At 32.9% G+C, this 121,981-nt stretch overlaps 12 protein-coding genes and 7 pseudogenes across 35 annotated transcripts; 9 read left to right on the forward strand and 10 right to left on the reverse strand.

The window, feature by feature from the left end:
* Nucleotides 1-2,266: 2,266 nt before the first annotated feature.
* LOC111279664 (transcription factor bHLH148 pseudogene) lies at nucleotides 2,267-3,453 on the reverse strand (annotated as a pseudogene). The gene is made up of 2 exons (XR_016334829.1): nucleotides 3,284-3,453; nucleotides 2,267-3,169 (listed from the first exon to the last, which is right to left on the reverse strand). The product of XR_016334829.1 is annotated as a transcription factor bHLH148 pseudogene (transcript).
* A 5,330-nt stretch (nucleotides 3,454-8,783) lies between these two features.
* Nucleotides 8,784-11,097, reverse strand: LOC149510811 (uncharacterized; annotated as a pseudogene). Its single transcript, XR_016334519.1, has 3 exons — nucleotides 11,086-11,097; nucleotides 9,720-9,852; nucleotides 8,784-9,458 (listed from the first exon to the last, which is right to left on the reverse strand). The product of XR_016334519.1 is annotated as an uncharacterized LOC149510811 (transcript).
* A 4,525-nt stretch (nucleotides 11,098-15,622) lies between these two features.
* LOC111279116 (uncharacterized) lies at nucleotides 15,623-16,751 on the forward strand. The gene is made up of 2 exons (XM_022866015.2): nucleotides 15,623-15,660; nucleotides 15,824-16,751. The coding sequence occupies exon 2, from the start codon at nucleotides 15,844-15,846 to the stop codon at nucleotides 16,477-16,479; it is 636 nt and encodes a 211-aa protein (XP_022721750.2). The 5' UTR covers nucleotides 15,623-15,660; nucleotides 15,824-15,843; the 3' UTR covers nucleotides 16,480-16,751.
* Nucleotides 16,752-22,428: 5,677 nt separating this feature from the next.
* Nucleotides 22,429-25,422, forward strand: LOC111280137 (DNA replication complex GINS protein SLD5). Its single transcript, XM_022867315.2, has 6 exons — nucleotides 22,429-22,710; nucleotides 23,750-23,872; nucleotides 24,110-24,192; nucleotides 24,367-24,476; nucleotides 24,855-24,957; nucleotides 25,056-25,422. Exons 1-6 carry the CDS (start codon nucleotides 22,534-22,536, stop codon nucleotides 25,150-25,152), a joined length of 693 nt encoding a protein of 230 aa, XP_022723050.1. The 5' UTR covers nucleotides 22,429-22,533; the 3' UTR covers nucleotides 25,153-25,422.
* On the reverse strand, nucleotides 23,520-26,761 carry LOC111280138 (calcium-binding protein CP1-like). Of its 7 annotated transcripts, none has more exons than XM_022867316.2 (2): nucleotides 26,140-26,761; nucleotides 23,520-24,056 (listed from the first exon to the last, which is right to left on the reverse strand). In XM_022867316.2, the coding sequence occupies exons 1-2, from the start codon at nucleotides 26,628-26,630 to the stop codon at nucleotides 23,882-23,884; spliced, it is 666 nt and encodes a 221-aa protein (XP_022723051.2). In that variant the 5' UTR covers nucleotides 26,631-26,761; the 3' UTR covers nucleotides 23,520-23,881. The 7 variants fall into 7 exon arrangements, with proteins under 7 accessions (XP_022723051.2, XP_089612654.1, XP_089612655.1 ...); XM_089756528.1 differs by having other exon boundaries at nucleotides 23,520-24,040; nucleotides 26,140-26,760; XM_089756529.1 differs by lacking the exon at nucleotides 23,520-24,056 and adding an exon at nucleotides 24,340-24,406 and having other exon boundaries at nucleotides 26,140-26,757.
* A 3,227-nt stretch (nucleotides 26,762-29,988) lies between these two features.
* Nucleotides 29,989-41,083, reverse strand: LOC111279598 (uncharacterized). 2 transcript variants are annotated; one of them, XM_022866557.2, is made up of 16 exons: nucleotides 40,668-41,083; nucleotides 39,602-39,796; nucleotides 39,419-39,493; nucleotides 39,141-39,308; nucleotides 38,750-38,913; nucleotides 34,266-34,484; nucleotides 33,946-34,072; nucleotides 33,334-33,522; nucleotides 32,974-33,060; nucleotides 32,627-32,784; nucleotides 31,727-31,846; nucleotides 31,340-31,565; nucleotides 31,067-31,126; nucleotides 30,805-30,978; nucleotides 30,594-30,703; nucleotides 29,989-30,481 (listed from the first exon to the last, which is right to left on the reverse strand). In XM_022866557.2, the coding sequence occupies exons 1-16, from the start codon at nucleotides 40,869-40,871 to the stop codon at nucleotides 30,313-30,315; spliced, it is 2,445 nt and encodes an 814-aa protein (XP_022722292.2). In that variant the 5' UTR covers nucleotides 40,872-41,083; the 3' UTR covers nucleotides 29,989-30,312. The 2 variants fall into 2 exon arrangements, with proteins under 2 accessions (XP_022722292.2, XP_022722291.2); XM_022866556.2 differs by having other exon boundaries at nucleotides 32,627-32,787; nucleotides 40,668-41,072.
* A 3,546-nt stretch (nucleotides 41,084-44,629) lies between these two features.
* Nucleotides 44,630-46,441, forward strand: LOC111279578 (uncharacterized). Its single transcript, XM_022866522.2, has 4 exons — nucleotides 44,630-44,919; nucleotides 45,029-45,084; nucleotides 46,036-46,102; nucleotides 46,201-46,441. The coding sequence occupies exons 1-4, from the start codon at nucleotides 44,791-44,793 to the stop codon at nucleotides 46,279-46,281; spliced, it is 333 nt and encodes a 110-aa protein (XP_022722257.1). The 5' UTR covers nucleotides 44,630-44,790; the 3' UTR covers nucleotides 46,282-46,441.
* A 1,330-nt stretch (nucleotides 46,442-47,771) lies between these two features.
* LOC111279161 (uncharacterized) lies at nucleotides 47,772-53,405 on the reverse strand. 6 transcript variants are annotated; one of them, XR_016334539.1, is made up of 14 exons: nucleotides 52,724-53,405; nucleotides 52,126-52,540; nucleotides 51,376-52,027; nucleotides 51,035-51,075; nucleotides 50,495-50,563; nucleotides 50,200-50,300; nucleotides 49,954-50,032; nucleotides 49,683-49,781; nucleotides 49,493-49,561; nucleotides 49,343-49,392; nucleotides 49,134-49,215; nucleotides 48,987-49,051; nucleotides 48,800-48,894; nucleotides 47,772-48,354 (listed from the first exon to the last, which is right to left on the reverse strand). XR_016334539.1 is itself a non-coding variant. In XM_089756097.1 (14 exons), the coding sequence occupies exons 1-14, from the start codon at nucleotides 53,143-53,145 to the stop codon at nucleotides 48,352-48,354; spliced, it is 2,253 nt and encodes a 750-aa protein (XP_089612223.1). In that variant the 5' UTR covers nucleotides 53,146-53,405; the 3' UTR covers nucleotides 47,772-48,351. The 6 variants fall into 6 exon arrangements, 2 of the variants coding, with proteins under 2 accessions (XP_089612223.1, XP_022721786.1); XM_089756097.1 differs by having other exon boundaries at nucleotides 48,800-48,905; XR_016334540.1 differs by lacking the exon at nucleotides 48,987-49,051 and having other exon boundaries at nucleotides 48,800-48,905.
* Nucleotides 53,406-55,803: 2,398 nt separating this feature from the next.
* Nucleotides 55,804-61,211, reverse strand: LOC111279160 (phytochrome B-like; annotated as a pseudogene). The gene is made up of 4 exons (XR_016334538.1): nucleotides 58,802-61,211; nucleotides 57,660-58,444; nucleotides 56,562-56,854; nucleotides 55,804-56,172 (listed from the first exon to the last, which is right to left on the reverse strand). The product of XR_016334538.1 is annotated as a phytochrome B-like (transcript).
* Nucleotides 61,212-61,954: 743 nt separating this feature from the next.
* LOC111279162 (ATP-citrate synthase beta chain protein 2-like) lies at nucleotides 61,955-67,956 on the reverse strand. Its single transcript, XM_022866055.2, has 16 exons — nucleotides 67,772-67,956; nucleotides 67,296-67,414; nucleotides 67,049-67,151; nucleotides 65,887-65,952; nucleotides 65,677-65,800; nucleotides 65,392-65,526; nucleotides 65,119-65,179; nucleotides 64,933-65,009; nucleotides 64,559-64,714; nucleotides 64,321-64,449; nucleotides 64,111-64,243; nucleotides 63,885-64,012; nucleotides 63,455-63,637; nucleotides 63,282-63,352; nucleotides 62,856-63,140; nucleotides 61,955-62,491 (listed from the first exon to the last, which is right to left on the reverse strand). Exons 2-16 carry the CDS (start codon nucleotides 67,393-67,395, stop codon nucleotides 62,416-62,418), a joined length of 1,827 nt encoding a protein of 608 aa, XP_022721790.1. The 5' UTR covers nucleotides 67,396-67,414; nucleotides 67,772-67,956; the 3' UTR covers nucleotides 61,955-62,415.
* A 10,285-nt stretch (nucleotides 67,957-78,241) lies between these two features.
* On the forward strand, nucleotides 78,242-81,237 carry LOC111279682 (receptor-like protein kinase ANXUR2 pseudogene; annotated as a pseudogene).
* Nucleotides 81,238-82,003: 766 nt separating this feature from the next.
* On the reverse strand, nucleotides 82,004-82,993 carry LOC111280199 (TPD1 protein homolog 1-like). The gene is made up of 3 exons (XM_089756057.1): nucleotides 82,915-82,993; nucleotides 82,692-82,868; nucleotides 82,004-82,558 (listed from the first exon to the last, which is right to left on the reverse strand). The coding sequence occupies exons 1-3, from the start codon at nucleotides 82,991-82,993 to the stop codon at nucleotides 82,257-82,259; spliced, it is 558 nt and encodes a 185-aa protein (XP_089612183.1). The 3' UTR covers nucleotides 82,004-82,256.
* Nucleotides 82,994-86,403: 3,410 nt separating this feature from the next.
* On the forward strand, nucleotides 86,404-92,971 carry LOC111279203 (uncharacterized). Of its 3 annotated transcripts, XM_022866130.2 has the most exons (9): nucleotides 86,404-86,902; nucleotides 87,121-87,293; nucleotides 87,560-87,686; nucleotides 87,920-87,988; nucleotides 88,095-88,211; nucleotides 88,298-88,399; nucleotides 88,485-88,657; nucleotides 89,139-91,077; nucleotides 91,772-92,971. In XM_022866130.2, the coding sequence occupies exons 1-9, from the start codon at nucleotides 86,483-86,485 to the stop codon at nucleotides 92,324-92,326; spliced, it is 3,675 nt and encodes a 1,224-aa protein (XP_022721865.2). In that variant the 5' UTR covers nucleotides 86,404-86,482; the 3' UTR covers nucleotides 92,327-92,971. The 3 variants fall into 3 exon arrangements, with proteins under 3 accessions (XP_022721865.2, XP_022721866.2, XP_022721867.2); XM_022866131.2 differs by lacking the exon at nucleotides 87,920-87,988; XM_022866132.2 differs by lacking the exons at nucleotides 87,121-87,293; nucleotides 87,560-87,686; nucleotides 87,920-87,988.
* Nucleotides 92,972-93,665: 694 nt separating this feature from the next.
* Nucleotides 93,666-97,806, forward strand: HCF107 (high chlorophyll fluorescent 107). Of its 2 annotated transcripts, none has more exons than XM_022866064.2 (8): nucleotides 93,666-94,322; nucleotides 94,432-94,575; nucleotides 95,291-95,596; nucleotides 95,692-95,751; nucleotides 95,917-96,162; nucleotides 96,396-96,506; nucleotides 96,783-96,875; nucleotides 97,077-97,806. In XM_022866064.2, the coding sequence occupies exons 1-8, from the start codon at nucleotides 93,741-93,743 to the stop codon at nucleotides 97,437-97,439; spliced, it is 1,905 nt and encodes a 634-aa protein (XP_022721799.2). In that variant the 5' UTR covers nucleotides 93,666-93,740; the 3' UTR covers nucleotides 97,440-97,806. The 2 variants fall into 2 exon arrangements, with proteins under 2 accessions (XP_022721799.2, XP_022721798.2); XM_022866063.2 differs by having other exon boundaries at nucleotides 93,669-94,322; nucleotides 96,699-96,875.
* On the reverse strand, nucleotides 96,734-106,577 carry LOC111279172 (aldehyde dehydrogenase 22A1). 3 transcript variants are annotated; one of them, XM_022866067.2, is made up of 15 exons: nucleotides 106,261-106,577; nucleotides 106,114-106,157; nucleotides 105,480-105,584; nucleotides 105,143-105,270; nucleotides 104,796-104,918; nucleotides 104,251-104,404; nucleotides 103,936-104,039; nucleotides 103,775-103,853; nucleotides 103,363-103,458; nucleotides 103,110-103,247; nucleotides 102,667-102,882; nucleotides 102,201-102,392; nucleotides 101,881-102,024; nucleotides 101,621-101,786; nucleotides 96,734-97,257 (listed from the first exon to the last, which is right to left on the reverse strand). In XM_022866067.2, the coding sequence occupies exons 1-14, from the start codon at nucleotides 106,370-106,372 to the stop codon at nucleotides 101,634-101,636; spliced, it is 1,788 nt and encodes a 595-aa protein (XP_022721802.2). In that variant the 5' UTR covers nucleotides 106,373-106,577; the 3' UTR covers nucleotides 96,734-97,257; nucleotides 101,621-101,633. The 3 variants fall into 3 exon arrangements, with proteins under 3 accessions (XP_022721802.2, XP_089612741.1, XP_022721801.2); XM_089756615.1 differs by lacking the exon at nucleotides 96,734-97,257 and adding an exon at nucleotides 100,571-100,874; XM_022866066.2 differs by lacking the exon at nucleotides 96,734-97,257 and having other exon boundaries at nucleotides 101,497-101,786.
* On the forward strand, nucleotides 98,362-101,393 carry LOC111279118 (peptidyl-prolyl cis-trans isomerase CYP21-4-like; annotated as a pseudogene). The gene is made up of 7 exons (XR_016334821.1): nucleotides 98,362-98,808; nucleotides 98,885-99,226; nucleotides 99,693-99,743; nucleotides 99,839-99,924; nucleotides 100,651-100,769; nucleotides 100,846-100,995; nucleotides 101,099-101,393. The product of XR_016334821.1 is annotated as a peptidyl-prolyl cis-trans isomerase CYP21-4-like (transcript).
* Nucleotides 106,578-107,825: 1,248 nt separating the features above from the next.
* LOC111279955 (uncharacterized) lies at nucleotides 107,826-110,785 on the forward strand (annotated as a pseudogene). The gene is made up of 6 exons (XR_016334699.1): nucleotides 107,826-108,917; nucleotides 109,208-109,785; nucleotides 109,950-110,050; nucleotides 110,148-110,237; nucleotides 110,322-110,449; nucleotides 110,541-110,785. The product of XR_016334699.1 is annotated as an uncharacterized LOC111279955 (transcript).
* A 138-nt stretch (nucleotides 110,786-110,923) lies between these two features.
* On the reverse strand, nucleotides 110,924-113,079 carry UBC32 (ubiquitin-conjugating enzyme 32). Of its 2 annotated transcripts, none has more exons than XM_022867036.2 (5): nucleotides 112,797-113,079; nucleotides 112,457-112,588; nucleotides 112,263-112,347; nucleotides 111,689-111,852; nucleotides 110,924-111,559 (listed from the first exon to the last, which is right to left on the reverse strand). In XM_022867036.2, exons 1-5 carry the CDS (start codon nucleotides 112,905-112,907, stop codon nucleotides 111,188-111,190), a joined length of 864 nt encoding a protein of 287 aa, XP_022722771.1. In that variant the 5' UTR covers nucleotides 112,908-113,079; the 3' UTR covers nucleotides 110,924-111,187. The 2 variants fall into 2 exon arrangements, with proteins under 2 accessions (XP_022722771.1, XP_022722770.1); XM_022867035.2 differs by having other exon boundaries at nucleotides 110,924-111,616; nucleotides 112,797-113,077.
* A 558-nt stretch (nucleotides 113,080-113,637) lies between these two features.
* On the forward strand, nucleotides 113,638-114,687 carry LOC111280153 (histone-lysine N-methyltransferase ASHR2 pseudogene; annotated as a pseudogene).
* The last annotated feature ends 7,294 nt before the right edge of the window (nucleotides 114,688-121,981 follow it).

Below are 121,981 nucleotides of genomic sequence, written 5' to 3' on the forward strand. Positions count from 1 at the left end.
CCTTTTTTTTTTCCTTCGTATAACAACTCAACCTTAATATTTCTCTATCCAACATCGAATCTTTCATCACTTGAGTTAAGCTTATAACAAACAAGATTATTACAACTCCAAATAAATAGGGATTGAAGTTCCTGTCATTAGGACCGAGCAAACTTTGCTTAAAACCAAAAAAAAATTGAAAAGAAATCAAATTTTAAAGGAGAATTGGGTTAGGTAATTCAGATTATATATGAGTATTTTAATTATTATTTCGGTTTAAATGGTTAAAACAATTCGACTTTTAGTTTTAAAAATATTTAAATTAAATTAATTAAAATACTTAATTTAATATAAAATAAATAATTAAAAATGATATAGGAAGATCTAATAATATGATATGAATATACTTAATAAAGAAAACAAAAATTAAAAGTGACTAACTTAAGAAAATTAATCAAAGTTGATTATTTTAATTCAATTTAATTTTTTATATTATATATATAGATCGATTTAATTTTTATAATTAATTAAATTAATTATTCAAAATTTATGATCAAATTAATCAAACCGAACGATGCTTAATCCTACGTATAATGCATGCAAACAGTGAAGACAAAAACATATTTGAGTTTGTGCAAAGGTCCAATTTGCTTCATTTATCGCAAAAATTTTTTAAATTTTTACAGGATATGATTGAAACATGTGTGTTGAGAAAAAAGGTGACACGAGTTTCATCAAAAACAAAAACCAAAACCAAAAAATGCTTGAGAATCGAGAGCCTACGTAATTGTTGCTTTAAAAATTAAAACTGTTGGCAAAAGCTTCAATTTTGACATCCAATCAGACTCCACTAATGCCGCCTGATGTTGACAGCTGAAAAGTGCCCCCTTTTTTTTTTTTTTTCTTTGTTAATTCACTAGCGGCGGATGTTGATTTTATTTTTAATGTATATTAATTTTTTTTGATAAATAAAAATCACTTATCCAAAAAAATTGGGTTACAGAAGGCTCCAGTAATCTAAAACACAACAAATGATATAATATAAATAAATAATATAAAAATAATTTGATTTAAAATTTTAATAATAATTATATATAAATTAAATAAAATCAAAAAATATATTTATATTTTTTATCAATATAAATCAAAATATGTGATTTTATTCAAAAACATAAATTTTAATATTTTATATAAAGAAAGAGGCTTGAAAAAGACACATGGGGTGCATGTGTGGTCTGATGTCTGTATGCATGCCTGAGCAATATGAATGCGATGCATGTGCCTACGGCTCTCTTTTTCTCTCTCTCTAGTTTGCAACAGCAGATGAAATGAGTAAATTAAAAATGAGTGGCCCTTTACATTTCATTCGACTCAATCGTCAAAGTGTCGCTACTTTCAGTTGCCTCTGCAAATCTCATCTCTCTCTCTCTCCCAGAAACTCCAAAACCCATCCCTATATATTGATAGTGATGAAACCCAGGGCATTCGTGTGGCTTCTGGGATTGATGTATGGAACAGGTGGCAGCGCATCAGTCCCCCACTGTAAAAGTGACCCTTCCTCCCTAACTAGCAGGCTCAGTCAGGGTCCTTTGTCTCTGGGGCATTCCCATTGAATGTGAGGGGCAGGTGGTTACTGGTAACAGCTCACTCTTCATAGTCACAGGTGCCCAGTCCAACATTTCAGAAAACGCCCAGGCTGAGGATCACCATTGCTTCACATGTGCCTAATTTTGGGCACTCCCTTTGAATACAAAATGTCCGGACATTTTACCCACATGGATGCCTGCCAGATTTCTCATAAACATTTTGGCGCTATCGCCAACTTTTGGAGACCTGGATTTTCGTGGATATTCACATTCAATGACCCCAAATCAATTATTGTTTTCCACAATTTTCCAAGACTCACAAACCCATTTCTAACTAATAAAAAAAATATCTATCTCTTCGTCTTACTCTCTCTATCGTAATTTTATATTTTTATATCAATACATTATTACCATACGAATTATTATATCAATACAAATTATAACAAATAATATAAATACATAAAACATAGAATTGCTAAATCTGCTTCAATAAAATATGCGATTAGACAATGTAAACTTACCTTGTAATTAATATTTGAATCCCTTCGTCTCTTCATATATACTTTCTTAAATGTAAAAATAATGATAATTCGAAGCCACTAAAAATGAAGGTGATGGAACATTTATAAAGAAACTTTTCCCCAGTTGTTAAAAAAGTTGAAAAAAAATGAGTCAAATTTTTTTTATTGAGCTCGTTGGACTTAACCGAAATCTAGCAACCAAACAGGTCATATAATAAAAATGTTTTTAATATACAAGAACAGAACGAGGGAGTTTTTAACAGGAGTGCTGAGAGATGGAGAGAGAAGGGCGAGAAAGATAATAAAAATTAAAAATAAAAGATGATGATGACACTTGGCAATTAAGAAAATAAAAGTGTCACTGGCTAGTCGGCGGTGGGGAGTGAGGCAGAGGAGCTGAGCTAGAGCTGGCGGCTCCAGAACCAGATAGCAGGTCGGCGAGAGCGCTCATGGCTCGAATCTGCATCTCAAGTGCTCCTATGTAATCGGTTGCTTCTTCAAGAATAACCGGTAATGGTTGCTTTCGGCAACCGGGAACTAACCGGCCAAGAACCTTGACTTTTCTTTGAACAGCCGGTAAACTTTTTGGTTTCAATTTCGAAACGCTAAATCTTGGTTTCTTCGACCAGCTACTCCCAGTTATGGAGGCCACGGAAGCGGTGGATCCTCTCGGTCTCTTCTGCTTTCTAAATTTCAGCTTAAGCCGGCTTGTCAAAATGGCCCGGCTCCACCTGGTTCTCCCTTTAGCCGCAACGGCCAAGGCTCTATCAGCAGCGTCACGGACAGCCCGGCCACCGCGAGGAGCCGAAGCAGGACTGTTGAGACTGACCTGGCTCAAAGCTTGAAGAAGCTTCGAGGAATAGATTTGCTGCTGCGTCTCTGATTTCCATCTGGTGTGGTTCTGTTTTTGGCTCTGCTGATTCTCTTTGATCATTGATTTCTTCTTCTTTTTCCTTTTGCTGCGATCAGAATTTGTGTTCGTCACTGGATTCGTTATCACGGATGCCATCTCACGCGATCAAATCCGCTAATATTCTCTCTCTTTTTAACCGTATGATTCGGTGAATTATAACAGAAATCCGTCTGCAAAAAAAAAAAAGAAAAAAATAAAGGAATTTAAATTCAGAATTTTAGATAAAAATTTCAAATCAAAATTCCAAAAAATAAGCGAATTTATTACAGATTTGATGAACTCACAGAGGATTTGAGAGAAAATATCGAAAGAATAAGAGAAAAAGAACGGGGAGAGGGGGATGAACGGAACGGAACGGAGTTAATGAGGCGTCGATTGTTGTTTTGGAGAGGAAAGAGAGAAACGGAGGGAGGAAAGTGAAATGGCTATAAAGGAATGGAATGAAATGAAGAGCACGGGTCAATTTACTGGGTACTCTTATTTATTGCTTTTGGGTTTGGGATTTTTACTTTCGTGGGGGAGGTAGCGTGGGCGTGACCTTTGTTATGGTGAAAGGCTGACGATCGGTCTGATTCAGCCTGGGTCTGCTGATGGGGTGTTCACCTTGTCGTTTTGGGTTCTATCCCGATCCTTTCATAGACAGCCTGACACGTGCATTTTGTAAACGAAACCACACTTCTGGATACAATCCATTTTCTCAAATCGCATTATTTTTCAATACAAAAGTTTAATTTTCTTTCAAATAATCTCAAAAATATTTTAAAATCAATTTAGTATATTTAAAATTTCATTTTCATATCTCATACAAAAATTAAATTTGAATTCAAGAAAAAAATTACTTTACTTACCAACATAATTAACCTTTTTGATTTCTTAAATTGCATTATTATACTATAATCTAAAGCTTTTTTTATCTGTATAACAATTAAATTAGAGGAAGGGATTTATTCTTGTGTCCTAACTATTTAAAGGATGGAAAAGGCTACCGCTATGAAACTATGCTAAATTAAATGAGTCTTGATATGCATATATTAAACTTATTTATACTATTTTTTTAATAAAAATTATCATTATAATCAAATAATTTTAAATATACATGTAGAAAAAAATGAATAAAAAAATCAGACTAATATTTGAAGAGACTTGAACTTTAATCAGATTAATATCATTTTATATATCATCAAATGTCTCTTATTTCTCATTAAAATAAAATCTCATTTACACTTTATTTATATATCCCTATTTATTCTATTACAAAAAAAAATAAATACATGAATTACATTCTATTTTTATTTTATATTTTTAAATAATTATTTTTTTTCAACATTTATATATCTAAAGAATATAATTATTTATTATTTCAACCATTTAATGATGGTCAAAAACCACTTATTCATAATGTCCCTTGATAAGTTTAATATCAAGAATCAAGTGATATCAACTTAATAAAAAAATATATATCTTTTCATTTTAAAAAATAACTATTTATCCTTTCCAATACAAAGTAACAAATGCAAGACATCATTTCCAATATTTAAAAGAAATGACAAAATGTGACAATAATTCTATTAAAGCCATAAACTATAACTAGCATGAACAGAAGCTTGCGTATTACATATGCATGAATTTTCGTCAAATTTCATTTCATTCAAATTTCTCTAAATAACAAACAAAACAAAAGCAATACAATCAGTAGGAGTGTTCCAGATATGAACAATCAAAAAATTAAATTTGATTAGACTTTTTCGATCTGAATTTAAATTGATTCTCATTTTAATTTAATTTGATTTGATTCATCAATTTTAAAATTTTAATTTTTTTATATATTATTTTAATAAAATTTTAATATATTTATATAGATTTATTATATAATAATTATTTTTATTTTATAAAAATTTAAAATATATAAAAAATTAATAAAAATATATAATTTAATCTGATTCAATTTTTTTAAAATTTTTCATATCTCAATTTAAAATTTAATATAAATTTAATATATACATTTAATATTTAATCTTAATCTAAAACAAAAATCATTTAAACTAAATCAAACAACATAATTTTAAATTAATTTTTTATTTTTAAAATTTTTTTCTCAGCCTTAACAGTTAGACGATTTTTTTTTCCGGTTTCAAATAAAACTCTTCTTGGCCCAAAAAAGAGAATTAAAAAAGGTTAACTATTGGCCAAATTTTACCTCAAAACGACGCAATTCAGCACAATTTCAGCGTCCATGATGCCAAATGTTAAAACAAAAGAAAAAAAAAGGATATGGTGATGTGTCGAGGTGTGATTGGATTTATATGTGGTGTTGGCTTTCACTAATTGACTGGGAGACCCCGTCCCACACAAAATGTTGTTTTCATTCGTGCAATGATTATTGGAGGTGATGAACAACAAAAGAAAAAAATAATAAAAATAAACAAAGGAAAAATGCATGTGCAATGTGGGTTGTTTCTCTGGCACTTTTCTATCTCGGGCTTTGTTTTGTATATTTGTTGGGATAGGAGGTTTGGAATTTTCCCTACTTTCTGAGGTGTGGACAGTTATGCTCCACATTTTCTGCCAAGGGGTCCCCATTTTCTCTAATGCCAAAGATATTTATTCAGAAAAATTCTCACTAATCCTATCATTCTTAACAAGAAAGCTTCCACTAACCATATGGTTTTTTTCCCACCTCAACATTAATCAAAAAGAAACTTTTGTGTTTTGTCACTCTTTTCTCATTAACTGGCTCAATATCACTCCCTAATCCCCATTACATATAATGACTATACATGACGGTTTCAAGAAAATGGCCCACCTAGTTTGTGCTTAACACAGCAATAATTTTAAGTTAATCGACAATGTAATCTGCACTTTAATGGTGCAATTGATTTGATGCAGATTGTTAATGAAAACCCAGGTTACCAGTAAAGAAATCAGCCCACAAACAGAGGTTCATGAAAACCCACGAAGGTCTTTTACCTTGGGATAATAAAAAAGATGCTCAAAATTCTAATATAATCATGAATCTAATCCTAATAATCACAAAAAATCATTGTACCATGGGACATTATATGGTGGATATCTTAAAATAATTTTAATCTAATAAAATCTAGCTGACATTATGGTGTGCCAGAGAGATTGCTTCCCTTGTGTGAGACAAAATGAAGCAACGGCACCAGAAAAAAGTGAGGTACTTGCTGCAGATGGAATGGTGAAGGCTGGTTCAAGATTGTTTAAACTAGCTATGGATTCAACCATGAAATGGGAGGGAACCCCAATTATTGCTAAGATTCGTAGTGATGAAAATTCAGAAGTAATCCCAACTTAACACAATGTGAAAGAGTATAGTTTAGTGTAAGAAAATGCGCACGAGTTAAAGAGGAGAGTACAGCAAATATCTGATAGAGGTGAAAAAGAAGACCAGTTCACATCAAACCTGCATGAAACTGGAAATTGTTTTAGCTAATCAAATCTGATTATACTGTATTACTATGTCAATAAATTTGCAACCCAATCTGAATCTGAATCTGAATTTCACATGAATCACAGATCAAACCAGAATCAGTTTATGCTATGGCAGAACAATAAAAAAGGGAGTCAAAGAAAATGTCACTTGTGTGAAATTGATTAGCATAACACGCAACTTTTTTAAATTTTTGAGCAGATTTCCATATATCTATCAAAAGTAAACTAAAGAAAGGAAAGGAAGAGAGTAAATATGGCCCCATAACAAGTATAACTCCAAAAATAATGTAATGAAAACAGCAGTTTCTATAATGTGCTGGCAAGATGACATCGTAGCATTACAAGGTTTCAAGAAGAAGGTTAGAATGATAACGTAGTAGCAGCAAGCTTTCCATTTACCCATCATGAAATGATGAAAATGTTTTAATTCTTGCAATTATGGCAAATTTTTGTTTCTTCTCTAAGCCATATTGGCTTGGTAATGGGTAAACGGTCAAAGCAAGGGTGTTGCATCAACATCATGAATATGGAGTTGTTAACCTTAAATATGTAAACACATACAGCCAATGTTTCTGCTAGCAAATTTCTCTAATGATTCCAATATAGATCACATAACATCCTCCACTCAGCTGATCAGCTTCAACAGTTTTAACCATGTTATCAAAGGTAAAAATAAAAGAACATTCCCACCAAAAAGAAAACAAAATAGTGGGAATTGTGAATCGCTCCATCTCTGTAGCGTCACCATCTTAGGGAACAAATTGCAGCATCATAAGTAAAAACAAAGTGAGTCAATTTAGATTCATTAAATGCTGAAATAATCTTGCTTGATGAATATTAATCCAAATTTTAGCACAAAGACACTTATTGATGGAAAGCAAACATCCAATGATTATGTTAGAATCCATCATTGATAACTCAAAATTTATTTATTTTTAATGCTAAACGTTGCTTTAAAGTACAACCAGCTCTCTCTCTTTAAAAAGAAAGGTTTAAACTATTTAACAAGTTACAGATCTTTGTGGATCACATCGAATCTCGGCTCTTTATGTACAGTCAGGCCTAAAAGTTTAGTGTGCTCATTCATTGTATTAATCATGCTCTCATTCATAAACAAACAAAAGTTTTGTGGATTACACCAAACCATTTGCTTTAATCCAGCTAACTCTACCGCCTGTGCCACACATCACTAGGAAAAAAATCTCCTACTTGGCATGCTCAAGTAAAGTCCTCATCAGTTTTATTGTCCAATCTGCTTCTTACTATAGTGCCTGTCAGGCTTCTTTTTATTGACCTATTAATGATTTATGTAACTGTCAAATTAGACCCTTGCTTGTCCCCTCATGAAACAACTTTCAAAGAAAGAGCCTATAAGATTGCATTTGGTGTCACCGTTTTAAAATCTTCCCATCCCTTCTTACAATTCCTAACTACTTTCTCTAAAAGAGCCTATCATTCCTCTTTCACTGTCCTTTTATCGTAATATAGAACTATTTTATTTACTTCAAGGAGAAAAATAGTTGATAACATAAATATAAATATTGTCAATGCTTGACATTGTGCATTCTAAGAGTCACCTTGAAGTTGTCTAAAGTTGCCCCCCCCCACCAAAACCTTATGCATTTGTTTATTTATTTATTTATTTGAGAGAGAGAGAACCAGAATCTGAATTCTTAACCAACTCATACAGTCATGCTTTCTTTTGGTTCCCTATATTATAATATTGTGACCGTTAATTTGACTTGTTTTACCTAAGTCAAACAAACAAAGATATGAAACACTAACAACTTGAAACATTTGACCCATTACTTGATAATACATAATAAAGCCACATACAAGTTACGTCAAGAGGTCAAATATCTAGATAGTACAATTGCAGGAAAATAAATATGGGCATGCCAAAGACTTAAAAACAATTTGAAATAAGATAATCTTTTGAAGGACCTACACCACGGCATAAGCCAACTCTTTACGTATAAATTATATTGTTTACAGTATGACAGTTTTCATCCTGAAGAATATGCATGCTTTAGTTGTTTAGCATCAGGGGCATAAAGCCGTTACCATTCAATAAATAACTTCAATTATTGATTGCCCAGAAGAGTGTCATCATATCATTAGTTAAGGACATAAGAAAGGTGGGTAGATATGCATGTCCTTGCAACCAGACTTTGCCCTATGTGTTGCTGATTAAAGTCTTCAGTTACTGTTCACCGAAGCTTTAGCATGTTACCAACTAAGCGTAATAAGGAAAATACAAAAGGTTGAAATAGGCATCCATAATGTGCATAATCACTAGTGCATGGTACAAGAAATTTTTAATAGCCATGGTTTTTGGGTAAAATTGTTACTAGCAATAAGTATGAAGTTTAGAGAGCTTAGAAACAATCAAGCATCTAAATAGAAAAATCATCAAACCAATTAACCTCCATTAGCTGATAGAGTTTACAGCTATATGTGTGTGTGTGCAACATCAGTCATTAGCTCAATCCCAACACATAAAAAGCATCTATATGATCAAAAACTTGAAGCAGCATCACAAAGAGGATCCAAAAACAAATCCTACTAACACACAAACAGCAAAAAAAGTACCTTCAAGTTGGCGGCAGTCCAGTGAAAGAACCAACGACTCTTGAATAGCAGAACAAATAGAAGGAAAACAGCAAGACCGCAACAACCCAAAGCAAGAAGCAGAGAAATCAGACATAAGCATTTCTAGAAACAAGTTCAGGGAGCTCATCTCTCTCTTGAGGCAGAGTGTAAAACTCATGAATTGTGGACTTGATTAATGCATCGAGAATCTTCTTGGATTTGTTCTCCATGTCAACAGAATTCAATGCTTGGAGTCGAGCTTGTTCTAGAAGATTTACCATAATCTCTACTTCCGCTGATCCAGTCTTTGCAAAGCCAACTTGTCCACCTCTGTTTGCAGTGATCCTCTTTGAACAAGGAGTGAAGGCTTTCTGATGAAGGTGAAATTAATGGACACGAAGCCATAACAAAGCTCTGAAGACGCAAAGAATTCAAAAATTGAACAACATTTTTAAAGCAGGAAATTTGTTTTACGGTATTTATTAACAGTTGAATCAAAAAGAAATAAAAATAGTATAAAACGTTATTTGAACTGCAATAATAGAGATTAGCTAACTAAAATTTCAGATCAAGAATTAATTGAAAAGCATTCAGTTTATCAGCCTCCAACAGCTCAATTTTTACTCATATCACAGAAAATCATGTAAAAAAAAAAGCTACGTAATTGCCTCGTACCTCTGCGGTTTCATCGTTGTAATTAGCATCTGAAACGACGGAATCGAAGAGAAATCAATGGGCTCTTCAGAAATTTCGGGCAAACATCTTCAATCGGTGAAACGAACGCTTCGATTAAACCCTTCAGAGCAATCTGCAATGAAAAGAAAAAAAAAAAACAAAAACGAAAACAAAGAGAGAAAAATGAGCTTGCAAAGCAGAGGAAACAATGCGGAGAGGAAATTGAGAAATTAATGTTTATTAGAATCACTGGCCCTACTTGAGGTTTTCTTCGCCGGAGAATCCTTCGATCGGCGATGCGCGAGATCCGAAGATCATGGGAGTTCTTTTCGCGGAATTTGATTTTTGCTTTTTAGGTTCATTTTCAAAGTTTCGCTCTATTTCTGTCGCTTTTTGGCGGCAGGATTTTCGATTTCAACTTTTACCAAAATTTGAAATATATATATTCTGCAGACTTTATAGTTGACCAGAGACGGTGATTAAGAACTACAATTGCGTATAATTAGGTCTTTTAATCAGTTATTAAACATGATACAGATCGGTTTAAGAGTTAAAAAGAATTTTAACTAAATCCAAATTTCAATTCAAATTGGATCTAGTAATATAAAGTATGGCATGTTAATACGACATTAATACGATAAAAAAATATAATACAAATACGATATAATTTAAAATTTTAATAATAATTATATATACATTTAATAAAATAAAGAAATTTTATATTTTTTTATTTTAATAAAATTTATTACACATAATTTTTAAATAAAATATAATATAAATATATAAATTTTAATATTTTTTATGATACAAATACATAAATAATTAGATTTAGTTCAAATGATACATACCACCTTTATAGGAGATAAAAAATTTTTTTACACTTATCATGCAGTTCTAACATTTTTTGTATAAAAAAAATTAACTTTAATTGAATGAGCTAGTATGCAAAATCTTCCTTTATATGTCCAAACCCAAAATGATATTCTGGCCTCAAAACACAAGAATTCTCACATAGTTTTTTATTATTATTATTATTATTATTATTATTATTGCTTTTTCTTTTTTTTTTCTTTACTTTAAAGAGAATGCTAATTAAACATGTTGATAAATTTAAAATCTACTTCATAATAAAAGATATTTTAAATACTGTTTTTATTATTGCTGAAACATTAAAATTCAATTAATTTATTTCAAAATTTTTCTCATTTTTTACTAAATATATTTGTATTATGAATTATGAAAAATATTGAAAAAGTTTTTAAAAAATTAAACAAAATAAAAAGAAATCTCATTATTTTAGTGATGATATCACAACATGCTATTGATATGTCGTAAATTTTTGTAATAATGAGGTAGTTGAAATAACATGTGATACCATTGAATATCGATAATTAATTTATAATATTACTAATAACTTTAACCATATGTTCATTGGATTGTGATTATCATTATCAGAAATATTAACAACACCGATGAGATTTTTATCGATGAATTATTAACGGAATATTCATGGAATGTAATTGTAAAAAACAAAAAAAAAAAAATTATCGCTAATAGATTACCAACAAAATAATACTATTGACATGATTAATACTGACGTAATTCTTTTGTCAATAATGCTATTATCGACAAAATATTCGCTTTTACTAATAGAATTTTTTAATAATAAAACTATTTTTTTTGGTAGTGTATGATATCATAAGGATCAAACTAAAATGTTCTAATTCGGTTTTAAATAAAAGCAGTGTAAACTACAATTATTATTGCAATTAAGGTTAGAAAATTTTATTCACTTTAGGCATGTTCCATCCAATATTCACCCTACGTCTAGCTACAATTGAAGCACAACCATGATTAATTATTAGAATATTGAAGAAATTAAGGTCAATGGCAATTGCAAAATGCCTTAATTATCAATATAATAATCATGATTATTATTTCCGTGGCTTTCCCTGATTTTAGAATCACTTCTTAATTCTTCTGTATATCTTTTTCTTTGATTTGTTTCTGTTTTTCAGGTTTAAATTTAATTAGAAAAAGTAGATCATATGACGATGAAGGTTCTGATTGTATTCTCCTTAGCCCAACTGCTGCTCCTGTAAACCAGGCAAGCCGATGGAACAAGGTTTGTTGGGAATCATAACAACTGCAAAACCCGAACTACAACAGCTATGGACGAGCTCCGGTTTCATGGATATGAGAAAACAAAAACACTAATATTCATGATTAAGTCCTAAATAAATCTTAATTATAACTTGAAATTAAAAGATATATATTGTGGGTTGCAAGCTTCTGTATATTATATATTATCTCTCAAAGGGAATAAGGAAAGCATGCATGGCTACAAACTTGGCTTTTAGCTTCACTAACGTTTGTTGGTCTGACTGATGAGGGGTTCGGTTTTTTTTAAATAAAATATCAATTTTGAGTATTGTGAATAAAAAAATAAATTTGAAAGAATTTGCTCTTTTTATGGGGTTCGATTCGACTCAACTCAAGATTAGTCGGGGTCCAATATGCTACCGAACATCATCGAGAGATCCCAAACCAAAAAAAAAACCCTTGGCTTTCAGCTTCTACTTGTTGTAATTGTACACACATATATATATATATGTATATTTTGTCATATTTGCACAAATTTTACATTGATTTCTCTCTCTCTTACACATACACATATACATATATATATATATATATATAAGTGACAGAATAAAAAAAAACTCTCAAATAAAAATTTAATAATTATTTAAGCTATTGATATTTTATTGCAATCAATGAAACCTTAAATTTTTTATTTTGGATCAATTAAACCCTTAAATATTTATTTTTTCTCCAATTGAACCTTTGACTAAATGGAAATTAATGTTGACAGTTAATCAATTTTTATTCAATAAGGGCTCAATTGATAAAAATAAATATTTAAATGTTTAATTAATTACAGTAAAAAAATAAAAGGTTTGAATGATTATTTAATTTTTATTTGAGGGTATTTTTGACCATTTAACCATATATATAGGGTTTTCAAATTTGTGCTAAAAATGGTGATGAAATCAGGGGTAGAATAAGATGATCATGGTAGAGACCTACTAACATAAGCTGAGAGAAAAAAAAAAAAAAAAAGAACGAGATTTTTCTTTAATTACTCTTTCGTTCAATTTTGGTGAACAAATCATAGTTGGAGTTTAATTTTGAATTATTGGGGTTTCAATATTTCATAAACTTAAGTGGGTGAAAATCATACATTTTATATTTGTAATAATTAGTATTAGTTAGGATATAAAATGGAATAGTGTCAAATCTATTTTTCCAAGTAGTTTAGAGTTTGCCAATGTGACCTTGCTTAAAACTTAAAGGTAAGCAGGAGGTTTGTAGTGTTATGTTTTGGTTTATTTGTTTGATTATTTATTAATTTTTTTTATATAAATATAATATTTGATTATGATTGTAATTTTTATTAAACTTATAATTTCATTAAAAAAAAGTTTAGAGTTTGAATATGGATTCTTGATTGTTCCTATTCTTTTAAAAACTAATTTTGAACACGGCTATATCACTAGTATATTGTGTGCTTAATTTATATGCAACTTTCAAACTTAACAAGTTTAAATTTGCTCGTGAAATAATTCAAAATTTAATTTAGTTTATTCGTAGAATCGTTTTCAAAATATAATATTCAATATATTTAAAATTTAAATATCAATAAATGCAATTTCTTTTCCTATTTCTACACTGCAATTTCCTTTTTATCAAAAAATATTTGGCTCATGATCATACTGTTATATTATATACTGTTATATGATAATTAAGGTCAAGAATTGAAATTTATATGTTTGTTGTTATATTTAATAAAGTGGAATGACCATTGAATCATGATCAATATGACTACTTTTAAAATATTTGACATTTTTTACCGATATATATATGGTTCTATCTTAAAAAAAAAAAAAAAAAGAGAAAATGATGCATACAATTTTTGGAATTCAATATTAAACAAATTAAAATCACATAGCAATCAATGGAGAAAAGGGAAATGAAAGCACCTAAGTGGAGGTCATTTCTAGATTCTTCAGTAATAGTAATTGTACAAGACCCTAAATCAGTCAATAATTGATATATATTGTTGGGCTAAAAGCCTCCAATCCAATCACATTAGCGAAAGTAAAATCAAACAATAAATTAAACACACAAGAGATAATAATTTAACGTAGTTCGATCTAATCAACCTACATCCACGAATGAGAAACAAGATCCACTAGTTGTAGAGAATTACAAACATACATCAAATCATCAACCTCACTCAACAATCAATACTCATAAGACACTCTCAATCTTCTTTAATCCTATGGAGTATTCTCAACCCAAACAAACACAAACCCAAACCCTTGTGCATCATTTCAACATAATCAAAACACATACCCATATGCTCTCCCATACATCATACTCATGTGGACTCTCTCAGTCTCCTCTAATCCACTCACAAATAAACTTATACACCAATAAGACGTAGAGCCTCAATACTCCTATGCGATGTTTATCTTACAAAACCCTATAACTCTCTTACATATTTTTCTCATACCTAATCTCGTAGAGACTTCACATATTTATAACCATACAAACTTGCCCATTAAGAATCTCTCTCCTCTTAGAATTCTTCTCCTGTAAGTTAAACTTGCCTATTAAGAATCTATTTTCTTTTAGAATTATTCTCTTGCAAGTCAAACTTACCTATTAAGATCCCCTTTCTCTTAGAATTCTTCTTTTGTAAGTCTTCTTGTCCATCAAGTAATATCTGACAAATCCCAAACAAATCTTTTATAAGATTTGAGTCATTATTCCTAACATATATGAGCATGATCAAAGAAAATTTTCAACAAAAAATTTTTTTTATATAAATACAATTCGAGATTTAAGCCAATTAGTTTTATAAAATTATTTTTAAAAAATGACATAATTAAATTTTAATACCTATAACACTTTATTCTACCCTTATATTGGGATGTTTTTTATTTATTAAAAAAAGAGTAAATTTTTATTAATTTAAAAAATTGATTAAAATTTTTTCCAAGCTAATTAAATATACGACATAATAGTCACAAAATTAATATGTAATGCAAACAAAGTTTCAAAGATTCCCTCACCAACAGTACTTTAAAATAATTTTCAACCTATATCAATGTCTAAGAATCGAGGAAACAACTTGTAAATTAAAGAAATCATTCTTGGTGATTACAAAGAATAACGTTGCTCTCGATAAATAATACTTTACACTAACTAAGCATGACTCTTATAATGAATATCATACAATGTTCAAAGATAAAGATAAATGTAAAACAAGTACTGTTAGGATATTTATAAATCCTGAAAAAAATGTACAAATCATGCCTTTGCAAAAAATTAAAAAATGAATCGAGTTTGAAATAGTACTAATTAGTTAGTGAAACCTTTACATTAAACATATATTAGTAGTTAAATTGACCGTTAATTATCATTTACATCAACTAATATTAATTCCGTTACATGTACTCCCATTATATGTCAACTCAAATTAGTAAGTGATGTTTAATCTTGGTGAAAAGATGTAATCCAAATACATAGTGTATAGTAATCATGGCAATGTGAGAAAAAAAAAATTAATTTGAAAACAATGAATCACCCAATGTTGAACCCTAGAATGGCAACACAATTCACGATTACTTTGCTATTCACAATCAACAAATGAAAATAAAAGAAAAGCCTTAACTATTTTCATTAATCATAATTACTTTGCTTGGTGGGAATACCAGGGCCAATGGTTTTGCAACATTGTGATACCCCCACCTCACCCTGTAATTTCTTAGTGCCAAAAAATCCATCGCAATTAACCTTGAACAGCAACCCAGCTGTGGCTATAAAACCCTAGTCTCTAGGGTTCTCCCTATAGTTTTCTCACAACTTGAATGTGGTAAGCTTTCATTAACCCTAGTTTCAGTTTCAGTTTCTCTTTTTTTTTTTTTTGTACGACAGATTTCATGGATCTCACTTTGGATAAGCCCAAAGTATAGTATTTTGTTTTAATATTTCAATTATTAATGAAGTATATATTGAAATTATTGTTTCAATTTCAGGGTTTAATTCGCAATTTTTGATGATCATGAAGAACTTAGTAATGATCTTTTTTGCCCTGGTGTTGCTTTTGGCAACCGTGGAAGTTGATGGAAAAAGCTTCAGCGGCCCGGACCCTAAGCCCTTAAGTAATCAGCAGGCAACTACCAGCAGTCTGGATCGAAAAGCTGACGTTGAAGCTAGAGAAGCAAAAGATTCAACTGCAAACGCTGCAACTGATGCAAGCCTTGCTGTTGCTGCTTCCCAGGAAGATGGTAAGCTCTTAAGTGATCAGCAGGCAACTACCAGCGGTCTGGGTCGAAAAGCTGACGTTGAAGCTAGAGAAGCTAAAGATTCAACTGCGAACGCTGCAACTGCTGCAAGCCTCACTGTTGCCGCTTCCCAGGAAGATCGTAAGCTCTTAAGTGATCAGCTGGCAACTACCAGGAATCTGGGTCGAAAAGCTGACGTTGGAGCTAGAGTCAGAGAAGCTAAAGATTCAACTGAAAACGCTGCAACTGCTGAAAGCCTTGCTGTTGCTGCTTCCCAGGAAGATGGTGATACTAACCCGACTTTCGGACACTACGGATCTGATAATGGTCCAAGCGACATCTGGAACCACCATGTCTATACAACTGGGGACAATCCTTATGCTCCGAAGCCCAAAAAATCACCATAATTCGCAAATTTGAAGCTTGGAAACTGATAGAGCCATTTGTAAGTTATATGGCGTGCCCTGAGAATAAAAATGGAATAATTAACATGTTAGAAAGAGCCAAATATTGGCACATGTTAATTAAGTTTCCTAAAAGAAGCCACTTTCAATGGAGATTTGCGTATGATGAAAATCTGGCTTTGCAGCTAATTATCGAGGCCTGTGTATTTTACTATTATCTAGCTTTTGCAATGCAATAAAAGATCAAGTTAATAACCATACATGGTTTCAGCTTGTTTACACTTCGTAGTACAGATTAATCAAAATTTTAGGATCAAAATGGAGAGCTTTCAGTAGACAAACACTTCTTTTACATGAGAAAAAAAAAAAAAAAAAGACAAATTAAGCCTTAGCCCCCAAGTACACAGTTTGATTTAGAAATGCTTTAACAATTAATTGATTATCAATTTTTCTGTAATTAATTAATTAATTAGGGTGGAAGTGATATTTTTATACTTAGATTGTAAGATATCGAATTTTGATAATCAAAATTAAGAGTTTAATATTCTACCAATATTTCACACAATTATTGATAGGGCGAAAGTAATTTAGAAATATATAAATTGCAATTCTATTTTAAAAAGATCAGATTGAGTGATTAAATATGGAGATATTCCTTGTTCTAACTTCTAAAGTGCTATGTTTTTCTTTGAGTTAGCCTTCTTAATTAAAATAAAAATCCTGCTGTAATGGCCAAAAAATCAGTTATATGCTAATGGTTAAGGGGAATTTTTTTTTGGCCAATTGATGAAACTTAGTATTAATAAAGAAGACAATACAATCATCAATCCACTAATACAATAATACTCAGAATGCATTTAGAAAAATTCAACCATGCTGCCCTATGCATCCAAGCTCCATTTCTGCACTCCTCAAGGAGGGGCTGGTAACCATCCTTATCAAGGAGACCAAGGATGATGGGGCAGGGTACATTAACCCAGTTGCCTTATCTTCTATGCTGGACTGCATTAATCCAATCCGTAACTTTATTTGCCTTCCTACCGATACAACTCAACTTTAACATCTTCAAACTTTTTAAGCCCTAACCATGGATTTAAATAATGTCCACGATAACAGCTGCTATTTAATGGTAACACTGTTTTCCATCACTATTATTCACCACAACGAAGGTGTGAATCACCATTTACATAAACTATGGTATATTATATTCGCATATAATGATATAACGACCTTAACGAGACACTAAAACGTTATTTATGTTTTTCTTTAATATATCTATGAATTGTATAGCATATTAATTCTGAATTATAACTAAAATATGTGAAAAAATTATTTTAGCCTATAAATATAAGATTAAGAAATTATAAATTACTTTAAATATCACAAATAAATATTAGTATATTAGACTATTCTATGGTAAATATGAAAATTAAAAAAAAAAAATTTACGATTGCAATAAGCATTACTACCGTTATTTTATTTGTTATATCTATAATTACAATAAATGTAATATGATCGTAATCGCATTTTAAATCCTTGCCCTGTCAATACATCCTTAATTTACCATAGATTTAATCCTCCATTCTGATTCATTATTTCTAGGTCTCAGGTGCTTGTACAGACTATATGAATCAGTTTCCAATACAATCTTCGGAAACTTAGCCTTTTGCTCCCTTGCTGCTAAAGCCTCAACTTCCAGAATCGATGAACCTGAAACCTGTTTACCAATTCCTCCAATCAATCAATGGTCAAGGGAATTTGATCCTCCCCGTCTTTCTTTTCATTTACTTCAAATTAACTTTTATTATATTTAGGAGCTTAATTTGAGTAAGCTGTGACTTTAGATGTATCGAGCAATTAATACTCATGAAAAGAAACGAGTTTTCTATATTAATCATCTTACGTTTAAATTTAGGAATTTAACAGGTTTCATACTCTCTCAAATATTCAATCATTTAAGATGTTTTTGTATGATAATTATTCTAGCTAGATAATTATATATCCTCACCATTTGTAAATAGAAATTAATATATTAAATAAAAAAATCATAATCTCATGGCATTTTTTGTGTAATTGAGGCCTAATAGACCCGATTCATAGATATCTTTATGCAGCATATATATAACTAAAATTAATGGTTAATAATTGTGTAATTTATTGATAAAATGTTGGATTATAATTAATTTTAATGAGCATTATTCAATCTTTGACCATCTTAAATATAATAAAAATCTAAAATATTGGTGCAATAATCTTTATGTATGGATGATACCTCTCTGATACATGTTATATAGATTTATAATTATAATTCCAATATATTTTCCTTTTTTTTTTTTTTTGTATGCTTGCTTTCAATTGTTCATCTACTTGTGTCATGATGCAAAACCTAATCTTATGATTTGGTTATTCCATTATTAGTAAATACCTTGCTTATACTATCTCTATAAGTAACAAGTCACTTTATATATATACTCTGCTCGCCGAATCCTTTGGTCCGCAAGCCTTGAAACTGAGCTACTTATAATGCTATACAGCTAGCTGTAAGTGAATTTCTATATAGTTTGCATGGAAGAAAGGCCAAGCTTTTAGCTAAAATGGAGTTTTCCTATATTGGAGTCATCGACGAGCCCGTTTTATTGGACAAGAGAAACGGCATGGCAAAACCCTAAAATCAAATGAATGTATGGACTGATTGGTTTGGAGGGTGAAAATTTTTCATTTGGTCTTAAAATAAAATGGAATTGTAGTTTGGTTTTGTAAAATTTTGAAACTAATCCAAATCCAAAATGGAATTCAAAGTAAATAATACAATTCTTTTGTTTAAGGCTATTATCATAACGTTTAGATCCAGGGATTTATTGCTAGACATTGACTTAGGGAGTCAGCACCAATCTTTTTTATCTATATGCGATTGACCACCTAAAGAATCTATCATTTTAAAGAACGCCTAAGCTTAAGGGTCTCTAGGTTCAGGTCTATTAACCAGAACAAAGTTCGGGAGTTCGGTTACGTGTGAGGAAGATTATAGCACTCTCACAACGCCCATCGAAAAATGATATTAGTTTAATTTTGTGTTATCAAATAAGCCTTAAAAATTTATCAAATAATTAATTATTAAAAATTATTCTCAATTGACTCTAATACTTTTAGCAAAAAATTGAAAAAATTTTCTCACCTCAAGAGTATGCAAAGAGATTATTGTTTCACTTGCAGAGTCTTTATCGTCGGATTGTTTATCATTAAAGAAAATTCAAGAAGCAAAAATGAAGAAAAAAAATAATTCAGTTTTAGGTATAAATCTTTTTCTCTTCAAAAACTTATTGTTTTTGTACAAGAAAAATTGATACTTTTAATTTTTTTCCAAAAATGTTTTTATGAAACTTTAATTTCAAGGAAAATTGATACTTTCAACTTCTCCTCAAAAAACTATTTTTAAAAAAATTATTTTTTAAAAAAATTGATACTTTCAACTTTTCCTCGAAAATATTTTTTAAAAAACTTATTTAAGAAAAAAAATGATACTTTCAACTTTTCCTCAAAAATATTTTTTAGAAAACTTATTTTTAAGGAAAATTGATACTTTTAACTTTTTCACAAAAATATTTTTTAGAAAAACTTATTTTCAAGGAAATTTGATACTTTTAATTTTTCTTCAAAAATATTTTTTAGAAAACTTATTTTCAAGAAAAATTGATATTTTCAACTTCTCCTCAAATATATATATTTTTTAGAAAACTTATTTTCAAGAAAAATTGATATTTTCAACTTCTCCTCAAATATATATATTTTAAAATTTTTATTTAAAGAAAATCATAAAATAAAATAAAAATAAAATAAAAAATACTAAATAATTCTAATTTAATCAATAAATAATAATAATAATAATAAATAAATAAATAAATAAAAAACAAATGAAAGAAAAAACCTTGGAACGGCTCGGCTCGGCTTGAGGAAGAAAACAGCTCGGAGACGTGGCTCGGGAGTACACGACTCGGCTCGACTCGAACCTAGGTGGAAAAGCGGGTCGTTGGATCGGGTCGCCCGAATGATAACATGCAGATCCTGGGGTCTTTTTAAGCATAAAACGACGTCGTTTTAACATGGTATAAAAGGCTATAGTCTTAGTTTTTTTCGACAGATATCCCATTCCTTCTTTCTCTCTTCCCTTACTTTCCTCCTCCCTCTCTCTACCCGAACCAAAAACTCTGGTTGAATATCGTCAGATTCTAAAAATTATCACTGAAATCTGAGTTTTTCGACGAAAGTTCGTCGAAAAGTTGATCGATTTTTGAAAATAGTTACCGAAATTTGGGTAGCTGATCGAAAAATTCAATCGGTGCCGAAAAAGTCACCGAAAAATTTAAACTTTGTCGAAAAATTTAATCGAAATCTAAAAATTTTTCAGAAATTTTCAAAAAAAATTTGCCTAAAATTCTCCAAAATTTCTAAAAGACCCTGAAATTGCTTTTAACCCTTCTGAACACTTTTTTTTTCTTCTCTTCTGCTCTTCCTCTCTCTCAGTATGTTTTTTCTTTCTATATTCTCCCATATGCTTCAGCACCTATTTATAAAGATTGATTAGAAGAGTTTCTGATCAATCATAATTTCCTTTGGGATTTGGATCAATCTTTGAATCCAATCCGAACTCTGTCAACCCCAAATTCACGCCATAATTTCAATTCTAATCCTAATCCCAATTGAGAATCAATAAAAATATATATATATATATATTAATAGATAAATAGTAATATGTGAATAGATAAATAATATAAAAAAAATATATTAATAGATAAATAATAAAATAAGTTGATAGATAAATAATTGAGAAAAAAATAAAATAAAATAAAATAATATATTAATAAATAATAATAGTAATAATAAATAAATACATAAATAAGATACAAAAAATAAAAATAAAAAATAAAATAAAATGGGCTTACTCATTTGGATTAGGCCTAATTAATCCGGATTTGGACTAAATTAGATGTCTACAGCTATAACAAAGTTTTTTTACTATTATTAACTATATTGTTTTTAGAACTTTGCTATGAATTAGTTAGTTTGATTTTTAAAGAATGGAGTTGTATTATAGTGGGAGTGGGAGATGTTAGTACTTTATGTGCAATAATACTATAAAGGAACAGACTTTCATGAAATTTGTTAGATGAAATTCATGATATCTTTTATTAAAATCGATTAAATAAAAATGAAAATCGAAAATTAAAATTGATAGATTAAAATTTTTTAATTACATAGATAAAGAATGTAAATTAAAAAAAAATAAATCTTGATATGTTTTTTAGATAGATGTTTTTTATAAAAATTTTGACAAAATTTTTGCTATTAAATAAATACAGATCAAATTTAATTATAAATTATATTTTCAATAATGTTTTTTTATATATTATTAATATTTTCATTGAACTCTATTAATAAATCGATTTTAATTTTTTATTAAAGCTTATATTAAATTATTTTTAATAAAAAACATTTTAAATTTTGCTTAAAAAACTTTATATAAGTTCTTCCCATACTGTAAATGTTTAACGGAGTATAAAATATCTTTTTTAATTGATCTTGAGAATATTTAAAGTATGTATAATAAATAAATAAATATCTTTGAAGTTTGTTAAATGTATAATAAATAAATAAATATCTTTTAAGTTTGTTAAGAAATCTCAAACCGAATAAGACAATAGAATTATTTCAATTTGGTTTGGCAATTTGATTACTTTTATTATAATTTAATTTTTTTTATGAAATTATAATCACCATAAAATAAATTTTAATATTTATATATAAAATAATACATTCATGAAAATTTTTTAAATGTTTAATAAAACTCCATCAAGGCCGACTTTTTTTATTAACGCCATCCAACGGTGTTAGATTCACGCACAAACTCGTGATTTGTCTCTTGGGAACGCCCGATCCTTGCCTTTTTGCTTTTGCTTTTGGCGGCAATTGCTATCGAATCTTTTGGCCAAAATTTTCCCTCTTTAAGTAGTCATTTTAGATTTGATTCAAAACCGTAGGGGGAGAGAGAGAGAGAGAGAGATGGCGTCGGGTGCAGGAGAACGGTCAACGGAGCAGATCGACGATTACGAGACGTTAATTTCGACGACCGATGTGGAGCTCTTGAAGGGAGCATGGCGTAACGAGAAAGCGGCTCCTGAGATCCTTCCTTTCGAGGAGGCTTTAGTTAAGAGAGCTAAAGAGCAGATCCAGTTGATGGTATTATTTCTTAATCTCCTAACTCCTACTCTCTGCTTGTTTCCTGAGAAAATCTAGTTATTAAAAAAAAAGATTAAAACTGAATTACTCTCAATTTTACGCTTCCATTTGGATTTAATTGTTTGTTTCTCTTTACATTATTAAATGAAATGTCAAAATTTTTTTTGATCTGGAATTGAATTTCTTTTTTTAAAAAAAAAAAAAAAATTGAAGTCCAAATTCTTGAAACTTGAAAGAGAAGTTAATCTTAATCGAATAGTTGTATGAACTGACTTTAAAGTTAAATTAAAAATAACCCAATGAAAACCTGTTAATTACGATTAAAAATTTCTCCATAGTTAATGCAGAAATAGAAATTTTAACTCTTGATATTTATTGCCCAAGTTTTCTCAGGATTTTGAGCCAGATGACAAATAAAAATTATTACAAGTTGCAAAGATTTAAAATGCCATCGCCGTCATGTTTTGGTTCGTATTGCTCTTATCGTAATTATAGATATAATAGATAAGATATGGATAATTATGCTCATTATAGTTGTGAATTTTTTTTTTTTTAATTTTTATAATTTATCATAGAATAATTTGATATAATAATATTTATTTATGATATTTAAAATAATTTATAATATTTTAATCTTATATTTATAAGCTAAAATATATATATATTTTTTTACATATTTTAGTTATACTTCAAAATCAATATCTCATAAAATTCATAAATTATAAAAAAAATATAAATAAGAATTTTAGTGTCCTATTATAATGGTTATTTTTTATTATATCGCTATTCGTGAACGCAATACACCTTAATTTATGTAAATAATTATTCACAACTCCATTGTGGTGAATACGATAGTAATAGGCGGTGTTACAGCTAATAGCAGCCGCAATATCGTATGCGGATGCTATTTAAATCCATGAAAATATCATGTTTGAAAACAAGAGTTCTGCTAAGGATTTGTTAGATGATCATTGATCCTCAGTACTAGTTAGTTTGTTAATATATCTTTTTTGAGAATGAATTGGTGCAAAATTTGCAGGAAGAAACAGTAGATGACTTTGCAGAAAGTGGTCATGATCCTCTCATTGCATCACTCTATCAGATGGACCTGGATCGGGCTCAATATTTGCTGAGATCGTATCTTCGGGTTCGGCTTCAGAAGGTAGCCTTCTCACTCTATGTATTTTCTTATCTGTTTTCTTTTGTTTGTCTCTTCAGAATGTATTGTTCTGGGGAAAGCTGAAAATGAAAATATTCTTTGAATGATGGATTGTAGGGGAAGATCACTTGAATCATTCTGCTTCTGCCAAGAGCTCCATTTCCGGATTTCCTGTATGAATTGCATACTGAAATATATTATATTTTCTTATTGATTTTCTGTGTAATGTTATTAATGCAGATTGAGAAATTCATGTTTTATATCTGGAAAAGGGATACTTATCGCAACCGTCTTTCTATAGAAGAGGAAAAGTTTACTGAAAGGTAAAGGCTTTGAGAAGTGATTTCCTTTTATTGTGAAGACATATATATATATATATATATGTTTGTATATTAAGTTTATTGGGCAAACTTTGTTTAAACCACCAGATCCTTGAGATAACTGAGCTCCTGAATGTATCCCAACGTTCTCTTTAAAATTTGATTTCATGATTGCAGGTGTATTCGTGATATTGGGAAACATCTTGAAGAAACTGTTCTGTCAAAATTGCCTGAAAATTATCAGTCTGTATTAAAGCAATCGGTTATAAGTGAAGAGGATGACATGGGTAATTCTAATATATTTTATATATATATATATATATATATTCAACTTTTACACTTCGATAATGCATCACTTTTCTGTGCATGTGCATAAGTGCTTTCAAGATAATAGCATGTGGTTGGAATTACAAGAACAGGAAAGCATTCAAGTTGGTCATGCCAGAAATTGATTGATATAGAAGCTTATTGATATATATTTCTTTTTTATGTTTGTGTTTCTATGATTGCCAGTTTAGTGTCAAAGTTTTTGTTTTTCTTTTAAGTGATTTAGATTCAAGTATTTGTCACTTGTGGGCGATTTGACATACAAAGAGATCACTCAGAGACTGCAATTTTATGTACACTTTGCTTATTGATGATTGGTTTATGTCAATGATTTTCAGTTCCAGAGCCACAATTAGATACCTTTGTTGTTGCCAAATGCGAGAAAGCTACAAGACCTTTGTACCTTGATGGTAGCAGGCAATCTGCTGGCTTTGACAGCAGGCAATTTGCTATTCTCACTTGTTTGTAACTTTTGCTCTTAGAATTAGTAAAACCACGCCTTTCGAATTACTAACAAACTGTATTTATTCATCTAGCAGGGATGATCACTTTCAAATGGTGCCGGGGGATCTATGCATTTTGCGTTACAGGCCATTTCAAGAGGAACTGATGAGCGGAAATATCAGTTTAGTTTGAGAATCGATCTGTAGCAATATCAGCAACTTTAAGATGGTATTAAAATAAAGCTGCTCTTCTCACCAGGCACCATTTATCTGAATTTTGCAATACTGTAAGTACAAATTTGTTCTGCATCCTGAAACACTATTATTCCAGGTTACTTGGTAGTTTGGCCCAACTGTTGTAATGAGCAAATATATGGTGATCAGGAATCTTTAAAAATTATGTAGCTGTGAGGACCTGTCTCCACGCATTTAGATAATGTATGGCTCCTTTGGTATTTATTGTCATGTTCATGGTGGAACTTCCAAGGCCCTTGCCCTTCTGGACTTGAAGCCCAGGTTTTCATGTCAGTTGGATGGTTCATAGTTCTAGCCTCAAAATGATATACTAGACTATTCTAGGCTTCGCAAATACCAGCACATCTTGCATCTACATAAATGGGCCACAGGGCTAGAGGGTTTTAAAGCTCTGGGGAATAGTTTAAAACCCAATCATTCTACCTGGTGAAGGCCTTAGGCAGCTTATAGCTATACAACTCAGTGGCTGGACAATCAACAAATTGACCAAATTGAGTCAAATGAAGGAATCCATGTTAATGGTAGTTGCTAAATGCTTCTGTCAACGCAAACAATTCCCCATTTTTGTTCCCTAATTAATTAATTAATTAATATGATTATGATAATTTATATACTTAATATCCTTTTAATATTAATCAAAACTCCAGCAAACACATGACAAAATTACCTGGAAAAAACCAATAATAGAAAAGAAAAGACAGGTTAAAACCTAGAGGATTATGGACCTCCACAAAGTTGCAAAAAAGAACCAAAAAATAAAAAAAAGGAACCTTTACTTGAAAATGATTTCGTTGTTGCAGAAGAGATAGAACAGCAAGAAAATCCCATAGTTTTTTCATCAATTATAGATTTTGATCCATCATTTTCATAAAAACTTAAAAGAAATGTGTTCTATAGATATTCAAGATTAAACTTAACAAATTACCCAGAAAAATCAACGGCCAAAATCTTAAGCAAACCATCGAAAGAAACGCCTTCCATTTCATCACCGCCGCCCAATCTGATCATAGCCTTGATATCTTCATCGGAAGCAGGAAACCCCGCCCAGTTCATGTAACTTTTCAAATCGTCATAGCTTAATCTCCCGTCGCCATCCTTGTCCATTACCTTAAAAACATCTTCCATCACCCCATAACCTGACGCCTTTCTTTTCGACGACCCTCCCAAGACACGTTCGAACTCATCGTACTCAACGAACCCATCCCTGTTCGAATCCGCCAAGGAAATCATTGTCCCAATCATTTCGTCATCATCAAAATCAGTATTACCATTATAAAACCCAGCGTAAAATCTCCTCAAATCTTCCCTACTAATCTTCCCGTCACGATCCACGTCAAGAACCTCGAATGCGGACCTGAAATCCGACCCTGAGCTGGTCTTCGCCGGCCCACTTACGTTTCTCCCCGACGGACACATGTTTTTCTTTCCCTTTAATTTCTGGCCAACAGCTTGTATTTGTTTGGAGCAAAGGACAAATTCGACTGAGAGCGAAAAAGAACTACAAACTTCGGTTTTGGTTTGAGAGAAAAGGTTTACACGTTTGGGGGCATATATAAGGAGAGGTGATAGCGGGACCTTATAAAATTGGAGACATAAATAAAATGTAAAACAGTGGTTGGGCGACGTGGCAGGAGCGATGTCGGTAAATTTGATAATTATAAAATATTAAAATATTAAAATTTATATTATATTTTATATAAAAATTATGTATTATAATTTATTTTAATATAAAAATATAAAATATATATTTTAAATTTATTAAATTTATAATAATAATTATTAAAATTTTAAATTATATTATTTTTATATTTTATATTCATATTATGTTCGTAAATTTTTAGGTCTAAATGTTGGTACTCGGCCATGCGTATGGAGTGACGCCATGTGAAGATGAACAGTCGGTGCAAAATTGAGGTTACATTTTTGTTTTTGATCACTTGGCTGTTTGTTTTGGACGTTTTGTTGTGTAATGGTCAGAGATCACGTGGGATTATAGTCTTGTTCAAATCAGAGGACGACTTCTTTTGCTTTTATTATTAGAGTTTTGAGGCGCAAATGCAAAGGAATCATCCAGATTCCACAAAAATTAGTCTTTTTCTTCATTTTTTTTTTTTTTAAAAGCTTGGCAATCAAGTAAGTTTTTTTTTTTATTATTAATTTATTTTATGTGAGCGACAAAATTTCTCTTGCAAGGCATTCATAGGATAAAAAAAAGAAAAAAAGAGAGATTGAACAATTCTTCAAGTTATAGTCAAATATTGTTGAAAGCTTGCCGATCAAGTTAATAAGTTCTATTTATATATAAACGTGTACTAAGATATGGTTATTGAAAAGCTTAATGCTTAGATTACTTGTTTATTTAGTGATTAGTAAGTATAATATTTTTTTGTGTGGGAGAAATTTATATCTTGATTATCTTAATTAGTTAAGTTTAGTTGAATGATTAATACCTTTTGTTTAAAATCATTGAGGTTTAAGGTGCGACCAAATCTCTAATTTTTTAAGACTTGTCAAAGTCTATGGAAAACAAAATATATTGGTTACAAAAAAATTGGGGGAGTAAATGGAAAGGACGAGGATGACGAGAGGCTTTCTTTTGTCAAACTTGCTACAATTCCCTTCACAAATGACTTGCTGAGAAATTCTTATGGGACCCTTCATGGGAATTTGCTTGGTAATTGGTTGCGGGATTCCACCAAAGTAATAATAATTCTTCCCCCCTTTTTGTGGTCACTGGCCACAGGAAGGAGAAAAAAAATAAAAAATCAATTTGAAATTATAATATTTAATTAGATTAGAATTGATTTTTTATTTAATTTGGATTAATTTAAATATTAAAAAATATATATATATATTAAGTTTAGATTAAATTTTAGATCAAAAAGCAAAAAATAAAAAAATTTAAACTGAACCAAATTATATATTTTTATTAATTTTTATATATAATTTTAAATTTTTATAAAATAAAAATAATTATTTTATACTTAAATCTATTTAAGTATATTAAAATTCATATTAAAATAATATAAAAAATTTAAAATTTAAAAATCATCGAATCAAATCAATAAAATTCATTTTAGATCAAATTATATAAAAATTCGATTCAAATTTAAATTAAATTATAAAATATTATACATTATAAAAATAATTAAATCAAATTTAATTTGACCCGAACTATTATCATCTCTAGCTTATTAGTCTAAACAACTCTATGGGCATGTAGGCAAATTAGGTTAGGTGTGTCAAGCAAAGTAAAATTGATGATTTTGGAAAGGGGAATCTCCAACAAATACAATCATAGATTTCAAAGGCAAAAGTTTCCAAAGCTACAAGCAAATTTGGTTTTCCATTATTTCCATTCAATTGGGAAGTTGGTGACCCAAGTACAAACATAAGGCATGGAATATGGTATCTGATTTCTTAAATGCATTTTACTTATTCTGTTAATAAGTTTTCCTTCACTCAAGTCATTTTCAGAGATCTTTGAAGGGAGGATTCCTATTGAGATTGCAACTTTTTTGTTAGTTATTTCTTAAAAAAACAGTAAATAACATCAGAAGATTAAATAAGATGTAAATTAAAATATATGATTACACTTATTCACAATTACAACGTATTTTTGCTTAATAATAATTTACATTATGTAAAAAAATCAATTTAAAGGTGTTTGATTATCATATCAGAGTATTTAACTCAATGCCAGTGCAGACAGTCCTTTATTCAAAAAGTTGAGATCTAATTTTTTTATTCTCCAATAAAAAATAAAAGGGTTAATTTCATTAATAGATTTTAAATTATAGTGAAATATTTAATTTTATAATTAAAATTTAAAAATATTTAATGCAATACTCGAATTATAAATTTATTAATTAATATAATATTTAAAAATTTATTTATTCATCATATGTTATTATTTGATGTTAGTTACATTAAAAGTAAATAACATGTTAAATAACATACTCATAATTTAAATATTATAATAAAAATTTTTAAAATTTAAGTATTATATTAAATATTTTATTATAATTTAAAAGTCATTTATAATATTATTTCAAAATACAAATATGATGGCAAATGGAATATGAAATAAAGTTTCACTTAATTAGTTAATGTAATTATTTTTAAAAGACGATATCGATAAGTATAAAATTTAAATCCTATAATTTGTAATTTTTTTTATTTTTATTTTTAGACTGAATTATTTTATAAAAAAGTTAAATATGGGCCTGATCAAGGGGGCTTGAAAAGTGGAATTTTGGCCATTTCGTTTCTTCTACATGGTGAAGAACCTATTGGGGGAGCCTACCAAAAGTGCATAATACAAGTCTCCGGTAATCGCTTTGCTTCCTTCCGTGGTGATGATCAAAGTTTTCTATCTCTTTTTTTTGGCATATTTTCTTAAAAATTTTATATGAAAGTGGAATTCAAGAAGGTGCCTTTTGATGGGGTCCCTTTAATCTGACAATCATAGTTCCAGGATGTTTTGCTCATCATTTTTTTTCAAACAAAAGAGGCATAGATTTTTTTCAGGAAAGTTGAGTCACTTCGCCTTTGTTCTGTGTTACCAGGCGTAGTGAATAAGATCCTACCAAATCCTTATATTTTAACACTGTTTTATGAATCTTCTGTATAACAACCTCAGAAGAATTTTCTCTTGAAAACTTTTCTAAGCTCGTTAGGCAATTTTTTTTTTTGGGCAGGTTATAAGGAATTTATTTATTTTTTCCTCTTCAAACTGTATCATTACTTGAAATTTTGACAAAAAGCCTAAACAGACACCAACTTTGGATCATTATGTCCATAAATAAATCTGTCCTTCACCAATGATAAAAGTATGATTCGCTTCACTACCATAAACTTTTAACCAAAATAACTAAATTCAGGGTAACCAAATAAACAAAAGTTGTAGCACGATTCAACTATTTTTTATAGTATGTGGTGGTAATTGCAGCAAAGAAACGCTAGTTTTACAGAACTTTCTTCTTTCTTTCCTTTTTTTTTCTCACTGACATTTATCTATTTGCATGTGTTTCCTAAAGATTAGAGCAAGCTCACCTTCGAATGTCATGCGATTTCCAGGTAAGCGTCTGGTTTGTAATCAGTGAGCAGGGGGTGATGAAAAGAAAATGACGATGAAATATACAAAGAACCCGGCGAGAAGAATTCCTCCATAGACAAAAGTTTGAGAAGAATGTACAGGATATTTGAATTCAATATTGCAGCATCTCATCTTCTCCCTCTCACTGGCCAAAACATTGTCAACATACCTGCATTGAACAGAATGACAAATGCCTACTCAAAATGTTGCTTATATGTGAAACACCAAAATAGAAAGAAAAAGAATGTCTAAAAGTTCACGATGCCATCCAGCTCACTTACTGCTGGGTAAACATGGTGCTTTGAAGGATGTCTGAACTATTCAAATGTGCATCTTGCAGTCGATGGTCATATAACATAGAAGAAAGATCAACAAGTTGTTCCTCAAGGTTCTGTTTTAGTCAAGGAAAGGACTAATAAATAAATAAATAAATAAATAAAAACCACACGAGTCCAATAATTCGATCAGTTAGCAAGATTCGTTGTGACTTACATCTAAGTATTTCTCTAATCGCTCAACTAATTCATGTGGGAAAGGTTCGGGCAGGTTTGTTGTTTTCTTGTAAAACTTCTCCAGCCATAGTTCAGTAGTTGACTTGTTCTTCTTTCCCTTCACAGGTTCACCAAGTGGAGTCTTTAAATATTCAGCAGCAAAAGATTGGACAGCCTGAAGAAAACAGGAAAGATTCAATAAATATCCACTGTAAGTTACCAAATTACACAAACAAGGAGTGGCTAGAGGGAGATAACATTACCTCAGATGTATCACGAATGGTTCTGAGAGCAGAATCTACACGTGCATAAATCGTGTTTCTCTGCCAACAAGATGTAATGTATTTCAGATGCCATTATCCATTAGAATCTACTTGACAACATATAGATACCTACTAGACTAGAAATCCTAGTCAAGATGTAATGTTGCTTCGACCAAATAGACATCAAGTTGCAAAGTGCAATCTTAATGCCTCAGTAGGCTTGTGTATCATGTGATACTCACAAAGAACTTTAACATGATGGAATTAGCTTACTAGTGCAACATCCTGAAGCATTCGACTGATTTGAGATGTATTTGAGAATGGACCAAACGGGTGACAACCAGCAGCCCAGAGCCAATTCACAACAGGCCTTTCATGTATATGAGAAGCCTTTTCATATGGTGCACTTAACCCACCCACAGCAGAAGCAAGCCCTGCTAAAATGTGGCGCTGTGCCTGTGATGGAATAGCATGCCTTCTCTCGGTTTCAGAAACATAACTGGCCGACAAGCCATGGCAAGGCACAAGGAAAGAATGGAAAACAAATAGAGGCGTTAGAAAGCTCCTCAGTCTAGCAAAGTCAAAAATACATAATAGAGCTCAAATTCAAAATTATAATGCAAGGATTTTTTAAAGGAATGAGGAAAAAGTTCTGCTCACCTCAGAGGTATTTTTTGACTTTGATGCTCAAGTACTATGACAACATCATTGCTGGTCCAAACAAGGCTTTCATCCTCCATCATAAGTTGTGGATCCACATCAGCCAATGATAGAACAAAGCTGCAGAAAAATAACTGATTTCTGTCTTATGAATAGCTCTAATATCTATTATACAATCTACAGAATGATCCAGGATATTATTATTTAGGGACATATTATCCAGAATATTATAACACAAATGCAAAGAGTTGATTCAAATATATACCAAAAATTTATTGTACGGTTCTTTATCATAAATTTATACAATGCTAATATGTTAATAATATGAAAATAAAAATCAGCAAAAGTGGTATTGCTTATTGAAGCAACAGCTGTTCTAATTTTGCGAAGAGCATAAAAAATTTGTATAAATACGAACCTCCAAAAACATATTACCTATACAAACTGGATGTTTCTCCAATGTTTTGTATAAAAAGATCATAAAATCAATTTTCAGGTTAATCTCCAGTACTATAAAATGGTTTAGCAGTTCGATTAAATCATGAACAAATTGCCATTAAAACAATCACGGAACCACAAGGCCACAATTTTCTTGATGCTATAACTACTTATCCATGCCTTCCAAATTCAATGCGTAGAACAAATAACTAAGGCTTTTAACTTGGCATTTTAATTCTTAAGGACTCCATTAAGTGCCAGAAGAGAACACTCAAAACTTTTCAATCTCACATAGAAGCTGCAAACACCATTTAACCCAATAAACAGAACAGCAACTACAAAATTGAAGATTATCAGGTAGGATAAAAAAAACCTGTGACGTGTTTTTTGTATTGAAATATCTTATCAGACAACTTGGGCATGATTGCTATTTACAAATGCTTGATGAGTTGGTCTACTCACACGGGAATAACTCTAGTTCCATAAGTTGGATGCAGATCCCCTTTTTTCTTCTGTTTTTTCTTTTTCTTATCCTTGCCACTTTTCGAGTTGTAAGTAGCCCATAGAGGTTTATGCTTCAGAACTGAATCAGTTGAACCCTCGGATTCATCCATCCAGTGCTGCTGAAAGTAAAATTCATGTTATGGCAACAGAGGGAAGGCAAAGAGAGGGAGAATAGCATGGGTGGAAAGAGTGTTTAACCTCAGAACCATGCAAGAGAAAAGTTTAAACTTACAAAAATTTTAGACCTACAACAAATTTATAGTTTGTTCAAACAAGTAAAAAGAATTAAGTGAATATAAACTGACCTGGCGAAGGAAAAACTTATTTGAAAGAGATGGGTCTGCCATTTCAAGCAAACCTGCAGCAAGCACATCTGAAGAGCGTTCCATCTCCTGTGATGAGCCAATAAAAAGCACATAAAATAAATATAACCATCCCTCAATATCCTAAGGAAACTTCAAGACGCAATGATAAGAACAAGTGAGCATTGCCAATAAAACGCAAATTAACTAGATATAACCACCCATCATTATCCTTAGAAAACTTACTTCAAACAGGGCAATGACAAGAAGATATCGATACATATTGATAATATCTAACATAATGAAAGTAATACTCTTAGAATAAAGATGGGCTTAAGAATGCTGAAAAAGAGGAAAACCCACTTCTTTAAGAATGGCACCATCAAGATATGTCTTGGTATGAACATGGAAGCGTCCATCCTTCTTCGTTTCTTGCAAGGAATGGCCCCGCATAGCTTTTGACACAGCAATAGCCAACTTCTCATGATGGTGCAAAGCATGTGACCCCCCAATAATCAACACTTCTTGGTCATCATGAACCAACTTCTTCACCTGAGGAAAACAAAATACCCACATATGAAACTCATTAACTTAGCTTCTTGAGCATCATGTAAAAAATAACTATAGTGCCTTCAGCAAAGCCAGAAAAATCAACCCAAGCAATTCCAGATCTGGTTGTACTCAATTCAAATTTAAAATAAAAAAAAAAAGAATTTGATCCAACTAACAAATAATGCAGAGGTATGTTTTAGATGAATGTTCTTTGCTTTTAATCAGAAGGTTTTAAAAGTAGCCTCCGGGAACTAAAGAATGTTGGAACACAATAATTGCACTGGTTATCAGTTATCTCCACTGTATAATTGACTAAAATTTATCCAGAAATTATTCAAGATAATGAGACAAGAAAAAAGGGCTAAACCCGAACTTTTCAAGCATAAGCAGATATGAAGATGCCATTCCAGATAAGTAACTTACCTCTGATTCAATTGCCTCAATATCTATGCTGTAATTATGACCTTTTTCCATAATATTATACCGGTTATGGTTTTGGAGGACAATAACAGGTATAAGCAACCTTGTGGTCAGATCAACAGTTTCAAACCTGAGTTCACCAAGGACAAACAAATAAGCAGGCTACTGTGAAGGCATAAACCCAGTAAATAAAAATGCTAGTAAGGTACAGAAGTTGAATAGCATGATTCATAAATCATAATCAAACTATGCTTCCATCTTTAATAAGTTAAGAATCATAAAATGTATGTATTAATCACTGAACGAAGATAGTGTAAAATTACCTAACATCTGGAGCCATAACATGCTCAACTGTGGTTGCCACCAAAGCAGCAAGATGCCCCATGAAATTATCATGGGTAGTATGGTCACTAACAGAAGCCAAAGCTCTTGGAAGTAACATACTGCGTATTCGTGGCAATGTCCTTGGACTGACACTTCCTTCTTCAGTTTCAATCTTTCCGTAAGTGCAAGGGCCAGCAGAGAGGTCAATCACAACAAATCTGAACAGCAGAGGCAGAAATGAGTCCCAAAGAAAGAGAAAATCAAAAAAGGAAAAAAACAAAAGAAAGGTTACTGTAGGAAAACACTTATTTACAGCTGGTTGTAATATTGTAATCTGTATATTTATATTTGTATCTCTAGAATTAAGTATTTGTATCCCTAGAATTAAGGATAGAAAATTAGGATAAACAATCCCTTAATTAGAGGATCAGTTTTAGGAAGATTTAGTTTCCTAGTTTACCCACAAGTTAGTTGTATATAAACCTAAGGTGCTTGTATAATTCTTAATTAGCAGTTTTTCAATAGACATTCAGTTTTCCACATAGTTTTATTTCTCAGTTTTTCCACATGGTATCAAAGCTTTAGGCTCTTCTTGGGAAGAAAATTTTTTTAGCCTTCATTGCTGAATTCTATTTCAAGCCTTCATAACCAAATCTTGTTAAATCTTTCAGTCTTTTTTTTTTCCTTAGTTGGCCTTCATTGCCTTGAATTGTCTCTGGTTAAACCTTTACTATTAAGACTTGTTTCAGTTCCGAGAAAGATAACTATGTCAGAGATTGCAGAATTTGCCACTATTACCCAATTTAAGGAAGTGACACCTGGTAAAAACACTGGAATACTATAGAAGTCTCGGGAACAAAAAAAGTTGGATAAAGAAGATATTGAGAAATTAAGAAGCCTATTGAAAACTTTTGAAAAGCCTACTAGGGTATGTTCTTTGGGTAAGGTATCTAGTTCAAGTAAAGCTTCTGATTCTCATGGATTAAATGTCTTGGTTAAGCCTACTACAAGTTCTTGGATTATTGACTCATGAGCCACAGACCATAAAACACATTCCTCACAGAAATTTAGTACATATACTTTGTGTCCCAGTAATAAGAAAATTGTTCTTATAGATGGTTCACTTACTATACTGGCAAGATTAGGAGATGTTCAAATTAATCCCTTGTTTGTTCTTAAAAATGTTCTTCATGTTCCTAGATTGTTTACTAATATGATATCTATACAAAAACTTACCAGAGACATAAATTGCAAAGTGACTTTTTATCCCTTTTATTCTGAATTTCAGAACCAGAGTTTGGGGAAGAGGATTGGACTTGCTCAGTAGAATGATAGACTATACCATCTTGAGACATCAAACAATACAAGTAATATCAAGAATAGTTTACCTTTGTCATTTTTTTTTTTTTTTGAAAAATCTCTCAATAAAGACAAAATCTAGCTTTATCATTTTTATCTTGGACATTGTTCTTTTGGAACTTTGAAAAACGTGTTTCCTTCTTTGTTCAAAGGATTAAATGCTGAAAATTTTCATTGTGATGTTTGTGAGCTTGCAAAGAATAGACGTGTGTCTTTTCCAGTTAGCAATAAAAAAAGTTCTACTCCTTTTTATTTGATTCATAGTGACATATATGGTCCATTTACAATTCCTAATTTTTTTGTGCAAGGTGATTTGTTTCTTTCATAGATGATTGTACCAGGATCTATTGGATATTTTTACTTATATCCAAATCAGATGTGAATAGTGTGTTTTTAAGCTTCCAAAACATGATCCAAAATCAATTTAGAGTGAAAATCAAAATATTTAGGTCTAATAATACAAGAGACTATTTCAACAAAAGTTTATCTACCTATTTCCAAAAAAAAGGGATTATCTCTGAGTCATTTTGTGTTAATACTCCATAGCATAATGGAGTGACAGACAGGAAAAACAATCATTTACTAGCCACAACCCGAGCTTTACTTTTTCAAGCAAACGTACCCAAATCCTACAAGAAAGAAGTTATTCTCACTGCCACACATATTATAAATAGGTTACCTTCAAGGGTTTTGAGATTTAAAACTCCTATGGAACTACTCTCACAATTCTATTCAAACTTTAGCACCACAAACAACCTCACACCTAGGATATTTGGTTGTACATCATTTGTTCATGTTCACAGTCATAATAGGGGGAAGTTGGATCCTAGAGCAATTAAGTGCATTTTTGTGGGGTATTCATCAACTCAGAAAGGGTACAAATGCTATCATCCTCCTGTCAAAAAATTCTGTGTCTGCAGATGTCACTTTTGAAGAAAGTAAACCATTTTTTACTCAACCTTATCTTCAGAGAGAGACTTCATTCATGGAAGATAAGGATAAAGACTTTTTTTTGCTTGATTTGTCCTCTTCAACATTTTCACCCATTAATTCTTCTGAGTCTAAACTCGTTTCTTCTGAGTTCAAGTCAAATACTGAATTTGAGTTTGAACCCATTCTAAACACAGAAGATGTGATCAAGGATAATATTGTTCTTGATTCTATGAAAGAATTATAGGTGTACTCAAGAAGGAAAGTTCCAGATCTTGAAACAGTGCAAGTCCAAGAACTTGATCCTAACTACGGAAATGAGGTAACTATAGTCTTTGACTCTGTTTCTCAAAATGAGCATGAATCTCTTAAAACTATGACTAGTGATTACGATCTACCTATTGCCATTAGGAAAGGAACCGGAGAATGTACTAAGTATCCACTATACCCAATCTCTAATTTTGTGTCATTTGAAAAATTCTCATCACCCCACAAAACTTTCCTTATGAGCCTAAACACTATTCCTATTCGAGGCATTGTCCAGTGAGAAATGGAGGCAAGCCATGAAAATAGAAATGGAGGCCTTAGAGAAAAATAAGACATAGGAACTAGTAGAGTTGCCTAAAGGAAAAAATCTAGTTTGATGTAAATGGGTTTTCATTGTAAAATACAAGGTGGATTGTACTGTTGAAAGACATAAAACTGGGTTGGTGGCTAAGGCTACACTCAAACTTATGGAGCGGATTATTAGGAAACTTTTGCTCCAGTTGCCAAGATGAATACAAGTAGGATTTTGTTATCATTGGCTGCAAATTACAATTGGCAGCTTCAACAATTTGATGTAAAGAATGCTTTTCTACATGGTGATTTGGAAAAAGAAATATATATGAAGGTTCCATCGGGGTTTGGAGGTCATCCAGAAGCAAACAAAGTACACAAGCTGAAAAAGGCATTATGTGGCCTTAAATAGTCTCCTAGGGTTTGGTTTGGGAGATTTGCCAAAGTGATGCTAGCAATGGAATATAAGCAGAGTCAAGGGGATCACACATTGTTTATCAAGTACTCTAATTTAGGGAGAGTCATAGTTCTATTAGTGTATATTGATGATATAATTTTAATCAGAGATAATGACAAAGAGAAAGAATCTCTAAAACAGTGTGTGGCTAGAAAATTTGAGATAAAAGAGCTAGGGAGATTGAAGTACTTCCTAGGAATTGAAGTAGCCCACTTGTGGCATGGTATTTTAATCTCACAAAAGAAATATGTAATGGATCTTTTGAAGGAAACTGGGATGCTTGCATGTAAACCTGCAAATACCCCTATAGATCCTAATCATAAACTTAGATAACCTAATGAAGATGCTATTATAGATAGAGAGATGTACCAAAGATTAATTGGAAGACTCATTTATCTTTCACATACTAGACCTAATATAGCATATGCTATGAGTGTGATAAGTCAATTTATGCATAATCCTAAAGAAGTGCACCTATAGACTGTCTACTGTGTGTTGCACTATTTGAAGGCTAATCCTGGGAAAGGTATCTTATTCAAAAAAAATTCAAGGTTGGTTCTAAAAGCATATACAGATGTAGATTATGCAGGTTCAATAACTGATAGAAGATTATGCAGGTTCAATAACTGATAGAAGATTATGCAGGTTCAATAACTGATAGAACCAAGGGTCAACTTGCAAATGTATTGACTAAAGGTCTCAACAGTGCAACATTTCAAGAAATTATTTTCAAGTTGGGAATGGAAAACACCTATTCACCAACTTGATGGAGAGTGTGGTAAAACACTTATTTACAGCTGGTTGTAATATTGTAATTTGTATATTTATATTTGTATCTCTAGAATTAAGTATTTGTATCCCTAGAATTAAGGACAAAAAATTAGAATAGACAATTCCTCAATTAGAGGATCGGTTTTAAGAAGATTCAGTTTCCTAGTTTACTCACTAACTAGTTGTATATAAACCTAAGGTGTTTGTATAGTTCTTAATAAGCAGTTTTTCACACAGTTTTATTTCTTAATTTTTCCATAGTTACACAATAGCTGATTGAGAAGTCAAATTTATGCTATCAAATATCTTCTTAACATTTCTTACCTAGCAGTTCTTACTCAAAAGTCCATATATCAGAAACTCAAAAGTTAAACTTCTTTTGATGAAGTAATGCAATTAAAAACAGACCTTCCAGAGCCCAGCCAAACTTGAGACGCTCCTCCTCCATTATATCGATATCTATAAATGTAGTCTCCCTCTTGTTTTTTCATATCTTCATCAGTCAGCGGCGTAAGTTTGCCAAACATCAAACTATCAAGATCAACCTCCTTATTCCTAGGATCCATTCTGACCTAAAAAAGAGGCAGAATCATTCACCATTGCATCAAAAAAGAAAAATTCAAAACTATGCATACTTGAAAGAAAAAACTAAATTGCTAGGAATAATCAGAAACACGGGTTTCTAGAATTTGTTTAAACTTTTCAGAAATGTGAGATGGACCAAAAATAGTATCAGTATCAGCAAACTTTCGTACAGATAAAGCACAGAATTTGAAATTTGAAAATTAGAGTTATATACCTTGTCAAAGTTAACAATAAATATAGCAGTTGGTGCAGGTCTATCCATTTCTTTAGCAGAATATCCCTCAGTTTCGATGTCAAATAAATATGAATATAGCTTTTGGAATATTGGCTCTACAGCTGTTGCATCCACCTCAAATAGGGGCACCTCTCTTCCAAAATCAAACTAAGATGTAAAAAAGGAAATTTAGATCTTCATTTCTAAAAGATTCAATATACTTAATATTCCTTTCCCTAATCAAGAGTAATAGTAAATTATGAAGTAATGTGGTAAACCTCTCTTGCAGAACCAGCAGGAACCATGGCCTCCTTAAGTGCCTTCTCAAGCGCAATCAATTCAGGCTGTCCTGCCTAGAGTACAAAACATATGTGAACAACATTAGCAACTCAGTTAGATCTCTAGCTGAAGCTTAAACCAGTAGCAATTCTTAAGATGCAATAAGGAATGAAAAAGCTTACAGGAAATGTGTTATAAACAAGATGATGTTCTATATCAAGGGGCTCCTCAGTCTCAAGACACGAAGGTCTATGAGAGGGAAAGCTCATTCTCAGAAACTCCTCCAATTTCGGTGCATCAACAGCGTACCGATAGCCACCATCTCCATTGAGACCAACTAGCACAACATTCACTTCCAGTGGAACCTGAAAGGGAACCTGCACAAGAAAACCTATTCTAATCATAACCAGAGATGAGGAAAACCAACCTAACAGTCACTACATCTTCAAGTTTCTATAAATTTCTAGAACGCAATTCAAAATTTTAATTACAGTTTAGCAGAGATCAACTAAGTAGCTCAAACTCAGTCATTTCGAGTCCTATAATTTTCACAACTTCATCGTTCCAAAAAAATCAATAAAACTAACCTAACAGTCACTACATCTTCAAATTTCTAGAGATTTCTTGAACAGAATTCAAAATTTTAATTACATTTTAGCAGAGACCAACTATGTAGCTCAAACTCAGTCATTTCGAGTCCTATAACCTAACAGTCACTGCAACTTCGAGTTTCTAGAGATTTCTAGAATGCAATTCAAATTTTTAATTACATTTTAGCAGAGATCAACTATGTAGCTCAAACTCAGTCATTTCAAGTCCTATAACCTAACAGTCACTGCATCTTCAAGTTTCTAGAGGTTTCTAGAGATTTCTAGAACGCAATTCAAATTTTTAATTACATTTCAACTATGTAGCACAAAGTCAGTCATTTCGAGTCCTATAATTTTCACAACTTCAACATTCTAAAATAATCAATAAAATTAACCTAACAGTCACTACATCTTCAAGTTTCTAGAGATTTCTAGAACGCAAATCAAATTTTTAATTACATTTTAGCAGAGATAAACTATGTGGCTCAAACTAAGTCATTTCAAGTCCTATAATTTTTGCAACTTCAACGTTCTAAAAGAATCAATGAAACGAAAACCGCTCGATGATTACAGGAAAAAAGAAGAGAATTGGAGTGGAAAAAGTCGATATTAATTTCTTTAGTGATTTAATAAGATTTTTAGAGCGAGAATCGGATACCTCGGCACGCGTGTGGAGCGTGCGGCGAACATCGGATCGGACGCTGTCGCGGACGTCGAGGAAGGCGCTGTGATGCCAGTGAGGGTGACCGGGATCTCTCTTGAATGCTTGTTGAGCAGACTCGGAGTGAGTTGCGAGACCACTCAATGCGACCAGAAGTAGCGTGTAGGGTAAAATAGACGGTAACCTTGATCTTGATTCCATTAGCTACAATTTCAGAAATAAAGAGACAACAAATAGTGAAATACTACTAGTTAATTTTCAATGAGCTAAAGCTTTGTAGCCATGGTCAGAATAGTGAAAATCGAAGAGAGTTTTTTGGTTTGGTTACGGTGACCGGCGATGACTCGCGCTAGACTGAATCGTGAATGAATTTCCATTTTCCATAATGGTCCCTGCTTTTGTGGATAAATTACGAGTTGTCCTCGAAATATGTTGTGATCTGATGGGCGTTAATGGGCCTTCTAATTTGGGCAAATGGATTTTCAACTTGGTGCAGCCCATCCCATAGAAAATACTCCTTTGGTTCCTATTTATTTGTTTTGCATCAACTTCTACTGAGTTGAAAAAAAAAATCGATTTTAATATATTTAATATTAAAATTAATTTTTTATAAAATTAAACTTATATGATTTTTAATGTTAAAACGTAAAAAAAATCATAAAAAATAATTTTAAAATATAAAAATAAGAATTTTAAATGTTTAAAAAACCAAATAAGATATAATCTTGATACATTCCAAAAATAAAATGGATAAAAAAATGGGAAGAGGGCGTAACTATTTGTCTTTCTATTGTTATTCTTTTAAGGGATAATACATAACATGACCCCTAAATTGTAATAATTTTTTTAATGTGGTATCTAAATTAAAAAAATTTAATCAAACATTTAAACTTTAATTTCATATATTAAATTGCTCCAACTCCTTAATAGGTTAGAATGATACTGATTTGATATTTAAATATTGAAATTAATAACACATAATTGTCACGTGACAATGATGAAACTGTCATATATTATTTTTAAAAAATAAAAATAATTAAAAAAAAAATTATATGTGTCAATCATATTTAGATTATATGACAATCATGAGTCATCCACATTAGTATTTAAATACTACGTTAATAATATTTTAACAGTGTTAAAAGTAAGACAATTTAATATAAAAAAATATAGTTTAGATAATTAAATTTTCTTGTAAGTACTTAACGTAAAAAGTGCAATAATTTAGAGGTCAAATGAAGTATTATCTCTTGTTTTAATTAAAAAAGAGATCTTTGCCAACAATTAGTGATTAGTGATATGTTGATAAGTTATTAATCAAATATATATATATATATATATGTTCATTCAAACATGTTGATATGCAGACACTTGATCTTTTTAACCTAGTAAAATGCAGAGACGGAGTCAAGTGATGTTCACTAGTTGTGCTAAACATTGCTGCAAATCTTGACTTGTTTGCTTGCCATTTGAACGTTGCAACCAAAGCTTTGAGCAGTGACCCAAAGACACTATATTATTACTAAGCATGAATTACTTGATCGCATGATGCCATTGGAAGGCAAAGATGACATTCATTTAATTAGACCGAGGAATTACATAGGATTTGCAGTAAAAGCTGGTTATACTCTTTAATATTTTACAAATTTGAATCCTCTTAAAGCAACTGCTCTCTGCTACCCCAATATCCGAGGACAGGCGAAGGCAGAAAATTGATAAAGGAGGGACTAGATAATAATTTAGTGTCGATAAAACTCGACTAGAAGCATTTGGGTTTGTGAATCAGTGGATGGTAACTGAGAAAGAGTAGTTTAGCTGGCTGAATAAAAGAAGGAACAGAAGTGGGGAAGATTCTAAAGGCTGCAGAGAGGGAGCTAACAACAAATTGTCAACCATGGAATGCAATGACATCAAGAAGAGGCCTAATCAAGTTCAGAAAATTGAAGGTCATCTACTGCCTCCATCAAAATGGCGTGAAAATAATTTTACCTTCAATAATTATCGAAATAAGGACAAAATCTTACTGCATGTGGATAACTCTATCAGAAATAAAAGCATAAATAATATAGGCATGTTCATTGGTTCAGGAAGTCTAAATTTTCCCTTAATTGGTTCCCTGTTTCGTATAAACATAGATCTAGAAACCTGCATCAATACAAACATGAAATTGAAGACATGACATTATGATTTACCGAGTATGATTATGAAATTGAGAAATAGGTTAGTGAATTGAATTTTATAAGAGATTTGTTTGGAATTGATTAGATATTATTTAATGGATAAAAAGACTTACAGAAGAGGAATTTTAAGAGAAAATGAATTCTTAATAGATAAGTTTATATGTTTATAAATAGATGAAATACGAGAAAAAAATAAAGGAGTCGTAAGATTTTATGAGATAAATAATTCATAGAATTATTGGAGATTTACGTCCAATGAGTGTATATATTTGAATATTTGTAAGTAGATTAGAGGAGATTGAAATATTTCATGTGTATATGGATATATATGTTTGTGAATGGATTAGAAAAAACTGAAATGATCCGCATTGTTATAGTGCCTAGGTACATATAGTTATGTGTTTGTTTGAGTTAGAATATTCTATAAAATTAAAAGAGATTGAAAATGTTTATCGGTATTGGTTCTGAATGATTGGTTTGATATTTATTTATAATTCTCTACAACTAGTAAATATTTTTTTTCATTCTTAGATATAGGTCGGTTAAATTGAATCACATTAAATTATTATTTTTTATGTGTTTGATTAATTATTTGATTTCACTTCCGTTAACATGATTGGATTGAAATTATTTAACCTAACAGCTGATATATCTAATCAGTTCTCAAAGACGCATGAAAATGGAAGCAACCAAGAATAAGAATTCATTGATTTTAGTTGATTCAACTGTGGTTTTTGCAAAGACATTCTTGTCTAGGATAATTGTACCCCATGGCTAGACAGATTGGAGCTACGAAAATCGATCCATGGTAAGAAATTCCGCCTTGTTATTCATGTAAAATTTATGCTTCACTTTCTCTTTCCTTGTTCACAGGCAGCTCCATCTTCTCTTGTCTGATCCAAGCCTGTTTTATGAATGTAAACAGTGACCAGGATCTGAAACAAATGCGCGAGTTCCTTGGGCAAAACAACTGACAGAAAAGGAAGCTGCGTGCTATTGATTTTATAAATGGCAAGCATTGGCTGCCAGTATGGCTATGAACTTAAATTGCTGTAGTTCCATAAATGAGAGCTTTCACGATCCTTGTGGCATTTGACTGTCCCCAGGCTTCCCTACCTGCTGAAGTTGGCTGGTTTCATGCATAGTCTGGCCTGTAGGCCTTAAGCTCAGATGGAAACAGACGTTATAAGCTACTTTTTCTCTCCATATGAATGATATTTGCATCCAGGGAAAGATTTATTAGGCCCAAAGTGTTGATAAGATCTATGATGGATGGGCAATTTAAACCCGCAATGTGCAATTTATCTAAGTTCATTCCTATAATTACATTTAAAAGATCACATAGAACATTCTTTTTTTTTTTTATTCTCAAATATAGCATTAATTAATTATAATTTATCTCCCGCTAAGTCGGGTAATTTTTTTGGTCAATTTTTATTTTTAATATATTTATGATTATATAATATAACAATCATAAGAAAATTTAATCCGCACATTAAATATTATAAAATATTAAAATTTTAAATAATTAATTGATTTTGGATTTAAAAAAAAAAACGCAGAAATCATTAAAAAATAATATTGAATGTGTTTAATTTGGGCCAACTTGCTAATGATCTGTGAGATTTTGGCCAATGGGCTACATGTCTTTTCTTTAATCTAAGCAGGCCCAAATTTTTATTCAAAATGGGCCTAATAACCCAATTGGAGTTGTAAATTTGGGACAATCTAGCTTCATTGGACCAATTTTTTATTTAAAATATGGGCCTTAAGAAACCCACGACATTGATGATTTCACTGTCTCCGTCTTTGTTCTTGAACTGAAATTCAGGTCGATCCGAACTGGAACAACATTAGGGTTTTAGCTTTGGAAGCTTCTTCTGTCTGGTCTCCCTTACCCTATTAGTAAGCAAAAGCATCAGCTTAGGAAGAAGCAAACGATGGAAGCTGGAGATGGAGGCGTTGACAGAGTCGTTGACTCTAAGGATTTGCAGCAACAGAGCAAAGCCTTCGACAAACTCACCGACCGTGTCGAAGATCGCCAGCTTGATTCTTCTCGCGCCAAATCGGTCCTCTTTCTATCAAAATTTACTTTCTTTATTTGTAGAATTGCTAGTAAAAAAAGAGAGGGTAATTTAGTCCTTTTCTTAGCTCATGGGTTTGTTGTTGACGTGGCAGGCCATGGCATCAATTGCAGCTTCAGCTGAAGCGGAAAAGAATGCTATGAGATTGAGGTTTGGTTTATGTTTTCTTTTATAATTTTATTTCTGTAGTTTTCTGGTAAGAGAAAGCTTGATTTTTGTTTGAATTGGAATTGATTCTTGAATCTTGACTATTTAAATTGAATTTTAGTTCCAATTAGGCGCCTCTTTTGGTATGTTTTGTTGGATTTTGAGATTTTGTTATGGCAGGGGAGACGATTGCTTTTCTTGAAAAACTCAGTTTGATTGGACTGGAATCTGTAGAATTTGAGTTTGCTTTATGTTGTTTCATTATGTTTCATCAATGTTTCATCTGATGTCATTATGTTTCATAAATGCGTGATAATGTTCCGGACATGCTATGAGTTTTAGTTAGCAAAGGGTGTTATACTGTTATTTCCATTAATTGGTATTATGGGAAGGAAATGCTAGTTTCCTAAAATTATCAAAAGCTTTGTATGTGGTAATTTGAGGTAATGGGATAACTTAAAGAATTCTATGGGTACTATTAAAACACGGAAGGGGCCTTATCCTTTTAGTCGATGCTTAAGTATGCATGAATCGATAAGCAAGATTTTTAGCCTGCTAAAAGCTCGTAATCTAATATGCTTCTAATGACATCAGATTGAATGCTGTTGAGATTGATATCACGCAGTATTAATCGCTGTCAACTGGATAATGGTAGTAGATTTCTGTTTATAATCCTTTTATTCTTCCTTGGCCATTTTATTAGGGATCCCCTAAATATGATTGCAGTATCATAATTTGTAGGCCTTTTGAAATGTAAGATTCGATGTTGTAGTTTTTCAATTTCTAAACTCTCACCTGCTTTTTAATTACTCGGTCATCCTAATGTGGACTGCAGCATGAACTCTTTCTCAATTCGCTTCCTCGAGTAATCCAGTTTCTTGTTTGACTTACAGATTTTTTGAATTTGTGCTCAATGCTTATTTGTAGCGAATGTTACATTTTTGTTCCATACAGAGAGAAAGAATTAGCTGCTGTAAAGATCAATGCGGCTGATGTGGATATCATCGCAAACGAACTAGAGGTTGGCTTCCTTATGCTGTGCTTTTAATGTCTCTTATCTTGTGTCTAAGTACTATGCCAAAGATTCTAATACATTTTTATCTTTTCCACTGGAAAAAGTTGGACAAAAAGGTGGCTGAGAGAACTCTTCGTGAGCATAAGGGTGATGCTGTTGCTGCTATTCGATCCTTGCTTAACTAAACCGAGTTGGTGAGCCAAATTGTTTTTTCTAAAGTTTTTGACAACCATTTGTAAGATGGAGGTCATTTGAAATGTCAACATGAATAGCTTCAGCACAGTCATCATCAGTGTAAACCATTCCGTTTTAACAATGCCGGCAGCTATGATTATTGATTTCCTATCTGGATGTTTTACTGTTATAGTTTTACATGTATGTTCTAACTTCATTTTCTTGCATTCAATATGAACAACATAAGTGACTTCAAAATGTGGGAAAAGAAATTTTCTCATTTGAACCCAGCATTAGAAAGGTCTCGATCTTCTTGTAAGCTATCATGAAGCTTTTAAAGTATGCATGTCTTGATTTGCTGATCACGCATGGCAAGCTATAGGGCATGTTCAATGCAGCTCCAACTTGATTAGACATGAAAGATCCAAAACCTAGGAATCTGGTGTGCTTTGAGTTTTCATGTTTCACATTGATGTGTAGTTGCATGTATAATCATATGAACATTTGGTTCCAATGTTGGCTCGATGGAGATGGATAGCTTGTTTGTTTTTGCGTCAGCCGCCAGGCCTAGTGCCATATCCACTTCCAATGTTGTGGAACCTCCACAATTGTCGTAAAAAGATGCATTTCCCAATAGTCTACGACCTCAACCTCATTGCTGCTTGCAGCTAGGAACGATATCGGTCCATTTGATTGGGTTTTTTCAAATAATATATAATATTATAAATTTTTAAAATTTGATTCGAATTTAAATTAATTTTTTATTTTTGAAATGATTGAATCAAATTTTATTTATTCAATCTAGTTTATTGGTTTTTAAATTTTAAATTTTAATGTTATTTTAATCAAAATTTTAATATATTTAAATAAATTTATATATAAAATAATTATTTTATTTTATAAAAATTTAAAAAATATATAATTTATTTTTTTATTTTTTTACTTTGATCTAAAACTTAATTTGAATTAAATCAAATATTATAATTTTAAATCAAGTTTTTATTTTTATTTTTTTCTCACCTTCAATCGCAATCATAATCTTTGGTAGAAGAAATGGAAGTGGAGAAAATTGTAAAGGACAAAATAGGCTGAAAAAGGAAAAGGATAATGGCCAAAATAATGGGGTAGAAACGATTTCTTTGTCTTTTTCTGACTTACAGATGATGTTGACTCTAATCCTACTCACATATCCAACATTCAAGCCCAACACCAACTCTTTACAATGAGTTGTTTCCTAACCACTAAAGTCCGAGGCTTTCAACAAAATAAAATAATAACTTGACCTTTTTTTTCCTCCAATGAAGACAACTTTAGGTAAACCTTTATTCTTTAGTCTTAATATTTTCTGTCCACCAAGACAAGATGTTGGCTGGCAAAACTTGAGTGACCATTTTGTGTTTAACTGTCATTCAAATCAGAAACCAAGACGATAAATATGGAACACTCACAGCGTTTCCATGCAGACATGAAAATCTTTACGAAATAAGAGACCTAGTAACTATTGAAGTAACAAGGCATTCCCATTATAAGTTGGTATGTAAGAAACAAAGCAAGACAAGACATTGATCTCACTCTGTTTACTCCAATGCAGATTGTGTATTATGTACAACTTTACTTAGTGGTCCTGACATGCTCTCATTTAAAAATTGCAGGTGACATGATCCCAACAACACTCTAATCACACAGCACCACTGATAGATTTTCGAAGATTATTATGTCATAATATAACAAACATCTCACAACCAACCAATCACCGTCAAACTTGGGCAGGTCACATACTGCCTCCTTTTGTCTTTCTATGTCTGGCCTGAGCTTTTGATTCCAATGCCACAAGTCAAAGTGGCAATTTTGTGGTAACCATCAGCCTAACAGCAATGGACGTGTAATCGTTTGCAAAAAAACTGCCCATGGTTCTACAGCTTTTGCAAAAATGGAACCAAAAACACACACATTTGATTCATGATTCCTTTTGAGAGCCATCTCCAGATGAGTTACGGGCTTGCTGAAATTGGATGGTATATTGTCTTTGAAGATCTCTAAGCTTGTCCAGTAGTTCCTGGAACGTTGGCCGGTACTGTGGATCACTGGTTTTGGAAAAGTTTTAGCTCCATATATCAGACCACAATTGCAAATTGTATCATAATTGGAAATTATAATCACTAAAAGAGAGGGAGAAAAAAAAATTGGCTTTACTTCTGAAGATAATTGGCTCTTACTCTTACTTATTAACTAAAGAACTACCTAAGACGATGACCTAAATGGTACTTAAATAATTCAGGCCATCATGATGATTGCAAATGGAATTGTGGAGTCCAATTCTGTACTATTTGTGGATGTAAATTTAATCATGCGTTCAGAGAATAATATATGTACCTAATTTGATTAACATAATGCCATGCTTGAAACTCCTAAATGACACTTGGTCCATCATATTGAGTTATGTACTGGTGGTACACACTACAGCTAAAATTTTAGCGGTGGATCTACAAAACAAAAGAAAACATGCAAATATTTTTAGGCAATAAGCACCTGTGCCAGCAACTCTCCATTATAGAAGCCCACCGTGGATCTATTTCCTTTGGAATCTCTAGCCGTTGGTTCATGAACCCTACGGCTCCAATCACCTGCAAATATTCTAAACAAATTGGTGTTCATACATACAGAGCTACAAGACTAGCAAATTTCAATAATTTCTAAAGGAGTATTCCACTCAAACCTATTCACATCTTGCCAGGAAACATTTTTTACAGTAGAGAACAGGGGGTTCCGACAGAGGACCTTCTGTTTAGAAGAGAGCAGTTGGTTTGATGATTTTCTACTCTTCATATGAGAATGACTTAAATCCTTTTAATGAGAACTATACCTGCATTGAGTTGAGATTATCCCAAGGTATCTTCTCGGTAGCAAGCTCCCATAATATGACTCCAAAACTATAAACATCGGACCTAAGCATTTCCCAGAAACAACAAGAAACACAAGGTTAGCAGTGAGCGAAAAGCTGAATGTCATGGAGCTGGGGCATGGGGGATTTGTTATGCGCAAGTGAAAAAGAGAGGAAAGGGAGCAACATACTTCTCATCTGAGGGTTCATTACGAAGAACTTCCGGCGCCATCCATTGAGGCTAAAAAAAGACAACTTATAAGTCAACAAAGAATCTAGATAGTTATGCATCCTCACAAAATGATTTAGACTCATTAGATTAATATTGATGAAGCAAATACCGTTCCTTTCCCAGTCTTCGTAGTGAGATATGTTTCGTGCTTGAGACGCGACAAACCAAAATCACCAACCTGTTAAAATAGAATTATGTTACTTTTTACCTAAAGTAAACAAAAAAAGTATCCTCAAAACCCTTAAGTTAACTAAAACTGGATATGCAAATAAAAAAGATGCACATAACTAATGGCAAACCTTCACAGTCCAATTCTTATCAACTAGGAGATTTGAAGATTTCAAATCACGATGAATGATAGGTGGATTGAAATGGTGAAGATAATTCATGCCTCGTGCCTGTAAAAGTTCAGTCAATAAGATGAATTAACAGGGAAGGGCTACTCCAGCGATGCAAGCAAGAATGAAATAAAAACAAAGTCCAACCAATGCATGATGGCACAACATTCATAATAACCAGAGAATCATCATGAAATTGAAAAAAAAAATTTCCAAACTACTTGATACTCACAATATCTAAAGCCATATGAACACGCCGTCTCCAATCTAATTTGGTAGTATTCCTCTGTAGTAAGCGAAACAAACTCCCACTGCATCAATAAAATATAAATATAAGCATTCATCAAACCAAGAAGTAAACTAAACTTGAATTAAATCAACAAAACTACTGTCCCACAGAGCAATAGATATGCAATGTGAAAGTTACAAAAAAGAGTGTCAGCAAAAATAGAATTAAAAAAGGAGGTTGAGATCGAACCGTGGAAGGAACTCTGTAACAATGCAAAGACGTTGAGGTGAAGTCACAGCTCCCATGAACAGCAGAACATTTGGATGCCGAAGTCTTTTCATCAGAGATACCTATAGTGAGAGCCGCGTTTGAAACAGGAAGAAAGAAACCCAAAACAATAACAATTGCAATTTCGGTCAGTTGGTCAATGCAAAGGAAGGATGGGGCATTTATTACATGATTGTACAATTAACACCAAAGAAAAAGAAAAACATATGATCAAGTATGTAAATACACCGAAAAGTAATTTAACAATAAAGCATACCTCCTGTCTAAAGGCATGTATCACATCATCTGAATATTCCTGCTTTGAGAATACCTTGATAGCAACATCCTGCAATAACCTGAATATGGTGATTTACACAAATAATAAGATGATTACAATTTTTCTCATGCTCCTACCATTTGCCATTTAATACCAATAAATAACTGAAGAGTACAAGGATTCAAGTATTGCAATGACGCCATCACTTCCATGAACTGGAATTGACCACAAGTATGACATAAGATCCTCATATGGATTCTGGGTATTTCATATTGCACTCTGTCTATATTAGACTTAGGCATCCTATAAATGAACATATATCACAAAATACCATATAGAAGTAGAACATTGGCTGATGGGAAACCATGCCACCATCTTTCCATTTTATGCAAACTCTATTTAAATGTGTAAATATGGATAGATGGAAAAAGCCAGGGCAGCAGTGATCCATCTTATTCCAAAATTTTAAGTCAGATTCATTTATAATGTGTTTTGCATCCCCTCAAAAGTAAAAGCACTGAAGGGAGCAGGAGAACGTACCGATCCATACCACAGAGCATGATACACAGTTCCACAAGAACCTGCAAGGAACGTAAATATTAAAACAATACGTATCCAAGAAAAACACCCTAACTAATAAAAACACTAGAATAGAAACAAAGAAAAACATTGACAGAGTGTTGAGTCAATGACCAAGTTCTCAGCTGTTGACATGATTGCTGGGGTTTCATTCATGTGCTTTGATATTACCCACATTAAAAAGGATTAAGAGAGTAGAATCAGTGTAAAGTTTAATGCATAAAGTAGTGGCTCCAGTTATTAACAAGTTCATAATGCCTCCACGTCTTCCAGTTGCTGTTCACTCACTCAAAAGAAATTACCTTGCCCAATTTGTTCTCCGATTGTCAAGTCTTCCCACAAGATTTCGTAATCTAAACAATCAGTGTCCATGTCAACTCTATTAACAGCACTACTGCTGGTACTCCCGCAGCTGCTGGCACTGCTTGTGCTGTTAACATTAACAGAGGATGACCAGGAACCTGATGCCTCATTATTGACAGGTCTATTACTTTCATTAACATGGCCTTCAGATTTTGTACCAGAATATGGGCTCTTCTGTTGAATTGCTTCATTCTCTTGATCATTACCCAACCAAGGCCACACAAAACGTGTAGCCCTTGCCTCTGATCCTTCTCGATCATTCCCTTTCCAAGGCCATGATATCCCTTTCTTACCCATTAAGGTCATAATCTTTTGGATTGCAGGTTTTCCTTCACTCTCATCGCCAGAATCTCTAGAGGGTTTTACTGTGGTCTTCTCCTCGAAAGGAGAAAATACACCAAAGGCAGATGGGTATATATCTCCCCTAGGTGTACTGGCTCCACTAGAAGTTGCATCTTCTTTATGATCGGAGAGAGCTGCATCAGAGAAACCGTGATCAGAATGATGACTATCTCCACTTCCCACTTCCCGATCAGCACAATTCTCTCCTGTCCTAATTCTGGACTTAACTTTGTTGCTCACTTTGGTTGCCTGCGTTGGTAACTCTTAACAATCAACCCAAGCCAAACTACAATTAAAAAAAAATAAAAATCCAACCACAACACATACAAAAATTAAGGAACTAATACCAAATTTGTTATTTTCGAAGCAATTGCTGCTTGCAAAGGCTGCTGAGGATCAAGACCAAGTTTAGCAGAAACAGCAGTTTTAGACCAGCTAAAGGTTGAATCTCCTTCTGGTTGCCTTTCAGCGGACAAAGCAACTCTCATTTCTTCAAAAGGACGCGAATCACAGGATACACAAATGATTCCAATCAAAGAATCATCATCATCATAAAAAGGCGTATTAGTTGCAACAACCAAAAACCTATCCCCCATTTTATTCTTAAGAGGAAATTGTCCAGTCCACCTCTCTCCCATCATAACACGATGAACTATATTATGCGCAACCGCAAAGTCCCTAGGATCAACAAGAAATTCAATGGCATCTTGCCCTAACGCCTCTGCTGCTGAATAACCATAAAGCTTTTCAGCAGTTCGGTTCCTGCAAAAAAGCTAAAAACTAATAAAAAAAAAAAAAAACCCAATGCAAAAATGACATTGACAATGCAAATTATATACTAATAAACAAGATTAAAGCACATCATTAATCAATAATTTAGAAAATAAAAACATGAACTTTGCAACCGATTAATCGAAAAAATAAAAGAAACCCTTCTGCCTTTACCAATAAATTATACGGCCACTAAGATCAAATATATGAACAGATTGTCCCATAGACTGTAATATATTTAAATACTGGCCGTTAGTAAAATTAACGGCGGCTGGCCCGATATTCCCGGTTTTTCCTCCTCCTCCGCCTCTGCCGCCGCCATTTACGGTGTCACAGCTTTTGGTCTCCCTTTGCAACGGCGACGAATGCCGAAACGAACCTGAACCTTTCTTCCAAGCAGAAGCCGTCGGCGCCGCGGCGTTCCCCGGGAATCGTGGGCGTTGAGGGGAAGTAGAGTGGGATCTTTGACGAGTAGAGTCAGGCTTTGACTCGCCACCGGATTGTTTTAACCTTGACATTTCTTGCTTGAGATGCGCATGTCCCACTTCCAGTTCTTGAATCTTCCTCAAAAGCTCCTCCGCTGGAGGCGTCTCCATTTTCGCTTCCTTCTCCTTCACCAATCAAATTCAAAGCATGGGGGCTTCAAAGCTTTGATAAGATACGTAGATTCATCAACTCTCTCTCTCTCTCTCTCTCTCTCTCTGTCTTTCTCTAGAAGCTCTTCTCTTAAGAGGTCAAGACTCAGAGACTCTCTTAACTTTTTCTTTCTCTTTTTTTTTTTTTCGTTTCTCTGCTTTTCTCTCGGTTTCCGGCGGTTCCTGTTTCGTGTTTTTTTTTTATTTCATCGTTATCATATGAACCTAAACTACATGTAGACCATATGTTTAAATAGAGGAAGGACCATGGTAGATTTCCCACGCGCTAACAACTCCCGTGGTTTGTATTAGCCTATCAAAGTGACTGATTTTTACCTTACGGTCCAATCCATGTTGCGCGTTGCCGTAATCGCCAACTGCGGACTTCTCCTTTTTTGGGAATGGATTTCGGCTTCCACTGTTCAGGTCAAGGGTTTGAAAAGCCTACTTCCACTCTCACTGTTTTTGATACTTCCAATCCACAATTTTTTTGGTTAACTAAAATTTTGAAATTTGAGGTTTTAATTTTATACACTTGGGAGGGTTAGCTTCCTTTATTGGACCAACTTATTACATATTTATGAAATTACAAGTCTCTTCTCAAAAACAAGATGAAATTAGAAGTTTGAAGATAAAATAATTAACTTAAACAATTGAACGATCGTGTCATGTGTTGATTAAGTTTTTAATTTTAATAATTAAAATTAAAATTTGGGTGTCAAATATAAAAAAAAATTAACTTAAACACATGTTATAATTAGAGATCCATTTTCTATTTAGCTAATCATATAAAGTTGTCTAAATCAACAAATTTTCAAGTTTTAGTTTTGAGATTAAGTATGTTTTAAGGAAGAATTATGGCACTAATGGTTAGAAGAATATCTTTGTTCCCACCCTTTGACAGAAGAAATCAAAATTCTATTTACCACCATGACAACTTAGCTTATTTGATCTGTTGAAATAATATTATCTTAATTAAAAATATTTGATTTTGATAAATATATTGAATAATGAATTTTTTTTTTATAAATATATGTTGATGATGTTGAAATTCCTGAGCATTAGAATTAATGGAAGGAAGGTTAGAAGAAAAAAAAAAAACAAAAGATTGGGTTTCTGTTTTTACCTTGTGCTGTGTTTAAGGGCAAGGGCATGGCTGTTTCTAAGGTTTGATAGAGACAATCAACAACAGCAGCAGCAGCAGCAAAAATCTTTGTTCTTCTCTTTTGCTACTACTTCAGTTGAAGGATAAGATTTCACTAAAAATGGGAAAAAAGTGAAGAGTTTCTTCCATCACGGTTAAAAAGGGGAAGTCTCAAGCTTTGGGAATGTTATGCCATCCTTATCTTAAAATCCTAATGTTTGGCCTATATAAGTTCATGCAAGTGATTATGGTTTAAAACTTGAATACAAAAATACCCGAATTTGAATTCCTAGATCTTTTATTGATAAATGATTTATATATTTAAAAAATCTCAAAAGATCCGTAAATCTTATTGGTAGATTAAAAATTTGTTTTGACCTTGAGATGAGATTACCTTTTTTGCTTTAAAATTTTTTTCAACTAAAAAAAAATCCACATGTTTTGCAGATAATTTTGATTGAAATGAAATGGAAAAACATATGGAAAACCTCAGCCCATCACCCATCAACCATACCTAATTTTTCAGTAAGGGTTTGTTTACTTTAAAACCATTCCTATAATATGCATATTCATATGCATGCATAGTCCCTTGAATTGTGTGCTTTTGTTTACATTTTTCTAGCTTTATTCTTGATGCACCAATCCAAGTAGGTATTGGGTACCTGCCAGCTCCTCCCACCACGAGAAAAAAGGAGAAAAATCCAAAGCTGAAAGAAGACAGAAAGGGGAAAAGGAGGGTAAAGAACAAAACTGGGCAAAAGGCAGAATCCCATAACTTCAGATCTTCCTATGCTAACTTTAGTTAAAGATGACAGAGTAAGCCTTGGACTAGACTACAACATTTCTTTAATGGTAACTCTGATCAATCATTTACCAGCCAAATGAAGCAGCAACTTTCAAAATATATACTGTATACACGACTAAATCAAACAAGTAAATTATTATTAAGTTACCCTCTCTAAAGAATAATCCCTCACTAATTAGAAGGAGAAGAAGATATATATCCGATTGTCGGAGTGCTTAGGTTACATAAATTTCAACAGCCAGAGCAGAACTGACTTTATTATATGGACAGGGGAAAAGAAAAACTTTAGAGAGGTAAACCTAAGGTAGGTGAATATGTTACAATTATCTTAGGATCATGAGAAGATCTAATCTAACTTTTATGATACATAATAGGATACATGTTGTGGCAGGAGACAGCTTCACAATCCGACGGCAAGCTCGCTACCACAACCACTTTTTGTTGTGGAAGGGATTTACAACATTCTATAATTACCCTCATTGAGTCCTGCTTGTTAAATAACACCTGACAGTACATAAAATGCTGTAGAATATGCATCATTATGATTTTTCACAGCTACACTCAGGGCATTCAATCAGCTGGCTTATATGATAAGGTTATTTGATCTGGAACATACCAGGAAATAGCAAGTGCAAGTAGCATTTCAACATGAGTAGACCGGAATTCTTCAATCTGTTGAGAGCCATTAGCTGAATCAGGTGGCTCTAGGTCATGTATAAGTCATGCAACTGGGATAAGCAGGTTTGGGTATATGACAAAAGGAACTCAGGTTAAATTTGATGAAAGTCTGAATTATCGGGGATCTCAATAGCAGATAACCTAGTCAACACTCTTTGAGCCTCTCCAAGGTAGAGGAAGTTCAAGGATAATTAAGAAATAACATCTTTCTGACTCTCAGATATATTGGACCTTACCATTCATGAGCTTTAAGATTTTTTGGCACATGCTCAACCCTAAGCCCTCTTGTGTCATCCATCGACTGCTATGGAACATGTCTTGAACCAATTCAGGAGGAAGGCTTTCACTGGGGCATACCATCCTTCACAAATACACTATTGTTTGTGAAATTAGCACCACGACATAAATAGGATTCATGTCATCAATAATCTAAGAAAAAAAAACAAATGCTGCTCTTTCCCTTACATATTTGTACTTATTAACAAAATAAAAAATAAAAGCTATAAATAAGATTTTATGAAGTACATTGTCTCTTGACTTCTTCTAAAGGTTTGAACTTCATATAAATTTACACTTATTGGCAGAACCAAGTTTTCCCTAATAAATCATGTCTTTAGCTTTAATGTCATGATTGTAAAATATTGACTCCAATAAAATAATGTACTGTAGTTTCTCCTTTTTTTTGGTTATATTAGCATAACTGTTGACATTTATCTTGCACAATGCATAAAAAGAGTGAAAGCAAAATACCTAAATTCTGTATGAACAATGTGAGTCCATCAGAAATTCGCTTCAAAGTTGGACAAACGTGAATCTCCACCCAACCTTCATCAGATGGTGCATAACATGCCATGTTCAACAAAAAGTCAGCCAATACCTGTTGAATTCTTGCCTGATCACCATAAACAGCCAGTGTTTTGATCTCCTCTGGAATATCCCGAATTAACTGCAGATTTCTTTCCCTCAGCAGTAGCATTACTTGGCTAACAACAGCATTTATGACACTCCCAAGATAAAATCCAGCCTTCTCAAGCTCCATAGAACTAATTCCAACAAAAGCAAGTTAAGAATTAGATCATGTCTTCCTAATTACTAAAATTATGCTGGAGGTATTTTGATAAAAATATTAATACATGCCTGATCTTGAATAAAGTAGAAATCACAAAAGACAAGTCAAAATAGAAATACAATTTTTGGTCCAAAGATTCAACAATGAAATCTTATGGTTTACCTTCAGTTCCCTAAAGCCATATTGACAGGAGAAAATACAGATACAAACTTAAATAGAGATTCATGTTTGATGCCTCACAATCAAGTGAAAAAAACCAATGTTTTCTCAATCCAACTTTCACAACTTTGCTGTAGTTTTCTTTCAAACCAAATGAAAAAAGTTATATATAAATATTTCCAAAATGAGATGTTGTGACAGCAACCTCAAAGATAAGGCACCTCCATATATAGCGATGGAGAAAGAGAAGCATGCATCGTACAACTATGATGAATACAGTATTAGAGGATAACTTTTTCGTGCATTTAAGGTTCTCATTCATCCATGAAAAGAATATTTCAAACATAGTTAGAGTCAAGGAAACTGTGATGCAGTATTTAGTATTCCACTCTCAACTCTCGAAGATAGATTCCAAAGAAATTGCATCCATAATCAAGAAATAAATATAACAGATGTAATTGTCATAGCTGAAATAGAGTTCAATAGTCTGGCATCAGATGTATGTTCCCTCAAAGTGCTAGAAATCAAACAATTGAGACCAACACAATTCCTGAAGTACATGAATGCAATCCAGAGAATTAAGTGTTTGGTTTTAGAAATAATTTGGTTAGGAAACCTACCCATCCTCAACCTCAATGCTCTCCATATCAACATCTCTTAGAATCTTCAACATTTGCTTCTTGCAAGCAGCACTAGTCTCCAGAAACTGCTTTTGATCTTCAGTCAGCTCTGTAGCTTCCAAAAGTGAGTGTGTAAAACGGATCCCACTCAAAGGACTCTTTATTTCCTGGCAAAGGTAGGTTAACTCTTTCATCCTATCAAAGCACTTCTTTTCCTGTTGCCTCTGGACTTGCAATCTGCAGGAAACAAAAGGCTCCTACAACCTGGCCTTCCATATTGACCCTTTTGTTTGCTGTCAAGAGCGCCTGCACAAATTTCCCATTGTGGTTAAAGAAGGCAAAAGGGAACTTATCTGCCTCCTGCCTCCAATGGCACTGTGTAAAATAATCATGAATTTTGTCAAAGCATCTGGACCCTTGAGGCGACAGCAATTGCCAAAAACCTCACCAACCAACATTTTCCCTATGATTTCCCATTGTTGCCACCCAGTGAGCTTTTCCATGGCAGTGTTCCAGTCCAACCAACATGTGTTTTCATCTGAAGCAAAAATCTGTGGGATCAAAGGATTGGGACTATGAACAATGGCCTTGTAATCACCTTGTATGTGGATGAATTTGTCCATCATTACCTTTTGACCAGTAACATCCTAACCAACAAAGCAAACTCCAACTATATTATTGGTATAATCCTCACTAGAGCAAGCGTTGACCACCACATATTAGCCTTTTATTATCTTCTAAGCCAAAAGTCCTCAATTTTATCTCTACATTTTTATCTTCTTCACCTGCATCAATTGAGGCAACATAAACACACCTTCAAAGCAAGCACTAAGCTATTTGGAAAATATCAATCATCACATTGAAGAATGGTGTTGGAAGAGGGAGTTTCTGTTCCCATGTAATGACACACATGGAAGTGATACCATTACCATGAACTCAATTCAGTGGTTATATTTTGTAGAATTTGAAATAACTTTCACTGTGCATGAAGGTACTATCAAAACTGCAAATAGAACTCTTTTTAATTCGATCCTTCCTTTCATTCACCTGGTTTCATTTTGATTGATATAGTTGCATGTTTATACAAAATAAAATGAAAAGATATCAGATTACTTTAGAAGATTTTGAGGTGGTAGAATTACCTTGCAAAGCACGACCAAGAAGCCTGTCAGCAGTTTCTTGATATTCCTTGTAAACAAGATCATGAACGAGGGACTTCCCCTTGGCTTCCCCAACTGAGAGTCCCGTCAATTCTGCAATCTTTGCATTCCACCCATTAATGCAACCTTCAACATCTACAGCATATATGGAAGCAGTTGCAGTCTCTATTAACCTTACCATTTCCCTTGCAACTGAACTTAGCACATCCACTCCTTGTCACTCTAGTTCCGCAAGCTGAGCATGTACAACAGCTTTAGAATTACTTGCTTCAGCATCCCAAAAAAAGTCACACAGAATAAGCTGCAGAGAGTGAATTGCATCCATTTCAGCATTCTCCCATGGCAAACTCCGACTCTTGACCACTTCCAGAAATGCCTTGAATGAAGATCGTGGGTGCATTCTCTGTCCATCATCCTTGTCTGCCGGCTGATGCTTTGCACCACCCCATTTGATCTCTTTTGCTGTGTGGGAATGGAACCAGAATAGAAAATCCATTTTAGTGATATAAGCAACAGCCATCCCACAAGCTGCATCCCCAAGTGAGGCTGCCCCAGGGTAGCCAGCATCAAACAAACTGTCTGTGCTTAAACCAGTTGAGTCTCCATGGAATGCCAACAACCACTCAATGATATCTTTTATTTGGGCCTCAGTCGGGGTCACACCTAATGGGTAATATTTACCTTGGTAATAAAGAGCAGCCTCATCACATTTCACAAGATCCATAATGCTGGGACTTTGAGTAACAATCCCAGTTGGAGAGTCACGAAGAAGCATGTCACACAAAAGAGTTTGAGTCCTTAAAACTCGTTTCTCCAACAACTGTGAAGCCAACTGCAATTCCATATTCAATTGAAGTGCAAATGCTTGCATTAGGAACTCACAAGCATATCGAAGAGGAAATGGAATGCAATGAGCAGAAGTGTGATGACAAACAACTAGACCCCAAAGCCTCATTGTATTTCTTCCCCCAATAGCTTCCTCATCATTTCCATTGATAATAGCTGCCATTGCCAAAGAAGCAATTGACCCAATGTTAGCCATATACTGAGCATGGCAACCATGAGGGGCACGAAGAGTGGAACCAACCTAGCACAGAGGTTGAATTAATCCATCATCCTGAATCACACACACTGGCGTGGCATAGCAATCCACTATCATCCTAACTCCATTCTGCTTAAACAAAAACCTCGATGCCTGAGGAATATCGCTAGCAGGATAATGTAAACCAATGTAAGGGTCCAAGTCAGGCCTTGTACTCTCAGCCACGACCTCCCCATGCTCATCCTTATGAAATTTATAAACCATTACCCTATTGTACCCCGTAAGCACTCTCACACTTTGCACAACAGTGTCACAGAAAAGCTTAATATCGCCGCCAGGGAGGGATTGTAACTGAGAAATTGCACGGACAGCTAATTTCTGTGACTGCACAGCCCCAGCAATAGACAGGGCAGGGTCCTCTGCTCTAGCAGGTTCTAAATCAATCACAATTCCAACATCAATCCTATGTAAAATAGCGTAAAAGGGCTTCCCTGAATTTTTAGAGTGAATCCAAACCGGATTCAGCAACGTGATTTCGCGAGCCGCAAAGGCTTTTTCTAACAGAATTGCGCCGGAAGGAGTGAAAAGGGTACGAACATCAGTCCCAAGTGTGAGAACTTCGATTTTCTCTAAACTGGGAACAGATTGAAGGGTTATTCCGAGCATGTCACGCGCGTTTTCGCTGTACGCTATGACACGGAAACTGGGTTTGTCAACTGCAATCATGCAGCCAAATGGCTGGATGTGGCCGCCTCTTTGGATTTTAGACAAATAAGCGGTGATTTGTTGTTCGGGAACCTATTGGGTTATGGTTCTAACGGATTGGGAGTAATCAAATGACTTACCTGATTTCCCGCATTTTTCGAAAACAGCATGCAGGCGCGCATCAACCGTGTACTGAGCAATGGCTTTGCTGGTGAAGTCTGCCTGCTGGTGGCCATGGAGGGACCTCATGTTGCTGGAGCCTGAGATTGTTGTTGTTGTTGTTGCTACTGCTGCTGCTGCTGCTGCTGCTGCTGATGATGATGATGATGATGGAAGTGAACTGCTCTGCTGCCTGAAGCCATCACTCTGTTAAGTGTTTGTTTGTTGTTGTTGTTTTTCCCTGCTGTTATTGCACTTATAAAGTGTTGGATTAAGGGATAGGTTCCGGGAAAAGTAGTGTTGACAGACCCACGTGGCCATGGAGATGCTGGTGTGTTTGTGTGTTTTTGCATTGGGATTGAGAGAAATTTTAGATTTTTGTTTTTCTTTTGGAGAGTTGGATCAAAAAGGGCTAAGAAAATTCAGAGAACTTTTTTTTTCTTTTTTGTTTTTAATGAATTGCAGAGAGTTGTGAGAGAGTGAGTGTTTTTATGTTGTCGGGTTGGCTTTGTTTGCTAGGTTCAATGTTTTCGTTTGAGACCCTGGGGCTTCATCTTCATTTTTATTGGCTTTATCTTTAAAATTATTTTTATTTTTTAAATAATGACAGTTGTCCTTTCGGCATAAACCTTTTCTATTTGGGTTTTTTGTGGCGTTTTCTGTGCTGGAAATTACTTGTAGCGTTGGAGAGAGCTATGAAGGTTGGAAATAAAAAGCAAAGCATTTGATTTGGTGAAAAACGGAAAATGTGCTCTTGTGCCCTTGCACAGATTATTGTTTTCCCTCTTTTCCTTCGGCTTCTTCTTTTAATCACATAAATACAAATAAATAAATAAAACACCACCTTTTTTTTCATTTTTTAACACTTACCGGTACGTATTGCCGCATCCAGCTGAGAAAGCAACCGTAATCATTTTTTCTTCCTGTGTCTTCCAGAGTACGACATTCGAACATTAAAGGCAAGAATCCAAAAGAAAATCACTCTCATTTGCCAATGGCCATGAAGCTCAGATCCGCACCAAACCTCAACCTTCCAGGTGAGGAATTTACTATTGTTCTTTTCCAATCAGGTAGAAAGAATTTACACCAGAATTGGTTGATGAAGACAAACATAGAAATCAGGCTTAAGAATTGAAACCCTAATGTCTTGAAATCATCATTTATTTGTGCTTATAAAACTAAAAATTCTTAAATCTCCGCCAAACAGAGACCCCCACAAAAACCACCAGTTCAATAAGAGAAAAATGATATATAAAGCGGACTACTGCGTCAAACAGATACCTTTTTTTTTTGTTTGAAACAAGATGAATTGTGGAACTGAGTGATCCAAATTTAGGAAAAGCTTATTCAACTGCCTATGATAATTCAAAATGGAGAATTCCTAATTTCTCACACAATGTACTCCTTTTGTACATACAACCTGACATCTCTTATTTCTCCATGAAACTGGTAAACTAAGAACTAACAGCGGAACATTTTTTTTTTTTTTTAATAAATGATTTTAAGACTTTTTCTCTCCTTTGTCAACTTTGAATACAGCTTACAAACAATGGTGATCCACCAATACCGTTTAGCATTACAAATACTAATCTAAGAACAAGACAACCATACCCCGTCAAAATGCAGACACAACAACACGAGAATGCTAGAGGAGAGCAGGTTGTTACTGCACCTGCCGTCAATGATTCTCTCACTTGGTGTAGAGAACATCCTCCCATGGATGACGGTATAGTGGCTGCTTCAATCTCTTCTGGTCGAAAGTGTGCCTGAGATGTCAAACAATTAAATGTCAGGAACAAGTAAATACATACAGTTCAAGAAATGCAGTAAAACACTCCGGTCAACATCTTTCTCTCTGATTGCATTATCCTTGTATCAGTCAATGAACCTTCATCACCTTAGCAATATCAAAACTAACAGAAAAAAATGAAATGAATACACTTTGTTATCCATGAACTTGCAGGACCATCTAAGTTCGTTGTATCAGATACTGTGATTAAAAATGGTTGGAGGGTCCAAATGCCAAGGTCGAGTATCATCATCCAATGGTTTGATTGTAAGAAGATAAGCAATTTCAAGCAAAACCTCAAAAGTTTAGATATGAAAATTCGAAAGTGTAAGCAAACTTACCCAATCAAACCAATGGATCGTGCTAGCACAAAGAGCCCATTCAGGTAGCCAATCTCAACAATTTCATCAATCTCTTGCTTGGTGAACATTCCACTACCAGCGAGAAGATCCAAGAAAAGCGACCCAATGGCACCATCAACGTTGAGGACAAGGTTGTTAGCCTTTGAGAGAGTATAAGTTTCAACTTGAACAGCATATTCCATGTACTTCACAGATGGGAAATTGGTGCGAGCAAACCGTTGGAGGAGCTCCACTCTCTTATCTCTGTTGTCCCCTCTCTTGATCCTTTTCACAGGAAGCAAAGCAAGTATTTGTAACCATTAGACATGTAATATGATCTATTACGAAATAATAAAAAACCAGATCTCATGGTTAGTAGCTTTTGCATGGTTTAAAAACATCAAGATCATTAAAAACCATCTGTACCTGTGGCCAATTCCTGGCACACGAATGCCCTTCTTTTTCATGCCTTCAACAAATTCATAAGGTGTAAGACCCTGTAATAGCACAGCAAAGAGACAACAATTTAGAATGTTATGAAAAATCATCAGACACCAAGCAATCCAATATCTTTACAAGTGACCATCACTGAAACTTACCCTGTTGTAAGCATCTTTAAAATATCGAGCAGCATCATCAATGGCACCACCAAATCGAGGACCAATAGTTAGCAAACCTGAAACAAGGCTGGACACAAGGTCCTTCCCAGCTCTTGCAGTCACTATAGTGTTGTGCGCACCAGAGACACAGGGACCATGGTCGGCACAAAGCATGATGCATATCTGACCAAATCAAACATCAGTCAAAACACAAGCAAACATTGCTTTCTAAGGACGAAGACAGACACAAAATGAAAAGGATTAAGCTGAATATAACTTCAACAATGAGTCAAGGACACTATCATATCTTTTAATTTATTAACTCTGGAGGAGTAATAATCGTGAAAAAATAAATGATGGGAGATATGGGCTGCTAGAGGGCAGGGGCTCATGACACATAAGAAGTTTATCATTATTTTCAGTAGCCTACCTCAATAAAATGAGTACAGTATCGGGGAAGGCTACGTTTGAACCACAAGAGAGAAATGACATCACCAACACCATAACCTTGCTCAACAATGGAAGACATGGGCACACCAGCGTAGCATGGTTCCTCACCTGCAAATTGGGTCAAAGACAGAATTTAACACTCCTTATCTCCATCCCATCAAACATCTCATCTGATTGGCAATCACATATTGGTTAAGATAAGATACCCCTGTCATCAGAGATGGTTGAAATAATATGAGTTGGGGCACGAACTTTCCCGCTCTTAATTGCACTGTTAAGATCTTCTGGGATTTGTGGAGGCTTAACTTCCTTGATAGATGTAATCTTCCCTTCTTCAACCTAAAGACGCCAATCAAATACATGAATATAGCTAAAAGCATATAACTGTCCAACCTTTGACCAAAACAGAAACTCACCAGTTTCTCAAATGTTTCCTTGATCGCAGCTTCAAAAGCTTCATATGAAGTAGGAACAACAGCTCCAGCTTCCTTTAGTGCTTGATTCTTTGCTTGTGCAGACTCCATCTCACCACCACTCTTAGCTCCCTGAATTATTAATAAGGTAAAGGTAATGTCTCATTAATAGCAGCAACACCAAAGCTTGAAAACAAAGGAAGGAATAATGAATTCCAGGAAAATTAAGATGATAACTTACGGCATGACCAAACTGTACTTCTGATTTGAAGAGTCGTGCACAAGTTCCACTGACCCAAGCAATCACTGGCTTGTTCACTTTTCCCTGTTTAAGGGCTTCAACTAAAGAATACTCATCTCGTCCACCAAGTTCTCCAAGGACAACCATCATCTTTACCTGAGGTGGAAAAGAAAAAACAAATGAGGAACTTTTTTCAACGTAGAAGATGCTTCAACATGAATTATGAATCTTAAATTGTTAATCCCAATAAAAAAAATAAGAAAATGGGAGTTGGGGGGCAAGGTTTTTTTACTTTCCAAACCATGAATGCGTTGCATTTAACAATAAATAATAGGCTGGAAATCACAAAGAATTGAGTGAAAACTATACTTTACCTGTGGAATATTGTTAAATCGCAAAACATGGTCAGATAAAGTGGAGCCTGGGAAGACATCTCCTCCAATTGCAATGCCTACATGATTTTTCAACATGTACACAAAATTTAATATTTAATTATAAATCCGAATTCAGTGTGGCAGGTATGAATATAAAAGCAAATGTTAAAGTAGCTCATATGTTACCTTCATAGATTCCATCTGTAACACGGGCAATAGTGTTGTACATTTCATTTGACATGCCCCCCTGCAATTATTTTACAAAGATACAAGTCACAACTAATGTCATGAGTACAGATTCACATTCTCACCAAAGCCATGAGATTAAATGCCAAATTAATGATAGGACATTGCTCCACAAAGTGTCAGGGTGCAATTAACTTAAGCAGAAGAGAAGGAGCATAATGGCACAGACACACGTGTGCACAAACAAAAAGAAAAACGATCAAGATAACATACAGATTTGGAGACAAAGCCAACAGATCCAGGCCTGTACAGCTTGCAGTGAATAATATTGTCAATTGTTCCAGCAGTGTCACCTATCTTAAAAGCTCCACCCTGAATTCCTCCAACGGTAGCTGGGCCTATAACAACCTGCAATGAAATCAAATAGAGAGTCAAAGAAGAACAAATAGTTAAAATCGTTAAAGTAGAATCTTTGCACGTGCAAGGTCCCTATGAGATGCATGTATATATTGGTAAATCATTTTCGTTGCCTAGTTTGGTTCTCATCATCTTGCTTACCTTATTGTTGGAACGTGCATATCCAATCAACTGTTTGGTGTCTGATTCAGGAACACCTTCAGCAATTATGGCAACAACTCGAATGGTTGGCTGTTTCAGAGCAGCCATGGAGGAAGCAGCAGCACTGCAAGCAAAATAAAACAAAATGATTAAGTTATGCATATGAGAATTCTTTCTCTCAAAAACACCATGAAAGAACTGAAGCCTAACCTTCGAAATGATGCAAAATTAATAAAAACATCGGCGGTTGGATGTGCAGCACATGCTGCCTCAATACTGCAAAATGTATCAATTCAAAGGTTAGAGAACATAAAGGATGGAGAACGCAAGTTCCTCATTCAAACAACCAAGTAAGCCCTACAGCCTTATCTTAATCTATAAAGGATGTAAAATCAAATGATGATATTTACTGTGTCCTTTCTCAAGACACAATTAGATTATTTATTATTATCAACAACCTATTCACAACTTAGAAAAGCAATGCTAAACGATTGCCATGTAGTAGAGACAATTAACACAATAGCCAATGTAAATTCCCTGTAATCAAAAGCTAGACCAAGCTATAGTATCTTAAACCAATTACTATCTGATCTGTCAACAGTAAATGAAGTGAACTTTCTGACAAAAAGAAAAAAATTCTATGCTAACAGATTATCACCTTATAAGCAGGTTACATGTTGGTAAATTTGGTTAATTCAGGGGTCGTTTGGAGTTGTTTCCATTTTCTATTTTTTGTTTTCATTTTCCGTTTCTTTATAAAATTGAAAATAAAAACATGTTTAGTAGGTTGTTCTTGTTTTCTGTTTTTGAAAACTGAAAATAAAGTTTTGAAAATTGTTAAAAACAGAAAAATGGTGATTTCAATTTTTTTGGAAACAATTTGGCACTGTTACCATATGGGCACTGTTCACTCGTTCGGCTACAGTGCTGCTACAGTTTAAAATTTTTGCTTTCTCTCCCATTTAGAATATAAAAGCCTTAACCAATTTCTGTTACATGTTTTTGTTTTCATATTTCTAAAACAAAAACATTCTATCCAAACATGTTTTCAAATTCAACAAATTGAAAATAGAACGAAAATAAAAGCAAAAAAAAAAATTTCTAAAACATATAACATAAAAAAGACAACAATACCAGACGACCCGTCCATAAATCATTGTTAGCTCCTTATTTATAGTCTAATGTTACAGGTGGTGGTCGTATATGCCCCGTTCATAGAGATTTAAACTTTGCAGGCTGGTGTATAGGATTTTAATCCGAGGTAACATGCCAGTAGGTTAATTAACACTATAACACTTTCAATGCACAGATTAATAATTACAGAAAGAAATGGTTGATCTAGAAATAGAAACAGAAGAGAAGCGCATCTTACGTTGAATGTACTGGGATCGCGATTTCCTCCTGACCGAAGAAGAGTTTCTGAAATCCCTCCGCACCGGGATTAATGATACCAGCAACAGAAGGTGTTTCCCTCCCTACAAATTCAAAAATAATCAAAAAATAAAATTAAAAAGTAAATTCAGTACAGATCATGAATCAAGAACAAAAACAACATAATTCGAACAACTCTACTAGTTTTGATCAATGAAAAACACATGAAATCAGCCAGGGATCCGTACCACAAAGGAAGTCGAAATCAAGCATGCGTTGAATGGGAAGTTGCTTGTAGTTATAGAATAAAGCTTGTGTAGTTCGAGAAAATAGCTGTCCAGTGGCCATGGCTTCAGCTCAAAGAGACCTGTTAAACAAACACGTTGCTAACTAAATAGCAGAAAAAAAAAAGGAGCAGGATCCAAAGCTAAACCTAACTCGAACCTAAACCGAACCAGATCTCGACAAAAAAAGATGAGAGCAAAGCGAATCAAATCACTGCAATGCAGTTCAAAGAGGAGTATAATGAAAAGAAACGCGAGATCTCCAGCTTCATATAGTTAATTCTTCAGCAAAAGAAACAAATCAAAGTATCTTAAACTTTCCTTGAAAGCATCGGAATCTTAAAAAGAAAAACAAAAGCACACGGAAAGTGACAGAAATCGGAATTGAGAAAAGAAGCAGATGTGAGAGGCAAAGTTTCAGAAGGAAATGGAATCCTTACCTGAAGAGACAGTTGGAAGGAAAAGAAAATCACTCTCGCTCGCCTCGTGAAAAATCAAAGGAAAGGGAGAGAAAAAGAAATGCTGGAAAGGTAGAATGGTAGATCCGGATTTATATAGAAAGAGAGGGAAAATGGATAGGAGGGAGTAGCTGAAGAAGCCACCATACCGGCGAGAGTTGGCGAGTGAGGGGAAGATAGATGGCCACGTGGCGTTTGGTAGTTAGCCAAGTGAATAACATTGATTTGTCTTTTTTTTTTCATTTTTGTTTTCTTTTTCCACAATTTTGTGAGAAATAGGAAATTAGGTCCGGCAAAATTTTACTATGTCTCGACCGTCTTAAAAAAATTTGTAAAATTAAAGTTTTTTTATTTCTATCTCATTTTTTAATAAAATTTTATTTTTATATTTTTATTTTAAACATTAAAAATCATAAAATTTTAAAACTTAATACTAAATATATTAAAATTAAATTTTTTAATTTCATGAAAACCAATAAAGACAAAAATATTTATAAAATGGAATTAAAAGATTTGGTCAATAAGAGCTGGGAAGGTATGGTATGGGTTAGGTGAGGTGGAGCAATAGAGTATATAGGTTGGCTTGACTTGACTTGGCATGGGAACTTTGCAATATTCATAACCCTCGTTCAAACTTTATTTACCACCTTGCCATATAATTAGATTATAGAAGGTAAAAATAATCAAGTTTGAGGTTAAATATTCATTTTAGGATATAAAGTTTATCAAATTTTTAATTTTTAATTTCTAATTTCAGTCTTTTATTTTTTTAATTAAAATGAATATTTTTATTTTGACTTGATCCTTAACAAATGTGCATTTGTTAATTTCATTAATGGTATCAATTTTTATTAAATAAATAAAATTGAAAAAAAAATTACAGCCTAATTTGAATAAAAAAATCAAGGTCTTGAAATGAAATTTTTAATAAAAATTACATCTAACTTCAAAGTTAGCACACAACATTGTTGGAATCATAAATTTTAAATATCATTGTCAAATTTGGAAAATTTGTACTTTTGGATTAGGGGGCCGCAGCCCTTGCCAAATAATTCCATTATATTTTCGCGTCAATTGCAACTCTAATGTAAAACTCCCGCCGAGGTGGTCCAATTCTAATACAGAACGTCCAAACAACACATGCATTAGTAAATTTCTTGTTGATTTGTCAAATATAATATAATGTATTAGTAAAGTACTTAAATTTTTAATTTTAAATATTAAAAACCAAATTGTTAACAATTTCAAATAAAAAAATTACCGATTATCATGCATTTGCTATAGTTCTTTTGATGTAATTTTCACTCAATCATGAATTTATATATTTATTAATAATCGGTCGAATTAAGCGTTAATTGCTGGTTTTCACTTCGAATTTTTGTAATCTTGCATATTTTATAATTTTTTAAATATAAAATATATGTATTTATTATTAAATCAAAATTTTTAATATAATGTATGTTCGGATAATTTTTTTTTTAAATACATGGTTTAAAAAAGAACTTATAATAACTTAAAGTTTTTATTTTATTATTTAGCATATCAAAATTTCATGACCCAAACTAGTAATTTTAAATCCTTTTGAGTTTGCATAGATCACATCTCAAATAGAGAAATTTCAAGTGAAACATTGGACTACAACCGAATTAGTCTTTGCAGTAGAAGCTGATCGCTAGCTGTTTCTCTCAATATTTTATATATATATATATATATATATATATATTGGTTTAAAAAAAAAATGAGATAAATAGATTGTTTAATATTTTAGATTAAGCTAAAATATATTTTACATAATAACTTAAAATAAGTGATTGTAAGTCGTGTATTTAAAATTATTTTAATAAATAATTATCAATAAAATTCGAATTTAAAATATTTTGATAAAAATGTCAAATTTTAACCGATTTAATCAATTACTTGTTAATTATTATATAGTAAACATGGTAATAGATGATGTGTTACTATTCAAAAAAGGTGTCATATATTCTAAATGGTCAAATAACATTTAAGAAAATATTAAAAGCTTATGTTATGTAGATTATGGTAGGTAAGAAGGAAAGTGAAGTTAGAAAAATGCATGGGATGGATTAAGGTATTTTTCAATCATTTAATATAAGAAAGAAAGAAAATATATATATGTATATGTAAATTAATTGCTCAATTTATCTTCTAACCAAAGTCAATGGATGATCATCGAATGGCCGGCTCAAGTATAAAAAAAAGTGTATTATTATTTTTTTAAATGTTTGGGTTTCGATTAAATAAAAAATTATAGAAAGATCATTTTTTTCATGAATTCATTAAATTTGACTTAAATGAAATTATTTGAATTGATCTAAAAAAATTTTTTTTTAAGATAATTATGACTTGCTCCCTTTTTTTATCTTCTTTATCATCATATTTTTACCATCCTTCTTTTTTTTTAGTGAAAAAAAAAAGTTTAAGAACAAAGGAGGCTATCTCATCTCTAAAGACAAAGTAAGTCACCAATCAATTTGAAATTTACGAATTTATTAAATTTTCATCTTTAGATTTTTCAAACTTATAGGCCGCTTATTCACAAGAGAATGTGGGAAGACTCAAACTTAGGTGCGTATGCACCAAGGACTCATCCTTTTCGGATCCTTTGTTTTACCTTCTAACAAGTATAGTATAAAGTCAAAATATCAAGGGCAAAAAAGGTATATGAACTGTGAAAAGAAAATCAAGAGAAGGGAAACCAGTTTTCTTGTTTGACAGAGAAGAAATAGCTAGAGAAGAGAAAGAGAAATGAGCTTTCCCTTTTTTCTTTTTCTTTTTTGTATTTACAAAATCAAAACTCCATTTGATAAATGCTTTTATTTTTGTTACAAAATGTTTTTTTGGTTTTTTATTTATTTTTATAAAAAAATAAAAACATCTAAAACGAGTCTAAGAAAAATATCAAAATTTAGACAGGATGTTTTTTTAATTTTTAATTTATCTTTAAATTTCTTTACCTTACTACTTATTTGATTAAAGAGAACATTATACTTATAAATTCTTTTAAACCTGCAAAATTTTCTAGTAGTTCCAGTCAAAGTTGTTCTGCCATATACTGGTCAGTATTTCAATAGGTGCAAGTTACACTAACAAAGTTGACAAAGGATTCAGTAGCTTTTCCTCTTTCAAAAAACTAAGCAGAAAAATATAATCTTTGGTTGACTTCTAAAAATTCAAGAATGGCTTTACTTGAAATTTTCAGCTATATTTATAGTATTCCCACTTGCATGATAAGGATACCTGCCAAGCAAAGAAAAAATTAATCTAAACCCACTTCTATACATCATTATTAATTTGGGATTCACGATAAATGAATTGACATTTAGTCAATTAAGGTGCCTATTGAATGATATTCGTTTTAATTACGAGATTTTGATTGAGTTGAAGTTGATCAAGTTATAATTAATTGGATTCATTAATATTGATTATTAATATTTTTATTATTTTATTTTAAATCGCATGTATTTAATTATTCATGATTTTAATAATTCATGAATTTATGATATATATATATATATGTAAACTTAATTAAATTTGGATAAATATATTTCATATTTAATGTCATTTAAATTTAATATTTTGAATATAAATTCAGATTTATTATTGAATAATATAAATAATCATGAATTAAACCCAAATTATATGAATTTAGGATATCTATGAATTCAATTACTTGTTAATGAATGTAATTAATGATTAATATAAATATAAATTTAATATATCTATTAAAATAATATAAATGCTTCCAAATTAAATTCAAATTGTTTTTTTAATGTTTATATATGATATAAAAATATAAAATTTTTATTTGTATCATTAGAATAAGTTTTAATTTACGCATTAATAAAGTTTTATCTAATGAATTTATTGATTTATTTAAATTAAATATTATTTATAAATATTTATTATTTATATATACCGAATAAAACTATGATCAAAACGAAATTGGGTAAAATTTATAATATAATAAAATTTGGGCATGAAATTCAATGAAAAAAATTGGTAGTGAAAAGTAAACACATGGCAAATGTTTTGGGTTTTTTCTTTTAAAAGACAAAAACCATTGAGTAAATGTTGAAGGCAATTTGACAATACAAACACAGAGAAAAAGATTGAGTAAGCAATAATTAGAGAAAGAAAGACACATGTTTCTTGTAATTCACGTGGTGCATGTTCAAGATAGTGACACACTTTCATTTGGGCCAAAGCACCAAATGAAAGGATGGCGACCATTTAACATTTTTCCACGACTAATAATATAAAAATAATAAGTGATTTAATATAGATATAATATAAAAATAAAATACAAAATTAATATAATTTAAAAATTTAATAATAATTATATATGAATTTAATAAGATAAAAAAATATTTTTTATATTTTCATATCAATATAATTTTTGATAAAATATAATATAAATATATAAATTTTAATATTTTTATAATATAAATATATGAATTATTAAATTTAATTTTAAAAATTTTAAATAATTTTTTTTTTTAATTTAAGGTGAGAGAGATTTTTTCAGCTCAAAATCCATTCAATAATAAGTTTCGAAAAATTTTATATTAAATTTATAAATAGTAAAAAAGACAAAATTTGTAGGGCCCTTGTCCCTTTGACAACGTTAATGTTGTTTTTAGTGTTAATGTTATTGTTGAAGGGCCTTTTTGGTGCAACAACCGGCTGGTATCTTACTTTCTTAGCTTGTGTAGTTCATTAACTAACTTGCAAAGAGACATTGGGCCAAACATGTAGTAATTTGATTGGTACCGAGTCATTCCGTTTAAAAAAAAAAAAAAACTTTTTTTTTTAAATTCCCTTTCAATTATTTTTAATTGCTTTGGTTAATTACGTGAAAAATATATATTTAATTTTAATTAAATTAAAGATTATAGATAAATAATGATGCCTTGTCTAAATGATAAAATAGAACTTTAAAATTTTTAAATTTCAAATTCAAATTTCGTTAAGTATGGGAAGATTTGTTGATATTTTTATTGATATATATTAAAAATTATTTGATTATAATTACAATTTTTATTGATACATATAATTTTATTAAAAAAATAAAAAATCAGGTAGTGACTTCTGAATCTTGGCAATATGCACAAAAAGAAATTTAAAGAAAAAAAGGAATTAAATTTTGAAATTTGATCTTTCAATAAAGTAGTATCTAAGTCATGCTTGGGTTATTGTTTGATTTTCTTTAAAGAAAAAAATATTCATAAAATAAATTTGTTCATATAATTTCATCAGTAGTATCCTTGTCGAAGAAACAGACAAAAGAAAAGAGAGTAAATATTAGTAGAGCGTATACTCTGACTAACATATGCCATGCAGCTAACTTGTTGGGCGTTGGCAGTTGCACGTTGCTGCCGCTTCATAATATTAGGTAGTCTTGAAATCGGATCTCAATTAAATGATACATAGCATTTGCAGTCAGTAGCATTTTATTTTCATAAAGTCATTTTGAACTTTTTTTTGATTGAGTGACTCAATCGAATGGGGCAATTTTATTGTTTCGAGTCGAATTGACGTATCGACTTAATTTAATGGTATGTATGAATACTAATTTATCACCTTTGATTGAATTATGGACTGTCAGGTTAAGTCAGATCAATAATGTCAAGATCAATAACGTCAACGCTAAATTTGTTCCCCGGAGTTTCAGACGGTGACGGGTCAAGTGAGGATGAATTTTTATTTATTTCAAAATTGATTTGATTTGATTTTTTTTTTTAAATTTAATTTGATTTAAAATTAATAAAATATTATTTATATATAATATATAATTAAATAAAATAATTAAAAAATATTTTTTTATATATCATATCGAATTAAATTTATTTAAATTTTAATTTTAATTTTATTATTATTATTATTCAACTCAAAACTCAATTAAAAAAATTAATCTTAAAAATTTAATCGGATCAAAATTTATCAAAAACGAATTACGTTATCATCTTTATTAATCATCTAAGTCCAACTCACTCGTTCTACATATATAAATATTCCTTGCGTCGGATAGAATCATTTAATTATCTTATTTCTTCTTTAAATTTTCTCTAGTTTTCCCTTTTCTCAAATACTAACTTAAATATTAGAGTTTAAATGCCGACGAAACTTTGGATCTTTACTTCCAATCAACCTCCAATTTTGTAATAATATTACCATCGTCGGACAACTCGACACATAAAAGAAAGACAATTATTTGTTGGTATGCACTTGAAATAACTCTAATATAAATTTAAGTTTTAATTCATTTAATTCATTTGATAATTTAAAATATGATATAATGATATAATAAAAAAATAATATAAAAAATAAAAAATAATACAATTTAAAATTTTAATAAAAATCACATATAAATTTAAATATATATTTTATATTTTTATATCGATATAAATTATTACATATAATTTTTATATAAAATATAATATAAATACACAAACTATTAATATTTTATATAATATAAATATATAAATTATTATATTTACATACAATTATTTTTTTAAAAAATATTTAATAAATTTAATATTCGAATTTCACTGTAACTTTTTTTTTATCCAAAACTATGAGCTACTTCAAAATTCACATATTTGTAGTTGGGGATAATGATGGCAACGGATCAAGTTAATATGAGTTTTTTTCGTCTAAAAATCGATTCGATTTTATATATACAAAACTTAAAATCGATCTGATCGGACATTATATAAAATTATATCTGAACTCGATTCGATCTAAAATTAATAAAATATTATTTTTAAATATAAAATATTATTTTGTATATAAATATAAAATTAAATATATATAATTAAATAAATAATTAAAAATAATATATATCAAGTTAAATAGGATCAGATTTATCTAAAACTCGACTCTAATTCGACTTAATTTTTTTTTTTATGTTATTTCACCTTACCCAATCTGATATTCGATTTTTACAAAAAAATTTTTGATTTTAAAAATTCAAGTTAAATTGAAACCTATCGATTTCGTGTAAGATTGCTTTCTTTTGTTGGGGATTTGAAATTGAAATTAATGATAAGGACGTCAATTTTATTAGTCTAAAGTAATGGGCAATTTTTAATATTTAGTTTGGGTTTTCCCATTCTATTACATTCGTTTCCCATGTTCCTCTCAATTTACTCAGTCATTTCACACTCGGTCGGTCATTGCTTGTTTTCTGGTTCAAGCATTAGCGTACAGCCCTCACTGCTGACCTCGAGCAATGTGTAACTTCTGCTGTTGTCTTTGCTTGACTTTAAAACTGAAGAAATAGTAAACAATATATAATAAACAAATTAACGTAAGAACACGTTATTCTTTATTTTTTTAATGGATTCGAATAATAAACCAGGACATTAGTTTAATGTTTTAGGAATGACAACCAAAAAATATTTGTATTTGAATTTATTTAATATTTATAATATTTAAATTTATTTAAATATTTGTTTATGTTTATTATTATTATTTAATTTATTTAAAAAAACCATTTATTTATGTTAGGGAAATAAATAATATTTGGAGCTCATGAAGGTACATCAGATAGCTCATATATACATATTAAATATCATTTGAATTTAAAAATTTAAATTATTAGATTTTTAGATATTTCACACATACATAAGATATTTCATTTAAATTTTTTATTGATGTGAAATTATTTTTTTATATGTGAATCATATTTCAACAATTTAAATATTTAAATTTATTAAAATATTTGTTTATTTAAAATTTTTAATATAAAATAAATAAAATTTTAATTTAAAATTCAAATTTACTCTTAATTAATAACAAATAAAAATATTTGCTGAGATTTGAAACTTTTCACAATTACAAAATTTTATACATTTATATATATAAATAAAAAATAGATTTGAATACTCATTATTATTTATTAAAATTTAAAAAAATTCAATTATTGAATATTTAAAAAATATTATTTATATTTTATCTGAATTCGTCATGAATAATAAATTTGTTTATCTAAATTTATTAATTATTAATTTATAATTATCTCAAATTAATATTAATAAAGTAAATAGTGATAAATATCTGTTTATTTATTATTCATTGCAATTCTTAATATGTTGGCTGTTTAAACAAAGATAGAAAGAGTTTGGTGCACACAGAATAAATTAGACTCCGGCGTTCATGAACATTTTTTTTTTTGCTTCCAACAAAATGTTAATAAAAACTTGAGACATAAGTTGGTTGGTCAATCCAACATGTGTGGTTTGATTCGTGAGTTGACTCTAACTCGAGCACTTCCGGCCCCATGGTAATGATTGTTTGGCGCCGAGCACCATCACGACTCACGAGCTAAAATCATCAAAATTGAATTTCGTGCTCTATAATAATAAGTTAATTAAGGTCAAATTTATCAATATGTTATTGACATTATATTTCGATCTCAAAATTTTTTAATTTTTTTTTTATTTTTTAACATAAAATACGAAATTGATGAAAATTAGTTATATAGGTTAAAGAAATATTCCATGAAGTATTCTAATTCCATTTTTTATTAAAATTACTGAAATTGAAAGTATAATAAACAAAATTTAATGAAATTGTTACACCTAAGTCAATTTTTATAATCATTAAATCAATATATGTTCAATTATTACATCATCATAAGTGAGGGTTGACATCGAGATCCTTGGTTACAGAATAAATTCATCTAATTATTTTCATTAATGTCTCATTAAAATATTATTTCAGATCAATACAATCAACATCTCTAATCATGGATCGGGTCATTCTCAGCACAATTTCCCTGTCCTCATTCATTTCACCAACATTCCAAAACACTATCAACAAAAATAAAAAATATAATGTCAAAATTTAATATTAAATCGTAATATATTGATAAATTTGACTAATAATAATTCAGAGTTTAGAAAGATTAACAAAAAAATTACAATAGAGGAGGTTAGACATTCAACAACACCTTTTTTTTTTTTTTTTTCAAGTACAAGAGATTTGATCTGCATGTGTAGTTACAGTGAATACTATTGAAGATGCTTTCACTTCTAAAATTCAAATTAAAATCCTCAAACAAAATCTACTTAATAATGAGTTTTGAATTCAGTGAAAAACTGCCAAACATTGCTGACGCCGGTCTTAAACCGTCTTAGCATGGCTTTCAGGAGGGAACAGAAGTCATAGTGTTCAGATCAGCATGTGCAGAGCAGGTCAGCAAGTGCTGGATCTAGCTGGGTTTAGTTTATTTTAACCTATACTTGAAAGTCTGAAACAGTAACCAATCCGAGAAATTTTTTGGCGCAAAGATAGGTGAAATTTCGTCCACCAAATCATGTTAAAATCTCCTTATTATTAGCAGTTTAGCAAATTGAAATATGGATTTAAATAATGTCCGTGACGCTTTATAACAACCATTATTAAACTATAACGTCGCCCTCTACCTTCATTATTAACTACAATAGAAGTTTGAATTGTCATTTGTATAAATAATAACGTATCACGTCCGCAAATAATGGAATAATAGAAAATTGCGATCATAACGGAATACTAAACTGTTATTTGGGTTTTTCTTTAATATATTTATGAATTTTATAATATATTGATTTTGAGTTATAACTAAAATATATCAAAAAATTATTTTAATCGATAAATATAAAATTAAAATATCATAAATAAATATTATTATATGAAATGATAAATTACGAAAATTTAAAAAAAATTTACAATCGTGATGAGCACAATTATCACTATCTTATTTATTATATCTATAATCATGATAGACATAACATGATCCAAAATGCAACTGCGTCCTTATTTTAAATCCCTGGACTGAAATATCCAAAATCTCTTTGTTTTTGTCATTTGTGCTATTCTGCTACCTGCTATTGTTAAAAACTTCGGACTCTATTGTCATATTTGGTCCTAACGCGATCAAAATTACAAAGTAATAAGCCCATTCCCCTGTTATAGTGGACCAGAAAGCTATCTGATAATGTGTACTGTTGGGTTCGCAACTTCAAATGTGACTCCAAGGAGAATTAGTTGATGATGCTCGTAGATATATAACCATGAAACAAAATGCTCAAACTCAGCTATGCATGGAATATTGTAGATATATAATGCTTTCTAATTTAGTCATAAACAAGACTAAATAGCATGCTGTCAAGTGTTGTATCTGTTATTATCAGTTTAATATATGATAATGTGAGCCTACGGTTTCACAAATGAACCTGTAGATATATGGATCCTAAGGTTCATTTGGTATTAAATTTTTTTTAGGGGAAGGACCCATGAGAGCTTTTTATTGTGCTCTGGTTCTTCAGTGTTGCCCTTGCCTTGCATTTGCGTTGCAGTGAGAGCTCGGCAAACCCACCAATGGAGTGAAAGTTTTGTTTCCCAAAGTTTAAATGTCAATAAATGAAAATTAACGCAAACATACCAGTTACTTGCAAGTTCTAACTGTATAATTGAATATACATTCATTTTCACCAAGTGCTATTAAGTCCTAAACGTTCATTTTTGATAATTGTACAGGAAAACCTTGCCTGATTTTCCTTGCACCCCTGTTTCGCTGTACTCTGTTTTTGTTCTGTTTTCTCTTGTATGCTGCTTTGCCTATTTGTCTCATTTATTGCATTTTCTCTCAAATCTGTGAAAAGGGCTTTCCTTTCAAGATATGAAATCCACATATCAAATCTCATTTTTTGTTCTTTATTTTTATTTTACTGCGAACTCATTCCATGTTCTTAGTGGAAGCTCTGATCCAAAGTCTATATCCTATATCCTTTCTTGTGGTGCATCAGGAGGTGACGGTACGGATGCAGATGGACGCAAATGGAGCCCTGACATAAAGTTTCTAGCTTCTCCTGATAATTCAGAAACAGCTACGGCACAATTCCAAGACCCTTCCCTCCCATCTACAGTGCCATATATGAATGCAAGGATTTTCACATCAACATCATCATACAAGTTCTCTGTTTCACCAAAGACCCGCCTTTGGCTCAGGCTCCATTTTTATCCGTTCAATTATAATAATCTTAATCCCTCCAAGGCGTATTTTTCTGTCATGGCGAATGGATTTACGCTTCTCAAAAATTTCAGCGCCTCCATCACAGCAAAAGCTCTTACACAGGCGTATATTGCTAGAGAATTCTCTCTAACACCTGTTGCATCTGGTGATCTCAATGTTACTATCACTCCCTCTACGGAACAAAGTGGATCATACGCTTTTATCAATGGAATTGAAGTGATTCCTATACCTGATATATTCCAACAGCCTGCAGCTTTGGTTGGATACAGTGATCAATCTGTTGATGTTCAAAGCTCCTCTTTGCAAACAATGTTTAGGATAAATGTAGGAGGACAGTTCATTGCTCCAAAAAATGACGATCGGCTTACACGAACATGGTACGATGATTCACCATATCTGTTTGGTGCTGCAATTGGTGTCACCTCCGAGGTTGGTAAAAATGTTAGAATTCAATATTCAAAAGATGTAACAGAAGATTTTGCACCTTTGAATGTGTATAGTACTGCACGAACAATGGGGCCGGATCCAAAAGTTAATCAAAATTATAATCTCACTTGGGTTTTTCAGGTTGACGCAAATTTCACATATGTTGTTAGGTTACATTTTTGTGAGTATCAGCTTACCAAAATTAACCAAAGAGTGTTTGATATTTTTGTTAACAACCAAACAGCACAGAGTGGGGCTGATGTCATTGGCTGGGCAGGATCTCAAGGAATACCAGTTTATAAGGATTATGCAGCCTATGTCGATGATCAATCTGGAGATGAAAATATATGGGTGGCATTGCATCCTACTCTATCGATGAAGCCTGAATACTATGACGCAATTCTTAATGGATTGGAGGTTTTCAAAGTTAATGACACAAATGCAAATTTGGCTGGCCCGAAGCCTGTGCCATCAGAAATGCTTGTTAATGCAGAAGCAGCAGGTAAAAGTTTCTCTCCAGGGTCTAGAGTTGGCCCTTTGCTTGGTGGAGTTGCTGGAGGGATTGCTGGCTGTGCTTTAGCGGTTGCTGTATTTGTTTTTGTCCAGAAAATGAACAATGTTGGTGTGGGCAGTAAGAGTGGCAATTGGTTGCCGCTTTATGGCCATTCCCACACATCAATAATATCTGGAAAAAGCAACACAGCCTGCCATCTTTCAAGTCTTGCAGTTGGTTTCTGTAGGCATTTCTCCTTATGGGAGATTAAACATGGCACCAAGAACTTTGATGAATCACAGATTATTGGTGTTGGAGGATTCGGCAAGGTTTATAAGGGTACTATAGATGGAGGAACAAAAGTTGCAATAAAAAGATCAAACCCTTCTTCAGAACAAGGGGTTCATGAATTTCAGACTGAAATCGAGATGCTCTCAAAGCTGAGACACCAGCATTTAGTCTCGTTAATAGGGTTTTGTGAAGAAGATGGAGAGATGGTCCTGGTATATGATTACATGGCTAATGGGACATTAAGGGAGCACCTATATAGGAGTAACAAACCACCCTTGTCATGGAAGCAAAGATTGGAAATATGCATTGGAGCTGCAAGAGGACTTCACTATCTTCACACTGGCGCCAGGTACACAATCATTCATAGAGATGTTAAAACTACAAATATTTTATTAGATGAGAATTGGGTGGCAAAAGTTTCAGATTTTGGACTGTCGAAAACAGGTCCAAATCTTAATCAAAGTCATGTTAGTACAATGGTGAAAGGTAGTTTTGGCTACTTGGACCCTGAATACTTCCGTAGGCAACAATTGACTGAAAAATCTGATGTTTACTCTTTTGGGGTAGTCCTTTTTGAAGTGTTGTGCGCAAGGCCGGCATTGAATGCAAAGTTGCCTAAGGAACAAGTTAGTCTGGTAGATTGGGCTCTACACTGCCAAAGGAAGGGAACTCTCCATGAAATTATTGATCCACATCTCAAAGGAAAGATTAATCCAGAGTGCCTTAAGATATTCGCGGAGACAGCTGAAAAGTGCGTATCAGATCATGGGATTGATCGCCCTTCAATGGGTGATGTGCTGTGGAATCTTGAGTTTTCCCTTCAATTGCAGGAAAATCCATGCGGCATGGTGGTAACAGAAAATAAGGCCAATGATGCTTTTGCTACACATACAGCAATGCTTGGCATTGATGAGGAGACAGCAAATAAGGAAGTTGATGATGTAAATTCAAGTGTTCTTTTCTCACAGTTAGTGATTCCGAAAGGAAGATAATGCATAGTAATTGTTTTGGTGCTTCTTTCTTTCTCTAAAGCTGCAGACTAGTTATTTTGACCATCAAAATTTTGCCTGATTTCTTGTAACTATAACTCCTTCCTTTATCCTTAGATTACAGTTTCCTTCGCAAAAGAATCACTGATTAAACTTGTCTCACAATATTTATTAGGATGTAATCAAATCAAACATAACCCAAATGTGAGAAATTAATCAAGTTTGAATCGAGTGGAGTTTCTTGTAAATTTGTAAAACAAAGGCTTAAGTTTGGGTTATGAGTTATGACAAAATCATAAAATCAAGCTTCAAAAGACTGGATAATAAATTTGAGGGATGCATTTGTTACAAATAGTTTATGGCTGTGCTAGCAGGTGATTCAGTTGATTCTTCTTTTTCTTTTATTTGTTCATGAAAACAACAAGATTTGAATTGTAATCCATCAATGGTCCATGGAGGGCTGATTGGATCACATTCAAACAAGCAGGAAAAAGACTCAGTTTCTCCATATTAGAATTTGAATGGTAATATGTTTACAATGGTTACAAGGCACACTGCTCGAGAATAGAAATTGTAGCTATGGAAATCTCTTGGATGTTATTGAGAGTGTTTTGGAGTCACAAGGAGGGACTGAAATGCTATCTCACAGCCTTTGCTTCTTTCCTAGTTGAAACTTTTCCTCATTTTCTCTTCTCAAACCGGCCTCTGCTAATGGTTCCCATCAACCTACAAAAGGAGACCCGACAGCTTCAGCTCTAGTCTAGATATGACAAAGTGCAAAATGAAACCAAAATTACCTTTCCTAATTTTGGAGGAAAAGAAGAAAGAGAGATAACTAGAATGAGAGCATACGCTTTGCAAAAGAACTGAGTTCTAGGCACTGCTTTTGCCCCATGCAACCAGAGAAACAGTAACTTTTAACTCGAAATACTTTGATTCCAGAAAAATGAAATTCTCAACTTTTGGGGGATGATGAAACATTACACAATACATTATCCATAGCTACAAACGTCAAAAGTAAAGTAGCAAGTCTTAATAGATAACTGTATGTTCAATCATCAATGGGCTAGTATTAAAGCTATAGAAAAAATGAGCCCTTGCTTTTTCTTCTATTTCCTAGCTGCCTGGTTTTTGTGTTTTTGATTGGACATGGCGTCAGGTCTAATTGGATACCCCAGTCTGCTTTCCTACATAACTTCTTTGTACAAAATTTCTTCACGGTAGAGGTCAGCAAAACGCAGCAGACTTGAATACAAGAGGGTACATGAAGGAGTTGGAGTAAGTGAATCTGATGGCTTGGCTAGTCTTCAAAGCTTTACCTCCATTTACCAAGCAGTCATCATAGGAGACCCTTTTGAAGGTTCTCGGGTTTACTATTCTTGCAGAGGCAAACCAACCACAGTGGAGATGGATGTCTGAAGGAGGACAACCAGAAACGCAGGTGTTGACAATCTGCACTATGTATTGTGGGATCCCAGAAGTGGAATCCCTGCTTTGGGAGATGCTTATATCTCTGTTTGTGCAACTACCTATTGAAGAAAGGAAGCAAAGCAGAAAAGAATGGTACATTTGAGATGAACAGCTAAATTGTGCTGGTATTAAAATAGCTTATACGAAATATTTACCATGTAATATTTACATGAACAGCAATGGAATATTTACCATGTAACAAAAGCTTTCTCTGAATTGAATATACCTGCCGTGGTGTCGTATTAACTCTTGTTACCTGGCAGCTAGCACCACAAGTTGAAGGCAGAAGTTTCTTGGACGATTCTGCCAGAAATGGTAATAAGAACTCCAAGATTTTGATAACACAGACAAAATAACAAGCTTCAATGCCTCAAACGAAGAATCAAAGACTCAAGAGTGGAAAATTTAACACTACCTGCATGCATTTCAAGATCACAAAATATAATTATGAGCAAGTGCAAGTGGAAAATCCAGTACACATGAATCGAGCTCATGATGTTTTAGGAGATGCAAATTAAGTTGAAATGAAACAGTTCAGCAGTATGCCTGCTTCTATGCCTTCTGGTTAAATGTGATAATTGTGAGAGAGAACGAGAGGAGAGATTGGTGGAGTTTTATAAGGTCTTGAGCAATGAGTTGTGACCCTCTAGCTACTTGAATGACGTAAGGGTCCTTTATATGAAGGACATAAGGAGAGGACCACCCACCACATTAATAAGCATACAATAGCAAAGGTGATTTCCTATTAGCATTGCTTATTACATAACATGCATAAAGCTACACTTCTGGTAGTACATTTTTTCATGGAAGAAATGAATCATCATATGCCAATGTAGTATTGTACCATCCTGTTGATCGGCAGTGCAAAATATTTGTTGGTTAAAAAGCAAATTTCCTTTTTCTTTTACACCTTTGCAAGTGCCAACTTTGTGTTGATTCTTTCAATAGTTTCAAATCCCCCCCTCTCTTTTCTCTCTCTCATGCTGTTTCTTCTTTCTAGTTTCTACCTCAATCCTCTATTCTTTTCTGCAGCATTGTAGGCACAGGAAGCAGCAACATCTTCAGTAAAGATAAAAGTTGAGTCCTGACTCCGACTTCTGAGCTCTTAAAGAAAGTTGCAGGGTGGAATTGGCAGTACCCTCATGGCTTGGACAATCTGCAGGAACTTGTAGGAATGGCTAGCTTCCTGTCTCTATCCCATCAGAACAGTGAAACTTTTCCATTTTTATCTAAGCCTATACCAGGACTTCTTTTTCTTTTTTTTTTTTTTAATAAACAAAACATCATAAAGGAATGAATTATTCATCATGAACACAGAAAGTAAACTTCTTATCTGCATCGTTTGCACGTGCACCTGCGTACCTATAATCAAATATATGCAGAAATGCTATAGGTTTATGGCAACAATCAAATCTCACATGTACATTTCTTCGTCCTCTCGCAAATTTTATTTTGGTTTTCTTCGAAGTTTAAGTGCTAAGGGTTTTTTTTCTCAATACTTAACATTACATTGGAGCCTGCACGAGTGATAAGATTGAGAAGGCCAATGTGAAGACCTCTCTCGTCTGGTTTTGGCCAAATGTGAAAGGAAAACTCCCTTGAAGTTTCACTGAGATGGTGTGAAAGCTTCCTCAGACTTAATCTTTTTCCTCTAAAATAAATTAATAGCAAATAAATTGTACTAACTAGTAATGTTAAGGTGTGAATTAATTTCACCAGAAGACAAGACGCGTTTTTCCTACATTTAGAAATAGAAATAGATAACATGCATGCTGTTCTTGAGATTCCTCTTAAAAGCAAAATTTCAGCAGATTCATCAGAGCTCACTAAAGGGTAGGTTCACAATCTGTTTGGTTTATTCTCAGTTTCTAATTTTGTCTTTAAATGGAAACAAAACCTATATTGAAGTCAGCTAGGATTCGAAGAGAAAGAGACTAGTCTTTTTTTTTTTCTTCAGCTGTTTATGGAGCCATGTGAGAAGGTTTAAGTCCTGCTGCAGATACTTAAAAGTCATGGCTGCTGAGCAAGAAAGATACAGCTACCCAAGTTCAAATTTCATTTAAGTCCTTGATTGAGAATACGGAGGGAATTGTGTCAGGTTTTCTGCATTGGTAGTTTGCTAGTTATCAAGGTCACGTGCATTGGTTGAGGTTTAAATCAGATCAGGCTTAAAATACATGCAATGTTCTGTCCATATCCTGAACCTAAGCCGCCCTAAACTCGATGCTACTTCATAGATTCCCCATCAAATACAAAAGATCTTGTTCACCATATATATTATTGGGTAATGCTGTAATGTAGTTAAGACTTCAGGGGACATTTTAGATAAGCCAAAGAAGAACCCAAAACATAGAAAACACCGTAATTGATCTTGTTGATCTTTGAAGTTTTGGTAAGGAACCCTCACTGTTGATTGTCCAGCAACTGTGGAGAAGAGAAGATGAATCCTGTCTCCCTTTTGGACCACCCTGCCATGTCATGTGCTTCAGCACGTAGCCTAGTTTCCAGGTTCTATATATGCGTTTGCAAATTATGCAAATGCGGACGCCATTGCCATCCATGCATTAAACACAAGCCTGCTTTCATGGTACGAAATACCGACCACTAAGCCGCGTTTGACATGACAATAATGTCTCCCACATAAACACAAGATTTCAATGCGTCTTACTTTGCTCGAAAATTGATGGTTTGCTATGAGAAATATTCAACTAATACATACATATGGAGAGGCAAGGCATGGTTTGGACTTCGGACAGGTCAAGTCGATGGAACAACTCAAGGTTGTTTGTTTGATTCAAAAGGAGCGTTTCTCTGGTTATTTAACAGAAATTCGAATAGAGAGATACGGCTGCGCGGCGGCTAACTGGGGCCTGGTTCTCGTCCTTGGTTTCTGGATTTTGGGCTCTCCAAAGAGCCGACAGTAACTGGGCTGTACGGTCCATTTTGGCCAACAACCTTCATAGTTGGATCATGAGGTATGATTGTTCACGTAATTCAATCAAACCCTTCAAAAAATTTTTAACAATTGTAGAGGTATAATTGACTCTTGAATGAAATTGATTCGTGAGAAACTTGAATTCGAGTTTAATTTTAACTAAAAATTTATTATTCAAAATTTGATTTGAATTCGATTAAATTTTAATATTCAATTTCGAACTTAACTTAAAATAAAAATCAAAATATTTGAGTATACTTTATTATTAAATTCATTTATCGAATAAAAAAAGAATTCGATTTCAACAATCGATTTCAAACTTGATTATTTGTGTTTGAATTTGAATTTATATATATATATATATATGAGAATAAAAAATTAAATTTTTAATTGAAATAATAAAAAATATATTAAAATATAAAAAATTGATTAAATTTATAAATTATTCAAACTTGTCTGATATTAAAATGTTAAAATTTGATTCATTCAATAAATCAAAATTTTCAAGTTAAATTTGATAATTATTAAATTAAATTCAAATTTTATCTTAATCAAATTTCAATAATTTGCGAGCAGCGATGTATCATTCTAACCCTTATCTAATTGGTAATGTCAAATGATTCTTTACTAATATTTTCTTGGTCTTGCTTCCCAAAATCGGTTGGTCTGAAAATGGCCAATAAGTAGGCCGTTTAAAAAATTCAACAGATTACAAATGGCAGTTGAAAAGGGTCATAAAGAGCCCAGATTAAGCTCATAAATGGGCCACTAATCAACACTGGTTCACAAAATTTGGCTGACAATCCAAGGAATGACCCCAAAATACCAGCCTCTTTCCATGAGCCCATGGTCCAATGTTAATAGCCTTTCCAATCCTGCTAAGTGCTAATGGCTTCTGTAGGGTTTTAGATCCTAATAGGGGTTTTTAGCTATGTTATAGTATCACGTTTACCTGCCTTTTTTTCTTTTGTCCTTTCTCAGAAATGAGTTTAATGTTATCGAAATATCTCTAGCCTATTTTTTACGCGAACGAAAAAAAGGTAAAAAAATGGAGTCGATAGATGATGATTTTGGTGATTTGTACGCGGACGTTGAAGTCCAAGCTAGCTCAGCTATCGGCACATTGTACATTGAACCAGAAGACAATAGCCCTCGCAATGGCTCCAAAAGCACCGAGGCGGATGAGAAATTCCTCCACGATTCAGTTATGGAAGATAGTGACAGCGAGGACGATTTGAACCTTGTGTTGAACGATGATGATTGCGACAAGTTTCTGGTTACCGGTGCTAGGAGTCACGGTGGCGGCTATGAGGAAGCTGAAGATGGCGATTTTCGTCTGAAGGGAACCGGGTCGGATAAGATTTTAAGGCGGATGGAACCGGCTGGTGATGGGTCCGAGCTGAATTCTGGTGGGAATGGTGTAGAAAGAGGGACTGGAGCTAAACTTGGGCATAATTCGCACTTCAAGGTAGTGTTTTTTGCTCAAAACATTGTACTTAAAGCAGCAGAATTTTATTTAATTTATGTATGTTTTGATTCCATTGTATGTATATATTAATATTGTTTTAGCTTTTAGATGGAGAAAAATGGCTTTTTTTTTCTTAATATAAAGTTCAACATTTATAATTTTAGACTTTTGATCCTTATTGTAGCAAAGTGGTGATTTTTGTTATTGTTATTCTGTAGTGTGTGAAACCTCATGGATCATCTATCTCTTCTATGTATGGAAGAGATAATTGGGAAGATGATGTTTACAAACAAAAAAAGTTTGGAAGCTTGGTTCAGGTTGCTAATAGACATGCTTCCACGAAACCGTTACCACATCAATTTGGATATGGTTTTTCTCTTCCATGGTATAGGTTAGTAGATGCTAATTTAATCGTTGATTATGTTGTACCTAATTAACTATGTGTTCCTTGCATGTATTATGGATTGACTGTAATCTGTGTAATGATTTTTAATGATATCTGAGTTTTTTTGGTATTATTCTTTTTTATATTTGTTTTAAAAATGGTGAATTATTGACTCTGTTGTAGCATTTCTTAATAGTATCCTTTAGAGTTAGACTAGTCCCTAAGGAATTTTTTTTGACCAAGATGTGTCCTGCCTGCCTTAATTCTCTCAGGACAATATTGAATGTGAATATTGATGCATTTGAGGAGAAAACTTGGAGGCATCCAGGTGTAGATACAACAGATTTCTTCAATTTTGGTTTCAATGAGGACAGCTGGAAACGATACTGTAATTCCCTAGTAAGTAAATTATCATTGTGCAAATTGTCTTACCACATTTCACCTTGTGATATAACAGATTTCTTCTGGCATGCGAATAAGGTTGTTACTACTTTATACTGTAATGCTACTGCTATTTAGCTGGAGCATATTGTTGTATCTATCTTGCTGCATTTTTTTCTTTATAATTCACTGCAGCAGCATTTTTTTTTTTTTAAATTGCACCTGTATACAGAAACCTTTTTGCATTACAGGAGAAATTTTGGTTACAGTCATCCTGGCAGGCTAGGGTTCCTTCTTATTATTCTTCAAAATTTGACCAGGTTGGTTATTTTAATTTTCATAGTAGACTCTGGAGTTTTTAGGTAATGAATTGTAAAACTATCTCAATTATCTGAGATTTCCAACATCTTTTTTGTACGGCTATAGGCTTATGAAGCTGAGGCTGGGCATGAGATAGCAACCCAAGATGCTATAACTGAGGATGTAGCTAAAGTTGAATCATCATTAAAACGTGCTGATAGAGGAGAGAGGCTCTTGGAATTGGTATGCCTAAACCTTCAGTATCTGATATGATCTTTATTATCTATTTCATAGGTGTTGTTTAATTATTTATTGGCTTGTTATTTCAGCCAAAAGGAAGAGCAATACAGGTTGAAGACAGCATCAATGAACGCCAACCATCCATGGATCTAAGGCGTCCACGTTTTCAGGGTTCTGATGTTATTATACAGGTCTGATGTTACTCTAGTCTTTAGATACTCAATTCTTGCATATTGTAATCTTTATATCATTTTTAATTCCATTGGTTGGGTTCAGATAACTGTACATGATTCCACTGTGGATTCATCTGACTCTGCGAAGGAGGAAGCAGGTCATGGTAGCAAGTCTGAAGTGTCAGAATCTGGGAAGTTGGATACGGAGGATGATGGAGACGTTTGCTTTTCTGTTAGTGCTAGCAGTGATGAACTGTCTGGAGAGCATTTGGGGAGGTCTGAATCAATTGTTCTTTTCAAATGTAGTTGTCCTTAATGTAAATGTGATTAGTTGGATATTTGAAGCTTAATAGATCCCTCTATTGAGTTCTCTACATGCTTCTGGTTTCTAACATGGGTTTACTTTTAGATTGATCTGATTGGAAGTATAAGAATTAAAGGATTCTCTGCTCTCACCCCCCCCCCCCCCCCAAAAAAAAAAAAAAAAAAAAAACAGAAGAAATGAGGGATTCCATTAATACGTAAATTAATATCATGTGGATACTGGTACTTATTTAATGCTTGCAAAGAAGGTTTATTGTTGGCATATTTTAATATGTTTACAGCTGGCATTTTAAGATTCTTCTGCATTTATCAGCTTCTAATACATAGGTTGCGTGGACATGCCAAGTTTTTAACAATTATTTTAGAATAAGCTTTTTTTTAAAAATATATATAAGGCACTGACAGGATAAATTTCTTGTTTTAATCTGATTAGGTCTTTGCGGCCGACGACTGCTTCTAATCAAAATTCACTAGAGACTGATAATCATGATAAGGACAACCTCTCTGATGTGAATTGGGGTTGCCATCAAAATATGGATGTTTGCATTTCAGAAGGAATTGCTGAAGCAGCAGAGACAAAAAATCAGGAAAATGAAGTGACTTGCAGAAATATTCACCGGTCAGATCCTTTCATTACTGAAACAGAGCCATCACACGACAATCGGAGTCATTTTAGCCCTACACTTTCCTTTTCTGAAAGCGATCCTGAAGATAGATCTGAAGATAGCTTCCATGCTGTTTCCTTTGAAATCCGAAGTCCATTAAGAAGGCAGTCACTAGGTTATGGCACTGAATTACAGAATTCAATTGATCATAAGAGTTCCAGAAGTGATGGCCGCAAAACAAAATCAGATGATGGAGAAGATTTTTCAGTACATACAAGTCCCATGAGAGACAAGCTAAAGCATGAGAGTTGGAGACACCGACATTATGTGAAACAGAGGATCTTGCTTGAAAGTGATGATGACACTTATCAAGTATCAGATGCAGAGGGTGATCTGAAAAGATATCAAAAACATGGAAATCCTGTTGAGGAAGAATGGAAGCATCACCGTGGTAGACCTCACGGTATTACTGATCGAAAGATATACCTTGAAAACTGCTATGAATCTTCCCCTTTATCAAATGCATGGGAACTCTGTGATAAAGATTACTCATCTGTTTATTGTGGCAGATGGAAAGAAAGACCGCAAGATCTTGGTTATCATGATAGAGAAGGTTCCTTGTACTACAAGGAGAAAGGACCATGTGTTAAGGGCAGTAAAAGGTTTGATGACGGCCACCTTCGGGCTGTCAACACAAAATCTCATCTGAGCTTCAAAGAAGATTCAGATCAGTTTGTTAGAAACAACTGGAACAGAAAGGAGTTTTATGATGAAAGACGAGCTGACATTGATAAAGAAGATGACATGGATGGGTTTTGGTATCATGGACAAAGGCTTCATGCTCAGCAGGGTTTGGTTCCTCGTACTTACAGGCAATCTGGGAGGTTAGTCTCAAGGAATTCCTCTGCTTCAACGGAAAGAGATATTCAATGGAGAAGGGGAAATGATAGACTCCAACTTAGGAAGAAAACTGATCCGGATGATTGTCCATTAGTTTATAAGCTTGAAGATGAGTGGCTTAAACAAAAGTATGGTACATCTATTTCATTCACACGTTGTAAAAGGGGTATGGTTGAACCATATGAGAGATGCATACAACCAATCAGGAGAGAATTCAAAGCTTCTGGCAAAAAAGGTAGATATGTTGGTGCTGCCTATTTCCATAGATCATGGCCAATGGAAAGTGAAGATGAGTATCAGAGACACACATATGGTAGATCTCTGGCCTTGGCAACTGACAGAGAACCATCCATACCTAATGGAAGCAGGTGGTATGATACTGTATCATCAAGAAATGAGGCATATGACTCCAAGATAATTGAGCGATACCATAGGCATTGGAGAATGGTATGTCATGAGGAAGACAGAGACAGTGGTTGGTTTGGTTCTTATAATTATACTGATGAAAATGATTTGCAAAATGATAATCAAGTTCAGTCACGGAGAAGAGGCCTTAGCATGCGATCTAGAGTACTACACTGGAGGGAGGATAAATTACTTGTAAATGATAGATTGTTTGCTCAAGGGGTCTCATTTTCTTCTGAAAAAGGTTCTAAGCATGATTTAACTCATGTTAGGCATGGATCACTCCAGGATGAGATGCTTACTACTGACTTGATGTTGGAGCATAATGGATACAAAATGGTAAGTGAAGGAAGTAATGCCACCTGTCTTAGAAGAAATTCTATTATTAGGTATAGAGGTGAGCATGAGCAGAAGGTCCTGAAGGACAGAGACTCAGTTGACGTGATTGTTGGGGAAGGAAAGGTAAAGTTGGAGAAACTGAGGTCAAGAAAACCTTGTATAAATGTACTTGTATATATGAGTGTTCTATTTGTGTTGATCAAGCCTTATGTTCTAATGATCTTATTGCATGTTTCTTCTTTTCTTTTGATCTCATCTATAATTCTTCACCATCTAATGCCTTTAATTTAGGTGAAGTGCTGGAATACAGGTCAATTTATTTAAGTTAGAATAGGTACTTTTTCTTGAGCTCATGGGAAGTTTATGCTTTTGCTTTCAAGATTGGCATACTTTAGCTTCTCTGGACAGACCTACGGTTTCTTCTGGTCTTTGATGGATTAAGTAATTTGATCATGTCAGTTAGCTGCTTTAATCTTTTGGATGTTGGTGAACTAGCAAAAAATGATTTGACACTATTTGCAGACAATCATTTTTGACAGTTCTTATTGTTTTAGTGTTCACTGCACTGTTTGCGTTTTTACGTTCATGGTTCACTGCACTACTTGTATTCTTACATTCACATTCATGGGCATTATCATGGTTGATATTGATTTCTTCCCAGATTTTTGTTATTGAGCAAAGTATATAAACGTCTGCATTTGTCATTGCATCTGACCTTCTTAGCTTCCCTTCTTTAGATATATATAAATTTGATAAATTATCTAGAGTATGATAGGTTATAATCTGTGATATTTCCATATGATAATACCTTCTGCAGTCTTCTGGAAGACACTCAAATGGTAGAAGCTTAATTTGCAATGCAAGGCTTGAAAAGATGGGCTTGGAATATCCTGTGGAGCAGAAATCTTTAAGGGAATTTAATGACTCCTGTGGCAGCAAAGCAGTTAATACAGAAATCCCAAATACGGATGGCAGAAGAAATAAGGACAAACAGCTTGGTAAGTTTTCAGTTACAGAGTGTAACCAAGATTTGGATATTGAGGAGGGCCAGGTTATATGCACAGAGCAAAGTCTTGAAGATATGAACCTGGAAAAGGAAAATGCTTCTGAGACTATGATGGGCAAGGTGAAGATGAGAACATTGTGTGTTGACAATGCTTCTGATGAGAATAGAGCTGTGGGTGAATATGACAACAAACGGGTACTAGAGACACTAGCAAAGATGGAGAAACGAAGGGAACGATTTAAGGATCCCATCACAATAAAACGGGAACAGGACAAGACTTCTGATCCCCAAGTTGAATTGTTAATTGATACTAAGGAAATAAAGCAACAAAGGCCTGCTCGAAAGAGGCAGTGGGGTGTAAGTTAGCTTTTGTATGGTTTACTTCATATCTTCTTTTGGGAAATGAGATATGGTCTCCTCAGGTTTTCTTTGGAAAGACATGAATGGATTCCAAACAGGATAATTATGATGGAAATTACCATTCTATAACCTGAATGCAGATTTCATGTCAAGCAGGATTCTCGTTTTCTCCTTTCCAAGGAATGGAATCATTGAGTTTCTTCCATATACAACAATGTTGACTGCAAAATTAACCTTGGCAAAATTTCAAAGTTTTGTATTTGTTCCGGTTCTTTGTCTCGCCAACTGCAAATGATTATTGATGCTCATGATAGTACTAATCTGATACGCATAAGCTGATTCACTGCCGACAGTGTTGAGGAGTTATTGTTTTCGTCAGCTAAAACAGCTTTGTTATTTCCCTCCATTCTAGAAGCTTTGGTGAAGCATGGCAGCTAAGTTAGCTTTGATTTGATTAATTCCTGTTCAACTATTGGAATCCATACTTATCCACATATATCAGCTATTTCATCTGCAATGTCTTTTATTTCCTTCTTCTGTTAGGTATTGTTCATCTGTTTTTATTAGAACTTCTATTCTGTTATTGCAAGCAGGATTTTGTACATGACAATGTCATGTTATGATGTTTATGTGAGATTGGAATTTCAACCATTTTAGCTAGGTATATGATGCAATTAAAGAATTAGGGGGGAAGATGGGAAACTTTTCAATTTTAATTTTTGATTCGAGAAAAGGGAGTTTCGAACCCCATATATAAATTAAATCATTGAATCAAATATTCGACTCCAATCTGTTTGAGATTATTATTGAGATATGTTATTATTACGAGTATCAAGTAGGAAAGAAAAGGTACTCACTAATCACCGTGATATTCTGAATGGTTGATGATTTTGAGAGCTACAAGCTGAAATACTCCACTAAACATGGGACTAGGGAAGGATAGGTTTATTTTTATTTTCCTGTTGACGATATTAACATTACTTTTGCCAACGAAATGCCTCCACGTAGCATGTGAAATCTGCCTCTCCTGTGACAGTAGAAGAGGAAGAAGAGGGTCATAACGTGAGCCTCTAAAAACGAGCGAGCAACGTGGCCAATCTCAGACCAATCGTGTTGCCAAATTACATAAATATCCTTTCCTTTCCTTAATTAATTCCCCGGTCGTTAAGACTGGTAATCTACAAATTGACCACAATAACCTTAAAAACAGGTTTGGCAAAAAAAAAAAAAAGGAAAAAACTTAAAACACTGATTGCTTTTTTTTTTTTTTTCTCAATGTAAAACATGATCGTATAAAATTATACTGTAGTAATAAAAAAAATGGCTAATAATAATATGTTAAAAGAATCGTGCACAAGGACATATTGGTAATTGGGAAACTGCTCTCTTCTTCACCGGTGCCCGCCTATCGTTCCCGTCCATGAAAATCATACAGTTTTATCCGTTAAAAGCAAAAAGAAGTAAAGATAAAAAAGAAAGAATGCGAATATTTTCTTCGTCTTCCTCAGCAAAACCCAACTTTCCTCTCTTTTCTCCTTGTCAAACCCCCAACAAATTCACCTTCAAAACATTACTTCCCTTCAAAACTCTCCTTCCCTCTCCTTCCCTCCTCTCTCTCCCTCCATGCTCATCCAAGAATTCCTCCTCTTCTCCAGTCCTGGACCAAGAAGCAGGCCAACAAGACTCTTTGGAAGTCAATCAGGACACTTTCAAGAAGGTCCTGGTTGTTCGCAGGCCAGTCATGGATGCTTCCGGTGAAGAAGATGATGATGGGAGTGAGGTTGGTGAAGCAGAAGGTAATGATGATGTGTTGAAATCATCGGCTATAGATGCTGGTCTTGAAGAATTTGCCAAGAAGATGCCTATATTTGAGCCCGAAAGAGTGGAGGCTGGCGGTGCTCAAGAGAAGCCGCTTACTGTGAACTTGGACTTGGCCTTGTATAAAGCGAGGGTTTTGGCGAGGAAGTATCGGTATGAAGAAGCTGAAAAGATACTGGAGAAGGTAAGAATAATTGGGTTCTGGTGATTTTTCGGTTTTACATTGTGCTTTGAGTTGCTTGTTGGGGATTGTGTGGTGATTTTGATAATGGTTTTTGTATTTTTGTTTGTAGTGTATATACTATTGGCCAGAAGATGGGAGGTCATACGTAACATTAGGGAAGATATTGAGCAAGCAATCAAAAAAGGCAGAAGCGAGAGCTGTGTATGAGAGAGGTTGCCAGGCTACTCAAGGAGAAAATCCCTACATTTGGCAGGTTTTGCATTCTTTTCCTTTTTGTTTGTCAATGTGATTGCTCCTTTGCTATATTTGCTTATAGAATAATAATTCTTTTCCTGCCTGATTTTATCAATACTATTTACCATTATAGCTTCTAATGAATAGTTAAATAGTGGAACCTATTAGGGACAAAGCTAAAGGACATTTGAAGAAAGAGTTATCTGCTAATAGAATCAACTTCTGGAAATAACCTGGAATTCTCTGATTTAATTAGTTTCGGGAGCAAATTCTATGATGTTGGTTCTTTTCAAGTTCAAGTTCATGCTACCTATTCTGAAATGAAAGCTTTAGTATTAAGATGGTCATTGTCATTATTGGGCCTGCTTTTGCAAATCTGCTCTTTTATCCATCTGAGAATAGTAAGTTGATTCTTGGGGATGAGGACTCAAAATTTCAAATACTTCGGCTTGTTTGGATTCTACATATGGAAGCACAGAGGAAGCTTTTTGGTGGTCACTTATTTGCATGTGAGCAGTTAGAAGTTTCCCTGAAACCTTTTCAGATTTTAGTTTTGGTGAATGTAATGGACGGTATGGACCTACCAGCTGCTGCAAGCGAAAGGAAAAGATTTTGTTAAACATAGATACATCACTAAGCAGAGATCCATGAATCAATATAAAGATCCACTGTTTCATATTCTATTATTATTCATCTTATATGGAATTGACAACATTTTTATACTCTTCGAACAGTGTTGGGCTGTGTTGGAGAATAAGATTGGAAATATAAGAAGGGCTAGAGAACTTTTTGATGCGGCCACAGTTGCTGACAAGAGACACATTGCTGCCTGGCATGGATGGGCAGTTCTAGAGCTAAAACAGGGTAATGTCAAGAAGGCAAGGCATCTGCTTGCTAAAGGTCTCAAATTTTGTGGTGGAAACGAGTATATCTATCAAACCCTTGCATTGCTGGAAGCTAAAGCAAATAGGTACGAGCAGGCTCGATACTTGTTCAGGCAGGCCACCAAATGCAACCCAAAAAGCTGTGCCAGCTGGCTTGTAAGTCTTTAGTATGGTATGCCTTGCCAAATTTCTACTGTAAATATGCTTTAGTTAAGTCTTTCTACTTGCCTTGTCAAATTGATTGAGCACAGGCATGGGCACAATTGGAGGTGCAACAGGAAAACAATCGTGCTGCTAGGCTACTGTTTGAGGTAATCCTTTCTAATTAAAAAGGGTATTCATTATTATAGGATTAGATTATAATTTCGGAAAGGCAAATTGTAAACTCATTCTCTCTCTCTCTCTTTCTCTCTCTTCCTCTGACCTAGTTATGCCATTTTACCGTCATGACTGTAACATGTGTATTTAATCTGCAGAAAGCAGTCCAAGCAAGCCACAAGAACAGGTTTGCATGGCATGTTTGGGGAGTTTTTGAAGCTAATAAAGGCAATATTGACAAGGGAAGAAAACTTTTGAAGATAGGCCATGCACTCAATCCTAGAGATCCCGTTTTACTTCAGTCCCTTGCTTTGTTGGAATATAAACACTCAACAGCAAATCTAGCTCGTGTTTTGTTTAGGAGAGCCTCTGAGCTGGACCCAAGGCACCAACCAGTGTGGATTGTAAGAAATTCGTTAAGCTGTTTGATTGCTAGTTTTGTGCCTATGTGGATATGTAGCCCATAGACCATTGTGGATTTTACAACCCTTAAACTTGATTTAGTCCTTATTAATTTTTGGAGGGAATCATCTTTATATCTCATTGTTGATAATGTTTTGTTTGGTTTCAATTTGGATTTACTGTCTATGAATCCACTCGAAAACTGATGACACTGCTGATATTTTGAGCTTGTCAGGCATGGGGATGGATGGAATGGAAGGAAGGGAATATATCAACAGCGAGGGACTTGTACCAACGAGCACTGTCAATTGACTCAACAACTGAAAGTGCTGCTCGATGCTTACAGGTAATAGTTAATACCTGCATGATATAAGCATACCGATATAAAGTTCAAATATCCTGAACTCCCTGGCAATTATTTTTCCGCCTGCTTTTTCTTTTGAAAAGCAAGAAGAATTTTGTTGATGAAAAGTTAAATACATAAGATAATCTTCTGCCTGCTCGATGCATACATTAAAGCTTATCAAATTTGTCGTAGGCTTGGGGTGTTTTGGAACAGAGAGCCGGTAACTTATCAGCAGCTAGAAGATTATTTAGATCCTCACTCAATATAAATTCTCAGAGTTACATAACATGGATGACATGGGCAGCATTGGAGGAGGACCAAGGAAATGCTGTGCGTGCTGAAGAAATTCGTAACCTCTATTTCCAGCAGGTCAGTAATTGGCTCATAGTAAACTGATTTAAGCTATTGCTATTATTCTGTAAATAAACAATCTACTTCCCTGTTGCCTGATGATTTCAGGAAAATTTGCAGCTTTCCTTTTATTTTTTATTTTTAATTTTGAATTCCTCAGAATCCAGATGCTATTGAGAACTTCTAAATGATTCTTTTTCTTTCGATTGCACGTAACAGCGTACTGAAGTTGTGGATGATGCTTCATGGGTAATGGGATTTTTTGATGTCATTGACCCAGCTCTTGACAGCATAAAGAGACTTCTGAACTTGGACCAAGGCCTCAGCAACAAGCCACAGGAACCTCTGAAAGATGCAGCCAAGGAAAATGGTGCTCAAGAACCATTTGTTAGCCCATATTCTGGACAAAATGATGGCACTGATATTAGAAATGGAAGTGGATTTGATTTGGATGCTTTCATCAAAGATACATTGTCATTAGACCCGTCTAAGCTGGACATTGTGATGGAAAACTCTGGAAAATTTTCTCCCAAGAGAATTACATCTCCAAAAAGAATGGGGAGATCACACAAGAGACCATGACTTTGCCTCGGCCCAGCATATAAAAGTTACAATACTATTGTTATCTAAGATGCAACAATGGATGGTTCTTAGACACTTTATGAAACTGGAAAAATGTTCATACACAAATTGTAGAGAATCGACTGATACCAACTGCAGCAATGTCATGATCTCTCAACATCAAGAACGGAGATTTAAATCTTGCAAATGACCCTATCAAGTTTTTCTAGTTAGGCTCTCCTCTACAAAGCTTGACATCCAATCAAAGTAGAGTGAGCTCCATGTCCTTAGAGCCAGTGTGTCCGATTACCATCATTGGTCATCAATGTATCACAATTTATGTTGACATATTAAATACAAAATATATATATTTTTTGTTTTTATCAAATTTATATATAATTTTTATTAAAATATTAAATTATATCATTTTCGTATTTTTTCATATTATATCATTATTTCGTAATTAAAATTAACATAATATGCATAGGCTAAAAAAGAAGAGGTTTTATCAAGTTGAGGAATCTGGTTTTAGATAATTGAATTTATTATTTGCTTCCTAAAATGGAACACTCCAATGAATTCGACACTCAGCCGGCAAATTGCACAAGGCTATGATCCATTGAAAATATATGGGTCGCTTAACAGCCCATTTAAGTAGCCTGAATTTTATCTAGGTTACTAGAGTCAAGAAACTCCGACCGTTCGACCCACCTCATAACGGATCGTAACGAACCATCATCCAGCGAGGCCGCGAGCCCGTTCAAATTCTTACGAAAAGCGTTTCTCACACTTTCAGAACAAGGAGAGAGAAAATATCCAACGCGTAAAGCAGAGAACAGCGAGGCCTGTTGTCCATTCCAACCAACATCAAACTCCTGATGCGATCATGACCGTTGCTTTTAAATATGACGATTCGTAAACTTTTATCGTATAAAATATTAAAATTTATATATTAATATTATATTTTATATAAAAATTATATATCATCAAACCCAAAAAATATAAAATATATTTTTTAATTATATTAAATTTATATATAATAATTATTAAACTTTTAAATGATATCGTTTTATATTTTATTTTTATATTATATTTGCCTATTTATATACAATTATAGACGCTTTAGACAGGCTCTACCATGGGGGCTCACCGCCTCTAACTGTCCACTCCATCACCGATTCTCTGATTAAAAACGATTAAAAGCAAACCCCGCCACTAGTCTTTTGAGTTACTCCTTCGAAAGCCAGAACTCGATCAATTTCAAAGGCAACTTTTCAATTTTTTATTCAACGGATCGAATTATTCAAGGGTTTTTTTTTTTTTTCATTTCTTTTAATCAGCTTTGTTAGCATTTTCCAGGGCTGAGTGTGAAGATAGTTTTCAAGCAATAGTAATGGATCTGCTTTGCTGTGTTTTCTTTTTCATTTTCTGTTTGGATAAATATTTGAAGCTTTTCAAATTCACAGGAGTTGTTTGTATAAAGAGCGGTGATCCACAGTTGAAAGCTTGAAGCTAATCTTTCATGGCAAGGATAAAGCCTCAGGCTCTGTTAATCCAAAGCAAGAAGAAGAAAGGACCAACTCGGATCAGAGTCACTACAATTCTCTTGTGCAATTTAATTGTTCTGTTGATTTTATTCTCCTTAATTGATACTTACAGGAATTGGTCTCAAAGGTTTGCTATTCCAATCTTATCCACGATGCCAATTCTAATTCATGTGAAATTAAGTCTACAAATCAATCTTCTGGAAAATGGTTTCATTGTTAATTGTAGGTCAAGGGAGAAAAATTGGGCTGTCAACTTTTGAGGTATTTTTTCTTTTTCAGCTAAATATTTAGATCATATTTGGTGCATAAAATAATAGATATGATAGGATAATAATCATTTAATATTATGTTTGATTTGTATCTAAAGAAAAAGATAAAATTATAAGGAGTATTAATCATCCCCTTGATATGGAATGACTCAATCCTTCCAAAATGGATAAAATTATTTTTAATATATGAGATTGAACTTACATGTTTTATTATATCCTGAAAAATTATATCAATAATTTAAATTATATAAACTCTGAGAAAGGATAAATTTGACCAATAAATAAATTATTATATTCTAATTTTTGCACACATCAAACACAAAAAAAATGATATTATTTAATTTAATCTTATTTATAATATTATTTTATCATATTCTATCATAATCTAATATACTAAACACATCCTCAAGTGATGGTTATTTTGTTTGAACTACTAATATTTTTGTGCTTTGGTTCAGCATGTTGATAAAGTTGTAGATTCAAACAAGTATGATATTCCTGGATATGCTGTGAGTTTCTCCGATGGAGTAATTGCATAAATCCTTTTTAGTCCTTTGCCTATAGGCTATAGGCTATACCTTTTTTCATAGTTTCCTTTTTGTAGGATCTAAATACATCAAAAGGATACATAACTTTAGAACTCTTCAAGGATAGTTCTCCTGAGACAGTGGACAAATTTCTGGACTTGTGGTAGGTCTCCAAGTATCTTTATACTCTTTGTTTATTGCCATTGATTAGTGGGAACATGGTTCATAAAATTTATATTGTGTAACACTCAAGAGGAAGAAAAGATTGTTTGAATTGAATGCCTTAGTAGGTGACAAATATTTTTTATGTTTTCAATGCTGTAATTGTTGTTTAAATCTGAATGCTTCTTTTCTCCATTGTTTAGATGTGAATAAGAGTTCCTTTTTAGTTTCTTTTGCTTTCTTGATCAGTTCCTTCCGATCTTTTATGAAACCCCTCTGTTTAATAGTACGATATGTCTTCTTCTCTTGCCAATATGAAGGTATTACACTCAAATGTTGCTTGTTTTGACTGATGTTCATACTTCTATGTGTAATTTTTAGAGTACTAAATCTGCTGTTGTTTTAGGGGAGTCTTACAATTTTTCTTGTTGGACTGTTTGATGCTTAGGACTTTTAATTGAAAATATGGTGGATTACTGAATCCTGGGATATTGATGTCAAATGATGTTAAGAATTCCAATTCATTCACCACTTTCTGGAAAAAATTCCTCTAACTTAAATTGTCTGATCGCATGAACGTCCATTATGGGCAATAACGATAACTGTGGTGGAAAAGAAGATACTAAACTGACTGATTTTGCCTAAGATAACTCAATATTTGTTATATCCATCTTCATCAAAGATACAAAACTGACCGGCATGATACTAAACTGACCGACATTTCAACGGGATGCCTTTCCATCAGGTGATAAAAAACTATGTGATTCTAGGAGGACGTTCAAAAGGCCTTGGAGGCATTGAAGATTGGACATCAAAAGGGAAGCTTCATAGTCGGCTGACCACAAGGTCATCTGGAATGTACTTTTTCTTGGTCTTTTGTTGTCATTCAGATAACTTAAAATCTTTTCTCATAACTAACCAGACCAAAACATGAAGCCTTTATGCTTGTAACTACAAAAGTTGAAGAAGATAGCAAAGCATTTCAGCTATTTATCACAACTGCACCACTACCAGATTTAAATGAAAAACTACTTGTGTTTGGGCGTGTCATCAAGGGTGAAATGTTGTTCAGGTAAGAATATTTTCTTTTGTAGCCAATCTGGATGTGTGGTTGGGTTTTGTATGATTTGGCTTAAGCTAACACAAAACCTTTTATGTTCCAACATGGCATTTAGGAAATCAAAGAGGTCGATACCGATGAACATTATAGGCCCAAATCTCCTGTAGTGATCATTGATGTGATGCCACAAAGGGGAAATTTGAGGGTTTTCTTTTCATAATTGTAAAGTTTTGCCTAAATTCATCATGGCTTGAAGAAATGTTCTTCTGGTCTACTTATTTTTATTTGTTTGGTTACAAAGATGTGATGTTTAGCTTTTGATCTAGTATTAATGCAAGTACTTGTAATCTAGATGAAATTGAATTTTCTTCAAGCATTATTTACAACAGTTAAGAGGGTCGGTTTGGGGTCATGGATGAGCAAGAAATGAAAGTGCCTAAAGACTAAAGTTTTTGCCTTATAGTGGGAAAGTGATGTTTCTCCTCACATATTACCAAGCAAAAGTTATAGGAATAGAGGGCAATTTTGTTGGATGGTTCCGTAAGATGTTACCAAAAAGGGACTTAAAGTTTTGGAAAAGATAATGAGACTCATTACATTACTGAAATTTAATGATCAAGTAAAATAGAGAGCTCACTCTTGGTGTCAACTCAGTCATTTCTCTTGCTACTGGCAACAGAACTTTGCTCGGAAATGATCTTTAGAACATTGACTAGTGCCCGGAGACGGTCCAAAATGTTCAAGCCATAAAGTGTCTCCACAAGTGATTGTTGAAACTCAAACCCATTCTCAGCAACAGGATACTGTAGTTGGTAGAGCCAAAAGAAAAAAAACAAAGAAAAAGATCAGTTAGCATATTAAAGAATAATCAATGTAGTGTAACAGTGCAAGGTTGACCTGAATAGGCTTTGGTATCTTGGTCTTGATATAAGGCCACCATCTATCCTCAACAACGGATTTTACCAGACAGCAAGCTCTCAATCCCTCGACACCAGCAAATCGCCCGAATCCACTGTCTTTTACTCCGCCAAATGGCAGAGACTGGAAGACCAATAGACATTTTTAGTTCAATAGGATTAAACAGAGATAACCTGAGTTGACAAAAAAATCCTTCTACAGACGGTTTTAATAGGGATCAAAGAAAACTGGATCAACTCCAACTCGAGCAAACACAAAAGGCCATCTCATATTTGGAATTAGGAGGAAAAGAGAAGTACCTGGCACATATAAGTTGATGCAAAATCATTAACTGCAGCAACTCCACAGTGTATTTGGGAAGCTATCTCCTTTGCACGCCGCTGACTGCCAGAAAAAACAGCACAGCCAAGCCCATATCTTGAATCATTTGCAAGCTTGACAACCTCTTCATCTGTGCTAAATTTCATTATTGGCATGATTGGTCCAAAAGCCTGCATGACACTCAAGTTTTATCACAAATTAGCTAATACTCCCCACATAAACAGGAAATAATTATGTTCATGGGTCTTCTTTTTTATGAAGGAATATTCATGGGTATTGTAGTTTATTGAACGATTAAATATGGCACCGGAAGATCTAATAAGCTGAAATTGTCTTTTGTAATGATTGGATGCAAATACAGCATGCTATGTGTGATTCAATGGACAGTCAAAATGAAACAAATGCTAAACCCTATGTTTAACAGAATAGTACAGCTTCTGTTACCTCTTCTTGCATCAACTTCATTGTATGGTTTACATTTATGAGCACAGTAGGGGGGAAAAAATGATCAACGGCACCTTCACCTAAATGGCCAAAACTTCCACGAGCAACAATTTCTGCTCCTTTGTCTACAGCATCGTCTACAAGGTTTTGAAGCTTTTCAGAATGCTCTTGCAAGCAAATGGCACCCATATCATATCTTCCAGCAAGTGGTGGGCCCTACAAAAGATAACCAAACATCAGAGATCTAATTTCACTTCAGAGAATGCCGATTTAGTTCATAAAGTACTTGCAGCCTAGATAATTCAACAATTGCTACTGCGATTACATTCCAACGTAAGCACACAAGTTTTAGACCTGATTGAAAGCTGCAACGGCTGGTAATAATTTATCAGTCACAGAATGACACAACATTAATGTAACATTGTTGAGAAGGGACATCTTACAGCTGAAACAGACTTCACAATCTTAGCCACTTGATTCACAAATGAAGTATAAATATCCCTGTGAACATAAAATCTCTCAGCTCCAGCACAATTCTGCCCACTTGATTGGAGAGCAGCCCTGACAGCAACTTGTGCAACCTATATCATGGAAAACAGTCTTATCAATGGCACTAATCAATGCAAGTTCAGCTCTCAACCAAAATATAAATCACCAGTCATGTTAGTTATCACAATGGGTGGAAAGGATTCATACATGAGGAATATCTACATCTTCACACACAATAAATCCGTCTTTCCCACCAAGCTCAAGTGTAACTGGTACAAGGGTCTCAGCAGCATTTCTCATTATCTGCAATGAAAGCAAACATGCCAATCCATTTGCAATTAAAACAATAAAAGAAGTCTTATCAAGATAAACTCATTTACTATGAAGCTGAAAACTAACATAGGAACTAGGGGAAATAAAAGAAAAATGAACAGTGGTTTATTTTCCTTTATTAATAGTGAAGAACAGTACTTAATATTTGCTTCATATAACATTCTGACATACTTAAACACTGCACAATCAATTACAATAAAATCAGAAGTGAATAATAGGCAGGTGAAATCAGTATACTGGAGAAAACAACAAAATTTGGTACAGCCAGCCATTCACAAGATCATACCATCTGTCCCACACCTGGTGATCCGACAAATATGATTTTATCAACAGAAGACACCAGTGCTTCTCCTGTTTCAGCAAAGCTTTGAAAGAGAAGTCTAATTAAAATTAGATGCATAGAAACCAAGAGCATAGTATGTCTAAATAGTTGGGATAAGTACCTACCCTGTAACCACCTCAACCAGATTTTCAGGAGCTCCAACAGCAGCAAGAGCTGATTGGATTATCCGAAAGTAGAAACATCCAGACCAGCTTGCATGTTCAGAAACCTACACTTACAATTACACAGTTTTTGGTCAACTTAGTGATACATGTCAAAATACATCCCTGTAAATGCCAGTGACCAGTTTACAGGGACAAGGATGTAGGCATTAGGCAACAGCCTCTAAGATTAGACACAAATTTACAACTAAGAAGCGTTCTGAAACCAATAAAGATAAAGGATAAAAGGATAAAACATTCTAAGAGATCATTAAGTACCTTGATCACCACACTGTTTCCTGAAAAGACTGATGCAAGCATTGGATTAAAAATATTATGAAAAGGGTAATTCCATGAAACAATAGCCCCAATTACACCAAGCGGGTGAAATTCCACTTTGGATATCTTGTGAAGCATTGATCTTCCAGAAGATCTGCACAAGTTGAAGTGAATATTGATATAAGAATGCAGAGTTTACAGATAGCAAACACTCATAATAGATTCCAAAATTATAGTAAGCCACTTACAAGCCAAATTTTCAGAAGTAAGAATTGATAAGAATGCGGCTATAGACTATAGTAAGACATTCATTTTCTACGATTCCAGCACAAAGCTTACAGATAGGATGTTGATTGAGAAAAAAAGCTAATACATCAAACACATAATTGCATGGTTTGCCATGAGCAAAAAAAGGTCAGCATAGTGCAATCTAGAAACTCAGTGATAAAAAATAAGATGCATGGAGTAATGGATGATCTCTCTTCCAGATAGAGCCAAGAATACCTAGAAAGAGGAAATAATATTCAAAGGCTGAAAGGAAGTACCGGTATTCAGGCTTGAGCCACCTTTCACCCTCTGAAAGAAGCCAAGTGATCTTCTCACATGTTGTCATTATTTCACCTAAAGATGCATCAACCATTGTTTTCCCAGTATCTCGTGAAGAGACTCTTAAGTAAAACAATGAAACAATGGGTCACACAGAGGTATTTAATTAATGTCTATATCATGAAATCAGAAGAAATGCAGAGTTTCACTTTTCTGATACACAGAAAATTGAAAAGAGAGGAAATAAAAATGAACTTCATAAAGTTTTTAATGTGAGTAAAAGGAAAATATGATATAAAAAAATTAAAAAAATCACTCTCTATCCATAGAAGAGCAGAATCCTTACTCGCATATAAGCTTTTGGTGTTCAATAATATATTTTAAAAGAATTCGCAAAAACTGTCGCCTTTGCTTGAAACTACTTTTTGCCCAAATTTTCTGCGCTTTCCTTGCTTGTGCCACACGCTCCTCAACCTAAGTGTACATATTGAAACAATTCTGAAGATAAGCAGTAGAAACATGATACATCCATATGTACAAACAAGCAAGCACACAAAGTGGTCTAAAGTCTATATATGGTTTGCAAATATAGCCACAATGTATACCATTTCAGGTACAGCAATGAACATATAAATACTCTTTTGCTAGTGAATTCTAGTAAATGTATCCTGAACATCACTAACCTCAGCAGGTGTCAATGCCGGGAAAAAGCCCAAGTATTTCATGGTAGCAGGCTCATAGCATTGAACTTTTCTGTCTGATTGTTGCGTTCTTCCCCTTGGCGGTATCTGCACAGAATTTCCACATGAGATTCAAATAACACAAAAAAAAAAAAACTTTAATTTTACATGCAAAAAATTAGACCTAACAATTCATGTATTCTTGTCATGTAAATACTAAAATTCATATATCTGTATTGTGTTTAAAACGAAAATTACGTGTCAATTTGTGTTGACATGATTTGTTTTATTAAACCCATATATAATTATAACTAAAATTTTAAGTCATGTAACATTCATGTCCTATTTTGGTATCGTATTCGTGTTTGTCACCCGTGTTGTGTTTTAGATTGTCAGATCTAAAAACTTGATTAATAAATCAACTTCAATTGCGCTTACCTTAGATCCATTCCACTAAAATAAGTACTTTTTTCTAGCAGGAAGAAACAAATTTCGATTCCGAGTCAAAAACTCAAATTTAATCCTTAAATCGAATAACAATCATACCTAATTTCTGAAGTTTGAATCGAAGAGATTATTTAAAAAGGAAAAACAATTCAAATAATCAAAATCAAATAAGCAACTGAGAAACACTCACGTAAATAAAGCTGTTTTCTTGAGTTTGGTTCCCGTCATCCGACACTGTGTCGAACAAATTTAAAGTAAAAGTTAAACGATTCAGCAAGTATAAAATACGGATAAGCAAAGCGGAATTTATACGTATTTTCCGAATCCATGTACGTACCATCGGAAGTGTCGACGTCAATAGAAGGAACATTTGGAGGAATGAGCATGAGTAAGAAACGACAGATCGCATAAGCAATGGCTAGAACGATGATCGGCCACCAAAACGCCATCGTATCTCCAGAGAGAGAAAGAGAGCGCTTTGATCTTGAAGAAAACAGAAGTGCTCTCTAATGAGAGTGAGCTTTTTTTCTTTTTTTCTTTTTTGGGTTTTTGTGATTTTTTATTTATTTTGGATTTGAAAATTAGAAAGGAAAATTATTAAAGAAAGAGAAAATTAAAAAAAATTCAGATTCTGCTTTTGGAAATCGCCCACCTTTTTCAGAATCTCCTTAGCCTCTAGCCTAGTTCCAGTCTATAATGGCATCATTTGTAATTAAAACATCTTTTGAGGGTAATCGTTTAAAATTACCCAGATCCAACTGCCTCCAAGGCTCCAACTGAAAATGTGGCTTGACATTCGGACGACTATCCGTTTTTTGGGCTTTCAAATCTGTTCCAACTTGAAGTTGTCTTGGCCCAGCGCGGCTCATGTGCTTAACCGAGCCATTGTTAGAAGAACTTTTTATTTTATTTTATATTTTTGAATTTTTTGTTTTGAAAAATTTACTTCTTTTGCTTTAGGGGAGATGTGTCATCTCTTAATTTTAGAATTAAAATAATTTCATTAATAATATATTAAATGTTAACTCTAAAATTAAATGCTTCGTTATTAGTAGTTTTCAAATTTTATAGGTACAGGTTACCAAAAAAAAAAAAAAGGATTACGGCAAATTTATTGAATGATTATATAAATTTTAAATTCGGATTCAACATAGATTAATATTGATTACCTTATAGTGCTAACAATTGAAGTGATAAATAGTAGAAATAGTATATATTTCTTTTCTTTTTTGCATTAATCGAGCAACCTTTTTCATGGTGTGTGTGTGATTTCTTGGCTTCAACTTTTTAAAGCTGGAACATAACAGCCATTTACACTGTTAAAAATTCTTGAATTTATCTTTAAGCAATCAGTTTAGCTTTTACTTGAATGAAACTGAAATAAAGTCTAAACATGCTTTGCATGGAAGTTTCCAGGATGGCAGGATACCTTTTTTTTTTTTTCAGATTGATAGCTACTTGACCCATGCAATGAATAGATTCTCAGTTTCTTTTTATGTTTAACTGCATGTATAATGCTAAACTTTATCATATATACCCATATCTTTATCAGGCTTTCTTTGCATTATTACTGAAAATAATTAATGTTTTTTGTTTGAACTAAACTTTTTGACATTCTAAATGGATCTTTAACTCATGTCCATAATATAGATTTTAGGAAGAATTAATCATGAGTGTCACTGCAGTTTTGTTCATCCTGTTAGGAGCTTTGCTCTTCATAGTCTCCTTTTTTCTCAACACAGATTCTGGGGAAATATTAATCATGAGTGTGATCCGTCGCTAGTGTAGAAACAATAACAATGCGCCAATTTTCACTGCAATTTGATATCAAAGGGTACTTGATGGAGATCATAAACAACCTTCAGAATCATTTAAGGCTTCTATCCATAATTTTCTGTATGTTGCTAAGTGTTTCATGATATTTTATTGGAGTCTTTGTTGACAATGTTTTATATGCTGCATACCAGATTTTGTTCCAACTTCAATGGCAAAAACCAAAAGGAAATTCAAAGCAGCTAGCTTTACAATCTTTTTTTTTTGTGAAAATATATTCTAGAGGGCCTTAACATAGAGATTTATGCAATTTAACGAAAACCATCCAAATATTGTCTAGCAGTAGTTTGCTTGACCATTTTTATCATTTCCTTGATTTGACATTTGTAATGCAAATCCCAAAACAGAATTGATTCAAGTACTTCGTTGAATCAAATTATTTGAATTTTTTTTTTTGTTTAAAAACAGAAATGATCATTTTTATCATAATTATGGTTTGATTTTAACAAAATTTTGTTTCAATGTGTAGACTTACAGGCTAGTTGTTGGGGGGATTATATATATTTATATATTTATATATATTGTTAAGCTCCGAGCTGTAGTTTTTATGGAGAAAAATGCAGCCTTGTATGAATCTTTTTTAAGTTGCCTCGGCATCGAGACTTTTGAGCTTCAAACTGGTTCTTCCTTTTGTCTTTTTGAAACTTTCTCTTAATAGTTAAGCAGGAAATGAAAACACCAGAAATTTTTTTTAATTTTTGTTGTGATTCTGTTTATTGCACATCTGATTATTGAATTTATTTGTTTTGGTTTGGTTTGCTTTCTTGCCTTTTACTTGTCTATTTTGATCTTAATTTTGTCATTTGCTGTCAAAGAGTTCGATTCCCTGGGCATTATGGAAACCTTTTGCTGGTCAGGGTTGGCTGTCTTTGGCTGTGCTGTAAGGAAGAAGAGGAGTAACATATCACACAGTCCGTTCCTTACTCAACAGACATTTACACATGATTACATTTTAATGTCATCACAAACAACAGCCATAGGTAGTAGTGGCAATGAAGTTAAAAATTTTGAGAATGGTTCTAATGGATTAGGAAGTGAATAAGCTGAAACTTAAGCTCAAGCTTAGTGGGGTTACCCGTATGATCCGCACCAAGTCCACTGCAGATCATGCCTCTGGTGTTGTGCCTAGCTTAACTTAGTCTTCTCATTTTTGCTTATACTGTTTCTAAAGAATTGTGTGTTGTGACCAACAATCTGCTGTTGAATTTGATCTTTCTTTATTCTGAGATACGTCAATTTTATTTATCATTGCAATAGGAAGAGGTTCTTCGTAAGGCATTTCTCCTCTGACATTTGTTATTAGGTTTACTGCTTGTAAGTTTTGGGAAAACAAGCGTCAATCTGGTCTCATTGTCATTTGTTACTTTTAAGTTTTTCCACATTTTACTTACCATGTGTCATTCGTTCTTTTGGTACTCTGTTATAATGCAATTATTTTTTTTTTCTGCAAGCTGATGGTTTGTTGCATGAACAATCGCTGCAGGACAACAAAGGCTCCTAACTTTCTGATGATAGAAAAGGCTATGGAGTTCAATGGAAAGATTTCTCCAGCAATGGCTCTGGTTATGGAAAGGGGTATTCTGTGATAAGTTTAGCTGTGAATCAAACTGACAGGAATGAGCCAAATCGAAAAGCGGGTTCCCAAGAGGCGTGTCTTGGATTTGGCCATGTGGATATAAATAGTGATGATGATGATGATGAAGATGAGGAAATCCGTTATTTAGGGAGACTGAATGCTTCAAATGGCTCTCAAATTATAAAGATGAAGAGGATGAGAGAAATGGGAGATATACTGCTATTTTTGAGGATAGAGATTATGTGGAAGAAGATGAGCCTATATCAGACAATGAGCCTGGATCTAGAAGGAAGATGCTGGGAAGGGGATCAGTTAATTTGTTTGTGGAAGGAAGAACTAAATCAACTCATACAACACGTAATCGAGCTCTTCAGTCTCGGAAAGATCTCTTATCTGGTCCTGGTGCCAGTCTTGTTGCGTTCCCCGATGGTTTACCTCCTGGCCCACCCAAAAGTTAGCAATTACCTCACATGCTACTTCATTTACTTTTTTCTTTCCCCTAATATGATTCTATCCCTTTACCCCTTTGAATAACTTGGATTCGTAATAATGATACAGCTGCAATGTGTTTTAAGTATCTTAGAGCTTTCAATGCTAATATTGGTTGGTGATGATAGAACAAAAGGAGAAACTTTCTGAAGTGGAGCAGCAGTTGAAAAAGGCTGAGGCTGCACAGAGACGTAGAATTCAATCAGAGAAAGCTGCCAGGGAAGCTGAGGTTTTACCCGTTATTTCTTTTTTGCTTTTGATTAATTTTATTACTGCTCCATGATCATTTGAGACACAGTCTTAACAGGGTCTTTGAATTGTCTGAGGCTGAGGCAATCAGAAAATAACTGGGTCAAGATTCTGGAAGAAAGAAGAGGGAGGAAAAGCCGAAGAAGCAGCGGGATGAATTGGCACAGGTCCTTGACTTTTTTTGTTTCATGCATTTTTCTGTGTACTTTCTAACACTATTCTCATGCATTTTGAACTAATAATTGTTGCAGGGAAAGGCTGCCAAACCTGAAACTCTTGCATCAAACATGGTGAGATGGGTTATAGGTTCTGGTGGAGCAACAGTTACATTTTCTGAAGATATTGGTCTACCACAGCTATTCAATTCAGCGCCGTGCAGGTACTCTTACAAATCCGTCTTGTGTTTTTCATGACCTAAATGCTTTTCTGAAAGTTTCAAAGTGGGATTTATGGATTTCTTTTCCCTCTAGTTTTCCTCCACTGCGAGAAAACTGCGCTGGTCCTAATTGTACAAATACAATTATGGAGATTCCAACTCAAAGCTTCCCCTGTGCAGTCTTGGTTGCTATCAGGCAACACATGCAAAGGCAAGGTCTTTGATTGCATGCTGAGAAGTTCCTTGATTTCCCAGATGGATACAAAAATCATTTGAGCATATTTTTGTGCGAAGAGAACGAGGGTGACAATGATTCATGCACCTAACCACTGTAAAGAAAACTCTACCATCTCTCCTTTTTTCGGTAAATACACAACGATGCTTCAAGCTCATACATTGACTGTTCATTGCAGACTATGTATGAACAAAAAGAACACTGCTTATTGCTTTAACGCTTTGTACTTCAATGTAGCCAACTTTGCAAAATACTGCTCAATGTGTTATATAGTTGGAACAGAACATCTACAAGAGTTTCACCAAGCAAAGAATACTCAAAACTTATGTGTATATATCATGCTCACATATACCATTAATAACAATAGCTGAGATTTATCAAGACGGCATGCTATATATTACAGAATGATCCACTCTAGATGTAAATAAAAATATTGATAGGTTTCTAGCTCCTTGTTGAACTAGTCCGTCAAAGCGATCGCAGGTCATTGTAGATCCTCGGTGGAACTATGAACCATCCATGAAAACAGCACCATGTCCACTAGATTTCATAAACTTCTTGAACAAAAGAACCAAAATTGCAATTGTAAGTCCAACAGCAGCCCATGTAAACAAGTGGTCATCAGCAGACCTTTGAACCCTCATCTCTGGCCTTTGCAGTGGCTCATTACTTTGTCCACTCGCAGGAATCTCTCTCACTACCCTCATCCTCCCTTCAGCAGTAGCTTGATTAGCATCAGTAGGAGCCACAGGCTCTTCCTCAACAACCCTGTCACCTACTTGTTGATTGAGGAGCCCATTCCCAGAAACCATGGTAACAGAATCTTGCTGATTAGCCTGAGCTTCTCCATCCCTATCAATAGGGTCTTCTTCTGAGGCCTGTGAAGGATTGAGTTGAGGAACAGGAAGTGCCTTGCTTAACATATATTCATGTATCTGTGCCACCAAAAGCTTCATTAACAGATGACCAAAATCACCTTATTAGGCTGTAATCTAGGCACAACATACCTCATCAATAAGTTTTTGGCGCTCGGGGTTCCCAAATTTAGGTGGTGATTCACGAGATTTGATAGCAAGAGCACGCCGCTCTTCCTTCTTATAATCTAGAGAACCTAAGGCACCATTTGGGCTGGTAGGCATGAAAGCAATCAGTGCCACAAGAGCAGTCCGCACTATCAACAGTTCAACACCAACAGCCAGATTAGCCAGGTTTTTTCTAGATTTTTTCCTTCTCCAAATTTCACTAATTAAACTTACTAACTCTAAGCATGTACCAGCTCTTAAAATAAAAATCACAGGGAAACCTTTTGGCTTCAATCCAAAAGACAGGTCAATTAAATAAGAAAAACCAGACTAAGGACATGCCATAATGAAGGGATATGAAATAGTACTAATGAAACCTTATCAATTCACTAGTTGCCACTATCATTTTCACGAATCCTTCCGAAGAGTTTCATCAAATAGCAATGGAATCAACATTACAACATGCAAATACTTCTTCATTATACTCAATATCCGGATTTGGGATACAATTTATATCAAACTTCGCATTGCGTTTGTGTTCAAGAGAAGTGATACTCACCACTCCAAGATGGCTGCCAATGCTCCGGGTGGTGATTAGATATACTTAAGCAAATCTTAGTCTGGGTTTCGAAACGCCCATTTGGCTGAATTGACAGACAGACAGACAAACAAACTTGTTAGCACATCAAATTAGATAATTACCAAAAGAGATATATATATATATATATATATATATATAAAGCGAGCACTTACAGTTAGCAACATAAATGAAGGGGGCTTAAATGGATACTCTGAAGGCAATTGGATCCTTCCATGATAAATCCCTCCTTCAAATTCAGAATCCCCAGGACCCCTAATTGCAAATTGCCATTCAAATATATTCTCCTGGAAAACAAAAACAAAAAAAAAAATTTTTTTTTGTCCTGACAATCCTCCATAATCTCATAAATCAGCAAACAGCTTGCCTCTTAATTGGACAACAAATCAAATATTTTTAAAAATTTCAAATTAGTCCCTGTTCCATCCAGAACCAGAATTATCAAACTGGGACTCAAAAAAGCCTAAAATTTTGAGATTTGAGAAAAAAACAGACCTCGAGAGGGAGGCTCATGAAATCATCGGAAGGATTGGATTGCATCTCCTTAACCTCTTGTAAGATCCTCTTCACTGCCGGATTCTTGAGGTTGTACTTGTCTTCAGCCATTGGATCACGATCTGATCAAACACCGAACCACCAGCACCGCTACCGCCTCCGGCCGATCAGCTGACTAAACGCGACCGTATATAAATACGTATTTTCGAGTGTAAAGAAGATGATACAAATTTGAGAGAAAAAGAAAGAGAGAGATATTTTAAATTTGTTTATTGTCAAGAGAGAGAAAGAAAGGAGGAAGAAAAAATAGATTTTGGAGCTGAGTTGTTGACACGTAGAAGTGATGCATATTTGACCACGTGGCGATCTTTCATTGGTGAGAGGCAATAGCTTTTTGTTCCTATTGCCTTCCTTTTAGCCAATTCTGTTCTTACTGGTTGACTGGTTCGGTGACTCTTGTTTTGAAATTGTTTGAAAGAAATAATGTCAAGTTAAATAATTAATGTGATATTTAAATTATAAAATTTTTAATATAATATTTGAATTATAAATTTAATTAATATGATATTTTTTAATTGGGCTTTCTCTGTAATTAAATTGAAGCTCATTTTCTTTCACTATATCGTCCTTTTTCTATTTGGTTTCCTTCGAAGAAATCTCCTAAGCTGCTGTCAGTTCAAACACCCAGGTGAAAAATTGGAGCTATATCTATTCATTTATGATATGATTTTAGTATAATCTTATGAAGTTATAAAATTTTAATATTCACTTATACCCTTTCTTACTCTAAACAAATTTTGACTCTGCTGTTCCTTTGATCAAACCTTAAACTTCTGCCTCTGCCTCCTATTGTGACAATTGTTTTAGAACACTCTCATCATCAGCAAATGTAACACCATGTCAGTCATTTTCTCATCTTCATCTCTTTTGCAGTCCTGATTGCCTAACCATGGCAACAGCTGCCTCTCATTCTCCTTGGGTTTGCCAGGCTCTCGGTCGCCTTCGTGACTGTCCTTCCCTTGTTTCTCAACCTCTTGATTCTTAAACGAAAAGTACAAACACGTTTCCTTATTGCTGCCTATAATCTTGCCCTTATTCCCCCCTCCCGTTTCCAGGTTTTGCTTCCTCTTCGTGACTCTCCTTCTGATGCTCCTGCTGTCCAATTCCTGCATTCTCTCATTTCATCCCCCTGCCCTCCTTCATTATCTATTTCTGTCGAACTCAGAGCAGCAATATTGGCAAACGATAAGCTCAATGCCTTTGGCTTGATGGAACCTGTCTCTCTACAACAAGATGGGCAGAGGTCCGTTCGTGCTTACGGTATTTATCCCAAGGCTTCTTTCTTCAACCATGATTGTCTTCCTAATGCCTGCAGATTTGATTACCTTGACTTGACTTCTGACCTGAATACTGACATCATAGTAAGGATGATTCATGATGTTCCCCAAGGTAGGGAGATCTGCTTGAGTTATTTCCCTGTCAATCTTAACTACTCCACCAGACAGAAGAGATTGGCTTCGGACTATGGCTTACGTGTGACAGTGACTGTTGCAAGGTTGAGGCTAATTGGTCTGATAATGAAGCTGATGTTATTGATGATAGTGGGAATGTGGAGGAGGAAGAGGAGTTCATGGATGAGGACAGCTATGAACAAATAATAGCCTCAGAGTCATAACATGGGGCTGAAGTAGGCGACACTGATTTTCCTCATGCTTATTTCTTTTTGAGATCCTTGTGTAATCGTGAAAACTGTTGGGGTACACTTACCCCGTTGCCCCCATCTGATGATGCTCCTTCTAAAGTATTGGAATGTAATGTCTGTGGCAACCTCAAGGATGATGAAGATGTATGTTGACTTGGGACAAGCTACTCTTTCCATTTAGGACTGCTCTAAGTACAACAATATCAACTTTCATCCATAGGATGCATGCCTCAGATCTGTTCATGTTTATATGTGCTTGTTTTCAGTAGGGCTTCACATTTTGTTCTCCTAATCTCTAATTGTTAATATTCAATTGCTACTGTCATTGTTTCATAACTAAACTAGTTGTAACCAATAAAAAAAAAAAAAAAAAACCATGTCGAACGAGCAAGTTAGCTGTGCACCCAACCCTTCACCTGCTCCTGAAAAAATAAGCGTCGGAAGTTCAAATTATTGAGGGGGATGCAAATATAACCAACCAAGATACTGGTGGTAAAATCAGGGTTGGCAAATCTCAACCTGACACCGAAGTTCAAAGGCATTAAAGGGGAGGCAAATAATGCCACACAAAGAACTGGTCCTGGGACTCAAATCACAATTGGTTAATAGGTCAGGTTCAAACCCACCTTTGCATGCATGCAAGTTAGACATCGCGAGGTGTTGTTAATTATATTTAAAGTTGTTTGGGTGTTGATACTAAATGTGAAAAGAAATCTGTCATTCTTTTTGCCTCGTAATTGATTCTAAACGAAAATTTAACAAAGAAGTAAAAGGTTAAGGTTGAGCAAGCTCCTTGTATTACATTAACACAGAAGTCTTGGTAAAAATAGTTTGTGAAAACAAACATTACATTGAGCAGCTGTAAGCATCAACTTATGAGACCAACTAGATCTTAATCTCTCCACCAACGTCCACATTTAGGATTACAACAGACAAAAAACAGTGTCATACCTTCCTCCCCTCTAGCAGTTGCCGGAACCAAAGACAAAATTGTTGCATTAGTAATCACTACTCATCATGCATAAAGATCATTCAAAGAAAACTCTAGCTAGCTGCCAAATCATTTTTCTAATATCTGTTTATTTAACACATCAATCAATTAAAAAAAAAAACTTCATAAAGAAAAACAAGGGTGGTCGCATAGGAAGATGTTGATAGTTTAGAATGTTGTGCATTTCACATTAGATAGAAATATTTAATTATTGATGAATAAAATTAATTTGTATATTAATTTTATTCATATTTTAAATAATTATGTTTGAACACAAATAATTATTATATGACAAATGATCATAACTATTTGAATATAAATAATTTATTATTCATAAAGGTCATGATTATATAAAATGTCATAACCATCTAAATAAAAATTTATGTCTGTTCAATCATTATAAATAAATCTTTCAGTATAACTATTTTTACTACTTCTAATTTGAGAGTTTAAGGGTTTGTTGTATCTTAAAAGCATAATTACTTTTAAGAAAGTATTCTTCACGCCTCAAAGAAAAAATTCTTTTCTATTATTTCTCTTCTCTTAGATATATTTTTTTAACAATTTAAAGGCAATTATAAGAAAGTTATATTTGCATAAGAAAGATACAAGAAAAAAATTGGTATGATTTGGAGATCAGTATTAGAGAAGGCTTAAGGTGTTAAAAGATTAATGTTTCTGTAGATCAAAATGTTAATTTTCATTAAGATCTTTATTAGAAGTATGTATTTTATTTTTTGCATAATTGGTAAAAAGATTCATTGAATAAGATAAATACGTTAATAATTTATTTTATTAGTGTGTAAAATCAAAACACAATATGCAAAATATTGATTATATTGTATAAGTTTATGTATATACTAAAATAGACTCCACAATTGTGTTTAATAAATTGTATTATATTTATTTGAAAAATCTATGCATATAAAGACTAGGATGGGAAATAGTCTTGAAACACAAAAGAAAATGACATGAATTGATCTGCGACCAAAAGAATTATCACTTGTTATAAAGTAATGAATTGAATTAGGTTCTAATGAAATGACCAATTATTTAATTGTCATATCTTGGTTATATATAGAATAGGCAAATTGTCTTATGATTTCTATGAAAATAATTGAAAATAGGTAAAAGTATTTACCATAAAAAAATAGATATAAGTGAAAAATATATGCAGAAAATAAGATTTTGCTGCAAGATTAGTTTTATTTTTAAATCACGGCACCAAAATTAAGATAATAAGTTAAGTCAAGCTATTTGTATGGTTCCATCTTTGTTAGTTGTTTATAAATCAAATGTTGATATATATATTTTAAATTTATTATTGGTTTAAATTTTGATTTGTGTTCAATTTTCATGAAAATCAATTAAAATTAAATTGATAAATGTAAATAATTATTATTAAGATATGGTGTTTCATGCATTAATTGGTGGATAATAAACCAAATAATTGTTATTATAAAAAATATGGGCCATGTGACGGATATTTTTGCTTACTAGGTGTATTACACTAGAAGTGATTTTACAAAATAAAATTTTATTGTGAACAATCACAAAGTTGAAATCATAAGTAGTCATCAAAGAGTTAATCAATGATTACAAAAAGCATTGTTGCTTTTTGCATATGGGATATTGATTAAATGAAAAAGTATGTCATTAAAAAATATTAAAATATTTATCGATTACTATCATTTTAAAGAATGCTCATCAATGTCTAATTAAGCATGTTTATAAATTAAAAAAGAACATGCAAATTCAATGTTTCAAAGGCACCAATACATGCATGTGTTTAATTTCATTTTGTGATGGCATGAAGAACATTGGTATAGTTTGTCATTTATAACAAAAATAAACTAAGTGAGATGAAATTTTCTTTCTTATACATATAAAAAAGATATGGGTTATGGAGATAGAATGACATCATCCAATTAATACATTATTGGTTAAAGATAATGAATATATTTTTGCTTCTTGTACAAAAAAAATGACCTTTTATAGGCTATTAAAATGAAAAAGTGAATAAGTTCCCAAAGTTTTCAATAGTTTCATAATAATGGTAAGGATATGGTTGGTTATATGCCATATTAACATATAGGCTTAGATAATAATATTAGTTTGTGAAAGCGTAAACTTTAGAATTAGCCAATCAATGATTTAACCAATGCAAATTCATCATAAATTTTTGCATAAAATATGAGTAGAACTAATATGATAATTATTGTTTATTCTATTTTATGAAAATGATTCTTTGGATTCATGTTTCATAACTTGTATTAATATGATGATCTAGATAGTAACATATTGATCACAAAATGATTGTGAAAATATTTAAAATTAGAGTTAAGTATACTATGGACTCTTATTTTATATAGGCATATTGGTTCTATGAGTAAAGTTTGAATTTATTAAATATCCGAAAATATTATGACCAATTAAAAGTAGTATATAACAAAGATATCTAAGTTGCACAATGGTGGAGAAATAAAGTTCTTATAAAAAAAATTTTGAAATCGAATTTAAAGTTTCAATAGTCATGAACTTGGAATTGGCCACTGGGCAATTAATATATGTATTGAAAACTTATGATAACATTTAAGATAGTTGGTTTTCACTAAAAGCCATCACTATAAATGGGATAACTTCAATAGCAAATCTACATGATTTATAGGTGTGATGTAGATTATTATGGTTAGCTTAGAATAGCCATAAGCTAAAATTGATTGCATAATCTTGATCATGTTGTGATAATTTTTTGTTATGTAAATGGTTTAATTCATGGATTGTACAAATGATTTATCATCTATGATTTTATATAGTAAAAATTTCAAAATATATTTACTTTGGAAGCCGTGAATAATTTAAAGATCTTTTGAATATGAAAACTTTTATAATAGCAAAAAGAATGTTATTTGATCCATTTAGGGTGATGGAAATGGTTTTGTTCATGGTAATAAAAATTATTAATAGTGTCCATGATGAAATATATTCATATAAGTATTTATGAATTAACATAAAAAGTCTTAAAATGAGATTATAAAAGCGTGATTATATTTTAAATCTGTTTATTGATGTAAACTCTTTTATTGAGTTAAAATATAAAAGTTTTAAAATTTTTATAAAAATATTAAGATATTTGCTAATTATCTTTCATTAATAGTGGATTTAGAGGCCTCTTACTTAAAAAAAAAATCACGAAATAGTGAAAAGATAAGTGAATTGGCAACTTGATTAAGTATATATGATATCTTGACAATTGAATGAGATATTTTTTAATAAAAGAATGCATACTTGCAAATGGTAGGAGTAATAAGAATAAAAAATAAAAATAAAAATTATCACTATAGTGTTATAAGATTTTAGTATAATTTTATGAGCAAATTATAGAGATTAATAAGTTTAGACACTTATTAAAGTAAAATCATAAAAAAAAAAATCCTTAAAAATCTTAAAAGGATTAAAATTATTTGGTTTATTCATTTAGTTTATCCAATTGTATTAGAAGTATAATTGTTTTAAAAATGTATAAAATTATGGAAATATAATGGCTGAAATTAATGAATATAAAGTTGCGGTCACAAATAAAACTAACTATTTCTTAAAATGATAAGAATGAGGCAACAATGCTTGGAGCATATAAATGATATGCTAAATGAAAAGTTTGGACATATTAGCCTAAAGTGATTATATTAGATATTCAATTTTAAGTGGGGATAATTACCATAAAAGAAAATTGAATTCTAAGATATTTGGTTAGTAGTACTACAAGTAGAATTAATTTAAACTCTTACTATTAGACACCAATAATGGGAACCCAACTTTAAATTAGTAATCTCTAATTGCAAAATTTAATGAGTAAAAAATAAATTATTATTATGTATCAGTTACATACTAGTAAAATTCATTCAAATTTTAAAAACTAGTGTAATCCATTATGTGAGAAAGATAAGTTTTTATACTCTTAATAGAGTTTTAAATGTCTAAAGTAATTGAGACATAATAGAAACTTTACTTATATAAACATAGACGTGGTGTTGCTTCAACAAAAAGAATTGGAGTCTCTCTTGTAAATGTTTGTAAATAGAATAAGCATATGGCCATAATAATATTAAAAGCGATATTAAACCTTTGACAAAAGAACAAATAAGTATTATGTATGTTATATCTTCAATTCTAATACTAGGAGATGAGGTTTAATCTGTGGACACCATCAACTTCGTTAGAATTCTAAGATATATACACTTATCGAAGGTTTAAATGGAAAGATACATTCATGTATTCATAATATTTATTTATGTGAAAGGTAAACATTAAACACCAACATTCCAAACTAGTTGAGGATTGTTAGTAGTTTAAAATGTGATGCATCTCACATTGAATAGAAAGATTTATTTATTGATGAATAAAATTAATTTTTGTGTTAATTTTATTCATATTTTAAATAATTATGTTTGAACATAAATAATTATCATATTACAAATTATCATAACTATTTGAATATAAATAGATTATTATTCATAAAGATCATGATTATACAAAAAGTCATAACCATCTAAATAGAAATTTATAATTGTTTATTCATTATAAATAAATCTTTCTGTATAATCATTTTTATTGTTTTTTATTAGAGAGTTTAAGATTTTATTATATCTTAAAGACATAATTGACTTTAAGAAAATGTTTTTCATTTCTCAGAGCCACAACTTTTTTCTATTATTTCTCTTGTTTATTTTTTCTAATAGAAGAAACAATCAGGCTACAAATTCATTTACAAGATACGGTGTAAAAGATGGAATCTGGAAACATGTTGAAGTGAAGTTTATTATGGTCTACATTCCAGCTAAGCCTCATGCCACTTATCCTCATTTATATATGCCTCACTCCTAATGCTATGTGAGGGAAACAAAGAGCACCAGCTGTGCATTAATTGTACATAACAGCCAAATGTGCATTTGGCAGAAGACAACCAGCAAACCTTTGGTTAAGCGCAGCAGGATTTTGATATCAGATATGATGCACACACACCTCTTGAGTAAAATGCTCATTTCCAGTTAATACTATACCAGACTTCTCTTCCATAAGAATATATTTCTCATCTTTTCTGTCAAAATATTTTCTGCAAATTTCTAAAACACAAAGATGCTCAATTAATGAATTACATTTCTTCCATATAATGAGGATTTATCAATAACCATTGTGTGCAGAAATAATAAATTTAAGCGGTAGCAAGTTGACCTGGAAGAACACGGCTTCTCCATGTTTACTATTTGCGCAAATAACAGATTTAGTCTGAGGAAGAGTCGGATTGGCAGCCACATTCTGTATACACAGTTGTCCTCAGCCACCTCCTGCATAAACAATTATAATAATGTCACAAGAATAAAAAGATATCCTAAAAAGCTATCTATTATACAACATACAATGACTAGACAAAAGGATGATAACTAGACTAAGGTATCTTTTATCACAAAAAAATCTTAACTCACTCCTATTATCAATGTATTAAATTCAAAATTAAAATACTAACTTTTAAAGGACTTTTTTTTTTTTTTTTGGTTAAATCATTATGGTCTTAATAATTTTTTGACTTTTTTTTAAATATAATATTTTAACTATTTGGATTAATTATCTGTTTCAATTATTTTAAGTACTATATAATTAGATATATCAGAAAATTGACAACTTTATGATAAAAGTAAAGACAAGTTCAAATAAGAGTTATGAGTTAAAGGCTTTTAAAAAAGTAATAACTATTAAAATGTTGACAATAAAATATAATTTAGATATATCTTTCTTTAAGATAATTTAGATATATCTCTTTTAAAATGTATTTTTCAATAAAACGCTTATATTTGTTTTTTAAATTTGAGAATCTCATACATAATTTTTACTATTTATAGATTTCCTATTAATCCTCTAATATTTGCTTATTTTTTAAATTCTAACATACTAAATATCACTTATTATATCCTTTATTTATTTAAAATCTACTAAACAATCAGGTATTTCACATATCTAGATTAATCAATTATTGTCATCTACTATTCTTAATCTCTTAGTGAGTTTGCATTGAATTACAGGTCAAATATAAAATATATATTCCCACTTCAAGGTGTGACAAAATTTTTTGGAATTAATTGGAGTTATCTTTTATATGTGTTTATGTCAAAATTACATTCTTTCATGAAAATTTATACTGTTAATACCAAAAATGAAATCATTATAAATTGTATAGGTATTACATAACAAGTTTGTCATTCTTAAAATTGAAATTTTCTTAAGAAAACATAACAAGTTCCAAGGTTAAGAATTTATTTGGTTTTATTTTAATTTTAAAAATTATGTATTTAACTATTTTTATATATTAAAAATTTAAGTATAATAAAATATTTTAAGTAAAAGAAAATTTAAGTTTTCAATTGATATACGGACAATAACATTCTATTGATGGAAACAATAATCCAAGATTATCTTAAGTAGAAAAATCAGATAAAA

This window comes from Durio zibethinus, chromosome 27 (genome assembly GCF_047325235.1).
Source record: "Durio zibethinus cultivar Kanyao isolate XHJ-2024 chromosome 27, ASM4732523v1, whole genome shotgun sequence".
NCBI classification, from domain to species: Eukaryota; Viridiplantae; Streptophyta; class Magnoliopsida; order Malvales; family Malvaceae; genus Durio; species Durio zibethinus.

Coding starts and splice junctions, on each gene's coding strand:
- LOC111279116 (XM_022866015.2), top strand. CDS start 15,844: ATGATCATGAAGAACTTAGTAATGATCTTTTTTGCCCTGGTGTTGCTT.
- LOC111280137 (XM_022867315.2), top strand. CDS start 22,534: ATGGCGTCGGGTGCAGGAGAACGGTCAACGGAGCAGATCGACGATTAC. Junction 23,873..24,109: donor TTCGGGTTCGGCTTCAGAAG/GTAGCCTTCTCA, acceptor TTATTAATGCAG/ATTGAGAAATTCATGTTTTA. Junction 24,193..24,366: donor GAGGAAAAGTTTACTGAAAG/GTAAAGGCTTTG, acceptor TCATGATTGCAG/GTGTATTCGTGATATTGGGA.
- LOC111280138 (XM_022867316.2), bottom strand. CDS start 26,630: ATGTGTCCGTCGGGGAGAAACGTAAGTGGGCCGGCGAAGACCAGCTCA. Junction 24,057..26,139: donor TTGGCCGTTGATTTTTCTGG/GTAATTTGTTAA, acceptor AATATATTTCAG/TATGCAATTCATACAGGAAA.
- LOC111279598 (XM_022866556.2), bottom strand. CDS start 40,871: ATGGAATCAAGATCAAGGTTACCGTCTATTTTACCCTACACGCTACTT. Junction 38,914..39,140: donor TTATTGTTAACTTTGACAAG/GTATATAACTCT, acceptor CCTCTTTTTTAG/GTCAGAATGGATCCTAGGAA. Junction 31,566..31,726: donor AGTCAAAAAATACCTCTGAG/GTGAGCAGAACT, acceptor CTTGTCGGCCAG/TTATGTTTCTGAAACCGAGA.
- LOC111279578 (XM_022866522.2), top strand. CDS start 44,791: ATGGAAGCTGGAGATGGAGGCGTTGACAGAGTCGTTGACTCTAAGGAT. Junction 45,085..46,035: donor AAGAATGCTATGAGATTGAG/GTTTGGTTTATG, acceptor TGTTCCATACAG/AGAGAAAGAATTAGCTGCTG. Junction 46,103..46,200: donor TCATCGCAAACGAACTAGAG/GTTGGCTTCCTT, acceptor CACTGGAAAAAG/TTGGACAAAAAGGTGGCTGA.
- LOC111279161 (XM_022866051.2), bottom strand. CDS start 53,145: ATGGAGACGCCTCCAGCGGAGGAGCTTTTGAGGAAGATTCAAGAACTG. Junction 52,541..52,723: donor AGTGGCCGTATAATTTATTG/GTAAAGGCAGAA, acceptor GCTTTTTTGCAG/GAACCGAACTGCTGAAAAGC. Junction 50,564..51,034: donor ATGCTCTGTGGTATGGATCG/GTACGTTCTCCT, acceptor AGGTTATTGCAG/GATGTTGCTATCAAGGTATT.
- LOC111279162 (XM_022866055.2), bottom strand. CDS start 67,395: ATGGCCACTGGACAGCTATTTTCTCGAACTACACAAGCTTTATTCTAT. Junction 65,010..65,118: donor TACAGATGGAATCTATGAAG/GTAACATATGAG, acceptor AAAATCATGTAG/GCATTGCAATTGGAGGAGAT. Junction 64,715..64,932: donor GATTTAACAATATTCCACAG/GTAAAGTATAGT, acceptor TTTCCACCTCAG/GTAAAGATGATGGTTGTCCT.
- LOC111280199 (XM_089756057.1), bottom strand. CDS start 82,993: ATGAGCTCGATTCATGTGTACTGGATTTTCCACTTGCACTTGCTCATA. Junction 82,869..82,914: donor TGATCTTGAAATGCATGCAG/GTAGTGTTAAAT, acceptor TCTTCGTTTGAG/GCATTGAAGCTTGTTATTTT. Junction 82,559..82,691: donor GAGAAAGCTTTTGTTACATG/GTAAATATTCCA, acceptor TTTCTTCAATAG/GTAGTTGCACAAACAGAGAT.
- LOC111279203 (XM_022866130.2), top strand. CDS start 86,483: ATGGAGTCGATAGATGATGATTTTGGTGATTTGTACGCGGACGTTGAA. Junction 87,687..87,919: donor AACGATACTGTAATTCCCTA/GTAAGTAAATTA, acceptor TTTGCATTACAG/GAGAAATTTTGGTTACAGTC. Junction 88,400..88,484: donor GTTCTGATGTTATTATACAG/GTCTGATGTTAC, acceptor GGTTGGGTTCAG/ATAACTGTACATGATTCCAC.
- HCF107 (XM_022866063.2), top strand. CDS start 93,741: ATGAAAATCATACAGTTTTATCCGTTAAAAGCAAAAAGAAGTAAAGAT. Junction 94,576..95,290: donor AAAATCCCTACATTTGGCAG/GTTTTGCATTCT, acceptor CTCTTCGAACAG/TGTTGGGCTGTGTTGGAGAA. Junction 95,597..95,691: donor AAAGCTGTGCCAGCTGGCTT/GTAAGTCTTTAG, acceptor GATTGAGCACAG/GCATGGGCACAATTGGAGGT.
- LOC111279172 (XM_022866067.2), bottom strand. CDS start 106,372: ATGGCGTTTTGGTGGCCGATCATCGTTCTAGCCATTGCTTATGCGATC. Junction 105,585..106,113: donor AAGAAAACAGCTTTATTTAC/GTGAGTGTTTCT, acceptor AATTCTGTGCAG/ATACCGCCAAGGGGAAGAAC. Junction 104,405..104,795: donor TGGCTCAAGCCTGAATACCG/GTACTTCCTTTC, acceptor CAACTTGTGCAG/ATCTTCTGGAAGATCAATGC.
- UBC32 (XM_022867035.2), bottom strand. CDS start 112,907: ATGGCTGAAGACAAGTACAACCTCAAGAATCCGGCAGTGAAGAGGATC. Junction 111,853..112,262: donor TTGGCAGCCATCTTGGAGTG/GTGAGTATCACT, acceptor AACTGTTGATAG/TGCGGACTGCTCTTGTGGCA. Junction 111,617..111,688: donor GCCAAAAACTTATTGATGAG/GTATGTTGTGCC, acceptor TTGGTGGCACAG/ATACATGAATATATGTTAAG.